General features: G+C 43.4%; 1 protein-coding gene across 1 annotated transcript; it reads left to right on the forward strand.

The window, feature by feature from the left end:
• Positions 1 to 1,669: 1,669 nt before the first annotated feature.
• On the forward strand, positions 1,670 to 118,721 carry CORO2B (coronin 2B). The gene is made up of 12 exons (XM_069766422.1): positions 1,670 to 1,783; positions 93,241 to 93,441; positions 93,690 to 93,806; positions 99,206 to 99,355; positions 107,994 to 108,158; positions 113,062 to 113,178; positions 114,211 to 114,315; positions 114,944 to 115,040; positions 115,160 to 115,272; positions 115,359 to 115,449; positions 117,015 to 117,154; positions 117,468 to 118,721. The coding sequence occupies exons 1-12, from the start codon at positions 1,769 to 1,771 to the stop codon at positions 117,597 to 117,599; spliced, it is 1,443 nt and encodes a 480-aa protein (XP_069622523.1). The 5' UTR covers positions 1,670 to 1,768; the 3' UTR covers positions 117,600 to 118,721.
• The last annotated feature ends 9,802 nt before the right edge of the window (positions 118,722 to 128,523 follow it).

A 128,523-nucleotide genomic window follows, 5' to 3' on the forward strand; every position in this document is an offset into this window, starting at 1 on the left:
ATGCCCATATAATACACACCATCGTACACTAGCAGACCTGCAGTCACCATGCTATAGCTGTAGGTTGCAGGATCACCATTTGCAACTCTGCATACTCAAGGCATTTTATTTGCAAAACTGCAGAATCAAGATACTACAAAACTGCAAAGTCAGTTGATCCTTGTAACCCTGAAACATGCCCAATCTGTGTGCAGCAGATCAGTAGGCCTCTTTGCATGCAGCCTGGCACAATCGCCATTATAAGATTACAGCTCAATAGAATTGCAAAGTCATTAATGCTTGCATCCCAGAGGGTCATCATCCTGGTTTTGTAATCCTTGGATTCATTATACCATACTTGTAGCCCAGAGAATGAAACTCTAAATGATCACATCATAGTTTTGCCTTCAGGAACACTACACAGCACTGAAATCATAGAGTTATTGACCTCCCTGACAAATGGCTCAAGTGCGGGGTGACTGGTGATAAAACTGACTGGCGTGACACAGACTGGTATTGCTCTTGGCTTGTTCATCCCAGTGTGGTGGCACTCACATTGTCACCTGTGCGTCTGGGTCTTAAAAAGGTCCTGTCACTTGCCATAAATATGTATTTTTCACCTTTTGTAAATGATGTTGTTCCCCTGAATTTTGCACCATTTTACTTTTGTTCCTTTGTCTCTGTGTTCCTGAGATATGACCGTCTCTTCCCAACATGTAAAGCTAGTCTTATTAGTCAGCCGACTGTAGTCTTACAACACACATTGACAGTGCGCTCTGGTGCCGGCTTGTTACTACTGGTCTGACCTGATGACAGAGCACACTGTCAATGTGCACATTACAGAGTAAAAGAGAGACTAGCCCAGCACCTGAAACAAAGGTCACCAATGATGCTTCATTTCAGGTAGGTGGCAGGGGCTGTGGCAGTGACCACAGCCTCTGCCCCCTGATGACACTTAGATTTAGTATGTCAGCATGTACTGCACTGTACCCTTGCACAGAATGGATGCACCTTCTCCTGCGCTGATTACATACTCCTCATACCATGCCCCCGCACTCCAGTGTATGTTTGATGACGGTCTGCTTGACCGAAATGTTACTGACTGTTATACCGATTTTGGACCATGTTATTAAACGACTTTCTCCACACCGTGCAACTCTTTGTGCTGGATTCTATTCTATATATTTATGGATTGGGAGATTATCCGAACACCAACCATATCTAGGCATGCAGTACTTGATAAAAAAATGTGATCAGTCACATTGGCATTTTTGTGACTGTTGGGTGAAAATACAGGTATATGGCATGATTGCGCTCATCGTTTGCCACTTTGCATAAGTCCCACTTTTTTCTAAACTGTCTTCTAATTTGAAGATCTGGTCCAGCATGTAAATTGCGCGAACAATCGTAACAGAGAGATTGATAGAGATTTTGGCCAATTATGGTCTTTTGTATTACCAGCTACAGAGGCACATTCTTCCGGAGCTAGAAACGCAGCCATAATAATGCCCCATATTTGTATAAAAGTCTTTCAAAGTTTTTTTTTTAAGTATCTTCTTGTACATTACAGTACTGACCCAGTAGAGAAAAGGTTAAAAGCAGTAGAGCGGCTTCCTGCTTGATCAGTATGGATGCAGAGTGACATCACAATTCAGCCTGCAAAGGATGGGAATAATGAGGAGGAGGGGAGGCAGCGCAGAGAGCTTGGAAGCAGCCACCACGCACAGAGATCTGCAGTCAGAAGCCAGCAGCTCAGGCGCCTGGTCCCCCTCCTCTGGCACAGCTCTGTATGACTGTCACCAAGGTAAGTTGAGCCAGTGCTGATGTATGCGGAAGATGGAGAGGGACAAGGCGAGGGGCACAGAGATAAAATAAAGCATTCAAGCATGTGTGTGTCAGCATCCTCTCCATCTGGAGTGATCCAAAGCTTTTTAACGCAAAAAAAATTACAATCCCTGGGGTAAATGTTGTGTTTTATGGGGCAGGAAGTGAATTACATGGGATGCGGGAAGTCATTGCGGTTATACCCAAGGACTTTTTAGACTGCAGAAAGCTTACACAGCTCTGTGATCCCACAACACACAACCATGCACCAGAGTACCCAACAATCAGCCGGTAATCTCTTGGACGCAGTCCAGACAGAGGATTAATTGGGATATCACATAATACTGTTTGCATGGAGTGGTGTCTTATGGGCTCCACAGCTTTCCTGATAATCTTCAGACATCTGTAGGGAGAACACATGGAAATCCAACCCATCCATTTGTGCAACCTGCTGCTTAAAGCTTTGTGACGTGGGGGCGTGGGTGAGGAATAGCTGAATTTCAAGAGGAGGGGGATTGTTGGGTTTCAAGAGATGTAGAAAACTCAAGTCAATATGTGCTGTCTGCAAAACGTGTGTTGAGAACGTAACAGTATAACTAAAAGCTGGAGAAACTAGTTAGAATTAAATGTGATGGATTATGGGATGCTGACGCTCAAGTAATAAGAATGCAGATTGAGTTATTGGCACATGGTTGAGTATGGAGGGTGTAGACAAAGGAGAATTGGACGATACAATGTGAGAAATGTTATTGGAGGCAAAAAAAAAATGGTTGTAGAAACTAGGATGAGTTTTGTAGATCACCCGTTTGTTGGGAGGTAAAGCTACAGAGAAGAAAAAGTAACACTGACTTGTCAACGCACAAAGTACTTAATGTAGGAATGATATAAGTGTGGTATAGGAGAGGATGGATACAGGAATTATGGAGAAGGACAACCTATGATTATCTGCAGAAGTCAAAGGAAGATGATTGTATGAGTCTTAGAAGCAATTAGGCCACTTTTGTGTTGGTGGATGTACTGAAAATAACTAATGGGAAGGTATGGTAAAATGTGGAAGGTAGAAAGAGTGGGAGGCATAATGGAGATATATAAAGAGATGAGCCTGGTCTGTGATTTATCGATGCTTTGTAAGGATAAGTTATCTTGTATAGGGAGATATACATGAAGAGAACAGTGTAGATGAACTGATGATGTAGGTGATGTCCACCAGGTTCATCAACACCATCCCACACTCCAAAAACATACTTGCAAGCCCTCCTGAGGACAGGGACTGACGTGAGGAATAATCCGCATACAGCGCTGTGGTATAAAGGAAATGACTGGTATAACCAGGCATGGACCAGTATAGAAGAACATTCAGCTGAGCCACAGAAACTGTAGCAGATGGATGAGCTAGTTTTCGACAGAACAGCTGATTCAGGGAAATATGGATGGATTTAATGGGCAGGCTTTCTAATTTATTTTCTCTGAACCTCAATCAGTTATTGGTTTGCAGTACATTAATGTATTTAGGAAAGGAAAAAAGTGTCAGTGATTCTTTGGATGAGCAGTTAATAATTTCTGATGTGATGGCTGAGTTTAGCAAAGAAGAGCAGATTAAGGAAGGTAGAGTCAGACAATGTGTAGGGTTGAGAATCATGCATGTCATGTATGTGTTAAAAAATGATGTACGTGGAAAGGCTTGATTTATGAATATGCACTCGGCTGGATCTGAAGGGATATAGATGCTTGAAAGCTATGTAGCAGAGGTGGAGATACCATTAGTACGTGCTATGCAATTGCATGCAATGGGCCCAAGAGCTAATTGGGGCCACTTCCACCTCCATCATATTGGAATTGTACAGTACGATTAGCTATTGGACTGAAAAGGGCTCATAAATTGTTCTTGCACAGGGGCCTCTGCTGTCTATGTCCACCCCTACTTTGTATTACACATAAAGTGGGGAAAAATCAAATTGGGTTACATGAAATGGTTGAGAGAAAAACCTAAAGTATGGGTGTTGGAAGGGAAGTGATACAGAAGGCATGTATAAAAGTATGAGATGGCTTATAGATGAGGATGAGATAGAACCAGGTTGGGAAGAAATACTAAACTAGGTAAAACATATAAAAACTTAAAGTAATACATTTTACAGCAAATTATAAATTACAGTTCCTATCAACAATGAGCGACATGCTTCATAAAATATTATTGTACTGTTCTCATAGCAAATTGAGAAGTCCCATGGTTGCCCCCATGTCTGACTACAGACTGCCGGAAACCACAGTCAGAAATTTGTAGTCAGCAGGGGGTGAGCAGCTATGTGAACTCCGAATTCCTGTCTTAGTCAGGAGTCAGGACGGTCACATACATCCGACTATGGAGAATAAATTAAGATACAGGAACATAGAAAAGTGCCATGAACACTGTCTCACCAATGCAGGAGATCTCTCGATATATACGGTATATACATTTGAAAAAAGTCCCCTTTTTTTGGGGGACCAAAACCTTGCCAGGTGGGCAATTAAACTGCATGCGAATTGACTCTACTATGGTGTTCTGCTTCCGATTTCTGTGGTTATATATGTTAAAAAATATAACCAAAAAGAAAAAGTAGAACGGCACTAGATACGGCTACAACCGATGCAACATAGGGAGAAAATGTAGCGGCAAGATACTCTTCTGACTTCTATACGGTAGTGATTGGCACTTCTATTGTGGTGCTCAACGACCAACAGCAATGCATATTCAGAAAACGTCAAAGAAACAGAAGACGTGGCACTCACCAGATCGTGCACCTGGACCCGTTGAAGCGCAGTCGGCGCGAAATGGCCGTTGTCCTGTTTTGTTTCCCTGCACCTACCAATGTACCTGCCGCCCTTGACGTAATGTCCTCAGCCCGCAAGACGGGTATATTAGACTTTTAACAGCACGATCTGGTGAGTGCCACGTCTTCTGTTTCTTTGACGTTTTCTGGTTATATATGTTATATGGAGATATATAATTAAAAATTAAAATAATTATATCTAAAAATATCTAAGACTATGATGTAGTGCAGCACAAGATCTCCTAGCTTGGGTTGGTCGTGCTTCCAGGACAACGCTTTGCTTTCACTACTTTTTAAAAATAAGAGAGATGACAACCAATCTGGGCACCACAGAATAACTTCTTTCCCATGTCTAATGAGAAGCTGCACTGACTTAGGCCAATACGGTTTTCTGGCCATCAAAGAGCAATGGAAAGCAGACAAAATTTATATCATAGCAAGTTATAGGGGTCTATGCATGCTGTGTGTGCACGGATTTCTAAAATAAACAGGTTTTACAGCACTTTATGTAACTGGGTTATACTTAGGATAGGAATTAAATATTACATTGATGGGGATCCAATTCCAGGCAATCCCTGATCTGCCTTTTAACAGGACCATGACACTCTGCTAAGCATTGTAAACCCTTCATTATTTACTTGACCCAGCGCCAAACATTATGCTGGTTGTGCCTGGCTCAGCCCCATCCATGTGAACAGAACTGAGCTTGACAGGTGCAATACCAGGCACAGCCACAGCCACTACAAGATGTATGGCACTGTGCCTGGTAACCATTGGTGCTTGTGCCTTTAACCTGCTGATCAGCGGCGGTGGGAGGAGTTGATCCTGACCAATCAGATATTATTAAGCTGTACTTAAGATCAATATTAGTAGTCAGGGCCGGCGTTAGGGGCAGTCAGACCAGGCAGCCGCCTAGGGGCCCCCAGCTATTGCAATATATACACCTTATATGTTTCTACGTACAGTCCAATGAGAGAGTTAATGCATGTTAACTCCCTGTTACTCTTGCATTAATTACAATGCTAACCGCATACCAAACTTAAAATGCTAACCACATACCAAAGTTACTCTAGATTTTATGGCTCCCTAATTGGCAATGCATTTCTAATCTTTAAATCTTTAACATTAACTATTTGTTTGCAGACTTGATAATCCCAATGATGTTGAATACTTAAAAGTGAAATTAGTTTATATATATACAGTGGGGCAAAAAAGTATTTAGTCAGTCAGCAATAGTGCAAGTTCCACCACTTAAAAAGATGAGAGGCGTCTGTAATTTACATCATAGGTAGACCTCAACTATGGGAGACAAACTGAGAAAAAAAAATCCAGAAAATCACATTGTCTGTTTTTTTAACAATTTATTTGCATATTATGGTGGAAAATAAGTATTTGGTCAGAAACAACATTTCATCTCAATACTTTGTAATATATTCTTTGTTGGCAATGACAGAGGTCAAACGTTTTCTGTAAGTCTTCACAAAGTTGCCACACACTGTTGTTGGTCTGTTGGCCCATTCCTCCATGCAGATCTCCTCTAGAGCAGTGATGTTTTTGGCTTTTCGCTTGGCAACACGGACTTTCAACTCCCTCCAAAGGTTTTCTATAGGGTTGAGATCTGGAGACTGGCTAGGCCACTCCAGGACCTTGAAATGCTTCTTACGAAGCCACTCCTTCGTTGCCCTGGCGGTGTGCTTTGGATCATTGTCATGTTGAAAGACCCAGTCACGTTTCATCTTCAATGCCCTTGCTGATGGAAGGAGGTTTGCACTCAAAATCTCACGATACATGGCCCCATTCATTCTTTCATGTACCCGGATCAGTCGTCCTGGCCCCTTTGCAGAGAAACAGCCCCAAAGCATGATGTTTCCACCACCATGCTTTACAGTAGGTATGGTGTTTGATGGATGCAACTCAGTATTCTTTTTCCTCCAAACACGACAAGTTGTGTTTCTGCCAAACAGTTCCAGTTTGGTTTCATCAGACCAAAGGACATTCTCCCAAAACTCCTCTGGATCATCCAAATGCTCTCTAGCAAACTTCAGACGGGCCCGGACATGTATTGGCTTAAGCAGTGGGACACGTCTGGCACTGCAGGATCTGAGTCCATGGTGGCGTAGTGTGTTACTTATGGTAGGCCTTGTTACATTGGTCCCAGCTCTCTGCAGTTCATTCACTAGGTCCCCCCGTGTGGTTCTGGGATTTTTGCTCACCATTCTTGTGATCATTCTGACCCCACGGGGTGGGATTTTGCGTGGAGCCCCAGATCGAGGGAGATTATCAGTGGTCTTGTATGTCTTCCATTTTCTAATTATTGCTCCCACTGTTGATTTCTTCACTCCAAGCTGGTTGGCTATTGCAGATTCAGTCTTCCCAGCCTGGTGCAGGGCTACAATTTTGTTTCTGGTGTCCTTTGACAGCTCTTTGGTCTTCACCATAGTGGAGTTTGGAGTCAGACTGTTTGAGGGTGTGCACAGGTGTCTTTTTATACTGATAACAAGTTTAAACAGGTGCCATTACTACAGGTAATGAGTGGAGGAAAGAGGAGACTCTTAAAGAAGAAGTTACAGGTCTGTGAGAGCCAGAAATCTTGATTGTTTGTTTCTGACCAAATACTTATTTTCCACCATAATATGCAAATAAATTGTTAAAAAAACATACAATGTGATTTTCTGGATTTTTTTTTTCTCAGTTTGTCTCCCATAGTTGAGGTCTACCTATGATGTAAATTACAGACGCCTCTCATCTTTTTAAGTGGTGGAACTTGCACTATTGCTGACTGACTAAATACTTTTTTGCCCCACTGTATATATATATATATATATATATATATATATACATATATATACATATATAGCTACTCATATGAGGGTTTTACGGCACATTCTCAATAGTGTGTCACCTTGAATATTCCTATGTCTGCCCGTTATGTATACATATAGTGAGAATGCTGCAGTGGGGAGGTTCCTTGTAATGCCAGTCTGCAGCAATCAGGGCACGGGTGCTGTATGCTTTATATGGATGTCCTGTCAATATCAGAGCACTCAGGTCACCCTTATATATTATTAACCCTAATTCTGGTATGCAAACATCTAATAGCAGGCGATTACCTTGTGCATTGATTAAATATACATATCGAGATACTGAGTAGCTGTCATTTTTGCAATCATTGCATTCATTCAACCATGGAAAAGCTATGCATACAGGATAAATGAAGGATAAAGCAAAGAAGAGTTAATCATCAGCCATTAACGATCAGATATTCATTATGTATGAGCTGGACGTTCTGCTTTTGGAAAAGTGAATATAGAGGGTTTGGTTATGTCCCTTTCTTTCTATTGTAAAGTTACTGCAAGGTCATTACTTAAAGGAGTTAATTGAAGAGCTAAATATATCTTATCCTTGGCCACAAAAAGGCACATGGGCGAGAAATATTTGGGTGGAGACTCTTGGGATTGGACAAATTAGTGCATGTGTTATGAAAGGAAAGGCAGATGAAGCTGAATGAACACATCTCGGGACTCTAATGTCCGGAACGCTGATATTGGTGACTACGCTAGAATGGTGGGACGTGTTGGGGTGTTTATATACATGTAGGTGGTGCCGTTGCACCTAAGTCCTTGTGCCTGGGGAGGCCCAAAGACCCCTCAACTACATAAGACAACATTATTATAAATAGACCCTGCTGATGATCAATATGATCAAAGACAGCAAAAAAAGAAAAACAGAACTAGCATATTACTTGTAGAACTGTTCTAAATACTTACCATAGGGGTTATCCAGGCCATAAATATCTGCCTCAACTCTACCCTACGAACACTCTATAGGAGTATGAACATTGCTGACATGGCAAAAAAAGAAGGCAAAGTCCCAATGGTCCCACTGCTATTTTCTCCTCCAATATATTAATATTCCTTATATTGTTCCCCTGCACTAAGAGAGAGATGATGCTCTTAGGCCTAAAGCATGGTTTCTGATGCTCTCTATATAGTGTATTTATCGGCAAAGCTAATTGCTTACCACTGAAAAAAACTTACTTTAGATTGACCAGGCTTCATTTATGAGTCTTTATTCCAAGAGTATTGTCTATGTGCCATGAAAGCAGCTGGTAATATCCAACTGGAATAAAACATATGTGTTCTGGTTGTGATCTGCCAATACCCGCTCTTCTGTAACCAATAACTAGGTGAGACAAAGCTCAATGATAGCAAAATTCTCCTTTAAATCCCTTAGAATATATTATCTCTGATAAGTTGTTCCACTGGTATATTGCTTGGATGTTAGTTTCATTCCACACTTTAGACCAGTCATATGAAATAGTAGGTTTATTTTGTTTACCTGATTTACCTAAAAAATGTGGATATAAAAAAAAGTGTATCAAACGCTTTTAAATGTTCAACAATTTCATAGCTCTCTATGATCCATAAAACCTTGTGCTATGTGTCCAGTCGGAGAGCCATATTACTAAAGAAGAGCTCTCATATCAGATTCAAGACACACTGAAATCAAGAATCTTGGAAAACGCATCTGTATATATGTGGCATATGGAAGAAAGCCAATGAATTCACAGCTGTTGCGCTCGCACATGGATCGTGGACCCACGGTGCCACAGACCGGACTTACCCGGGAGGGGCGTGACTAAGCGATCATATGGTTTTTCACTAGAGCTCCTGATGGTGAAGTTAAACTTGAACCACAGGTGGTCGCCAGATACCAGGACAATGTCCAGAACCGTAGCTGCTGACCCCAAGGGAGGCACGCAGGCTCAGAGCCGGAGTAACCGGCCAGACAGGGACAGGTCAACAGGAGGAATGAATGCTGTATGACTGGTAGACAGAATGGATACTGGATCAGACATGGAGAGGATAGGTTCAGGAGCACAGGGCGGACTCCAATGCAGGATCACAGGTACTGGTTCAGACTTGACAGGTGAGGGTAGCAACACAGGTGTGGACTAGGCGCATCAGGACTAGTCATAGGCAGGACAGGTTCACAAACAGGTACAGCAGAATGGATAGGGCCAAGTTCTGACAGGACGGAAAGGAACAGATTTAGGAAGAACTAGCGCTAGCGCTAAACGGATTGCACTAACGCAATGTGACCCTAGCCTTAGTAACAATTCTACCGTGTAGGAGCATTGATACATTTTTGCAGCATTTTCATATGGTTTTAGGGTGCGTCCATACTCATTTCATTGTTTTGATAGCAATATAGCACAAATATACTGGGGATAATGATAGCATATAATCAGTCGGACTGCAGGCTAATCAGTACCCAATTCATTATTCTGGTGCACGCTTTATATGTTACAGATGTTTTGGCAGATATTAGCGTAACAGGCTAATCAATATGGTGTCTCCTCTAAGTTACAGACCAAAGGAGGTTAACGGGGCAAATACCTTGGACGGCTATATAAGGCAGTTGGCAGGGAAGGGGCGGTAACCCTAACGAAGAGGGACAGAGTCCCTCGAAACGCGTTGGTTTGCTCCGTAGCCTCGTGACGTCACGCGCTGCAGAGCACTGTCGGCCATTTTTTTCTCAGCCGCGCATCCAGGAACGTCACACCTCCACACCTACGGCCAAACCGTCTGCAGCTCAGGTTGTAAGTAAGTGGGTAGTGCTACGGCACTCATTACCGCCATTACTCTCTTATGCTCATTTCAAGCTGTAAATGGGTACACCGCATGCTGTAGCTTTTAGGCATTCATAGCCACGTCTAGTTGATTGTATATGTATTAGCGCTATACCTCATTTGCTAGTTTCTTTTCTTCCACCTTTTGGATTGTGACAGGGTTGGCACGGAACCTGTCTGGTATCAGCAGCATTAGAACCTTTGCATTCTTAGCGCCAGTGTGTGATTACTATTTACTATCGTCTAGCAATGTTTTATATGCCCTGAACTCAGGTTAAGCTCAACCTAAATTAAGTACAGGTGATAAAGGGGTCCCCTGTTCAGGATCCTCATCTAGTGGCCAGTGCAGAGAGCATCTACACAGTCCCTTACCCTGGAGGACATCAAAAGTCTATAGTTTTACATAAACGGTGTTATACTATGTGAGAAAACATCGCATTGCACTCTGACCAATGTTATTAATTGAGTCAGTGCTCATCTGCGAGTTTTTTCTCATCGCTAATGTTTTAATATAGTATGATAACAAGTCATATAAACAAATGAGGCAATTAATTAAGAATATGTCACTATAGCATATAGTTGTGCAGGTTGGTATATAACTCATCAAGACAACTCCATTTTAAAAAGAAATTGTCTTCTCTAACCATCGGAATCAGATACAATCACTACTTTAAGCCTGAAGTAGCCATCAAAACCCCCCTACATATAATAAACTAGCACCCTGTTTTTGATTCCTTACAACCTCTAGTATTAAAACCTTAAAATGGCATCAATGTGAATAAGGGCAGAGCGGACAGGGTCCTGATTGGATACCCCGCAAATGGGAAGCTATATAAATGTTATATTACGCTTTAATGTGTGGCCTCCCTTTGTTTGAGTGGGACATAACGTTTATATAGCTTCCTATTTTCTGGGTATCCATTCGGGCCTCGGTCCTGCTCTGCTCTTATTCATGTTGACGTCACTTTGACACATGGTAAGGTTTTAATACTAGAGGTTAGGACCATCCCGTTTGTGGTACACCTTGACTTGGTAGGATGGCTTTTACGCTTTTTTTAATCAAAAACAGTGCTTACTAAGTACCTTATGTTATTTATACTCACTATTGTTTTCACGTATTTACTTACAGCAGGGTATATGTTCATTTTGTTCCGGTTTTGTGTTTTATACATATTTGTAAGCAAAAATCAGGAGTGGAACAATCCGAGGAAAAGTATAATAGAAACACGTCACCACTTCTGTATTTATCACCCACTCCTGGTATTGGCTACAAATACTGATGTAAAATACCGAACATGTAACGTGGTCTCAGCATCCTGCTAAATGCAGTAAGATGTGATCCTGATCAGTGTTTTTTTTCCACTTGATTGTCCTTTCTGGGGCATCAACGTTTTGGACATACAATTACAAGAAGTCACAATGTATGTCCCATTTCTGTATAACCATTTGTGAGTCCACAACCCCTTACTTATATGCATGTTCTGATATAAAGATGTAAATTGCAGGCATTTTTGCATGAATGGCAGAAACATGCAGTTACGTAGTGAGAAGGGAGAGGCCTTACAGTGATTTGCTTGCACCCAATGCCTGTACAGTGCACGTAAACACATCCAAGCAGATTTATTAATATTAATGTTTAGCGTAAAGCAGGACGGAGGAAGATGCGCCAAATGTATGGCACTATGTAATAGGTGAGACGCATTATTACGCAATTTTCTCTACATTATGCCACCACTGCGGATTTTAGTATTCCTTTCAGTCACAACTCCTATTCTAGACACTGTTCAGAGAACAATTCTCTATAAAAGTAAAGGGTTTAATTATCAGTGTTTATATTCAGAAGGGATGTGAAAATCTGATATCACATTATATTAACCCCTTCATGACCCAGCCTATTTTGACCTTAAAGACCTTGCCGTTTTTTGCAATTCTGACCAGTGTCTCTTTATGAGGTAATAACTCAGGAACACTTCAATGGATCCTAGCGGTTCTGAGATTGTTTTTTCGTGACATATTGGGCTTCGTGTTAGTGGTAAATTTAGGACAATAAATTCTGTGTTTATTTGTGATAAAAACGGAAATTTGGCGAAAATTTTGAAAATTTTGCAATTTTCACATTTTGAATTTTTATTCTGTTAAACCAGAGAGTTATGTGACACAAAATAGTTAATAAATAACATTTCCCACACGTCTACTTTACATCAGCACAATTTTGGAAACAAAATTTTTTTTTGCTAGGAAGTTATAAGGGTTAAAATTTGACCAGCGATTTCTTATTTTTACAACGAAATTTACAAAACCATTTTTTTTAGGGACCACCTCACATTTGAAGTCAGTTTGAGGGGTCTATATGGCTGAAAATACCCAAAAGTGACACCATTCTAAAAACTGCACCCCTCAAGGTGCACAAAACCACATTCAAGAAGTTTATTAACCCTTCAGGTGCTTCACAGCAGCAGAAGCAACATGGAAGGAAAAAATGAACATTTAACTTTTTAGTCACAAAAATGATCTTTTAGCAACAATTTTTTTATTTTCCCAATGGTAAAAGGAGAAACTGAACAACGAAAGTTGTTGTCCAATTTATCCTGAGTACGCTGATACCTCATATGTGGGGGTAAACCACTGTTTGGGCGCACGGCAGGGCTTGGAAGGGAAGGAGCGCCATTTGACTTTTTGACTGAAAAATTGGCTCCACTCTTTAGCGGACACCATGTCACGTTTGGAGAGCACCCGTGTGCCTAAAAATTGGAGCTCCCCCACAAGTGACCCCATTTTAGAAACTAGACGCCCCAAGGAACTTATCTAGATGCATAGTGAGCCCTTTAAACCCCCAGGTGCTTCACAAATTGATCCGTAAAAATGAAAAAGTACTTTTTTTTCACAAAAAAATTCTTTTAGCCTCAATTTTTTCATTTTCACATGGACAAAAGGATAAAATGGATCCTAAAATTTGTTGGGCAATTTCTCCTGAGTACACCGATACCTCACATGCGGGGGTAAACCACTGTTTGGGCACATGGTAAGGCTCGGAAGGGAAGGAGCGCCATTTGACTTTTTGAATGAAAAATTATCTCCATCGTTAGCGGACACCATGTCGCGTTTGGAGAGACCCTGTGTGCCTAAACATTGGAGCTCCCCCACAAGTGACCCCATTTTGGAAACTAGACGCCCCAAGGAACTTATCTAGATGCATAGTGAGCCCTTTAAACCCCCAGGTGCTTCACAAATTGATCCGTAAAAATGAAAAAGTACTTTTTTTTCACAAAAAATTTATTTTCGCCTCAATTTTTTCATTTTCACATGGGCAATAGGATAAAATGGATCCTAAAATTTGTTAAGCAATTTCTCCCGAGTACGCTGATACCTCATATGTGGGGGTAAACCACTGTGTGGGCACACGGCAGGGCTCGGAAGGGAAGGCGCGCTTTTTGACTTTTTGAATGGAAAATTAGCTCCAATTGTTAGCGGACACCATGTCGCGTTTGGAGAGCCCCTGTGTGCCTATGCATTGGAGCTCCCCCACAAGTGACCCCATTTTGGAAACTAGACCCCCCAAGGAACTTATCTAGATGCATACTGAGCACTTTAAACCCCCAGGTGCTTCACAAATTGATCCGTAAAAATGAAAAAGTACTTTTTTTTCACAAAAAATTTATTTTCGCCTCAATTTTTTCATTTTCACATGGGCAATAGGATAAAATGGATCCTAAAATTTGTTAAGCAATTTCTCCCGAGTACGCCGATACCTCATATGTGGGGGTAAACCACTGTGTGGGCACACGGCAGGGCTCGGAAGGGAAGGCGCGCTTTTTGACTTTTTGAATGGAAAATTAGCTCCAATTGTTAGCGGACACCATGTCGCGTTTGGAGAGCCCCTGTGTGCCTATGCATTGGAGCTCCCCCACAAGTGACCCCATTTTGGAAACTAGACCCCCCAAGGAACTTATCTAGATGCATACTGAGCACTTTAAACCCCCAGGTGCTTCACAAATTGATCCGTAAAAATGAAAAAGTACTTTTTTTTCACAAAAAATTTATTTTTGCCTCAATTTTTTCATTTTCACATGGGCAATAGGATAAAATGGATCCTAAAATTTGTTAAGCAATTTCTCCCGAGTACGCCGATACCTCATATGTGGGGGTAAACCACTGTGTGGGCACACGGCAGGGCTCGGAAGGGAAGGCGCGCTTTTTGACTTTTTGAATGGAAAATTAGCTCCAATTGTTAGCGGACACCATGTCGCGTTTGGAGAGCCCCTGTGTGCCTATGCATTGGAGCTCCCCCACAAGTGACCCCATTTTGGAAACTAGACCCCCCAAGGAACTTATCTAGATGCATACTGAGCACTTTAAACCCCCAGGTGCTTCACAAATTGATCCGTAAAAATGAAAAAGTACTTTTTTTTTCACAAAAAATTTATTTTCGCCTCAATTTTTTCATTTTCACATGGGCAATAGGATAAAATGGATCCTAAAATTTGTTAAGCAATTTCTCCCGAGTACGCCGATACCTCATATGTGGGGGTAAACCACTGTGTGGGCACACGGCAGGGCTCGGAAGGGAAGGCGCGCTTTTTGACTTTTTGAATGGAAAATTAGCTCCAATTGTTAGCGGACACCATGTCGCGTTTGGAGAGCCCCTGTGTGCCTATGCATTGGAGCTCCCCCACAAGTGACCCCATTTTGGAAACTAGACCCCCCAAGGAACTTATCTAGATGCATACTGAGCACTTTAAACCCCCAGGTGCTTCACAGAAGTTTATAATGCAGAGCCATGAAAATAAAAAATAATTTTTTTTTCTCAAAAATAATTTTTTAGCCTGGAATTTCCTATTTTGCCAATGGTAATAGGAGAAATTGGACCACAAATGTTGTTGTCCAGTTTGTCCTGAGTACGCAGATACCCGATATGTGGGGGTAAATCACTGTTTGGGCGCACGGCAGGGCTCAGAAGGGAAGGCACGCCATTTGGCTTTTTAAATGGAAAATTAGCTCCAATCATTAGCGGACACCATGTCGCGTTTGGAGAGCCCCTGTGTGCCTAAACATTGGAGATCCCCCACAAATGACCCCATTTTGGAAACTAGACCCCCAAAGGAACTAATGTAGATGTGTGGTGAGCACTTTGAATCCTCAAGTGCTTCACAGAAGTTTATAACGCAGAGCCATGAAAATAAAAAAAAAAATTTCTTTTCTCAAAAATGATTTTTAGCCCGCAATTTTTTATTTTACCAAGGGTACCAGGAGAAATTTGACCCCAAAAGTTGTTGTCCAGTTTCTCCTGAGTACGCTGATACCCCATATGTGGGGGTAAACCACTGTTTACGCACATGCTGGGGCTCGGAAGTGAAGTAGTGACGTTTTGGAATGCAGACTTTGATGGAATGCTCTGCGGGCGTCACATTGCGTTTGCAGAGCCCCTGATGTGGCTAAACAGTAGAAACCCCCCACAAGTGACCCCATTTTGGAAACTAGACCCCCTAAGGAACTTATCTACATATGTGGTGAGCACTTTCAACCCCCAAGTGCTTTACAGAAGTTTATAACGCAGAGCCGTGAAAATAATAAATACGTTTTCTTTCCTCAAAAATAATTTTTTAGCCGAGAATTTTTTATTTTCCCAAGGGTTACAGGAGAAATTGGACCCCAAAAGTTGTTGTCCAGTTTCTCCTGAGTACGCTGATACCCCATGTGTGGGGGTAAACCACTGTTATGGCACACGTCGGGGCTCAGAAGGGAAGTAGTGACTTTTGAAATGCAGACTTTGATGGAATGGTCTGCGGGCGTCACGTTGCGTTTGCAGAGCCCCTGGTGTGCCTAAACACTAGAAACCCCCCACAAGTGACCCCATTTTGGAAACTAGACCCCCAAAGGAACTTATCTACATATGTGGTGAGCACTTTCAACCCCCAAGTGCTTTACAGAAGTTTATAACGCAGAGCCGTGAAAATAATAAATACGTTTTCTTTCCTCAAAAATAATTTTTTAGCCCAGAATTTTTTATTTTCCCAAGGGTTACAGGAGAAATTGGACCCCAAAAGTTGTTGTCCAGTTTCTCCTGAGTACGCTGATACCCCATGTGTGGGGGTAAACCACTGTTTGGGCACACGTCGGGGCTCGGAAGTGAGGGAGCACCATTTGACTTTTTGAATTCAAGATTGGCTGGAATCAATGGTGGCGCCATGTTGCGTTTGGAGACCCCCTGATGTGCCTAAACAGTGGAAACCCCTAAATTCTAACTCCAACACTAACCCCAACACACCCCTAACTCTAATCCCAACTGTAGCCATAACCCTAATCACAACCCTAACCTCAACACACCCCTAACCACAACCCTAACTGTCATGATCCCAATGGCAGGGGATCACAAAAGGACAAGCACAAAAAACAAAACAAGCTCTAGGGTGATGGAAACTGAGCTGACCGCGATCCTGAACCTAAACACACACCTAGCTGTAGCCGGGGAACGTGCCTACGATGATTCCTAGACGTCTCGCACCAGCCGAAGGACTAACTTCCCCTATTAGAAGAAACACAGACCTCTCTTGCCTCCAGAGAAACACCCCACAGAAATAGCAGCCCCCCACATGTAATGACGGTGAAATGAGAGGAAAGCACATATGTAGTTATGAAAACAGATTCAGCAAAATGAGGCCCGCTAAAGCTAGATAGCAGAGGATACAAAAGTGAACTGCGCGGTCAGCGAAAAACCCTACAAAAAAACCATCCTGAAATTACTTGAACTCATGTGCCAACTCATGGCATATGAGGAGTAATATCAGCCCACTAGAGCAACCAGCAAAAAGGAATCACATATCTGCAAGCTGGACTAAGACAAATAATTAAGCAAAACGTGGAACAGGAAAATCAAAAACTTAGCTTGTCCTGAAGATTACAGAAGTAGGAAGAAGAGGTAGCAAGACACACTGAATACATTGTTAACCGGCGAGGAAATGACAAGAAAGCCAGGTTAAATAGGAAACTCCCATATCCTGATAGAACAGGTGGACACCAGAGACCGCAGAAAACACAAGTCACCCAGTACCATCTGTAACCACCAGAGGGAGCCCAAAAACAGAATCCACAACAGTACCCCCCCCCCCTTGAGGAGGGGTCACCGAACCCTCACGAGAACCACCAGGGCGACCAGGATGAGCCCTATGAAATGCACGGACCAAATCAGCAGCTTGAACATCAGAGGCAACCACCCAAGAATTATCCTCCTGACCATAACCCTTCCACTTGACCAAATATTGGAGTTTCCGTCTGGAAACACGAGAATCCAAGATCTTCTCCACAACATACTCCAATTCTCCCTCCACCAGCACCGGAGCAGGAGGTTCAAGCGAAGGAACAACAGGTACCTCATACTTCCGCAACAACGACCGATGGAACACATTATGAATAGCAAACGATGCCGGGAGATCCAAACGAAACGACACAGGGTTAAGAATTTCCAAGATCCTATAGGGACCGATGAACCGAGGCTTGAACTTAGGAGAAGAGACCTTCATAGGAACAAAACGAGAAGACAACCACACCAAGTCCCCAACACGAAGTCGAGGACCCACGCGGCGACGGCGATTAGCAAACTGCTGAGCCCTCTCCTGGGACAACTTCAAATTGTCCACCACATGACTCCAAATCTGATGCAACCTATCCACCACCATGTCCACTCCAGGACAATCAGAAGGCTCCACCTGACCAGAGGAAAAACGAGGATGAAACCCCGAATTACAAAAGAAAGGAGAAACCAAGGTAGCAGAACTAGCCCGATTATTAAGGGCAAATTCGGCAAGCGGCAAAAAGGTAACCCAGTCATCTTGATCAGCAGAAACAAAACACCTTAAATAAGTTTCCAAGGTCTGATTAGTTCGTTCCGTCTGGCCATTCGTCTGAGGATGGAATGCAGACGAAAAGGACAAATCAATGCCCATCTTAGCACAGAACGTCCGCCAAAATCTAGACACAAACTGGGATCCCCTGTCAGAAACGATGTTCTCCGGAATCCCATGCAAACGAACCACGTTCTGAAAAAACAGAGGGACCAACTCAGAGGAGGAAGGTAACTTAGGCAAGGGTACCAGATGAACCATCTTAGAAAAGCGGTCACACACAACCCAGATGACGGACATTTTTTGAGAGACAGGGAGATCCGAAATAAAGTCCATGGAAATGTGCGTCCAAGGCCTCTTCGGGATAGGCAAAGGTGACAACAATCCACTGGCGCGAGAACAGCAAGGCTTAGCCCGAGTGCAAACTTCACAAGACTGCACAAAAGAACGCACATCCCTCGACAAGGAAGGCCACCAAAAAGACCTGGCCACTAGGGTTGAGCGAAACGGGTCGAACATTTTCAAAAGTCGCCGACTTTTGGCTAAGTCGGGGTTTCATGAAACCCGATCCGACCCCTGTGCGGGGTCGGCCATGCGGTACGCGACTTTCGCGCCAAAGTCGCGTTTCAATGACGCGAAAAGCGCCATTTCTCAGCCAATGAAGGTAAACGCAGAGTGTGGGCAGCGTGATGACATAGGTCCTGGTCCCCACCATCTTAGAGAAGGGCATTGCAGTGATTGGCTTGCTGTCTGCGACGTCACAGGGGCTATAAAGAGGCGTTCCCGCCGACCGCCATCTTACTGCTGCTGATCTGAGCTTAGGGAGAGGTTGCTGCCGCTTTGTCAGAAGCAGGGATAGCGTTAGGCAGGGTCCATTAACCACAAAACCGCTTGTGCTGCAGCGATTTGCACTGTCCAACACCACCCTCGGTGTGCAGGGACAGTGGAATTTTTTTTTTTTTTTTTTTTCCCCTCAGCGCTGTAGCTCATTGGGCTGCCCTAGAAGGCTCCCTGATAGCTGCATTGCTGTGTGTACGCCGCTGTGCAAACCAACTGCTTTTTTCAAAGCACAAATCCTCTTGTTCCTTCCTTTCTGCACAGCTATCTTTTTTGTTTGTCCACACTTTTTATTTCATTTGTGCATCAGTCCACTCCTTATTGCTGCCTGCCATACCTGGCTGAGATTACTGCAGGCAGGGAGATAGTAGCTGCCTGCCATACCTGGCTGAGATTACTGCAGGCAGGGAGATAGTAATTGTAGGACATTCCCTGTTTTTTTTTTTTTTTGGTGGGAGATTAAGATTGGCAATTTGGCATTTCTGCTAGAGTGCCATCCCTGTGTGTGCCATCTCTCTCACATAGTGGGCCATAGAAAGCCTTTTCATTTTTCTGTATTTTTTTTTGTGGGGTGTATAAATTCTCCCTGATAAAAATACAGTGGGAGATTAATATTGGCCTTTGGGCTTGTGTGCCAGTCCTGAGTGTGCCATCTCTCTCACAAATAGTGGGCCATAGAAAGCCTATTTTATTTTTTTTTGGGTTTTATAAATTCTCCCTGAAAAAAAGGGAGATTAATATTGGCCTCTGGGCTTCTGTGCCAGTCCTGAGCGTGCCATCTGTGCCAGTCCTGAGCGTCCCATCTCTCTCACAAATAGTGGGCCATAGAAAGCCTATTTAATTTTTTTTTTGGTTTTATAAATTTTCCCTGAAAAAAGGGAGATTAATATTGGCCTCTGGGCTTGTGTGCCAGTTGTGAGCGTGCCATCTGTGCCAGTCCTGAGCGTGCCATCTCTCTCACAAATAGTGGGCCATAGAAAGCCTATTTAATTTTTTTTTTGGTTTTATAAATTTTCCCTGAAAAAAGGGAGATTAATATTGGCCTCTGGGCTTGTGTGCCAGTTGTGAGCGTGCCATCTGTGCCAGTCCTGAGCGTGCCATCTCTCTCACAAATAGTGGGCCATAGAAAGCCTATTTAAATATTTTTTTGGTTTTATAAATTCTCCCAGAAAAAAAGGGAGATTAATATTGGCCTCTGGGCTTCTGTGCCAGTTGTGAGCGTGCCATCTGTGCCAGTCCTGAGCGTGCCATCTCTCTCACAAATAGTGGGCCATAGAAAGCCTATTTAAATATTTTTTTGGTTTTATAAATTCTCCCAGAAAAAAAGGGAGATTAATATTGGCCTCTGGGCTTCTGTGCCAGTCCTGAGCGTGCCATCTGTGCCAGTCCTGAGCGTCCCATCTCTCTCACAAATAGTGGGCCATAGAAAGCCTATTTTATTTTTTTTTTGGGTTTCAGAAATTCTCCCTGGAAAAAAAAAGGGAGATTAATATTGCCCTTTGGGCTTGTGTGCCAGTACTAAGCGTTCCATCTCTCTCTCTCTCTCAGTCAGTGGGCCATAGAACGCATATTTTTGGTTTTATTTGTTTTCTAAATTCTCCCTGAAAAAATCATTTTATTTTATTTGGTTTCTAAATTCTTCCTGATAAAATCATATTTTTTTTATTATTTTTATTTCTAAAGTCTCCCTGAAAAAAAAAAAAAAAAAAAACAACCAAAAAAACAGTGGGAGATTAATATTGGCCTTTCTGCTTGTGTGCCAGTCTTGACTCCTGGGTGTGCCATCTCTCTCTCTCTCTCTCTCTCTCTCTCTCTCTCTCTCTCTCTCTCTCCAATTGTGGTCCATAGAAAGCCTATATTTTTTTTCCTTGATTTGGGTTCTAAAATCTACCAGAGAAAATAACTACATCAATCATTGGTAGAAAAATATTGGCCTCTGGGTTTGTGTGCCACTCCTGACTCCTGTGTGCGTCATCTCTCAGTCAGTGGGCCATAGAACGCCTATTTTTGGTTTTATTTGTTTTCTAAATTCTCCCTGAAAAAATCATTTTATTTTATTTGGTTTCTAAATTCTTCCTGATAAAATCATATTTTTTTTATTATTTTTTTTTCTAAAGTCTCCCTGAAAAAAAAAAAAAAAAACAGTGGGAGATTAATATTGGCCTTTCTGCTTGTGTGCCAGTCTTGACTCCTGGGTGCGTCATCTCTCAGTCAGTGGGCCATAGAACGCCTATTTTTGGTTTTATTTGTTTTATAAATTCTCCCTGAAAAAATCATTTTATTTTATTTGGTTTCTAAATTCTTCCTGATAAAATCATATTTTTTTTATTATTTTTTTTTCTAAAGTCTCCCTGAAAAAAAAAAAAAAAAAACAACCAAAAAAAACAGTGGGAGATTAATATTGGCCTTTCTGCTTGTGTGCCAGTCTTGACTCCTGGGTGCGTCATCTCTCAGTCAGTGGGCCATAGAACGCCTATTTTTGGTTTTATTTGTTTTCTAAATTCTCCCTGAAAAAATCATTTTATTTTATTTGGTTTCTAAATTCTTCCTGATAAAATCATATTTTTTTTATTATTTTTTTTTCTAAAGTCTCCCTGAAAAAAAAAAAAAAAAAAACAACCAAAAAAAACAGTGGGAGATTAATATTGGCCTTTCTGCTTGTGTGCCAGTCTTGACTCCTGGGTGCGTCATCTCTCAGTCAGTGGGCCATAGAACGCCTATTTTTGGTTTTATTTGTTTTATAAATTCTCCCTGAAAAAATCATTTTATTTTATTTGGTTTCTAAATTCTTCCTGATAAAATCATATTTTTTTTATTATTTTTTTTTCTAAAGTCTCCCTGAAAAAAAAAAAAAAAAAACAACCAAAAAAAACAGTGGGAGATTAATATTGGCCTTTCTGCTTGTGTGCCAGTCTTGACTCCTGGGTGCGTCATCTCTCAGTCAGTGGGCCATAGAACGCCTATTTTTGGTTTTATTTGTTTTCTAAATTCTCCCTGAAAAAATCATTTTATTTTATTTGGTTTCTAAATTCTTCCTGATAAAATCATATTTTTTTTATTATTTTTTTTTCTAAAGTCTCCCTGAAAAAAAAAAAAAAAAAAACAACCAAAAAAAACAGTGGGAGATTAATATTGGCCTTTCTGCTTGTGTGCCAGTCTTGACTCCTGGGTGCGTCATCTCTCAGTCAGTGGGCCATAGAACGCCTATTTTTGGTTTTATTTGTTTTCTAAATTCTCCCTGAAAAAATCATTTTATTTTATTTGGTTTCTAAATTCTTCCTGATAAAATCATATTTTTTTTATTATTTTTTTTTCTAAAGTCTCCCTGAAAAAAAAAAAAAAAAAAACAACCAAAAAAAACAGTGGGAGATTAATATTGGCCTTTCTGCTTGTGTGCCAGTCTTGACTCCTGGGTGCGTCATCTCTCAGTCAGTGGGCCATAGAACGCCTATTTTTGGTTTTATTTGTTTTCTAAATTCTCCCTGAAAAAATCATTTTATTTTATTTGGTTTCTAAATTCTTCCTGATAAAATCATATTTTTTTTATTATTTTTTTTTCTAAAGTCTCCCTGAAAAAAAAAAAAAAAAAAACAACCAAAAAAAACAGTGGGAGATTAATATTGGCCTTTCTGCTTGTGTGCCAGTCTTGACTCCTGGGTGTGCCATCTCTCTCTCTCTCTCTCTCTCTCCAATTGTGGTCCATAGAAAGCCTACATTTTTTTTCCTTGATTTGGGTTCCAAAATCTACCAGAGAAAATAACTCCATCAATCATTGGTAGAAAAATATTGGCCTCTGGGCTTGTGTGCCACTCCTGATTCCTGTGTGCGTCATCTCTCACTCAGTGGCCCATAGAAAGCATATAGTTTGTTACATTTGTTTTCTAAATTCTCCCTGCAAAAATCTATTTTTTTTTTTTTGGGGGGTTTCTAAAGTGTTCCTGAAAAAAATAAAAATAAAAAAAAAATAATAGTGTGACATTAATATTAACATTTGTGCTTCAGTGACAGTCCTGCGTGTGGGGCATCTCTCTAATTTGCAGCCACCAAAAAAAGAGTGTGTAACATTGGGCCTGATTTTCGCTGTGGTCTCACCAACCTGTAAAGGGGTAGCTAAATCATACAGAAGTTATAGCTCACCGTGTAAGTTGTGTGACTGCAACAAATAACGTTAGTTTGGTTACGTTTTTAAAACAATGAGGAAGTCTAGTGGAAGAGGTCGTGGCCGGGGGCGTTCATTGTCAGCTGGTAATGAGGGTAGTGGTAGTGGTGGAGCATCAGGTGGTCGTGGGGGAAAAAATATTGCACCTAAGTCTGGAGCTGTGGAGCCAGGTTCGTCGTCCGGCTACACAAGGCCTCGAACGCTCCCTTTTCTGGGATTAGGAAAACCGCTTTTAAAGCCGGAGCAGCAAGAGCAAGTTTTGGCTTATCTTGCTGACTCAGCCTCTAGCTCTTTTGCCTCATCTCGTGAAACTGGTAAAAGTAAAAGCAGCGCGTCGTTAGTGGATGTTCACGGTCAGGGACAAGTCACTTCCTTGTCCTCTTCAGCAAAAACAACAACAGAGAAGAATGCAGCAGGCGACACAACGGGTTACTCCATGGAGCTCTTTACACATACCGTCCCTGGCTTAGAAAGTGAAGCAGTTAACAGTCCATGCCCATTACAAATTGAATCTGACATGGAGTGCACTGACGCACAGCCACAGCCAGACTACTATGCTGGTCCTTTGACTCAGACCACAACATTGCCCTCGCAGGGTGCTGATCAAGAATCAGACCCTGATGAGACTATGTTGCCCCATCACGAACGCTATACCACCGAACGACACGGTGACACAGACGAAGTTGCGCAGGAGGTACAAGAAGAGTTATTAGATGACCCAGTTCTTGACCCCGATTGGCAGCCATTGGGGGAACAGGGTGCAGGCGGCAGCAGTTCTGAAGCAGAGGAGGAGGAGGGGCCGCAGCAGGCATCAACATCGCCACAGGTTCCATCTGCCGGGCCCGTATCTTGCCCAAAACGCGTGGCAAAGCCAAAACCTGGTGGAGGACAGCGTGGCCATCCGGTTAAAGCTCAGTCTGCAATGCCTGAAAAGGTATCCGATGCTAGAAAGAGTGCAGTCTGGCATTTTTTTAAACAACATCCAATTGATCAGCGCAAAGTCATCTGTCAAAAATGTTCTACTTCCTTAAGCAGAGGTCAGAATCTGAAAAGTCTCAATACTAGTTGCATGCATAGACATTTAACCACCATGCATTTGAAAGCTTGGACTAACTACCAAACGTCCCTTAAGGTTGTTGCACCCTCGGCCAATGAAGCTAGTCATCAACGCAACATCCCTTCCGGCAGTGTAGGACCACCATTTAGCGCACCACCTGCTGTATCTGTGCAGGTATCTTTGCCAGGCCAAAGCAGTCAGGGTCAGGGAATCACCAGTTTCGTAGTAGGAAACACTGCATCTAGGGCACCGGCGGCAACAATACCATCTCCCACCGTCTCTCAGTCTGCCATGTCCACCGGCACCCCCGCTAGTTCCACGATCTCCAGCTCTCCAGTCCAGCTCACCCTACATGAGACTATGGTTAGAAAAAGGAAATACTTAGCCTCGCATCCGCGTACACAGGGTTTGAACGCCCACATAGCTAGACTAATCTCGTTAGAGATGATGCCCTACCGGTTAGTTGAAAGCGAAGCTTTCAAAGACCTGATGGACTACGCTGTACCACGCTACGAGCTACCCAGTCGACACTTTTTTTCCAGAAAAGCCATCCCAGCCCTCCACCAGCATGTTAAAGAGCGCATCGTCCATGCACTCAGGCAATCTGTGAGCACAAAGGTGCACCTGACAACAGATGCATGGACCAGTAGGCATGGCCAGGGACGTTACGTGTCCATCACGGCACACTGGGTAAATGTGGTGGATTCAGGGTCCACAGGGGACAGCAAGTTTGGGACAGTTCTGCCTAGCCCACGGTCTAGTAAACAGTTGTCTGTAGCCGTTCGCACCCCCTCCTCCTCCTCCTCCTCGTCCTCCTGCAGAAGCAAGAGCTCGTCCACAGACCGCAGTCGCACAAACACTCCATCCGCACCTGCCACTGTTGCACACCAGGTCTCCCATTATGGGGCAGCTACTGGCATACGTCAGCAGGCTGTATTGGCTATGAAGTGTTTGGGCGACAATAGACACACCGCGGAAGTTCTGTCCGAGTTCTTGCAGCAAGAAACGCAGTCGTGGCTGGGCACTGTAGATCTTGAGGCAGGCAAGGTAGTGAGTGATAACGGAAGGAATTTCATGGCTGCCATCTCCCTTTCCCAACTGAAACACATTCCTTGCCTGGCTCACACCTTAAACCTGGTGGTGCAGTGCTTCCTGAAAAGTTATCCGGGGTTATCCGACCTGCTCCTCAAAGTGCGTGGACTTTGCGCACATATCCGCCGTTCGCCTGTACACTCCAGCCGTATGCAGACCTATCAGCGTTCTTTGAACCTTCCCCAGCATCGCCTAATCATAGACGTTGCAACAAGGTGGAACTCAACACTGCACATGCTTCAGAGACTGTGCGAACAGAGGCGGGCTGTTATGTTTTTGTGGGAGGATACACATACACGGGCAGGCAGTAGGATGGCAGACATGGAGTTGTCAGGTGTGCAGTGGTCGAAGATTCAAGACATGTGTCAAGTCCTTCAGTGTTTTGAGGAATGCACACGGCTGGTTAGTGCAGACAACGCCATAATAAGCATGAGCATCCCCCTAATGCGTCTGCTGATGCAAAGTTTGACGCACATAAAGGATCAGGCGTCTGCACCAGAGGAAGAGGAAAGCCTTGATGACAGTCAGCGATTGTCTGGTCAGGGCAGTGTACATGACGAGGTACCGGGCGAAGAGGAGGTGGAGGATGAGGAGGATGATGGGGATGAGTATATTTTTAATGAGGAAGCTTTCCCGGGGGCACGGGAAATTGGTGGCGTGGCAAGGCCGGGTTCTGGTTTTTTGAGGGACACAAGTGACGTAGATTTGCCTGCAACTGCCCCTCAACCAAGCACAACCGCAGATTTGACAACGGGAACTTTGGCCCACATGGCGGATTATGCCTTGCGTATCCTCAAAAGGGACACACGCATTACAAAAATGATGAACGATGACGATTACTGGTTGGCCTGCCTCCTTGATCCTCGCTATAAAGGCAAATTGCAAAATATTATGCCACATGAGAACTTGGAACTAATATTAGCAACAAAACAATCAACTCTTGTTGACCGTTTGCTTCTGGCATTCCCTGCACACAGCGCCCGTGATCGTTCTCACACGAGCTCCAGGGGCCAGCAGACCAGAGGTGTTAGAGGGGCAGAAATCAGAAGTGGCGTTGGACAGAGGGGTTTTCTGACCAGGTTGTGGAGTGATTTTTCTATGACCGCAGACAGGACAGGTACTGCAGCATCAATTCAAAGTGACAGGAGACAACATTTGTCCAGTATGGTTACAAACTATTTTTCATCCCTTATCGACGTTCTCCCTCAACCGTCATTCCCATTTGATTACTGGGCATCCAAATTAGACACCTGGCCAGAATTGGCAGAATATGCATTGCAGGAGCTTGCTTGCCCGGCAGCTAGTGTCCTATCAGAAAGAGTATTCAGTGCTGCAGGTTCAATACTAACAGAAAAAAGGACTCGTCTGGCTACCCAAAATGTAGATGATCTAACCTTCATTAAAATGAACCACAACTGGATTTCAAAATCTTTTGCCCCACCCTGCCCGGCTGACACCTAGCTTTCCTATGAAAAGGTCTTGCCTGTGGACTATTCTGAATGACTTTTCCAATCTCGTAATTTTCTTCACCTGATTGTCCAGCATACGACATGTTTCCACCTCACGAAATGGCCAAACTCCCCACACGGGGCCGTGCTATCGCCACTTTGCGCTTGGACCCTTGAGAGTGCTGTTTGTCTGAAGAGGTGGGTGTGGCCGCTTTTGGTCGACGGCACTGCCACTGGGTCCCTCATAGTACAATAAAGTGTCTCTGGCGGTGGTGGTGCGCACCCAACGTCAGACACACCGTTGTAATATGAGGGGCCCTGTGCCTGTACCGCCGGCCACAAGACAGTTCCCCCCCCCAGCTCAAACAGTGCTCTACCACTAGCAAAATTATCTCTCACAGCTTCACCAATGTGTAGTCTAGCCGCTGACATCCTTCAATGCCTGGCACTGACAATACCATTGTTTTGACATTTTTGTTATGTTAGGCCTTCGAAGCCTGTCTGCGGTCCCTTCTTTCTACAACTACTACACTGACCAGGCCACTGCTGGCCGTGTTACCCTGGAACCAATTTAAAAGTGCCTACAGTCAGCCCAATTTTGTTATGTTAGGCCTTCGAAGACTGTCTGCCGTCACTCCTTCCACTAGACTTCCACTGACCATACACTGCTGCCCATGTACCCCTGGAACCAATTTAAAGTGCCTACAGCCAGCCCAATTTTGTTATGTTAGGCCTTCGAAGCCTGTCTGCGGTCACTCCTTCCACTAGACTTCCACTGACCAGACCACTGCTGCCCGTGTACCCCTGGAACCAATTTAAAAGTGCCTACAGCCATGTGTTATTATTTTAGGCCTTCGATGCCTGTCTGCGGTCACTCCTTCCACTAGGCCTCCACTGACCACACCACTGCTGTCCGTGTACCCCTGGAACCAATTTAAAATTGCCTACAGCCATGTGTTATTATTTTAGGCCTTCGATGCCTGTCTGCGGTCACTCCTTCCACTAGACTTCCACTGACCAGACCACTGCTGCCCGTGTACCCCTGGAACCAATTTAAAAGTGCCTACAGCCAGCCCAAGTTTGTTATGTTAGGCCTTCGATGCCTGTCTGCGGTCCATTCTTTCAACTACTACTACACTGACCAGGTCACTGCTGCCCGTGTACCCCTGGAACCAATTTAAAATTGCCTACAGCCAGCCCAATTTTTTTATTTTAGGCCTTCGATGCCTGTCTGCGGTCCATTCTTTCAACTACTACTACACTGACCAGGTCACTGCTGCCCGTGTACCCCTGGAACCAATTTAAAATTGCCTACAGCCATGTGTTATTATTTTAGGCCTTCGATGCCTGTCTGCGGTCACTCCTTCCACTAGGCCTCCACTGACCACACCACTGCTGTCCGTGTACCCCTGGAACCAATTTAAAATTGCCTACAGCCATGTGTTATTATTTTAGGCCTTCGATGCCTGTCTGCGGTCACTCCTTCCACTAGGCCTCCACTGACCACACCACTGCTGTCCGTGTACCCCTGGAACCAATTTAAAATTGCCTACAGCCATGTGTTATTATTTTAGGCCTTCGATGCCTGTCTGCGGTCACTCCTTCCACTAGACTTCCACTGACCAGACCACTGCTGCCCGTGTACCCCTGGAACCAATTTAAAAGTGCCTACAGCCAGCCCAAGTTTGTTATGTTAGGCCTTCGATGCCTGTCTGCGGTCCATTCTTTCAACTACTACTACACTGACCAGGTCACTGCTGCCCGTGTACCCCTGGAACCAATTTAAAATTGCCTACAGCCAGCCCAATTTTTTTATTTTAGGCCTTCGATGCCTGTCTGCGGTCCATTCTTTCAACTACTACTACACTGACCAGGTCACTGCTGCCCGTGTACCCCTGGAACCAATTTAAAATTGCCTACAGCCATGTGTTATTATTTTAGGCCTTCGATGCCTGTCTGCGGTCACTCCTTCCACTAGGCCTCCACTGACCACACCACTGCTGCCCGTGTACCCCTGGAACCAATTTAAAATTGCCTACAGCCAGCCCAATTTTTTTATTTTAGGCCTTCGATGCCTGTCTGCGGTCCATTCTTTCAACTACTACTACACTGACCAGGTCACTGCTGCCCGTGTACCCCTGGAACCAATTTAAAATTGCCTACAGCCAGCCCAATTTTTTTATTTTAGGCCTTCGATGCCTGTCTGCGGTCCATTCTTTCAACTACTACTACACTGACCAGGTCACTGCTGCCCGTGTACCCCTGGAACCAATTTAAAATTGCCTACAGCCATGTGTTATTATTTTAGGCCTTCGATGCCTGTCTGCGGTCACTCCTTCCACTAGGCCTCCACTGACCACACCACTGCTGTCCGTGTACCCCTGGAACCAATTTAAAATTGCCTACAGCCATGTGTTATTATTTTAGGCCTTCGATGCCTGTCTGCGGTCACTCCTTCCACTAGGCCTCCACTGACCACACCACTGCTGTCCGTGTACCCCTGGAACCAATTTAAAATTGCCTACAGCCATGTGTTATTATTTTAGGCCTTCGATGCCTGTCTGCGGTCACTCCTTCCACTAGACTTCCACTGACCAGACCACTGCTGCCCGTGTACCCCTGGAACCAATTTAAAAGTGCCTACAGCCAGCCCAAGTTTGTTATGTTAGGCCTTCGATGCCTGTCTGCGGTCCATTCTTTCAACTACTACTACACTGACCAGGTCACTGCTGCCCGTGTACCCCTGGAACCAATTTAAAATTGCCTACAGCCAGCCCAATTTTTTTATTTTAGGCCTTCGATGCCTGTCTGCGGTCCATTCTTTCAACTACTACTACACTGACCAGGTCACTGCTGCCCGTGTACCCCTGGAACCAATTTAAAATTGCCTACAGCCATGTGTTATTATTTTAGGCCTTCGATGCCTGTCTGCGGTCACTCCTTCCACTAGGCCTCCACTGACCACACCACTGCTGCCCGTGTACCCCTGGAACCAATTTAAAATTGCCTACAGCCAGCCCAATTTTTTTATTTTAGGCCTTCGATGCCTGTCTGCGGTCCATTCTTTCAACTACTACTACACTGACCAGGTCACTGCTGCCCGTGTACCCCTGGAACCAATTTAAAATTGCCTACAGCCATGTGTTATTATTTTAGGCCTTCGATGCCTGTCTGCGGTCACTCCTTCCACTAGGCCTCCACTGACCACACCACTGCTGCCCGTGTACCCCTGGAACCAATTTAAAATTGCCTACAGCCAGCCCAATTTTTTTATTTTAGGCCTTCGATGCCTGTCTGCGGTCCATTCTTTCAACTACTACTACACTGACCAGGTCACTGCTGCCCGTGTACCCCTGGAACCAATTTAAAATTGCCTACAGCCATGTGTTATTATTTTAGGCCTTCGATGCCTGTCTGCGGTCACTCCTTCCACTAGGCCTCCACTGACCACACCACTGCTGTCCGTGTACCCCTGGAACCAATTTAAAATTGCCTACAGCCATGTGTTATTATTTTAGGCCTTCGATGCCTGTCTGCGGTCACTCCTTCCACTAGGCCTCCACTGACCACACCACTGCTGTCCGTGTACCCCTGGAACCAATTTAAAATTGCCTACAGCCATGTGTTATTATTTTAGGCCTTCGATGCCTGTCTGCGGTCACTCCTTCCACTAGACTTCCACTGACCAGACCACTGCTGCCCGTGTACCCCTGGAACCAATTTAAAAGTGCCTACAGCCAGCCCAAGTTTGTTATGTTAGGCCTTCGATGCCTGTCTGCGGTCCATTCTTTCAACTACTACTACACTGACCAGGTCACTGCTGCCCGTGTACCCCTGGAACCAATTTAAAATTGCCTACAGCCAGCCCAATTTTTTTATTTTAGGCCTTCGATGCCTGTCTGCGGTCCATTCTTTCAACTACTACTACACTGACCAGGTCACTGCTGCCCGTGTACCCCTGGAACCAATTTAAAATTGCCTACAGCCATGTGTTATTATTTTAGGCCTTCGATGCCTGTCTGCGGTCACTCCTTCCACTAGGCCTCCACTGACCACACCACTGCTGCCCGTGTACCCCTGGAACCAATTTAAAATTGCCTACAGCCAGCCCAATTTTTTTATTTTAGGCCTTCGATGCCTGTCTGCGGTCCATTCTTTCAACTACTACTACACTGACCAGGTCACTGCTGCCCGTGTACCCCTGGAACCAATTTAAAATTGCCTACAGCCAGCCCAATTTTTTTATTTTAGGCCTTCGATGCCTGTCTGCGGTCCATTCTTTCAACTACTACTACACTGACCAGGTCACTGCTGCCCGTGTACCCCTGGAACCAATTTAAAATTGCCTACAGCCATGTGTTATTATTTTAGGCCTTCGATGCCTGTCTGCGGTCACTCCTTCCACTAGGCCTCCACTGACCACACCACTGCTGTCCGTGTACCCCTGGAACCAATTTAAAATTGCCTACAGCCATGTGTTATTATTTTAGGCCTTCGATGCCTGTCTGCGGTCACTCCTTCCACTAGGCCTCCACTGACCACACCACTGCTGTCCGTGTACCCCTGGAACCAATTTAAAATTGCCTACAGCCATGTGTTATTATTTTAGGCCTTCGATGCCTGTCTGCGGTCCATTCTTTCAACTACTACTACACTGACCAGGGCACTGCTGGCCGTGTACCCCTGGAACCAACATCAGAAAATATAAAAATAAGTATTTTGCTTATAAAAAAGAAAATACTGGTGAGATATCAAATGCAGACATTTTAACATTAAAAACAAACACACAACTCTAATCTGGTACAGTACTAAAAATGGCCACCAGCTACAATTACTTTCTCCTGCAAGTAGTTAACTGAAAGTTTTTTTAAATTGAAAACACACATATGGCATCCACCGAGTGTTGTCCTGTCGCGTCTTCTTTATATTATTGCCGAGAAGATGCAAAATAATGAAAATAATAAAATCATTAATTACCAAAATAATAGAGAAAGTCAACACCACATTGCAAATAAACATTCATTCCAAATAAAGAAGCAGGGCGCGTCCGAGGGTGAGTATATACCTAATAAGAATATAATCACCCTCGGACGCGCAATGCTTATTTCCAACAGCCTTCCTTCCTAAGAATCAGCCCTTCCGTCGTGTAGAGAGACGTTGTGTTACACTCCAAGGTGTTCCCCAGGTTGCCTTTCCTGAGCTTCGATCTTCCGGCTCTCGTTTAGTAGTTCTTGGAAACTACTCTGCATTAGGCCTTCAAATTGGGTATGGGGTGTAGAGAGATGGTGTGTTCCACTCCAAGGTGTTCCCCAGGTTGCCTTTCCTGAGCTTCGATCTTCCGGCTCTCGTTTAGTAGTTGTTGGAAACTACGCTGCATTAGGCCTTCAAATTGGGTATGGGGTGTAGCGAGAGGGTGTGTTACACTCCAAGGTGTTCCCCAGGTTGCCTTTCCTGAGCTTCGATCTTCCGGCTCTCGTTTAGTAGTTCTTGGAAACTACACTGCATTAGGCCTTCAAATTGGGTATGGGGTGTAGAGAGAGGGTGTGTTACACTCCAAGGTGTTCCCCAGGTTGCCTTTCCTGAGCTTCGATCTTCCGGCTCTCGTTTAGTAGTTGTTGGAAACTACGCTGCATTAGGCCTTCAAATTGGGTATGGGGTGTAGCGAGAGGGTGTGTTACACTCCAAGGTGTTCCCCAGGTTGCCTTTCCTGAGCTTCGATCTTCCGGCTCTCGTTTAGTAGTTCTTGGAAACTACACTGCATTAGGCCTTCAAATTGGGTATGGGGTGTAGAGAGAGGGTGTGTTACACTCTAAGGTGTTCCCCAGGTTTCCTTGCCATTGCTTCGGTCTTCCGACTCTCGTTTAGTAGTTGTAGAAAAGTACACTGCATTAGGCCATACAAAATGGGTATGGGGTGGAGAGAGATGGTGTGTTACACTCCAAGGTGTTCCCCAGGTTGCCTTTCCTGAGCTTCTATCTTCAGGCTCTCATTAAATTGTGGTTAAATGGAACAACTGCATTTGGCGTACTAGTTGGTTTGGGGCCTACTATCGGTGTCTGCCACTCCTTGCTGTTCTCCTCCACTGAACAAAGCTGTGCCGCCTGTTTACTACGGTTGCCAATTTTGAACTGCATTTCGACTACTTACTGATTTGGCCCTACTCTCTGTGTCAGCCTCTCATTCCAGTTGTCCTCCACTGCAATGCCCCCTGGTTATTCCTGTGTTACCAATTTTGAACTGCATTTAGCCCACTTTCTTCTTTGGGCCTATATCTGTGTTTCCACTTCATCGTGCCCATTGCCCAGCCAGTGATAGATGAGTCTGCTGGTACATTGACCCATAACGCAACATTCCCCGTGCACGCTACACAACAACATTGTGACCCTGCTGAAAGTCAGGTTGCTCTTCCCGCATACCATACCACCTTACACGGGGACAAAGAGGAAGGTGCAGATGAAAGTGCAGGTTCCTTCATCAGGTGGGGGGAGGAATACTAGTTGGCGACGTCACTGGCACAGGGCCTCTCATAGTACGCAAAAGTGTTGCTGCCGGTGGGAGGCGCCCCCGCCGTGCAAACACACCGCTGTACTTTGAGGGGCCCTGTGCCAGTGCCAATGCCAACGAGTGGGCCCCCCCTGCTTGCTCAGGTTCACAGCACTTGCAAAGTTGAAATACTTACCTCTCCCTGCTCCACTGCCGTGACGTGGTCCAGATTTCCTGGGCCCACTAATTACTTGAACCAGCCCTACCCCCCACAACTTTAGCCAAATGACCCCCAATTTCAAATGCCTTCCAATTATTATAAGGTAAATTACGCTTGACAAGCTTCATTAAGAAGAATGGATGGTTTTGACATTAAAATGGCCACTCTAGGTGTTTTCCTGGCCCCCACTCACTGCCGACTATGCTGCCCCATTGACTTGCATTGGGTTTCGTGTTTCGGTCGATCCCGACTTTACGTCATAATCGGCCGATTTCACTCGACCCGACTTTGGACATAGTCGGGTTTCGCAAAACCCGGCTCGACTCTAAAAAGGTCAAGGTCGCTCAACTCTACTGGCCACCAAGTCTCTAGTACCAAATATTCCAGGATGACCTGCCAACGCAGAAGAATGGACCTCGGAGATGACTCTACTGGTCCAATTATCCGGAACAAACAGTCTTTCAGGCGGACAACGATCAGGTTTATCCGCCTGAAACTCCTGCAAAGCACGTCGCAAGTCTGGGGAGACAGCCGACAAAATCACCCCATCCCTAAGGATACCAGTGGGCTCAGAATTTCCAGGGGAGTCAGGCACAAAACTCCTAGAAAGAGCATCCGCCTTCACATTCTTTGAACCTGGCAGGTATGAAACCACAAAATCGAAACGGGAGAAAAACAGTGACCAACGAGCCTGTCTAGGATTCAGACGCTTGGCAGACTCAAGGTAAATCAGATTTTTGTGATCAGTCAAGACCACCACACGATGTCTAGCACCCTCAAGCCAATGACGCCACTCCTCAAATGCCCACTTCATGGCCAAAAGCTCCCGATTACCAACATCATAATTCCGCTCAGTGGGCGAAAACTTTCTAGAAAAGAACGCACATGGCTTCATCACTGAGCAATCGGAGCTTCTCTGCGACAAAACCGCCCCCGCTCCAATCTCGGAAGCATCAACCTCAACCTGAAAAGGAAGCGAAACATCTGGCTGACGCAACACAGGAGCAGAAGAAAACCGGCGCTTAAGTTCCTGAAAGGCCTCCACAGCCGCAGGAGACCAATCAGCAACATCAGCACCCTTCTTAGTCAAATCCGTCAAAGGCTTAACAACACTAGAAAAATTAGTTATGAAACGACGATAAAAATTAGCAAAGCCCAAGAACTTCTGTAGACTCTTAAGAGATGTAGGCTGCGTCCAGTCACAAATAGCCTGAACCTTGACGGGATCCATCTCAATAGTAGAAGGGGAAAAAATATACCCCAAAAAAGAAATCTTCTGGACTCCAAAGAGACACTTTGAACCTTTTACAAACAAAGAATTGGCCCGCAGGACCTGAAACACCTTCCTGACCTGCTGAACATGGGACTCCCAGTCATCAGAAAAAACCAAAACATCATCCAAATACACAATCATAAATTTATCCAGATATTCACGGAAAATATCGTGCATAAAGGACTGGAAGACAAAAGGAGCATTAGAAAGTCCAAAAGGCATCACCAAATATTCAAAATGGCCCTCAGGCGTATTAAATGCGGTTTTCCACTCATCACCCTGCTTTATCCGCACAAGATTATACGCACCCCGAAGATCAATCTTAGTGAACCATTTAGCCCCCTTAATGCGAGCGAACAAATCAGTCAGCAATGGCAAAGGATACTGATATTTGACTGTAATCTTATTCAAAAGACGGTAATCTATACAAGGCCTCAAGGAACCATCTTTTTTGGCCACGAAAAAAAAAACCTGCTCCCAAAGGGGACGAAGATGGACGGATATGTCCCTTTTCCAAGGACTCCTTAACATAATCCCGCATAGCAGTATGCTCTGGCACTGACAGATTGAACAAACGTCCTTTAGGAAATTTACTGCCAGGAATCAAATCTATAGCACAATCGCAATCCCTGTGAGGAGGAAGCGAATTGAGCTTAGGCTCCTCAAAAACATCCCGATAATCAGACAAAAATACAGGAACCTCAGAAGGAGTAGATGAAGCGATAGAAATCGGAGGTGCATCATCATGAACCCCCTGACATCCCCAGCTTAACACAGACATCGTTTTCCAGTCCAAGACTGGGTTATGAGTTTGTAACCATGGCAGACCAAGCACTAAGACATCATGTAAATTATACAGTACCAGGAAGCGAATCACCTCCTGATGAACGGGAGTCATACGCATGGTCACTTGTGTCCAGTACTGAGGTTTGTTCATAGCCAAAGGTGTAGAGTCAATTCCTTTCAAAGGAATAGGGACTTCCAGAGGCTCCAGACTAAACCCACAGCGGTTGGCAAATGACCAATCCATAAGACTCAGGGCAGCGCCTGAATCCACATAGGCATCGACGGAAATGGCTGACAATGAACAAATCAGAGTCACAGACAGAATGAACTTAGACTGTAAAGTACTAATGGCAACAGACTTATCAACCTTTTTTGTGCGTTTAGAGCATGCTGATATAACATGAGCTGAATCACCACAATAAAAACACAACCCATTTTTCCGCCTATAGTTTTGCCGTTCACTTCTGGACTGAATTCTATCACATTGCATTGTCTCAGGTGCCTGTTCAGAAGACACCGCCAAATGGTGCACAGGTTTGCGCTCCCGTAAACGCCGATCAATCTGAATAGCCATAGTCATAGACTCATTCAGACCTGTAGGCGCAGGGAACCCCACCATAACATCTTTAATGGCCTCAGAAAGGCCATCTCTGAATCTTGCAGCCAGGGCGCACTCATTCCACTGAGTAAGCACCGACCATTTCCGAAATTTCTGACAATATATTTCTGCTTCATCTTGCCCCTGAGAGAGAGCCAATAAAGCTTTTTCAGCCTGAATCTCTAGGTTAGGTTCCTCATAGAGCAAACCCAATGCCAGAAAAAACGCATCCACATTGAGCAACGCAGGATCCCCTGGTGCCAATGCAAATGCCCAATTCTGAGGGTCACCCCGCAGGAAAGATATAACTTGCTGAGCAGGGTCTCCAGAGGAGCGAGATTTCAAAGAAAGAAACAACTTGCAATTGTTCCTAAAATTCAGAAAACTAGATCTATCTCCAGAAAAAAACTCTGGGATAGGAATTCTAGGTTCAGACACAGGAGCATGTACAACAAAATCTTGTATATTTTGAACCTTAGCAGCAAGATTATTCAGGCTGGAAGCCAAACTCTGGACGTCCATGATAAACAGCTGAGGTCAGAGCCATTCAAGGATTAAGAGGAGGTAAGACGCAGCCAGGCTGCAAATAAGGCTAGGCAGGAAACTCTGAGGGGAGAAAAAAAAAAAAAAAAAACTTCCTCAGACTACTTTTCCTCCTACTTCAGCCAATATGATTACCACTTTGGGCCGGCTATACTGTCATGATCCCAATGGCAGGGGATCACAAAAGGACAAGCACAAAAAACAAAACAAGCTCTAGGGTGATGGAAACTGAGCTGACCGCGAACCTGAACCTAAACACACAACTAGCTGTAGCCGGGGAACGTGCCTACGATGATTCCTAGACGTCTCGCACCAGCCGAAGGACTAACTTCCCCTATTAGAAGAAACACAGACCTCTCTTGCCTCCAGAGAAACACCCCACAGAAATAGCAGCCCCCCACATGTAATGACGGTGAAATGAGAGGAAAGCACATACGTAGTTATGAAAACAGATTCAGCAAAATGAGGCCCGCTAAAGCTAGATAGCAGAGGATACAAAAGTGAACTGCGCGGTCAGCGAAAAACCCTACAAAAAACCATCCTGAAATTACTTGAACTCATGTGCCAACTCATGGCACATGAGGAGTAATATCAGCCCACTAGAGCAACCAGCAAAAAGGAATCACATATCTGCAAGCTGGACTAAGACAAAAAATTAAGCAAAACGTGGAACAGGAAAATCAAAAACTTAGCTTGTCCTGAAGATTACAGAAGCGGGAAGCAGAGGTAACAAGACACACTGAATACATTGTTAACCGGCGAGGAAATGACAAGAAAGCCAGGTTAAATAGGAAACTCCCATATCCTGATAGAACAGGTGGACACCAGAGACCGCAGAAAACACAAGTCACCCAGTACCATCTGTAACCACCAGAGGGAGCCCAAAAACAGAATCCACAACACCTAACCCCAACACACCCCTAACCCTGCCCACAATCCTAATTCCAACCCAACCCTAACCCTAAGGCTATGTGCCAACGTTGCGGATTCGTATGAGATTTTTCAGCACCATTTTTGAAAAATCCGCGGGTAAAAGGCACTGCGTTTTACCTGCGGATTTACCGCGGATTGCCAGTGTTTTTTGTGCGGATTTCACCTGTGGATTCCTATTGAGGAACAGGTGTAAAACGCTGCGGAATCCGCACAAGGAATTGACATGCTGCGGAAAATACAACGCAGCGTTTCCGCGTGGTATTTTCCGCACCATGGGCACAGCGGATTTGGTTTTCCATATGTTTACATGGTACTGTAAACCTGATGGAACACTGCTGCGGATCCGCAGCCAAATCCGCACCATGTGCACATAGCCTAATTCTAAAGGTATGTGCACACGCTGCGGAAAACGCTGCGGATCCGCAGCAGTTTCCCATGAGTTTACAGTTCAATGTAAACCTATGGAAAACAAAAATCGCTGTACACATGCTGCAGAAAAACTGCACGGAAACGCAGCGGTTTACATTCCGCAGCATGTCACTTCTTTCTGCGGATTCCGCAGCGGTTTTACAACTGCTCCAATAGAAAATCGCAGTTGTAAAACTGCAGTGAAATGCACAGAAAAACCGCGGTAAATCCGCGATAAATCCACAGCGGTTTAGCCCTGCGGATTTATCAAATCCTCTGCGGAAAAATCCGCAGAGGACCAGAATACGTGTGCACATCCCGAACCCTAACCCTACCCCTAACCCTACCCCTACCCCTACCCCTAACCCTACCCCTAACCCTACCCCTAACCCTAGTTCTTACCCCAACATTAGTGAAAAAAAAAAAATTCTTTATTTTTTTTATTGTCCCTACCTATGGGGGTGACAAAGGGGGGGGGGCATTTCCTATTTTTTTTTATTTTAATCACTGAGATAGGTTATATCTCAGTGATCAAAACTCACTTTGGAACGAATCTGCCGGCCGGCAGATTCGGCGGGCGCACTGCACATGCGCCCGCCATTTTGGAAGATGGCGGCGCCCGGGAAAGAAGACGGACGGACCCCGGGAGGCCGGGTAAGTATAAGGGGGGGGGGAGATCAGGGCACGGGGTGGGGACGTCGGAGCACGAGGGGGGTGGATCGGAGCACGGGGGGGTGGATCGGAACACGGGGGGGTGGATTGCAGCACGGGTGGGATCGCTGTGCGGGGGGGTGGATCGGAGCACGGGGGGGATCGCTGTGCGGGGGGGTGATCGGAGTGCGGGGGGTTTGATTGGAGCACGGGGGGTGTGATTGGAGCACGGGGGGAGCGGACAGGAGGACGGGGGAGCGGAGCACAGGACGGAGAGGGAGCGGACCACAGATCGGAGGGCTGGGGGGGTGATCGGTGGGGTGGGGTGGGTGCACATAAGTGTTTCCAGCCATGGCCGATGATATTGCAGCATCGGCCATGGCTGGATTGTAATATTTCACCAGTTTTTTAGGTGAAATATTACAAATCGCTCTGATTGGCAGTTTCACTTTCAACAGCCAATCAGAGCGATCGTAGCCACGGGGGGGTGAAGCCACCCCCCCCTGGGCTAAACTACCACTCCCCCTGTCCCTGCAGATCGGGTGAAATGGGAGTTAACCCTTTCACCCGGCCTGCAGGGACGCGATCTTTCTGTGACACAGCATATGCGTCACAGGTCGGATTGGCACCGACTTTCATGACGCATACGCTGTGTCACAGGTCGGGAAGGGGTTAAGTGTTTTGTTACAGTTCTTTCTGCTACAGGTGACGCAGCCATTTAGTAATTTGCCTAAGAATTGTGCACACTCTCACTTGAATGGAGAGGATGTGCAGTACCAGATACAATTCATTGGCTATCCTTTTAAGACTATACCTTTATTAATTTTCCAATATTTCAAAAATATTAACACTCCGTAGGGATTTCCCTCCAAACAGTAAATTAGGGAAGTATGTTCCAAGTAACATAAGAAAGGGGAGAGTTCCCAGACAGCACACTGGTAATACCTGTGATCAGAACATGTGGAAAACTCTGTTCTATTAAAAGGGAAGTGGTCAACTGATTCAGGCTGTCTGAACCTGAGTCCGGCTCCGTTATTACAGCATTGTATGAATTTCTCTGGGATATAAGGGGTAAGGTTTCTCCTTGTGGACAGTGACATGCCTGGTGTGACATGCCAGGAAGAGGAGACTTAAACGCTTTGCATGCTCCTTTGGGGAATTAAATATGCAAATTGTCTCTTCAGACAGGAAGAGGACTAGAACTCTAGTGCCACATATTGAAACTAGCAATCCTAAAATTCAACATCGACCCTATAACGAGCCTTGCAATATGACTTCAGATAAAAGCCGAGACAATTTGCATATTTTTTTCTGTAAAACATTGCGGCATTTCAGAGCAAACATACTTTTAAAAGCCCAATGGAGGCAATGCAACTATGGTGACTGGTCCAAGGCAGGTCACCAGCAGCTTCTCTGTGTAGAGCAATATTTAGGCATGGAGTGTTATTTCACCACTATATGGTAATCCATTTAGGGAGGGCAGCACCAAAGAATAGATAGATAGATAGATAGATAGATAGATAGATAGATAGATAGATAGATAGATAGATAGATAGATAGATAGATAGATATGAGACAAATAGGTAGATAGATACGAGATAAAAATAGATAGATAAATAGATAGATAGATAGATAGATAGATAGATAGATAGATAGATATGAGATAGATAGATAGATAGATATGAGATAGATAGATATGAGATAAATAGATAGATATGAGATAGATAGATATGATAAAAAGATAGATATGATAAAAAGATAGATATCTATTTATCTCATATCTATCTATCTATCTGAGATAAATAGATAGATAATAGATAGATATGAGATAGATAGATTCTGCGGCTTCTCTACATATAGCAGATTGCAAGGTTTATTCTGCCTTTTGAAAAGATAATCTCCTTTGTCAGCATTGGCGTCTATAAGATAAACCCCTTAGAGGTGGAGGGAGATATCAGAAAACCATTGGTCAAGTCTTTAGTGTAAAAGATAATCTGTTCGGCCTTAAGGTACCTTCACACATAACGATATTGTTAACGATATCGTTGCTTTTTGTGACGTAGCAACGATATCGTTAATGAAATCGTTCTGTGTGACAGCGACCAACGATCAGGCCCCTGCTGGGAGATCGTTGGTCGCTGAACAAAGTCCAGAACTTTATTTCGTCGCTGGATCTCCCGTGGACATCGCTGGATCGGCGTGTGTGACACCGATCCAGCGATGTCTTCACTGGTAACCAGGGTAAACATCGGGTAACTAAGCGCAGGGCCGCGCTTAGTAACCCGATGTTTACCCTGGTTACCAGCGTAAAAGTAAAAAAAAAAAAACACTGCATACTTACCTACCGCCGTCTGTCCTCCAGCGCTGTGCTCTGCACTCCTCCTGTACTGGCTGTGAGCGTCGGTCAGCCGGAAAGCAGAGCGGTGACGTCACCGCTCTGCTTTCCGGCCGCTGTGCTCACACAGACAGTACAGGAGGAGTGCAGAGAAGCAGAGCGCCGGAGACAGACAGCGTTAGGTAAGTATGTACTGTTTGCTTTTTTACTTTTAGGATGGTAACCAGGGTAAACATCGGGTTACTAAGCGCGGCCCTGCGCTTAGTTACCCGATGTTTACCCTGGTTACCAACATCGTTGGTCGCTGGAGAGCGGTCTGTGTGACAGCTCTCCAGCGACCAAACAGCGACGCTGCAGCGATCCGGATCGTTGTCGGTATCGCTGCAGCGTCGCTTTATGTGAAGGGGCCTTTACTACAGTCTGGCTATGACTGCTCCATTTGCATTTGGTGATGGATTCCATGGTGATAAATTTAGGGTTTGCAAAAGTTCAGAGCTGTAATTTACAGACTCAGTTGATTCTCATTCAAATTTTATAGCCCCAAAGTAAAGTGGATGTTAAAGCATTTAGCATCCAGCCTAGGGAATGAGCACTTTCGGCTGCTTCATTATATTTCTTAATAAAGAACACACCTTTAGGGGTTTATTAATGTTTTAATATAGTATAAGTCATATAAAAAAACAAGGCAATTAATTAAGAATATGTCACTATAGCATATAATTGTGCAGGTTGGTATATAACTCATCAAGACAACTCCATTTTAAAAAGAAGTTGGCTTCTCTAACCCTGGGAATCAGATGCAATCACTAGTTTAAGCCTGAAGGAGCCATTCAGTCCACAGACAGCTATGTCCCAGACTCCCCCATACATATGAGGGCTCATTTTCATCAAGAATTCATGTATTTTCAATAGGGAGAGAGGAAAAAGCACCCCTCTGGCAGCAGCTGATCTCCCCTGAAAAAAAGGATTGGCTATTGAAATTGGAATACACGAGAATCGGGAGCCCCCTTAAACATCAGGTGGTCGGCGGGTCCTACTGAAATTGACGGGTTTGGATAATTTTCATGTAATGTATAAAAGACGGGGCCTTTAGTCTGGTTATATGGATGCACCACATCCTCTTGAGTGGCAGCTTCTCTTGGAGAGCGTCTCTTCGTTCTAACAGATGTGGGGAGAGTTCCCAAGTATTAGACCCTCATCTATAACCCCAATAGACACCAATTGAACAACCATTCTTAAGAATACCAACTCTACTCACATATCTGTTGTAGAAAATATTTTTATTCCCCATAAAATAATCCTAAAAATTTTCCAAAGCACTGCGGGCTCAATGTTTAGGGAGAACAACTCTTTACAAGGTGAATGGTAATACAAACTTTTCAATTTACTTATACATTTACCGGTAGAATAACGGAGGAAAATATGCTAAACTAAGATTATAAAATATACCCCTGCATTCCTATTTTATGGGGAATACAAGTATTTGCGAAAACTGGCATGTCAGGAATGGTGGCTACACTATTAAGGATATATTAAGGTTCATACAAGTTAGGTATTTTGTTCTGTGAAATGGTTACATATTATTTTACCATTCATTAATTATATTTGAGCTTGGAAAAGCTCTGTGATAATAAATATATTGGTGTTTAGTGCATGCAGAGGTGCTGTCAGATTGTGGATAGTCATGTTCGTTAAATCTCTCTATTTAAAGGGGAGTTTTGGTCTGCATAAATTATCACCTCTGCACTGGAGAGCTGATCATTTATAAACTGTTGCAGGCAGTGTCAGACTGAAATGCCAAATGCCCACGGTAACATAGGACACATTTGGGACCTCTGTTCTCTCTTGGTTTTCCATTGGTCAAGTGGAAATGAATCCATTTTATGGCACTCAAAAGGGTTTTTCACTAGTATCATAATGATGGCCTATCCTGGATAGATCATCAATATCTGATTGGTGGGGATTTGACACCTGGCAATCCCAAGGTCATCTGCTATACACTCTTCAACATTGATATTGCAACATCAAGAAGGATTAGTCATGGAATTGTGGAAATCATAGAAGACATGTTAGTGATATTCAAATGATGAAAAAATGAAAATAAAATTTTCAAAATGTCTTGAAGTATTCAGCATTGAGCGTGAGCGCCACATGCAGAAATCCCTGCCCTTACACGCATTGGCATGCTATCAATAATAAATGCGTGAGGAATGTTATGTCGCGCTAAATGCACTTGGGCAAATCATCAAGATCAGCTGCTAGCAGCTCCTTTTGCAATTGTTGATCCGTGATGTCTCAAATATTCTCGATGAGAGACAAGTCTGGAGATGCTGCAGGCCATGGTAACACATTTAAGCCATGTACACTGCTCACAGTAGCACAAGCAGTATGCTTTTTGGTATTGTCATGTTGAAAAATAGCTCCTGTGACACTTTGGAGGAATGGACATATCACTGACTCTACAACCAAATCAATGGAACACTGAGCTATTAATGTAACTTGAATGAAGCTTCGAGGGATCTGGATACTTCACATTATGTCACCATAATCCAGGAAGTAGGGCTAGTGTGATATTCCCTCATGAAGGCCTCTTCATGACATAGCCCACATAGTTTTGTCTTATTGGAAGAATAGCTCATAGTGATCCATTCTGTACTGAAGGTGAAATTAAACATCACATATCAAGGCTAAGGCATCAAACCATCTAAAGGCATTTTCACAACATCAGGCTACGAGCCAGACATCCAGCTACAGGTGTTCCAGTCACCACTGCTCTCGAAGGCCATCATGGTGCAGAGCAAGATGATAAAGGAGGTTGAAAATAAGGTTTATCCTGCTCTGTGATAAGTCCCTCTTTTGTAATGGTTGCAATGATAGCCTGAAAGCTGTGTGGAAACAATGGAAACAACATGGTCGACGCTATGAAGAGGTCTGACGAGGGAGAGACTGCCCCAGGAGCTGCTTTTCAACATAACAGTGCCAGCAGCCAGTTGCTTTTGCTACTGTGAGCAGTCTGCAAGGCCTAAAAGTGCTGCCATGGCATCCAGACTTGTCTCTAATCGATCATATCAAGGATGCCATTGATTGGCAATTGTAAATAGAGCTACCAGCAGCGAATCTTGATTTACATGCCCAAGTACATTCAATGTGGCAGAACATTCCTCAGACATCCATTAATAACTACATTGGTAGCAACCAAGGCATGTAAGTGTGTGTATTTCTACGCGAGGTGCTCAAACCCTATGCTAAACAAATCGAGAGGTTTTGAAAATGTTTCCATTTTTCATCATTTGCATGTGATTAATATGTCTCTCTGTCCTGTGATTTCCATAATTGCATAACTTTTCTTTCATGGCGTTTCATTTCTGTATACATTTAATCTATTTAAGAGCTAGGAAAAGTGCTCTGAGAAGAAGTTAAAATAGATGGAGCATTATTGGTGTATCTCCATGCAGCAAGCTTTGTACTGGTTAGCACAGTTAACTGCGTCAGCAATTTTCCTGTTATGAGGCATCTCACAATGGCCGTACTGCGGTGCTACATAGGGCATATGCTGTGTGTATAAACCAGGGGAAAGCACTTTGCTAGGTCATTTCTTTGTGGGGCTTTTGATCCGAGCATTTCACTGGCCAGGAACATTTACAACCAAGGTCATTGTAAGCTAGCATTGAACTGTGCTTTAGAAAGGACTGTACTTTATTGATTTTTAAGCTACTATATGGGGCTGTGAAAAGTGGGGCAGTCAATGAGATTTTCTGGCAGCTGTGATGTTTAACCTAAAATACATACGTTAAATAGACATTGTAATGTCTGGCATTGTATGTATTCTATAATAATGGATTTAATGTAGAATTAGGATACACAATGATGCACTGGCCATTATAGAGAGCCAGAAGTATTTCATCCATCTCCTGAGCCCAAGAACAAAACATGAATCAGGCCTCATGCACTGGGCCGAGTAACGGTTCCTTGTATGTAGCCACAATAGAGCTGCCATAGAAGTAGATGGCTTCTTACTGTATCTCTCTGTAGGTTTCTGATTTTACATGTAGACATATAGACATCCTTTGGACTTTTAACTAACCCAACAAAAAAACATATTGATCCATGAGCCATAACACAGCAGTATTCTCCCTTAGAAACAGTGCTTTTGAAGAAAATGCCTTCTATAAACAGCATCCAATGGAGAATCAAGTGGCCGAGTCCCAGCAAATCTATAATGCTCAATGTGTTGTTGTAAAGACTCCAAAATAATCTTAAAAGGGTTGTCCTGAACTATTTATTTTTTACTATGGGTTTAAGAACACACAGGCAGGTAGTTGCTAACTGTCTACCTTTTGTGCCCTACTGTGATCTCTTCCAGCTTAAAGAGGTCACAGACCGCTCCTGCCGGCGATTCTGTGGCTTCCGGTAATGTCACGTTGACAGAGCACATGCTTCTCTTCCGCTCTGCTCTGTTGATGGGGCGTGACTGTCGATGTCATGCTGATTGACAGCTGGCTCGCTGCTTCATAGCTATAGGGAGTCTGCTGTCAATCAGCATAATGTCAGCAGTTGCACCCTGTCAACAGATTAGCCGGAAGAGCTGCTTAGTTCATGTGAAGCACCAGTATCTCGGGCAGGAGCGGTCTGTGTTTGTTCTGAGCTGGCACCAGGCAGAACTGGCGGTTAGCAATTACCAGTTTTTAATCCCATGAAAAAAAAATTGTACCGGAAGTATTTTAAGGCCGTGCTATTGCCATAAGTGATAGTAAAATACATTTATGATGTTGCAAATATGTCTCTTGCAGCTTTTTAAATTCCAGATAATTGATTATTCCTAATCCATCAGCTTTTATGTGACATGCTATGTCAGTGTTGCAGATTGCAGCATTCAGCAGAATCGTTCAGCATTCAGACATTGTGGGAGAATGATTTATTTTGTTCATGGGACATACAGTACAGAAAACAATATTTTCATCATCACAGCTTGTGAGGATTACAGGAAGATAACACACAAACAAGAATAGGGAGGTCATACAATACAGTCTAGATGAAGCACTACCCATATAAAAAACACAGAAACAGCTAACACAGCACCATCAGCTGTCCCTCCACCATAGCTGAAGCTGTTGCTAATTTTTTAATAGTCAGTACATCCCATAATATGTTTGTATATGTAGAATATAGGCCGCTGGCCCATGACTATTGAGTACATCAGAGAGAACCAGATATTAAAACACAAGGAACTCCATCCTCCAAGTGGAGAGGCCAAATAATTATCGGCACACCAAACATGCTTCACCAACACTTTCTACCCCATGACACACTGACACAATGCCAGTGCCCAAACCAAAATATCGACCTCAATGATTTCATAGATACAAAGATTCATTAGATCGAAAACAGAGTGAAGGTTGCTTCTCACCAATGTTACTTTATAGAGTATGTTGATCTTTGCTATTGGCAGATCTTCCACTTTTTGTCAGTGTTAGTTTCATATACAAGAGGATATTAAATATGTGCTTGAATTAATGCAAAATCCCTAGAGAGGAAGACTGCATATGAGCACAACGTCAATTATTTGTGAGCTTCCTGCACTCGCTGAAAGTGGTGATGGAGGAGGTTGTCAGATATTAGAGACAGGGCCTTCTAAGTGAGCTATTTCTATAAAATCTAATGTCTCCTACAGGAAAGATATATATCTTGGTACCGTGTTAGCCAGTAGATAGAAAAATATGTAGAATTGAGAGTCCTCAGTGGTTGATACCTTTTAATGGCTAACTGAAAAGATGGTAACAAATTGCAAGCTTTCGAGACTACACAGGTCTCTTCATCAGGCAAAGACTAAAAGAAATTCTGAAGAATCACATATTTATGCACAACATAGCACAGAAAAAACAACAACAAAAAAAAAACATGGATAAGACAGGTGACATAAAGCAGAATTACCATGAGTGATAAACAGTCATGTCCATAAATATTGGACCAGTTCTTAGATAAGGATTGTTTTATTGTCCTCTGACTGGGGTCTGGTTCTGTTGTGATGACCCCACATGGTCTAAGGGGCAAGTTCCTTAGTTGATGTACAAAGACATAAATCCATGCGACACATTCATTCCTCCACTAAGACTGTCAAAGGTCGTCATCAGTTTATATTCCCATACTCTTCTGTCTCTCTTAGATTTGAAGCTACCTTTTACCACAAATAATTTCATGTCCACAATGTTATTATTTGGGAGACAAAAATGTATTGCCACAGGTAGATCCATTCTTTTTTCTCTTATTGTGTGGCGGTGAGAATTCATTCTTGTTCTAAGCTTTTGCCCTGTCTCCCCCACATACAGACCCCCAGTTGGACATTTAGTACAAATAATTAGGTACACATTAGAAGTGACGCAGCTGAAAGTACCTGGGATCTTGTAGTCCTGATGTGAATTGGGGATCTTTATCTTGTCCGTGGTTATTATAAATGGACAGGTTTTACATTTTTTCTGATTGCAAGGAAAGGTACCTGCAGCTGTTGGAGAGGACAGGGAGCTTCTGACAATGATACTTCTTAGATTTGGGGGCTACCTAAAACACAGTAGTGGGGGGTCTGGAAAAATGGATTGTAAGCGGGCATATTTTTGTAGTATAGGTTGTAATTTCCGTGCAGCTCCCCTTAGCACCTCCAGATTTGGATTGTAGGTAACTACTAGAGGTACACGGTTATTTTCTTCTTTAGCTTTGTAATGAATAACAAGGAATCACCTGCTACATCACAAAGCTAAAGAAGAAAATAACTGGGTACCTCTAGTAGTTACGGTACCTACAATCCAAATCTGGAGGTGCTAAAAGGAGCTGGAAATAAATCCCATAAAAACTAACTTTTGCTTGTCTATGTTAAGCACACTCACTAAAACCAAGAATTGAACATGAATCCATAGAGTAGAAATTACTTTAACTCCCTCGGCCTAGTTATGGTCCCTTCGGGAAAGTGCTTGTTGGCAGTGATTCCGTATCTCCATGGTATAAAAGTAGCAGTGTACTTCACATGGTTTAGAGGCCGCTTACACTCAGCCTGCAGTCTTTTCTGGCTCACAGTCAGTGTTTGGCACAGATATGATCAGCCCCCTCACCCAGCTGCAGCCTTATAGAAGTCTCTGAATAGGATCTTTCTCTGTCTTTCCTCTGCACCAGCTTCTGTTTGCTCTGCCATCATTAGAAGCCTTAGTTTAGGAGGCAAGACAAGAAGGGGGTTGCTTGTTGCCAGCTCTCAAATCTGGGCTAAATTCATATTACAGATTCTGAACTGATGACAGTATGAACTAGAAGAAGCCTTGTTCCATCCTCATTCTTACTGTGCATGAAAGCGGCTGATTCAAAGATGAACAGAACGTTACAGAACCAGAAATAAGCTACCGCTGGACTTTTTTGATTTATGTTTTTATGTACTAGACGCAAAGGAGTTTCCATAGTGCCGCTGTTGTAGATGGCTGTCCCTGGTATTGCAGGTCGGCCCCATTCAAGTAAAGAATTGGGCTGTTTCTGGAGAGAAAAGTTTCTTTTAAGCCCAGGCAAACTCATTTATTATTTGCAGTTAGGATTCTGGACTTGGCGACATAAACCACCAACAAGAAGTCTGAATACTAACCCCGAAACCCATAAAGCTATTAACAGATAATTATACCATTTTCAATGGGGGTAAGGGTGGTAACTGGGCATGTGAGTTTTTGATGAGTTTTTGACTGCGTAAAAAACTCAGCCTCTTACAGTTCCAGCAAAGTGGATGGAATTTATAGAAATCTCCTGCCCATTGTACTTCTTTTACGCTGCAAGATCTGACCTGCGCTGCGTGTTTGAAATCCACACCATGTCAATTTCTTTTGCGAGTACACTAAATTTAATGTGGCGATATTCGCCATAGAATACCATTAGATGCAAAAAAAATAGACAGGTAAAAATGTATTATTAGTGCATTGCCTGTGTGAACGCGCATGTACATAGCACATAACTGTATCAATAAAGCTTTGTCAAAGCAAAATACCAGCAAGTTTCAAAAGCAAAGCAACATTATTCAAAATCTCACACACCAACAAGAGACAAAAACTGCAGCTCCAAAAACGCAATAAAAACGTCTGTAAAAAAAAATTGAGCTCAAAAATCGCAATGAAAGTGCGCAAGTAACCTAATTTACCTAATAGTCGCAGGAATGTTGCAGGCAACCTGCAACATGAAAGACTCACCAAACACTCATTGTAAGAGGTGTAATGTTTTCAGTCTCTTGATGGAGAAGCTTGTGGTTACTCTCATACTGTTGCAGACTTCTGCTTTCAGCAGAATAATTCAGCACTTGCATTGTGACTTTGGTCTGCCCGTGTAGACAGACATTCAAACGACTGGCAATTGGGAAACGTTTACCGATCAACAGTAGTACATGCAACTCATCGATCTGTGTAAAGAGACCATTAGTCTCATACTGTTTCATATTTTAGCTTTCAGCAGAATCTTTCAGCATTACGACATTGTGAGAAAATTAACTGTTTTACTTGGAACAAACATCATTGCTTCATCACAACATGGAGAATTACAGAAAAGAACGAATACACAAGAAAACTAAGTGTTCATATAGTACAGTCTAGAGCAGGAGTGGGCAATTACATTACCAGGGGGCCACATGAGAAACTGAGTTGTGGAGGGCTGAACGTGATCATGCTCATTATATTATTGTTTTAGATTAATTTTTATCACTTAATATTGAGTAGATTTAAGTCTGTTGGCTAGCTGCTACTGTTAATATATATATATATTATGATAGGGCTTATTGTAAAATGTATTGCCTGTAGCAGCCAATGACAACCATATAATTAACTTCTTTTTGTAAAGTTTCTAAATCATACTGCTGCTATAATTCAGACATTGTACCTTGATTAATAGCTCCCAACCAATATTATGCCCCCACAATAACCACACACAGTATGACATGCCTACAAAGCCCCTCTAACATTATGATATCCCAACAACGCCCCACTAAGGCTTCTTTCACACTTTCGTGTTTACAATTTGCACATGATCCGTCAAAATGTTGAAATGACGGATCCTGCGCAGATTGTAAAAAACGTCTGCACTGGGCCCGTTTTTCTGACGGACCTGTCAAGGCTATGTGCACCTGTTGTGTATGCGTCTTCGCAGTGGTTTTCCGCTGCGAAAACACATACACAACACAACCCAGGTTAAAAATAATAAAAAAAATTTTTTTTTAAATAATCGCAATATTCTTACCTTCCGGCGTTCCGCGCAGCGTTACCGATGCTCCCGGCAGCTGGAGTTCCCAGTAATGCCTTGCATGCAATGACTTCTGATGACGTAGTGGTCTCGCGAGACCGCGACATCATCGGGTCATTTCGCAATGCATTACTGGGAACGCCAGCTGCCGGAAACATCGGTAACGCTGCGCGTCTCGCAGGAAGGTAAGAATATTGTGATTTTTTATTTTTTTATTTTTAACATTATATCTTGTTACTATTGAAGCTGCTTAGGCAGCATCAATAGTAAAAAGAGAGAGAGAGAGCAAGTGAGAGAGAATTTCCCTGATTGGAAATTCTTCAACGCATGCTCAGTTTCAAAAGACGGAACCCGTCACTGGATTCCTGCCTTTGACAGTCAGTGACGGATCCTGCGCCCATAGGCTTCCATTATAGCCAATGACGGGCAGCACAGGATCCGTCGCTGTGCAAATTTTCTGACGTGCAGAAAAATCTTTCCTCTGTACGCTTTCTCCGCCCAAAGAACAGCGATTTTCCGACGGATCTAGTGCACGACGGATGAAACGGATGGCCATCCATCACAATCTGTCGCTAATGCAAGTCTATGGGAAAAACCAGGATCCAGCAAAAAATTTGCTGGATCCTGTTTTTTCAAAAATCGACGGATTGTGATGGGAGCTCAAAGACGGAAGTGTGAAAGAGGCCTAAGCAGTATGATGTCTCCACACAGCTCCTTACAAAGTATGATGTCTACCCATACCCCCTACAGAATATAATGTTGCCACAGAGCCCCCATATACTGTATATTTGCCCAAAGCCCTCCTACATAGTATGATTTCCCTTCACACAGTATATTCCTTCAGCACCCCCATGCAGTATGATGTGCCCACACAGCTGCCCAACACAATGACTTCCCCAAACAGCCCCCTATATGGTATGATGTCCCCACATAACCCCCTATACAGTATTATTTCCCCATAAAGCCCCCTATGCTATATGATGCCCCCACAACCCCTCCTTACACAATATAATATCCCCAAACAGCCCCCCTATCCACTATGATTGTTATACACCTGTCCCTGGTCTGGGCTCTGCTCCATGAACTATCTTGCGCTCCATGTCAGGCTTTGCAGGTGGTCTGGCGTGCTTCCATGTAATGAACTGCCTGGGCCTATTTAAGGACATCTAAGACACAAATTGGGACCTTGGTATTGAATCTGTGACTAGACTTGCAGTTTGTATGTGCACAGCAACCTGACGGGCTGCAGGATGTCTCCTGTTGACCAGTACCTTCTAGTGCTTCTTCCTACTTGTCTGCAGCTTCTGTGGAGCTCTGTCTGCTACTTGTCCCCAAGTCTCGTGGCCCTCTTCTCTTTGTCCGTTTGCGATTTTCAGGATGTGTTAATGGCTACAGTTAGGTCCATATATATTTGGACAGAGACAACATTTTTCTAATTTTGGTCATAGACATTACCACAATGAATTTTAAACAAATCAATTCAGATACAGTTGAAGTTCAGACTTTTAGCTTTCATTTGTGGGTATCCACATTAAAATTGGATGAAGGGTTTAGGAGTTTCAGCTCCTTAACATGTGCCACCCTGTTTTTAAAGGGACCAAAAGTAATTGGACAATTGACTCCAAGGCTATTTCACGGACAGGTGTGGGCAATACCTTCGTTATGTCATTCTTAATTAAGCAGATAAAAGGCCTGGAGTTGATTTGCGGCGTGGTGCTTTCATTTGGAAGGTTTTGCTGTGAAGTAAACATGCGGTCAAAGGAGCTCTCCATGCAGGTGAAACAAGCCATCCTGCAAAATCTACAGTTTGGTACATCCTGAGAAAGAAAGAAAGCACTGGTGAACTCATCAATGCAAAAAGACCTGGGCGCCCACGAAAGACAACAGTGGTGGATGATCGCAGAATAATCTCCATGGTGAAGAGAAACCCCTTCACAACAGCCAACCAAGTGAACACCCTCCAGGAGGTCGGCGTATCAATATCCAAATCTACCATAAAGAGAAGACTGCATGAAAGTAAATACAGAGGGTTCACTGCATGGTGCAAGCCACTCATAAGCATCAAGAATAAAAAGGCTAGACTGGACTTTGCTAAAAAACATCTAAAAAAGCCAGCACAGTTCTGGAAGACCATTCTTTGGACAGATGAAACCAAGATCAACCTCTACCAGAATGATGGAAAGTGAAAATTATGGCAAAGGTGTGGTACAGCTCATGATCCAAAGCATACCACATCATCTGTAAAACATGGCGGAGGTAGTGTGATGGCGCGGGCATGCATGGCTGCCAGTGGCACTGGGTCACTAGTGTTGTTTATTGATGATGTGACACAGGACAGAAGCAGCCGAATGAATTCTGAGGTATTCAGAGCCATACTGTGTGCTCAGATCCAGCCAAATGCAGCCAAACTGATTGGTCGTCGTTTCATACTACAGATGGACCATGACCCAAAACATAAAGCCAAAGCAACCCAGGAGTTTATTAAAGCAAAGAAGTGGAATATTCTTGAATGGCCAAGTCAGTCACCTGATCTCAACCCAATTGAGCATGCATTTCACTTGTTAAAGACTAAACTTCAGACAGAAAGGCCCACAAACAAACAGCAACTGAAAACCATGGCAGTGAAGGCCTGGCAGAGCATCAAAAAGGAGGAAACACAGCTTTTGGTGATGTCCATGAGTTCAAGACTTCAGGCAGTCATTGCCCACAAAGGGTTTTCAACCAAGTACTAAAAATGAACGTTTTATTTAAAATTATTGAATCTGTCCAATTACTTTTGGTCCCTTTAAAAACAGGGAGGCACATGTTAAGGAGCTGCAACTCCTAAACCCTTCATCCAATTTTAATGTGGATACCCACAAATGAAAGCTGAAAGTCTGAACTTCAACTGCATCTGAATTGTTTTGTTTAACCCCTTCATGACCTTGGGATTTTTCGTTTTTCCGTGTTCGTTTTTCACTCCCCTCCTTCCCAGAGCCATAACTTTTTTATTTTTCCGTCAATTTGGCCATGTGAGGGCTTATTTTTTGCGGGACGAGTTGTACTTTTGAACGACATCATTGGTTTTAGCATGTCATGTACTAGAAAACGGGAAAAAAAATTCCAAGTGCGGTGAAATTGCAAAAAAAGTGCAATCCCACACTTGTTTTTTGTTTGGCTTTTTTGCTAGGTTCACTAAATGCTAAAAATGACCTGCCATTATGATTCTCCAGGTCAGTGCGAGTTCATAGACACCTAACATGACTAGGTTATTTTTTATGTAAGTGGTGAAAAAAAATTCCAAACTTTACTAAAAAAAAAAAAAAAAAAAAATTGCGCCATTTTCCGATACTCGTAGTGTCTCCATTTTTCGTGATCTGGGGTCGGTTGAGGGCTTATTTTTTGCGTGCCAAGCTGGCATTTTTAATGATAGCATTTTGGTGCAGATACGTTCTTTTGATCGCCCGTTATTGCATTTTAATGCAATGTTGTGGCGACCTAAAAAACGCAATTCTGGCGTTTCGAATTTTTTTCTCGCTACGCCGTTTAGCGATCAGGTTAATGCTTTTTTTTAATTGATAGATCGGGCGATACCAAACATGTGTAGATTTGATTTTTTTTTTATTGATTTATTTTGATTGGGGCGAAAGGGGGGTGATTTAAACTTTTATATTTTTTTTATTTTTTTCACATTTTTTTTAACTTTTTTTTTTTACTTTTGCCATGCTTCAATAGCCTCCATGGGAGTCTAGAAGCAGGCACAACGCGATCGACTCTGCTACATAGTAGCGATCTGCTGATCGCTGCTATGTAGCAGAAATGGAGGTGTGCTGTGAGCACCGACCACAGGGTGGCGCTCACAGCCACCGGTCATCAGTAACCATAGAGGTCTCTAGGACCTCTATGGTTACCATCCTGACGCATCGCCGACCCCCGATCATGTGACGGGGATCGGCGATGACGTCATTTCCGGCCGTCCGGCCGGGAGCGGTAGTTAAATGCCGCTGTCTGCGTTTGACAGCGGCATTTAACTAGTTAATAGGTGCGGGCAGATCGCGATTCTGCCCGCGCCTATTACGGGCACATGTCAGCTGTTCAAAACAGCTGACATGTCCCGGCTTTGATGCGGGCTCACCGCGGAGCCCTGCATCAAAGCAGGGGATCTGACCTCAGACGTACTATCCCGTCCGAGGTCAGATAGGGGTTAAAATTCATTGTGGTAATGTCGATAACAAAAATTAGAAAAATGTTGTCTCTGTCCAAATATATATGGACCTAACTGTATGTGTGGTTTCTTTGGTTGCTGACTTTTAGTCTGCAGCTGGTGCTACAACACATACTCGGTAAAGTTTCTGTAACAGCAGAACATTAACGTTAGAGCAGTTGCAGCACTTTCACACAGCCTTTGCTTGAGGCCTGTAGGCCGCTGTGTTCTGTCTCCACATAAGGTGAATGGAGGTATAGCTGACTGACAGGGTGCAGTGAGATGTTCCTACGTCCATATCAAAGATGAGGAGCAGACAGGACCAGCCAGACTCAGTGTCCGTAGACTCAAATATAGAACCACAGCGTGGGTACAATTCAAGACTTGGTTTATTTAAACCTGGATACACAAATAATACTTGTTAGTACGATAAGGAAACTTTCTCTGAAGCCGCTGATGTCGGTTGGTTGCTGGTCAGAAATGGATAACTTCACAAGCCCAGCACAAGTGGTCCCTATCTCACAGCAACTTGGGCTACAAAATGGCTGCCTGGAGCAAGTGACCCCTGAACCGCCATGTGAAGCCACGCCCAGTTTGAACCAACTTAATTGGAAGGAACAAGAGCAAGCAGTAAACAAATACTGACCAGCAGATGGCGGCGTAGTAAGAGAATACATTCAGCAGGTAACAAACAAATGCAAAACTTATTTTCTATGATAAGAAAACTGAACAGCTGAATAGTAATTATATCTGGGGGAAACAGAATAAGCTGCGCCCCATGGCGGCTACCAGCTCCAGCCTGAGCCCACAGGTTACAGAGGGCGTAAAGGAGGCAGCTCACTGCTCCAGGATACACCCCTTAGGGCAGGGGTCCCCAACTCCAGTCCTCAAGGCCCACCAACAGGTCATGTTTTCAGGATTTCCTTTGCATTGCACAGGTGATGCAATTAGTACCTGGGCAAGACTAAGGAAATCCTGAAAACATGACATGTTGGTGGGCCTTGAGGACTGGAGTTAGTTGGGGACCCCTGCCTTAGGGTATATGCCCACGATCAGCAGCGTTTTTGGACTTAGCTCACCTGCGCTGCATCCACAACGCAGCTATTCCGGATCGTGGGCACATACCCTTAAAGTATTTAGTTGATCATGAAAGGAACATTCCTTCAAATGTATTTTGTATCCGACTGTGAACGATTAAGTAGCGTTTGGCCAGGTCACAGAGTCTAATGTTAATTACTTGGCTTAGATAATCCCCCATTAAAGAGGTTTGTACGTTTCCAATATTGGATAATAAGCTGTTCTGCTGGTGAAGACTGCAGCAGGAGATAAGGATAGGAGTGTTGTCTTTCTCTACTTAACAATACCCCTCTTGTCAGATGTCTCCCTCATGTCATGCAGTATTGGCGCTGGTCTGTGCTCCCCTGACTACAGGACTGAGGATGCTGTGTCATTGTGATCGGCTAAAGATCCAGGAAGCAAAGCAGAGAACAGTACCATCTCTATTGAGAGAGTCTGAACACACAGAAATGATATGACCTGGGATAGTTTATCATGGACTGTACAATAAAAGTACCATTTATTCTTCACCTGGAGAGCCTGCATTCAGTCTACCGCCTAAAATCCTAAAAATTCTCACCTTTCATCTTGTAAATAATTTTTCTTTTTTTTTTCGGTCTTTTGTAATTGTTCCACGTCACCCCAATACACAAATGTTGTGTTATATAAAGAGCTATGGAAAGTGATGCTTCAATGTAAAAGAGTAATAATATGACTCTAGTTACTCCCAAAGTCCTGACCCTGCACTGTAATACAGGCACACAAAAACATAAGGCTTGTGGAGCTGTTAGATGAGAGATGGGGGGAGGGGGCGTCTTAAAATAATATCTTTCCATTGTTAAGAAGTCAAAATGTTTGGAGTTCTTTTTAGCTAACAGGCCCACAGCTATGTTAATCTGAAAAAACAATCGCATGTGACCTTTTCTCCAGTATGTAAACCGCATCAAGCAAGTTCACGGATCTTTCTAGATCCCTATGTATGAGTGCGTAAAGCAGTGCGATGGGGTCATCATACCTGAATTTCCAGGTTTGCAGAGAAGCTCTGCTTCAAATATTAACACTAAGAGACGTAGAAGAGATTCACGTTTGCCGACTTCTTCCCCCTAAAGAGCAGCAGTTGAGCTAAGTTCACACCTAAATTAGGAATTCAGTTTTTCTGTTTCATCATAAAGGTACAAAAATGTGGTTCAATCTGTGATGATGACCCATCACATGACCGGCACAACCACATCCAGAGGATCTGACTGACCAATAATTGTAGCAATCAGGGCCGGACTGGCCATTGGGCAATTCTGGTGGATCGCCCCCAGACACAGGGCCACGCGTTCTCGGTACCGGGCCTCTCTGGTTCGGTTCTGAGGCTGTCACGGTGGCTAGACCCGGTCCGCGACCCTGCTAAATCGTTGCCCACCACTAGCGCCTGTGTGTTGTAGTCCTACCCTGCTGAGCATTCGGAATAGTCCTCACAACTGCTGTTCTCGTTCGTTCGTTCGTTCTCTACAGCTCTATCTCTCTTTAGTTCCAGATGTTGCTAGTTTCTCGTCCCCCAGTATGTTTTGACTAGGACGCACCCGTATGATGGGAAGGCCTGGAGGTCTTCCGGGACCCTAGAGACGCCCCTCTCCCACTGTTGCCCCCTATGTCTTCTTAGGAAATTTAAGGTAGACAGCCAACCTATAATTAACTGTCCTGCGGAGTTTGAAGTAAGGCCTAAAGTCAGTTACTCCCGTGGTGTTCCGGCCACCGGCTACGCGCCTCAGTAGGATGTTGCCTCGGTCTCACGGCACGACTCCTACTGGTACTCCTTTTTGCTTGATCTCGTTTACACTGTTCCACAATATTCTTCCTTTCTTGTCTCTTTCTTAGGATACCGCCGCAAGGTAGTGCAGGCGCGGTTCCGTAACGTTCTGCTCTGTTCGCTAGGCACCTGCCAGGTTCCCACGCCTGACAGGGACCCCCCTGCGTCTTCTCCCTGCAACATCCTCTGCCACGGGATGTTGCCTGAATCCAACCCAGTCAGCTTCTGACTAACTTTCTATCCAACCCCTAGTTTTACCAGTGTGAGGAGGGGCCCAATAAATAAAGCCTTTTGCTCCCCCTAGTGGCCGGAGTGTGAAGTGTACTGTGTGCTGGTGATACCTGGTCAGGAGAATTCCTTCAGTGCCATCAGACGTACCATCACTCCCCTTAGTAGCAGAGTGTCATACTGCAACGACCAGATCTCTGGGGCGCTGCACTGGCAAATGCCAGAAGGGCCAGTCTGGTTGTGGGCTGCTTTGTCTGCTACATTGTTAACAGAATCGATGTTCTCAGGACACCCATACTGTTAACAGTTGTGATGAAGCACAAAGTCACTGACTCCATCACTTACCTAGCATGCCATGGGTATCATTTGAAATATTGGTCATGTAGTAAAAATTTCTTTCCTCCATCCAGGGTAATATTAATAATATATCCCATCTGGTGCTTGGGGACGAGGACAACATGGGCCTGTGTGGTTTCAAATGCCAGGGCTGAATTTCAGCCCCAGTCCGTACCTAGTAGCAATTGAGAAGAGTGAGAGCTAAAACATGGGAAAGGAATTGAGTCAATGACACCAAATATGCCAAAAGGGCCCAAGGACCCCACGATTGATCCAGCCTTTCTCCAACAGTTAAAGCTTAAATTTTATTTATTGATTTCTATTGCTATTAGTACTATTGACACTGGAAGGGGTTGTCCCAATAATAAAGTTCATTTTAATCAATAGATCTTGGAATAATAATAATTTCCACAATTGGATGTGTTTAAATGAAATGTTCCTGTGCTGAGATAATCTTATGAATGTGCCCCTTCTGTGTACTGTGTAATGCCTGTGTCTGACCGTACAGGAACATGGTCTGATCATAACACAGCTCCTGGGCAAGGAAAGAAGAAATGATAAAGTGAGAAAGCGGCTGGATTTTGAGGTAACACGTTTCCCTCATCTGATTTTTTTCTGTGAGGTAAAACATTTCACTGCCTGTTCATATACATGTTTTACCTCACAGAAAGCATCAGCTGTGATCCGGTGCTGTCCTGTCTGTTTCCTCTCGTTTGCTTCCTCCCTGCCCAGGAGCTGTGGTATGATCAGACCATGTCCCAGTACGGTCAGACACAGCCATTACACAGTACACAGCAGGGGCACATTCATAAGATTATCTCAGCACAGGAACATTTTTTTTAACACATCCAATTGTGTAAATTATTATTATTCCAAGATCTATTGATTAAAATGTACTTTGTTCGTGGGAAAACTCCTTGAATTCATAACATTAGAGAGCAGACGTCTGGAACAGAATGCTTATGCAGCCTACATACCCCCACATGTAGCCTGCACCCCCATATGAACCCCAACATGTAGCCTGCACCCCCATATGTACCCCCACATGTAGCCTGCACCCCCATATGTACCCCAACATGAAGCCTGCAACCCCATATGTACCCTGCACCCCCATATGTACCCCACATGTAGCCTGCACCCCATATGTACCCCAACATGTAGCCTGCACCCCCATATGTACCCCCACATGTAGCCTGCACTCCCATATGTACCCCCACATGTAGTCTGCACCCCCATATGTACCCCAACATGTAGCCTGCACCCCCATATGTACCCCCACATGTAGTTTGCACCCCATATGTAGCCCCATATGTAGTTTGCACCCACGTATGTACCCCCACATATAGCTTGCACACCCCATATATAAGCCCACATATAGCTTGTACCCCCACATGTAGCCTGCTCTCCCATATGTACACTGCAACCCCATATGTACTCCCACATGTAGCCTGCACCCCCATATGAACCCCTACATGTAGCCTGCACCCCCATATGTACTCCCACATGTAGCCTGCACCCCCATTTGAACCCCCACATGTAGCCTGCACCCTATGTAATCCCACATATAGCTTGCACCCCCATATGTACCTCACATGCAGCTTGTACCCTCATGTACCCCCACATGTAACCTGCACCCTCATTTTTACCCTAAAATGCCGTATATACCCCCACATGCCTGCACTCCCATATGTAACCTGCACCTGCCACATGTACCCTGTACCCCCAAATATAGCCTGCACCCCACATATGTACCCTGAAATATAGCCTGCACCCCACATATGTACCCCCACATGAAACCTGCACCCCCAGGTGTACCATGCACCCTCACATATAATTTGTACCCCTACATATAACTTGCATCCACCATTATGTAACCTCACATATAGCTTGTACCCCTCACATGTACCCTGCACCCTTATATGTACCCCCAAATATAGCCTGCACCCCATATGTTCTCCCACACACAGCCTGCGATCCCCATTTGTACCCCCACATGTAGTCTGCACCGCCATATGTACCCTACAAACATGTACCTTCACATATAGCCTGTACTACTGTATGTACCCCCACACACAGCCTGCGATCGCCATATGTACCCTCACATGTAGCCTGCACTCCATATAAACCCCACATATAGCTTGTACCCCCACATGTACCATGCATACCCAAATGTAGCCTACAGTGCACCCCAACATATAGCCTGCACTCCCACATATACCGCTACATATAGCTTGTACTCACACATATAGCTTGCAACCGCCATTATTTACCTTCACATACAGCTTGTACCCCCACATGTAGCCTGCACCCTCATACATATCCTGAACACCCATATATACCCCTAAATACATCATGCACTCTCATATTTACTCCCACATACAGCCCCCCATATGTACCTCCACATGTAGTCTGCACCCCCACATATAACCTGTACTACTATATGTGCCCCCACATACAGCCTGTGACCCCCCATATTTCCCCCCTACATGCAGTCTGCACCCTCACATATAGCCTGTACTACTATATGTACCCCCACATACAACCTGTGACCCCCATATGTACCCCCACATGTAGTCTACACCCCCACATATAGCCTGTACTACTATATGTACCCCCATATACAGCCTGTGACCCCCATATGTACCCCCACATGTAGTCTACACACTCACATATAGCCTGTACTACTATATGTATCCCCACATACAGCCTGTGACCCCCATATGAACCCCCACATGTAGTCTACACCCCCACATATAGCCTGTACTACTATATGTACCCCCACATACAGCCTGTGACCCCCATATGTACCCCCACATGTAGTCTACACGATCACATATAGCCTGTACTACTATATGTGCCCCCACATACAGCCTGTGACCCCCATATGTACCCATACATGTAGTCTACACCCTCACATATAGCCTGTACTACTATACAATACAGACCAAAAGTTTGGACACACCTTCTCATTTAAAGATTTTTCCGGATTTTCATGACTATGAAAATTGTACATTCACACTGAAGGCATCAAAACTATGAATTAACACATGTGGAATTATATACTTAACAAAAAAGTGTGAAACAACTGAAAATATGTCTTATATTCTAGGTTCTTCAAAGTAGCCACCTTTTGCTTTGATGACTGCTTTATCTGAGTCACCAGCCTCAGAAATCGCAGGTTAACAGCAGCTCAGATTAGAGACCAGGTCAATGCCACACAGAGTTCTAGCAGCAGACACATCTCTACAACAACTGTTATGAGGAGACTTTAAATCTTTAAATGAGAAGGTGTGTCCAAACTTTTGGTCTGTACTGTATGCCATGACCCTTAAGTCCTAAACCTGAAATACACAGCACCCCACTACCCGGTTCCAAACCTGATGTGCCATTTCATGCAACTGGCAGGGATACTCCTCCATGTGCGTCCCCCCCCCTTCCCGACTCCAAATCTGCTTCTGATTTCCATCACCCTTGATTTTGAGGGTTGTCAACTAGCTGCCTGAGTCCTGTGTCTCCAGCAGCTGCAGATCTGGAATCGTTCTGGCGTCGCACCTTGACTGGTGCTGTGGAAGGGCTTCTCTGTGCTTTAGCAGATCTCCGACTGCACATCCACAATGTTGCTCTTGGAGGCTGGGCCAACTGTCTGCTGCCCGAATACATCCTGGCTCTAGGGAGCTGCGGTATAGGTACTGGAAGCAAGAACTTCCATATTGATGTGGGCGAGGTCAGTTGACTGCTGCCCAAAAATCTCCTAGCGCTGGCAAGCCTCGGGACTAGCGCTGAACATTAGCGTAGCCATGTTGTGGCTGTTGGGGGAGGGGCCATCCAATTACTGTCAGCTCAAGTCCTGCTGCTGGGAGGCCCCGGGATGTCACCTCCATTCCTGGTCTACCCTGCACACGCCAACACCTCCACTCCTGGTCTGGGCACCACGCTTTATGTCATTGATGAGGGGGAGTTTGACTCCTCCTCCGCTGTAGGCATCGCCGCAATGCAGGATTCCTCCCAAGCCGAGAACAGTGAGAGGCAGCAGGCCGACTTGAGACCTAACCTGATGGTCCCTAGTGGGGCTCCTTATGCAGCGCCGGACTCGCTTCCCAAACATCCCATTATATACCCCCCTGTTATCCCCTCCCCCTAAAGTCCCACCCCCCACACTGATGACTGACATTAGCCTCCCTTTCTTCTTTAAGCATTTTTTATTCTAGTCCACCTTTTCCACTTAATTTTTTCGCCCCAACTCTGTAATGTCGGCCTCCCTTTTTTAGCAGGCCCAGTATGGCCTCTCGGCAAGTACACTAACTCAAAAATTCATGCATCCAATGACACTTATTAAATTTCACCTACAAGACTAATTGACTAATTTTCTATGAGTAGATATTGAACAGCTCTGTGCCCCACCTGGGGTGTGGTGGAACCAGATATTATTCCTATAGTATGGATCACAAAGAAACAGTGTAGCAAGCAGACATGATGCTACTGAGACCAAAACAATCTCAGAACAGTAATATGTAAATATGTAAATGTAGCGAGACTTAGGGCTGTAGAATGTCCAATATGTAGTCAGGATTCACAATATTTGGGGGGAAAAAAGGAAATCCCACCTTCAGTGACTACTGTTTTTTTTCCTATGATGTGCTTAAAATGTATTATATGACAAAAATCTGAGATAGCATAAGGTGGGGTCTTACTATTTGTGGGGGATCCTTCATTCTGCTGAGCAGATCATTGTGTATTTCACATCACAAAAAGAAAGACCAGTCCGGCAGCTGGAGGCCTGATGAGGAAGGAAACAACTGTGAGTCTGACAGTGAAGAATGGTCTGTTAAATGGAGTGGAGAAGTACTGCCTAAATATAGAGTGGTCTGTAAATTTTAATGGTTGTAGTATTTTTGGTACAGGGTCATCTTACAGCAGAATGTCAAACTGGAAATGGTTAATGTTTTGTGTCAGTGGGAGATGCTACAAAGAGAGGACCATTCATTGTAAGGAAAATTGTAGGACGAGGAGTAACAGGAGGGCAAGGGGCAATAGACAGTGAAGCTTTTGTCACCCCTTACCCTGCGGCACAGTGAATTCTTGAACATGCCTGGGATACAGACCAAGCTTTCATTTAGGGTCAGCACTAAGCTGACCTTGAGCCACATGCTTCAATATCATACATCACCCTGTAATATGGAGTCATATATTTATATCACACCAGCACATGCAATATACATTTATTGCAGCAAATGAGGAAATTGAGCGCCTCACTCTCTATGCCCACAAATAGCAAAATGAAAGTGGGAAAATATTCTACTTCCTCCAAAAGAATATCAGCTCAGTAGTCTCAGGAAAAAAAGTTATCTAAATGCAACAAATTGGAAAGGACAAAGTGACTATTTACCTAATTGTTACACAACTAACGAGCAACCTCATGCCCCCCAATACACATTAGACTAAAGGTGGCTAAACCCACCAACAGCGGGTTTGGCTGACAGTCTAATGTGTGTGGGGGGGCCTCCTGAATCTCTCCTGACAGATTATGTTGGGGGAGATACAGTGGGGAAAATAAGTATTTGATCCCTTGCTCCTTTTGTAAGTTTGCCCACTGACAAAGATATGAACAGACTATAATTTTAAGGCTAAGTTTAACATTGAGAGATAGAATATCAAAAATAAAATCCAGAAAATAACATTGTATAAATTATATACCGTAAATTTACTTGCATTTTGCATTGAGAAATAAGTATTTGATCCCTCTGACAAACAATACTTAATATTTGGTGGCAAAACCCTTGTTGGCAAGCACAGCAGTTAGACTTTTTTTTGTAGTTGATGATGAGGTTTGTGCACACGTCGGGAGGAATTTTTGTCCACTCCTCTTTGCAGATCATCTCTAAATCATTAAGATTTTGAGACTGTTGCTTGGCAAATCGGAGCTTCAACTCCCTTCTTAAGTTTTCTATGGGATTAAGGTCTGGAGACTCGCTAGGCTACTCTATGACCTTAATGTGCTCCTTTCTGAGCCACTCCTTTGTTGCCTTGGCTGTATGTTGGGTCTTTGTCTTGCTGGAAGACCCAGCCACGACCCATTTTTAATGTCCTGGCGGAGGGAAGGAGGTTGTCACTCAGGATTTTACAGTACATGGCTCCATCCATTCTCCCATTGATGTGGTGAAGTAGTCCTTTGCTCTTAGCAGAGAAACACCCCGAAAACATGTTTCCACCTCCATGCTTGACAGTAGGGACAATGTTCATTGGGTCATAGGAGGCATTTCTCTTCCTCCAAACACGGCGAGTTGCGTTAATGCCAAAGACCTCAATTTTTGTCTCATCTGACTACAGCACCTTCTCCCAATCTCTCACAGAATCATCCAGGTGTTCATTATCAAACTGTTCATTATCAAACTTCAGATGGACCTCCACATGTGCCTTCTTAAAGGGAACCTGTCACCCCCAAAATCTAAGGTGAGCTAAGCCCACCAGCATCTGGGGCTTATCTACAGCATTCTGGGCGTTCCAATCCGATGGGCGTCGCGGTCCGGTCTGGGGCCTCCCATCTTCATAGGATGACGTCCTCTTCTTGTCTTCACGCTGCGGCTACTGTATGGGGCCTTTCTTACCTTTCCCTGCGCACTGCAGTACTTTGCTCTGCCCTCAAAAGGGTAGACAAAGTACACCTGTGCTGGAGACGCAGCGTGAAGACAAGAAGAGGACGTCATTGTAAGAAGATGGGAGGCCCCGGACCGGACCTCAGCGGGACCACCCCTGGGTAAGTATAATCTAATCTCTTTTTCTCATCTTTCAGGATACATCGGGGGCTTATCTACAGCATTACAGAATGCTGTAGATAAGCCCCTGATGCCGGTGGGCTTAGCTCACCTTCAATTTTGGGGGTGACAGGTTCCCTTTAAGCAAGGGGACCTTGCACTGCGGAATTTTAAACCTATACGGCAAAATGTGTTACCAATGATTTTCTTGGTGACTGTGGTCCCAGCCGCCTTGAGATCATTAACAAGTTCCCCGTGTAGTTTTAGGCTGATCTCTCACCTTCCTCATGATCAAGGATACCCTACGAGGTGAGATTTTGATGTCGATTGACAGTCATTTTGTATTTTTTCCATTTTCTTACTGTTGCTCCAACAGTTGTTTCCTTCTCACCCAGCATCTTACTTATGGTTTTGTAGCCCATTCCAGGTTTGTGCAGGTCTATGACCTTGTCCCAGACATCCTTATAAAGCTCTTTGGTCTTGCCCATGTTGTAGAGGTTAGAGTCTGGCTGATTAATTGAGTCTGTGGACAGGAGTCTTTTATAAAGGTGACTATGTAAGACAGCTGTCTGTAATATAGGTAACTAGTTAATTAGGAGCGTCTAACTGTTCTGTAGGTGCCAGAACTATTAATGGTTCGTAGGGGATCAAATACTTATTTTTCATTGCAAAATGCAAATAAATTTATATTATTTATACAATGTGATTTTCTGGATTTTATTTTTGATATTCTATCTCTCTCAATGTTAAAATTAACCTACACTTAAAATTATAGACTGTTCATGTCTTTGTCAGTGGGCAAGCTTACAAAATCAACAAGGGATCAAAGACTTATTTCCCCTACTGTATGGGTCAGGAAGATAAAAAATGTATCACTAGTCAATTTTGTTATTCATAGGGGTCTTTCAGCAGCTTACTCCATTCTCTCTTGAAAACACATGAACATTAAGCCAACACTTTTTTACTGTGTGAGGGCCTTTATTACCATGCCTAAAGTTCCCTTTGTGTAGAAGTGGGATATATAGATACATGAGCTTTTGACAGTAAACTCCTTGACCCTGCCATGAACATGCACACCCTACTCAAGGGTGTAATTACCGTATTTCAATTGGAAGTGGAGAAGAAGCTGCTTCCAGAAACCTCTTTCAGTGATTTACATTCTGGAAGGACATCTTAACATCTTCTGGCAGGAATAAGACATCTTGAAATCAAACATGCCTGAATCTTTTCCTCAATTTTTATTGGGTGGTCTACATATTAAGTGACTGTACAAATCTGCCAATTTTTATTTGTGTACGATCAGCTTTACTCCCAGAAGTCTTATCTTTATCCCTTCTTCTTTTACATTAATTTTCTTTTATTAACACCTTTCTGTCCAATCTTGGCACCTCAGGCTAGGTTCCCATGACCTGCATCGGACTGGAGCACCTTGGGCCCACCACAGAAAATCATTCTTCGGGCCCACTATGTAGCTACATAGAAATAAATACAAGATCACCAATGGTGCGATAAAACACGCTAATATCAGGGTATAATATAAAGTAGTACACGTCTTAATGATATAGCAGGGGTTGGGGTAGCCCCCCTCATAGAATATAATGCAGCCCCCCATAGAATATAATGTAGCCCCATCACAGAGTATAAAGCAGTCCCCTCATAGGGTATTATGCAGCCCCCTCATAGGGTATAGTGCAGCCCTCCTAATATAGTATAAAGCAGATCCCCCATAGAATATAATGCAGCCCCCTCATAGGGTATAATGCAGCTCCAGTAGAATATAATGCAGACCACCATAAAATGTAATGCAGCCTCCTCATAAAGAATAATGCTGTATCCTCATAGGATATAATGCAGCCCCCCCATAGAACACAATGTAAACCTCCTTATATAGTATAATGCAGCACCCATCATAGGGTATAATGCAGCCCCCCATAGAATATAATGTAGGCCACTCATAAAAAAATAATGCAGTCCCATCACAGAATGTAATGCAGCCCCCTCATAATGCCGTACCACCCACATAATGCAGCCCCTGTAGAATATAATGTAACCCCCTCATAGGGTATAATGCAGCCCCCCATAGAATAGAACGTAGCAACGTAGCCCCCTCAGGGTATAATGCAGCCCCCCCATAGAATATAATATAGCCCCTCACAGGGTATAATGAGGCACCCTCATATAGTATAATGCAGCCCCGCATAGAATATAATGTAGCCACCTCCATAGAATATAATCCAATCCCACAGTCCTACAGTATTATGGCCACCAGTACTCACTGATTGAGATCACAGCACAAAAAAAGATACAAAAAAAACCCCACTCGCCTCTCCTCGTTATTGCCCCGCTGCAGCAGTCTGCCCGACACACAGCATGATGTGCGATGAAGTGTCATCATTGCGCACCAGCTGTGTCAGAGGCAGAGAGGAATGATGGGGGCAGGAGTGTAATCTCATCCATTATTGCTTTCAAGTGTTTTGGCGCATCTAGCCAATACTGTTGAATGCGGCGCTTGCTGGGGATGCAGCGCTGGTGCCTGGCGGCCCCCCTGAATCAGGGGCCCCATAGCAGTCGAGTGGCATGCCGCTATTAGCGGCACGCCACTGGCTGGGGGAGCGGGACCCTAGTCTGCCTGCCCCTATCGCCAGCCCTGATAGCAGGCAGTGTTAATCGCAGCCGCAGACTTCCTGCTGGTGGGTGATCAGGTGTGCCCGCTACTAAAGAGAATGAATATTCACTGCTCTCCACTCCCATGGGCTCTTGCAGGAACCGGTGGCTGCGCCAACATTGCCCGCTATGAAAGTGAATTTAATATTCTCTGCTCTCCACACCCATGGGCCCCTGACTTATGATCCCCATAGCAGCTGTGTGGTGTGCCGCTATTAGCAACACGCCACTGACTGAGGGCCCCTGGGGCAATGGGGGCCCTAGGCAGCTGCCAGACCTGTATACGAGCAGATGTCAGTGCATGGGCCCACCGGAGAATCCTCTGGTTCTTTGGTGGGCCAGTTCGACCCTGCTGACTGATTTCTCCACATCCTAGAAAAACAGTCTGATTGTTTTCATCAGAGTGTCATCAGTTTTTCAGCCCCACAGAATATCATAGATACGAGTGCTATCTGTGAAAACCACAGATAGAACTCACATTAGAAAATCAGTCATGTGCCTCTATGGAAATTATTGATCAATCCATTGTCTACTGTTCACAATCTATGAATCAGATTGTTTTACTAAATGTTCTATTAGGCACGAAGAGGACGCTTTCATGTTACTTCCAGTATGGGAGCAATAAGACGGCGTGCAGTAAGAGACTCCATTGTTCGGTTACACATTGACTGTGATTTACTGCATTACTTAGACACAGTGCGTGGAAGAAAGTGGTTGCATTTTTAGGATAATCAAATTAATTATAGATGACAAAAACTTTAAAAAGGTAACAGCATTTATAAATAGATGCTTAAAAATGCTTGTTCAATTCGATGCCCTAGTCTTTTGGATTTGGAGGGCCCTTTGCTACGAGTAATACAAGTACCTATTCATATAGGGAGAGCTTGTTGACATCAAGTACTGAGATCCTATTAGAAACCTTTGCATATACAAGTGATTCTCACAAAATTAGAATATCATCAAAAAGTTTATTTTAGTTTATTTCAGTTCTTTAATAGAAAAAGAGAAACTCATCTACTATATAATTGTCTAAGGGTCACTTCCGTCTGTCTGTCTGTCCAGGATATTCATTGGTTGCGGCCTCTGTCTGTGATGGAAATCCAAGTCCCTGATTGGTCTCGCCAGCTGCCTTTCATGGCTGCCACGACCAATCAGTGACGGCCACAGTCCGATTAGTCCATCCCTACTCCCCTGCAGTCAGTGCCCGGCGCCCGCTCCATACTCCCCGCAGTCAGTGCCTGGCGCCCGCTCCATACTCCCTGCAGTCAGTGCCCGGCGCCTGCTCCAAACTCCCCTCCGGTCACCGCTCACACAGGGTTAATGCCAGCGGTAACGGACCGCATTATGCCACAGGTAACTCACTCCGTTACCGCTGCTATTAACCCTGTGTGACCAAGTTTTTACTATTGATGCTGCCTATGCAGCATCAATAGTAAAAAGATCTAATGTTAAAAATAATAATAATTTTAAAAAAATCCTGCTATTCTAACCTTCGGTAGACCGACGATGCGCTCGCGCCTGCCGCCAGCTTCTGGTCCTAGAGATGCATTGCGAAATTACCCAGAAGACTTAGCGGTCTCGCGAGACCGCTAAGTCATCTGGGTAATTTTGCAATGCATCCTGGGAATGCAAGATGGCGGCAACCATGCGCATCGCCAGAGTTTCGCTGGATCCCGCCGGGTGAGTATATAACTATTTTTTTATTTTAATTATTTTTTTAACAGGGATATGGTGCCCACACTGCGAAATACTACGTGGGCTGTGTTAGATACCGCGTGGCTGCTATATACTACCTGGCCAGTGTTAGATACTATGTGGGCTGTGCTATATATTACGTGGCCAGTGTTATATACTGCGTGGGCTGCGTTATATACTACATGGCTGCTATATACTACGTGGGCAGTGTTATATACTACGTGGCTGTGTTCTATACTGCATGCTATATACTACGTGGCCACTGTTAGATACTATGTGGGCTGTGCTATATATTACATTGGCTGTGTTATAAATTACGTGGCCAGTGTTACATACTACATGGGCTCTGTTATATACTGCGTGGCTGCTATATACTGCGTGGCTGCTATATACTGTATGGGCTGTGTTATATACTGCATGGGCTGTGTTATTTACTGCGTGGCCTATATTAACGCATCGGGTATTCTAGAATATGTATGTATATAGCAGCCACATGGTGTATACCACAGGCCACGTAGTACTCCTATATACGTGGCCTGTGCTATATACTATGTGGCTGCTATATACATACATACATATTCTAGAATACCCGATGCGTTAGAATATCTAGTATATTATATAGCGTCAATACAGAGTGATCTATTTCAAGTGTTTATTTCTGTTAATGTTGATGATTATGGCTTACAGCCAATGAAAATCCAAAAGTCTTTATCTCAGTAAATTAGAATATTTTATAACACCAGCTTGAAAAATTATTTTAAAATCCAAAATGTTGGCTTACTGAAATGTATGTTCAGTAAATGCACTCAATCCTTGGTTGGGGCTCCTTTTGCATCAATTACTGCATCAATGCGACGTGGCATGGATGTGATCATCCTGAGTACTGCCGAGATGTTATGGAAGCCCGGGTTGCTTTCATAGCAGCCTTCAGCTCGTCTGCATTGTTGGGTCTGGTGTCTCTCATCTTCCTTTTGACAATACTCCATAGATTCTATATGGGGTTAAGGTCAGGCGAGTTTGCTGGCCAATCAAGCACAGTGATACTGTTGTTTTTAAAGCAGGTATTGGTGCTTTTGACAGTGTGGACAGGTGACAAGTCCTGCTGGAGAATGAAATTTCCATCTCCAAAAAGCTTGTCGGCAGAGGGAAGCATGAAGTGCTCTAAAAATTTCCTGCTGCGCTGACTTTGGTCTTGATAAAACACAGTGGACCTACACCAGCAGATGACATGGCTCCCCAAACCATCACTGATTGTGGAAACTTCACACTAGACCGCAAGCAGCTTGGATTGTGGCCTCTCCACTCTTCCTCCAGACTCTGGGACCTTGATTTCCAAATGAAATGCAAAATTTACTTTAATCTGAAAACAACACCTTGTATGTCCCAGTAGAAATCTACAAGCACAACCAAAATGTTCTGCAGAGTTCTTTATTTTTGGAAATCAGTGGTGATTTGAGATTACATTCATCACCAATGTTATCTTCTTGCAAGTATGTATGACACACGAGAAGAGAACTGTGACTTGATTTTCCCTTCAATATATATGAAACAAATAATTTCTCTTTACTCTGACAGTTAAAAGATCTTGTTGCACTGCATCATCTCTGAGCGTTACACTCCATCTCTGAGAGTTGCGCTCCATCATTGCACGTCATCATCTCTGAGTGTTGCACGTCATCACCTCTGAGTGTTGCACGCCATCAACTCTGAGCATTGCACGCCATCATCTCTGAGCGTTGCGCTCCATCATCTCTGAGCATTGCACGCCATCATCTCTGAGCGTTGCACTCCATCATCTCTGAGCGTTGCGCTCCATCATCTCTGAGCATTGCACGTCATCATCTCTGAGTGTTGCGCGCCATCATCTCTGAGTGTTGCGCTCCATCATCTCTGAGCATTGCACGCCATCATCTCTGAGCGTTGCACTCCATCATCTCTGAGCGTTGCGCTCCATCATCTCTGAGCATTGCACGTCATCATCTCTGAGCGTTGCGCGCCATCATCTCTGAGTGTTGCGCTCCATCATCTCAGAGCATTGCACATCATCATCTCTGAGCGTTGCACGCCATCAACTCTGAGCGTTGCACGCCATCAACCCTGAGCATTGCACGCCATCATCTCTGAGTGTTGCATGCCATCATCTCTGAGTGTTGCACTCCATCATCTCTGACCATTGCACGCCATCATCTCTGAGCGTTGCGCCATCATCCCTGAGCGCTGTGCTCCATCATCTCTGACATGTGATCAGGGGTTTACCTGCGCGGGTGGTATTTCATTTACAAGTCATTCTTGCAACAAGTCTATAGTGACAACCATGTCAGCATCAAACGTGCATTGGGAGGCAATGTCAGCTCGTAACCTCAATCCATGTACACATACTAATCGCAAACCCCCTTCTTCAAGAGCCATAACTTTATTTCCCATACACATAGCCATATGATGGCTTGTTCTTTGTGGGACAAGATGTACGGTAGTTTTGTGTTACACCATTCAATGTTCAGGCAAACGGTAAGAAAATTGCAAGTTTAATGTGCTGTACAAAAGTCCTGGTAATATGGTTCTCCAGCTCAGTACGATTACGGCAATGCTAAACTTGTATAGGTTTCTTTCTTTATACTGTATTAGTGGTAACTAATAAAATTTGGAAACGTATAAAGAAAATTTTTTATTGTGTCTCTATTATTAGATCTGTAATATTTTCATTTTTTTGGTTTATGGAACCGTGTGAAGGCTTATATTTTTTATACCATTTTATAATAGGTAATACATTTTGACAGCTTCATATTGAACTTTTTTGTGGCTTTGCAGTGACCAAAAAAACAACCACAATTCTGGAGTTTTGATCTCTTTTCTATTTATAGCATTTAAAGATTTGGTTAATTTCATATTTTGATAGATCTAATTTTTACAGATGTAGTGATGTCTTATAAATTTCTTTATTTTTAATGTATGCCTTTATTTTTAATAGAGAAAAAGGGGGTTCAAATATATTTTTTTATATTCTTAAAAGCTCTTTCTTTTTACTTTTTTAGTGTTATTAGGAGACTTGAACCTGTGATTATCTGATTGCTTATACTATATGTTGCAATACCATAGTATTGCAATACAGTTGTGCTCAAAAGTTTACATACCCCGACAGAGTTTTTGCTTTCTTGGCTTCTTTTCAGAGAATATGAAAAACACCAAAACTTTTTCTCCACTCATGGCTAGTTGTTGGGTGAAGCCATTTATTATCAAAATACTGTGTTTTTCTTTTTTTAAAATCATAATGACAACTGAAAAACATCTAAATGACCCTGATCAAAAGTTCACATACCCTATTTCTTAATACCGTGTATTGCCCCTCTAACATCAATGACAGCTTGAAGTCTTTTGTGGTAGGTGTGGATGAGGTCCTTTATTTTCTCAGATGGTAAAGCTGCCCACTCTGCTTGGCAAAAAACCTCCAGTTCCTGTAAATTCCTGGGCTGTCTAGCATGAACTGCGCACTTGAGAGCTCCCCAGAGTGGCTTAATGATATTGAGGTTAGGAAACTGAGATGGCCACTTTGTTCTGCTGTAGCCATTGACAGGTTGACTTGGCCTTGTGTTGTGGATCGTTGTCATGTTGGAATGTCCAAGTACATCCCATGTGCAGCTCCTGAGCTGATGAGTGCAAATTTGCCTCAAGTATTTGCTGATAATGTGCTGCATTCATCTTTCCTTCAACTTTGACCAAGTTTCCTGTGCCTTTGTAGCTCACACATCCTCAATACATCAGCGATCCACCTCTGTGCTTTACAGTAGGAATGGTCTTCCTTTCATCATAGGCCTTGTTGACCTCTCTCCAAAATGTAGCGTTTATGGTTGTGGCCAAAAAGTTCAATTTGTCTCATCACTACAAATTTACTTGTTCCAGAAGTTATGAGGCTTGTCTCTGTGCTGTTTTGCGTATTGTAGGCAAGATACTTTGTGGCATTTGCGCAGTAATGGCTTTCTTTTGGCGACTCGACCATGCAGCCCATTTTTCTTCAAGTGCAACCTCTATCCCCCACGTCCTCAAGATGGCTGGACCATCATTGTAAATAAGCTCCTGTACTTTGTATCTCCCCCCACCTCATTTAGATTGTAAGCTCTCACGAGCAGGGTCGTCTTATTTTCTTTTAATTATTGTATTGTTAACGTTGTTACTTATGACTTGCGTTTGAAACTGTTAAACTGTAAAGCGCTGCGGAATATGTTGGTGCTATATGAATAAAGATTATTATTATAATTGTGCATCTTGAAACAGCCGCACCTCTAGTTTTCAAAGATTCCTGTATTTCAGCTGATGTTATTTGTGGGTTTTTCTTTGCATCCCAAAGAATTTTCCTGGCAGTTGTGGACGACATTTTTGTTGGTCTACCTGACTGCGGTTTTGTTTTTACAGAGCCCCTGATTTTCCATTTGTTAGTCACAGTTTGAATGCTGCTGACTGACATTATCAATTCCTTGGATATCTTTTTGTATACCTTTCCTATGTTATACAGTTCAACTACCTTTTCCCATAGATCCGTTGACAATTCTTTTTCTTTCCCCATGACTCACTATCCAGAAACGTCAGTGGCTGGATGAAAGATGCAAGAGTCTGTCTGGATCCCAGAAACTCACTTAGCTTTTAAGCACGCACACTGATTACAAGCAAACAGGTCACAGATGAGGATGTTACCTTTAGTAGCCATTCAAACCCATTTGTGTCAACTTCTGGGCATGTTATTACCAGGGTATGTGAACTTTTGATCAGGGTCATTTGGATGTTTTGGGTTGTCATTATGATTTTAAAAAGAGAAAACACAGTAGTTCTACAATAAATGGCTTCACCCAACCACTATCCATGAGTGGAGATACAGTTTTGGTGTTATAATTCATATTCACTGAAAAAAGGCAAAGAAAGCAAAAATTCTGCCAGGGTATGTAAACTTTTGAGTACAACTGTATATAGTGAAAAATCATGGTTTCCGATCAATGCCTGCACAGACTGGTCTTCATCAGAGCACCTTCATGGTACAGGGGCTTCCAGTAGACTCCTCCCTAACATAGCAAACCATCAAGACGAGGGGACCAATGGGCATGTGGAACAGCGCACACCTCAGTTTGCATGCTTTAAATGCCGCTGACAGAAATTGACAGCAGCATTTAAGAAATCAGCAGCAGCGTGTGGAGCTTTGGTCCGCTCACTGCTGTTAGAGACATAAGATAGCTGTGTAACACAGCCATCATTTGTTGGCATTGATTCAGGCTGAACTTCTGAACCTGTATAAAAGACCGGAACCCAACTTTGGGTTGGGTGCTAGAAGGGGTTAAAATTGTTGGTATCGCTTTAGGATAGGTCACCAATATAAAATGAGTGAGGATATGCAACACATATCACCATATACCGTGTATTAGAAAAGATAAATCCTGAAATCTTGTGGTTTTCACTCTTGGTACAGTATGACCCGTCCTCCTCTGTATAGATCGCCTCTAACCAGTCTTCTCATTATCATAATAGGCAGGAATGCAATGAAAGTTTGATCGTTACAATAAGATGATAGAGATAACACAGGATCCACCACTGATATTATGGTGTCAGCGCACCTCCCCCCTGAGCCGGATTTAACACTAGGCAAATACCAATTACTCATGGTGGGAACTTAGGCTACATTCACACATCCATGTGACACTTCCGAGTACTGTCCAATTTTTATTTTTCCTTTGACAGCACTTTGTCCCATAGAGTAGAATGCATATTTTCACACATACGTTAATATCATGGATCTGATGGTGAGATCCGTGACACTCAGGCGCCGGGAAAGGTCAGAGAGGCCTCAACAGGGCAGATAAAGTAGGCCTGCGCAGGAGCTGCGGCAGGAAGACAAGAACAGGATGTCATCATCTGAAGATGGGAGGCGCTGGACCGTGATGCCCATCGGACCAGACCGAACCAGGACCGCCCCTGGGTGTGTATAATCTAGCTTGTTTTTCTTATCTTTCAGGTTACATCAGAGGCATTATAGAATGCTGTATATAAGCCCCTGATTGGGGCAGCCTTAGCTTATAGGCCTAAAATGTGGTGACAGATTCCCTTTAAGCCACATTCACACTATCAGTATTTGGTCAGTATTTTAAATCAGTATTTATAAGGCAAAACCAGGAGTGGAACAATCAGAGGAAAAGTATAATAGAAACACGTCACCACTTCTGCATTTATCACCCACTCCTGGTTTTGGCTTACAAATACTGAGGTAAAAAAATCAAATATTGAATGTGTAGAAATACTTGACACCCATGTAGGTGTATTCAATAACTTGTTAATTGAATTTAGAAATTCCAGAAAATTAAGAGATGTTTCGGTCAATAACTGACCTTCATCAGTCATCTGGATAGAGGAGATACAGTTAGGGTCAGAAATATTTGGACAGTGACACAATTTTCGCGAGTTGGGCTCTGCATGCCACCACATTGGATTTGAAATGAAACCTCTACAACAGAATTCAAGTGCAGATTGTAACGTTTAATTTGAAGGGTTGAACAAAAATATCTGATAGAAAATTTAGGAATTGTACACATTTCTTTACAAACACTCCACATTTTAGGAGGTCAAAAGTAATTGGACAAATAAACATAACCCAAACAAAATATTTTTATTTTCAATATTTTGTTGCAAATCCTTTGGAGGCAATCACTGCCTTAAGTCTGGAACCCATGGACATCACCAAACGCTGGGTTTCCTCCTTCTTAATGCTTTGCCAGGCCTTTGAAGCCGCAGCCTTCAGGTCTTGCTTGTTTGTGGGTCTTTCCGTCTTAAGTCTGGATTTGGGCAAGTGAAATGCATGCTCAATTGGGTTTAGATCTGGAGATTGACTTGGCCATTGCAGAATGTTCCACTTTTTGGCACTCATGAACTCCTGGGTAGCTTTGGCTGTATGCTTGGGGTCATTGTCCATCTGTACTATGAAGCGCCGTCCAATCAACTTTGCAGCATTTGGCTGAATCTGGGCTGAAAGTATATCCCGGTACACTTCAGAATTCATCCGGCTACTCTTGTCTGCTCTTATGTCATCAATAAACACAAGTGACCCAGTGCCATTGAAAGCCATGCATGCCCATGCCATCACGTTGCCTCCACCATGTTTTACAGAGGATGTGGTGTGCCTTGGATCATGTGCCGTTCCCTTTCTTCTCCAAACTTTTTTGTTCCCATCATTCTGGTACAGGTTGATCTTTGTCTCATCTGTCCATAGAATACTTTTCCAGAACTGAGCTGGCTTCTTGAGGTGTTTTTCTGCAAATTTAACTCTGGCCTGTCTATTTTTGGTATTGATGAATGGTTTGCATCTAGATGTGAACCCTTTGTATTTACTGTCATGGAGTCTTCTCTTTACTGTTGACTTAGAGACAGATACACCTACTTCACTGAGAGTGTTCTGGACTTCAGTTGATGTTGTGAACGGGTTCTTCTTCACCAAATTAAGTATGCGGCGATCATCCACCACTGTTGTCATCCGTGGACGCCCAGGCCTTTTTGAGTTCCCAAGCTCACCAGTCAATTCCTTTTTTCTCAGAATGTACCCAACTGTTGATTTTGCTACTCCAAGCATGTCTGCTATCTCTCTGATGGATTTTTTCTTTTTTTTCAGCCTCAGGATGTTCTGCTTCACCTCAATTGAGAGTTCCTTTGACCGCATGTTGTCTGCTCACAGCAACAGCTTCCAAATGCAAAACCACACACCTGGAATCCACCCCTGACCTTTTAACTACTTCATTGATTACAGGTTAACGAGGGAGACGCCTTCAGAGTTAATTGCAGCCCTTAGAGTCCATTGTCCAATTACTTTTGGTCCCTTGAAAAAGAGGACGCTATGCATTACAGAGCTATGATTCCTAAACCCTTTCTCCGATTTGGATGTGGAAACTATCATATTGCAGCTGGGAGTGTGCACTTTCAGCCCATATTATATATATAATTGTATTTCTGAACATGTTTTTGTAAACAGCTAAAATAACAAAACTTGTGTCACTGTCCAAATATTTCTGGCCCTAACTGTATGTGTGGGAGCACGCTGTGTGAAAGTCTGCAGTGTCCACCGCTGAGGCAGGAAGCACTTCCTTGTACACCACCAGAATTCCAGAAGTGCCCTGTTTTCCTAATTACTTTAAATACTGAACGTGGCCTTAAGGCCCCTTCACATTAAGCGACGCTGCAGCGATACCGACAACGATCCGGATCGCTGCAGCGTCGCTGTTTGGTCGCTGGAGAGCTGTCACACAGACCGCTCTCCAGCGACCAACGATGCCGGTAACCAGGGTAAATATCGGGTAACTAAGCGCAGGGCCGCGCTTAGTAACCCGATGTTTACCCTGGTTACCATGCTAAAAGTAAAAAAAACAAACACTAGATACTTACCTACCGCTGTCTGTCCTCCAGCGCTGCGCTCTGCTTCTCTGCTCTCCTCCTGTACTGGCTGTGAGCCGGAAAGCAGAGCGGTGACGTCACCGCTGTGCTTTCCGGCTCACAGCCAGTACAGGAGGAGTGCAGAGCACAGCGCCGGGGACAGACAGCGTTAGGTAAGTATCTAGTTTTTTTTTAACTTTTAGCATGGTAACCAGGGTAAACATCGGGTTACTAAGCGCGGCCCTGCGCTTAGTTACCCAATGTTTACCCTGGTTACCAGTGAAGACATCGCTGGATCGGTGTCACACACGCTGATCCAGCGATGTCCACGGGAGATCCAGCGACGAAATAAAGTTCTGGACTTTATTCAGCGACCAACGATCTCCCAGCAGGGGCCTGATCGTTGGTCGCTGTCACACATAACGATTTCATTAACGATATCGTTGCTACGTCACAAATAGCAACGATATCGTTAACAATATCGTTATGTGTGAAGGTACCTTTAGTCTCACTTACCAGTAAGGGGGCGTGACCACTTAATGTGCCTAGGGGAGTATGAATGCCAAATACGGCTTTGCCTTCCCCAATCCCTGCATAATAATCTCTGCATGGGTCACAGAGCATGCCCACTACTCTACAACAGAAGGCAAATCATTCTCAGACACCATTTTCCATCGGTGTAAAGCATATCTGTGTACTGCTATTAACAGAGCAGACCAGAGCCACTCAAGAAAGAAGGCTAAAATAGAAAAAAAAGAACTATGATGAAAATAAGCAGATTAAAATAAATAATACTGGTTTTAACACGTAAAAAGATCAAGGTTATAAAGCAGTTTGTCATATTAAAATCAACCCCTTTAATGTAGGACTTGCAGTGGTAATCACACTCTGGCTTTTGAGCCCATTGGCAAACAGCTAATTTTGCAGAGGAATATTACATCCTAACAGAGATTTGTTCTGTAGTGGCCACTGATGGTGAAAATTACATGGTGGATGAAGTCCCCCAGGTCTAGAGTAGTTGACTGCCTCACTCTATAAGAACACCACGATAAAAGTGATTCATTAAAAAAAGTACATGAATCTAGACAAGTCAGTGGTTCTAGTCCTCAAAGGTCCCAGTAAGGCAACTTTGGTCAACATGGAAAGCAAACTCTCTTAAGGTACCGTCACACTAGACGATATCGCTAGCGATCCGTGACGTTGCAGCGTCCTCGCTAGCGATATCGTCCAGTGTGACAGGCAGCAGCGATCAAGCCCCTGCTGTGCTGTCGCTGGTCGGGGAAGAAAGTCCAGAACTTTATTTCGTCGCTGGACTCTCCGCAGACATCGCTGAATCGGCGTGTGTGACACCGATTCAGCGATGTCCTCACTGGTAACCAGGGTAAACATCGGGTAACTAAGCGCAGGACCGCGCTTAGTAACCCGATGTTTACCCTGGTTACCATCCTAAAAGTAAAAAAAAAAAAACACTACATACTTACCTACCGCTGTCTGTCCCCGGCGCTGTGCTCTGCACTCCTCCTGCTCTGGCTGTGAGCGTCGGTCAGCCGGAAAGCAGAGCGGTGACGTCACCGCTCTGCTTTCCGGCCGCTGTGCTCACAGCCAGTACAGGAGGAGTGCAGAGCACAGCGCTGGAGGACAGACGGCTGTAGGTAAGTATGTAGTGTTTGTTTTTTTTTACTTTTAGGATGGTAACCAGGGTAAACATCGGGTTACTAAGCGCGGCCCTGCGCTTAGTTACCCGATGTTTACCCTGGTTACCAGCATCGTTGGTCGCTGGAGAGCTGTCTGTGTGACAGCTCTCCAGCGACCAAACAGCGACGCTGCAGCGATCCGGATCGTTGTCGGTATCGCTGCAGCGTCGCTAAGTGTGACGGTACCTTTAGGCTACTTTCACACATCAGGTTTTTTCCATCAGGCTGGATCTGGCGTCACGCCAGAGCGACGGATCCAGCGTAAATTGTGAAAAATTGATTAAACGGAATCGTTTTTCCTCCGGATCCGACTAGCGGAACCAGCAAAAAATACAGATCCGTTTCATCTATTTATTAATGACCTTGTAGGGGGCATTCAGAGTAGAATTTCAATATTTGCAGATGACACTAAACTCTGCAGGGTAATCAATACACAGGAGGACAATTTTATATTACAGGATGATTTATGTAAACTAGAAGCTTGGGCTGATAAATGGCAAATGAGCTTTAATGGGGATAAATGTAAGGTCATGCACTTGGGTAGAAGTAATAAGATGTATAATTATGTGCTTAATTCTAAAACTCTGGGCAAAACCGTCAATGAAAAAGACCTGGGTGTATGGGTGGATGACAAACTCATATTCAGTGGCCAGTGTCAGGCAGCTGCTACAAAGGCAAATAAAATAATGGGATGCATTAAAAGAGGCATAGATGCTCATGAGGAGAACATAATTTTACCTCTATACAAGTCACTTGTTCGACCACACTTAGAATACTGTGCACAGTTCTGGTCTCCGGTGTATAAGAAAGACATAGCTGAACTGGAGCGGGTGCAGAGAAGAGCGACCAAGGTTATTACAGGACTGGGGGGTCTGCAATACCAAGATAGGTTATTACACTTGGGGCTATTTAGTTTGGAAAAACGAAGCCTAAGGGGTGATCTTATTTTAATGTATAAATATATGAGGGGACAGTTCAAAGACCTTTCTGATGATCTTTTTAATCATAGACCTGAAACAGGGACAAGGGGGCATCCTCTGCGTTTGGAGGAAAAAAGGTTTAAGCATAATAACAGACGCGGATTCTTTACTGTAAGAGCAGTGAGACTATGGAACTCTCTGCCGTATGATGTTGTAATGAGTGATTCATTACTTGAATTTAAGAGGGGATTGGATACCTTTCTGGAAAAGTATAATTTTTACAGGGTATATATACTAGATTCCTTGATAGGGCGTTGATCCAGGGATCTAGTCTGATTGCCGTATGTGGAGTCGGGAAGAAATTTTTTTCCCCAATGTGGAGCTTACTCTTTGCCACATGGGTTTTTTTTGCCTTCCTCTGGATCAACATGTAAGGGCATGTTAGGTTAGGCTATGGGTTAAACTAGATGGACTTATAGTCTTCCTTCAACCTAAATAACTATCAGTTTTCCATCCGTTTCGTCCGTTTTTTAATCCATTTTTTTACGACACATCCGGTTTTTAAAAACGCCCATGGGAGGCTCCCAAACGTGATTGGCGACTGAAAAACAATATATACAGTGTTCCTACAGCACATCTTTGACAGGTTGTAGAGGAGCAAGTGGCGAAGATGGAAGGCGTGATTGCAAACATTCTGAAGATCAATGTGGATTTTACTGTTGAGGCAAATCGTTTGAAAGCTATTGTTCTGGAGAAGGAGCGAGAGAGACAGCACATTATGCGTCTGCACTGCGGACGTTTGTGTTTCCACCCCATCACAGCACAGAGAATGACACGTGGGGTGTATTCTACACTATACATGGAGCTACGAGGAAAGCCTGAGAAATTTTTCTCATATGTGCGGATGCAAATGGAGAACTTTGATTTATTGGTGGAACGAATTGGACACCTCATCAGAAGAATTGACTCGTATTGCCGCTTCTCAGCTTCACCGGCGGAGCGTCTGTTGGTGACTCTTCGGTAAGCCATTTTTATTGTATCTCCTCCTGTTAAAGCACAATTATAACTGTAATGTTGTTGCTGGTAGTTTTTAATAATTATTTTTATTATATCTCCTACTGTTTAAGCTGACTTATAACTGTAATATTATTGCTGGTATTTTGTACACATTTTCCCCTTTTTTTTCACAGATTCCTTGCAACTGGAGATGCCCTTTCGTCACTTCATTTCCAGTTCAGACTTTGGATTTCCACCATATCCGGAATTGTGAAGCACACCTGCCATGCATTGTGGGACTATTTACATAGCGAGTTTATACCACATCCCACAACGGCTGGAAATACCGGACAAATTCCAACAAATCTGACAGTTTCCCAATTGCTTGGGTGCAGTGGACGGGAAACATTTCCGCATTGTCAAACCTTCTGGATCAGAATATTCTAACCATAAAAAATATTTCATGGCCATCGCTGACGCTGAATACAAATTTATAGCAGTCGATATTGGGGCCTATGGCCGCTCCAATGATTCACAAGTTTTTAAATTGTCTGCAATTGGGCGTCATTTCTATGGAAACACCTTCCAATTTCCACCCCCAAGACCACTGCCTGAAACTTCAGAGCCACCAATGCCATTTGCTTGTGTTGGGGGTGAAGCCTTCCAACTCTCGGAACACCTGCTGAAACCATACTCCAGTAGTGGATTGACGCCAACTAAAAGAATTTTTAATTACTGCGTAACACGAGCATGAAGAATGGTGGAGTGCACTTTTGGGATTCTAACAGCCAAATGGCGAGTTCTATTGACCGCTATAAACCTGAAGACTGACACAGTGGACAAGGTTGTGAAAGCTTGTGTGGTCCTGCACAATTTTGTTAGTCATGGCCAAAAGTATTGACACTCCTGCAATTCTGTCAGATAATATTCATTTTCTTCCTGAAAATGATTCCAAACACAAATTATTTGGTATTATTATCTTCATTTAATTTGTCTTAAATGAAAAAACACAAAAGAGAATGAAGCAAAAAGCAAAACATTGATCATTTCACACAAAACTCCAAAAATGGGCCAGACAAAAGTATTGGCACCCTCAGCCTAATACTCGGTTGCACAACCTTTAGCCAAAATAACTGCGACCAACCGCTTCCGGTAACCATCAATGAGTTTCTTACAATGCTCTGCTGGAATTTTAGACCATTCTTCTTTGGCAAACTGCTCCAGGTCCCTGATATTTGAAGGGTGCCTTCTCCAAACTGCCATTTTTAGATCTCTCCACAGGTGTTCTATGGGATTCAGGTCTGGACTCATTGCTGGCCACCTTAGAAGTCTCCAGTGCTTTCTCTCAAACCATTTTCTAGTGCTAGTGTGAAGTGTGTTTTGGGTCATTGTCCTGCTGGAAGACCCATGACCTCTGAGGGAGACCCAGCTTTCTCACACTGGGCCCTACATTATGCTGCAAAATTTGTTGGTAGTCTTCAGACTTCATAATGCCATGCACACGGTCAAGCAGTCCAGTGCCAGAGGCAGCAAAGCAACCCCCAAAACATCAGGGAACCTCTGCCATGTTTGACTGTAGGGACCATGTTCTTTTCTTTGAATGCCTCTTTTTTTCTCCTGTAAACTCTATGTTGATGCCTTTGCCCAAAAAGCTCTACTTTTGTCTCATCTGACCAGAGAACATTCTTCCAAAACGTTTTAGGCTTTTTCAGGTAAGTATTGGCAAACTCCAGCCTGGCTTTTTTATGTCTTGGGGTAAGAAGTGGGGTCTTCCTGGGTCTCCTACCATACAGTCCCTTTTCATTCAGACGCCGACGGATAGTACGGGTTGACACTGTTGTACCCTCGGACTGCAGGGCTGCTTGACCTTGTTTGGATGTTAGTTGAGGTTCTTTATCCAACATTCGCACAATCTTGCGTTGAAATCTCTTGTCGATTTTTCTTTTCCGTCCACATCTAGGGAGGTTAGCCACAGTGCCATAGGCTTTAAACTTCTTGATGACACTGCGACGGTAGACACAGGAACATTCAGGTCTTTGGAGATGGACTTGTAGCCTTGAGATTGCTCATGCTTCCTCACAATTTGGTTTCTCAAGTCCTCAGACAGTTCTTTGGTCTTCTTTCTTTTCTCCATGCTCAATGTGGTACACACAAGGACACAGGACAGATGTTGAGTCAACTTTAATCCATGTCAACTGGCTGCAAGTGTGATTTAGTTATTGCTGGCACCTATTAGGTGCCACAGGTAAGTTATAGGTGCTGTTAATTACACAAATTAGAGAAGCATCACATGATTTTTCGAACAGTGCCAATACTTTTGTCCACCCCCTTTTTTATGTTTGGTGTGGAATTTTAACCAATTTGGCTTTAGGACAATTCTTTTAGTGTTTTTTCATTTTAGACAAATTAAATGAAGTTAATAATACCAAATAATTAGTGTTTGCAATCATTTTCAGGAAGAAACTGAGTATTATCTGACAGAAATGCAGGGGTGGCAATACTTTTGGCCATGACTGTATATGCAAGGAACAGATTTACATTGATGACCACTCTGAAGAAACCACGTTGCATGATTATCATAACATTACTTTTAGAAGTTCTGTGTCAGTTTCCAGAATTAGGGACAAATTTGCTGAATACTTTATTTCACCTCAAGGAAGAGTAGACTGGCTGGATAAGAGAGTTTGAAAAATTTGTCTTGGACCTTCTTTACCCAAAGTATTTTACCTTTTTTACCCAAAGTAGTGTAACTGGTTGAGTTTTACTCAAAGTATTTGACCTTGTTTTACCCACAGTATTGTACCTTGTTTTAAACAAAGTTGTGTACCTGGTTGGGTTTTTCCCAAAGTATATTACCTTCTGTACCCAAAGTATTTTACCCTTTTTACCCAAAGTAGTGTACCTGGTTGGGTTTTACTCAAAGTATTTGACCTTGTTTTACCCACAGTATTGTACCTTGTTTTAACCAAAGTATTTAACCGTAGAATTTAATAAATGAAAGACAAAATTTTTAACCCCAAAAACTGTTTTTTATTAACAAATTTTTAACAAACAATCTATATAAATTTAGATAGTGTGGGGTAGAGATAATACTGGAGGGGCTGTCAGATTGGGACACTTCGACATTGGGAGTATGGAGAGAGGAATGTGGTGGTGGTGACAGATCAGTAGGTAAAACAGGTGAAGGGGTGGAGAAAGAAAGAGAACGGGTTGACATAAAACTGGGAGTAGTGTTGGGAACTTGGAAGGTTTGAGGGGTGGAGTGGAGGGATTGGGAGGCAGAAGAGGTGGTGGGTGGAGAAGAGGGCTATGTTTGGAGCATGATGGGTGTTGAAGGAGACTGGTGGTAGTGGGCAGGGAGTTGAGGTTGGGTAGGGAGTGGAGGCGCGTATGATGTTGTTGGGAACTGGTATGGGACAGGATGCTGGTACGGGGCAGGATGCTGGTTTTGTATAGGAGGGGGAGGAGGGAAAGTAGCTGGAGGGGGGGAGGTGCGGGAGGAACTACCGGGGTGGATGTAGGGGCTTGGGAGCTAACATACGCTACAGCAAACTGGCACGCTTGCATTACATGCATCTGCTGATCAGGAGATAGCTTGTCCATGCGCTGGAAAAACTGACTGGAAAAAGGTGTGGTTTGGAGATTTACTTGAATCTGAATGCATCCTATCCAGGCGTGTGTGCAACTCAAGAATACTGTTGTTGAAACCCACAGGGTTTAACTCTGCAGGCTCCCGAGTGCTGCAGACAGTGCTGTGGAAAAAAGAAAAAAATATATAATTAATATATTGATATTGCTTGGCCCTGGCTGAAACCCAAAAGAAGTGTTAGACATGTAAACATTTTTTATTAAATGGGGTGGGTAATATTTACCTTCTAAAAATATATATATATATACTACGCGCTGATGTAGCCAATATGCATACATACACAAGGAAATATATTCTGATGGTGCACTAAATCAGATAGTAGTAACAAGATACAGAAGTACAGAAGTCTGCAGTTAAAAATCAGTACCTTTACAAGTAGAGGTCAGTCATATCACATGCCGTGAATTGACAGGAGTTCCTGGATGAAGATAGTGCGGTCTCCAGCAAGATACTTGAATCGGAGGGCTGCCCCGGCCGGTGGCGGCTCCTCCAAGCACCGAACCTTCAGTCGGGGTGAAGACACAGCGTCCCGGGCTGATCGCTCCGTGTGGTGCGAGCAGTGTGAAACGGCGCGTCTAGGACCTACGTGACGCAGTGAATCATGTGACCGCCCCACGTGACTACAAGGTTTGGTACGGATCGCGGTAAGGACCAAACCTTGTAGTCACGTGGGGCGGTCACATGATTCACTGCGTCACGTAGGTCCTAGACGCGCCGTTTCACACTGCTCGCACCACACGGCGCGATCAGCCCGGGACGCTGTGTCTTCACCCCCGACTGAAGGTTCGGTGCTTGGAGGAGCCGCCACCGGCCGGGGCAGCCCTCCGATTCAAGTATCTTGCTGGAGACCGCACTATCTTCATCCAGGAACTCCTGTCAATTCACGGCATGCGATATGACTGACCTCTACTTGTAAAGGTACTGATTTTTAACTGCAGACTTCTGTACTTCTGTATCTTGTTACTACTATCTGATTTAGTGCACCATCAGAATATATTTCCTTGTGTATGTATGCATATTGGGTACATCAGCGCGTAGTATATATATATATTTTTAATGTTTAGTACTTCCTACAATCCTGTGGTGGTTGTTTTTACTCCGCGGCAGATTTTTATACCCTGCACCAAATAATTAGCGCCGCCTTCGTCCTTATTTTTAATATTTACCTTCTGCTCACCATCGTCGACCAGAGGAACAACAGGGCTCGAGCATATTTGTATTTGCTCCTGCGTCCTCCTGATCCACTCGGGGCCTGCATCTCTTTGTTAACCCCGTTCTGACATATGATGTAATATCTCGTTGAGATGGGGTGGGCCCGTATGACCACTGACGGGATAGTACGTCATATGCGATCGGCCGCGCTCACGGGGGGAGCGCGGCCGATCGCGGCCAGGTGTCGGCTGACTATCGCAGCTGACATCCAGCACTATGTGCCAGGAGCGGTCACGGACCACTCCCGGCACATTAACCCCCGGCACACTGCGATCAAACATGATCGCAGTGTTCCAGCGGTATAGGGAAGCATCGCGCAGGGAGGGGGCTCCCTGCGTGCTTCCCTGAGACCCTTGGAGCAACGCGATGTGATCGCGTTACTGCGAGAGTCTCTTACCTCCTCCTCCCTGCAGGCCCGGATCCAAAATGGCTGCGGGGCTGCATCCGGGTCCTGCAGGGAGGTGGCTTACCAGCGCCTGCTCAGAGCAAGCGCTGGTAAGCGTCCCTGCTGTGTCTGTGTGATCGCTGATCTGACACTTTGCTGTGCACTGTGTCAGATCAGCGATCACACAAAGTGTCAGATCAGCGATCTGTCACTTTACTGTGATGTCCCCCCTGGGGCAAAGTAAAAAAAAAAATTTTTTTACATGTGTGAAAAAAAAAAAACCTAAATAAATAATAATAAAAAAAATATTGTTCCAATAAATACATTCCTTTATCTAAATAAAAAAAAAACACCAATAAAATTACACATATTTAGTATCACTGCGTCCGTAATGACCCATCCTATAAAACTGTCCCACTAGTTAACCCCTTCAGTGAACACCGTGAAAAAAAAGGCAAAAAACAACGCTTTATTATCATACTGCTGAACAAAAAGTGGAATAACACGTGATCAAAAAGACGGATATAAATAACCATGGTACCGCTGAAAACATCATCTTGTCCTGCAAAAAATGAGCCGCCATACAGCATCATCAGCAAAAAAATAAAAAAGTTATAGTCCTCAGAGTAAAGCGATGCAAAAATAATTATTTTTTCTTTAAAATAGTTTTTATCGTATAAAAGCGCTAAAACATTAAAAAATTATATAAATGAGGTATCGCTGTAATCGTACTGACCCGAAGAATAGAACTGCTTTATCCATTTTACCAAACGCGGAACGGTATAAACGCCCCCCCCCCCCAAAAAAAAAAAAAGAAATTCATGAATAATTGGTTTTTGGTCATTCTGCCTCACAAAAATCGGAATAAAAAGCGATCAAAAAATGTCACGTGCCCGAAAATGTTACCAATAAAAACATCAACTCGTCCCGCAAAAAACAAGACCTCACATGACTCTGTGGACCAAAATATGGAAAAATTATAGCTCTCAAAATGTGGTAACACAAAAAATATTTTTTGCAATAAAAAGCGTCTTTTAGTGTGTGACGGCTGCCAGTCATAAAATCCGATTAAAAAACCCACTATAAATAGCAAATCAAACCCCCCTTCATCACCCCCTTAGTTAGGGAAAAATTAAAAAATTAAAAAAATGTATTTATTTCCATTTTCCCATTTGGGTTAGGGCTAGGGTTAGGGTTAGGGCTACATTTAGGGTTGGGGCTAAAGTTAGCGTTGGGGCTAAAGTTAGGGTTTGGATTACATTTACGATTGGGAATAGGGTTGGGATTAGGGTTAGGGGTGTGTCAGGGTTAGGGGTGTGGTAGGGTTACCGTTGAGATAAGGGCTAGGGGTGTGTTTGGATTAGGGTTTCAGTTATAATTGGGGGATTTCCACTGTTTAGGCACATCAGGGGCTCTCCAAACGTTACATGGTGTCCGATCTCAATTCCAGCCAATTCTGCGTTGAAAAACTAAAACAGCGCATCTTCCCTTCCGAGCTCTCCCGTGAACTCAAACAGGGGTTTATGGGGTCACTTGTGGGGGGTTTCTACTGTTTAGGTATATTAGGGGCTCTGCAAACGGAATGTGACGCCTGCAGACCATTCCATCTAAGTCTGCATTCCAAATGGCGCTCCTTCCCTTCCGAGCTCTCCCATGCGTCACTTATCGGGGGTTTCAATTGTTTAGGCACATCAGTGGCTCTCCAAACGCAACATGGCGTCCCATCTCAATTCCAGTCAATTTTGCAATGAAAAGTCAAATGGCGCTCCTTCCTTTCCGAGATTTGCCATGCGCCCAAATAGTGGTTTACCCCCACATATGGGGTATCAACGTACTCAGGACAAATTGTACAACAATTTTTGTGGTCCAATTTCTTCTCTTACCCTTGGGGAAATAAAAAATTGGGGGCGAAAAGATCATTTTTGTGAAAAAATATGATTTTTTATTTTTACGGCTCTGCATTATAAACTTCTGTGAAGCACTTGGTGGGTCAAAGTGCTCACCACACATCTAGATAAGTTCCTTAGGGGGTCTACTTTCCAAAATGGTGTCACTTGTGGGGGGTTTCAATGTTTAGGCACATCAGTGGCTCTCCAAACGCAACATGGCGTTCCATCTCAATTCCTGTCAATTTTGCATTGATAAGTCAAACGGCGCTCCTTCCCTTCCGAGCTCTCCCTTGCACCCAGACAGTGGTTTACCCCCACATATGGGGTATCAGCGTACTGAGGACAAATTGTACAACAACTTCTGGGGTTCATTTCCTCCTGTTACCCTTGGTAAAATAAAACAAATTGGAGCTGAAGTAAATTTTTTGTGAAAAAAAGTTAAATGTTCATTTTTATTTAAACATTCCAAAAATTCCTGTGAAACACCTGAAGGGTTAATAAACTTCTTGAATGTGGTTTTGAGCTTCTTGAGGGGTGCAGTTTTTAGAATGGTGTCACACTTGGTTATTTTCTATCACATAGACCCCTAAAAATGACTTCAAATGAGATGTGGTCCCTAAAAAAAAAATGGTGTTGTAAAAATGAGAAATTGCTGGTCAACTTTTAACCCTTATAACTCCCTAACAAAAAAAAATTTTGTTCCAAAATTGTGCTGATGTAAAGTAGACATGTGGGAAATGTTACTTATTAAGTATTTTGTGTGCCATATCTCTGTGATTTAATTGCATAAAAATTCAAAGTTGGAAAATTGCAAACTTTTCAAATTTTCGCCAAATTTCCGTTTTTTTCACAAATAAACGCAGGTAATATAAAAGAAATTTTACCACTATCATGAAGCACAATATGTCACGAGAAAACAGTGTCAGAATCACTGGGATCTGTTGAAGCGTTCCAGAGTTATAACCTCATAAAGGGACAGTGGTCAGAATTGTAAAAATTGGCCCGTCATTAACGTGCAAACCACCCTTGGGGTTAAAGGGGTTAAACTCTTTCTTGAAGCGATCCCTGATTGACGGCCACCGCTTGACAACTCTCTCGCCTGAATAGTGAAAGCACAAATTGGTTAGTATACAACACATTACATCCAGCAACATAACTGAACTGTGAATACTTACGTGCTTGTTTCTGGGCCCGAACATCGAGGTCCTCCCAGTTGTCCACCAGTTTTTGGCATGCTTGCTCCCAGAGTCGACAGGTCACAACAAGATCTGCGTGGTGGCGGTCCCCCATGTTTGACAGCGGCTCCTGCTCTCGGATTAGATTGATGAGGAGGTCGATGTTTAACCTGGCCTCCTCACCATCAGAGTCAGGACCACGCTGTGAAGCCTTATAAAAAAGAAAAAAAACAAAGACATTAGACTCAAAACAATAGCATAAAGTTGACAAAAATTTTTTTAAAAAAAAAGGTACTTACTGGATAGCGACCACCCTGACGCTCACACCGACGACCTTGGGAGGCGCTTTGAGGACCTCTGGATCGAGCCCCAGAATCAAAAGACTATAAAAAAAGAAAAAACTTTATGTACTTGGATGTAGGCTTCTGTGTTGTGTGTACGGTGATGTCTGTAATGATCTATTTTTATGTCTAGTGTGTACTGTGATGTCTGTGATAATGTGGTTCTGCGATGCATGTAAGAAACTTTACCAATTAGGAGCCCGCTCCAAAAAATACATTTATTTACCTCACAGCGCTGACGAGGCTGGGGAGGGCTCCCAGAAGAAGACATGGCTACGACTGGCTGCTGTCAAGCTGTGGCTGGCTGGCTGCTGGCACACTGTGGCTGGCACACTGGCTGGCTGGCTGTTGACTGGTGGCAGGTTCCGCTCTGGTGGCAGGTTCCGCTCTGGTGGCAGGTCTTTTGTCTTGGTGGCTGGCTGGTAAATGGATGAGAGAAGGCCTCACTGGCAGTGTTTATATCTGTTTCCTGGGGGCTGGCCAATTGTATCGGAGCATGCTCAGTGAAAAAAAAAACGGATCCGGTGCCGAATCCGTCATCTTCCGGCACACATAGACTTCCATTCTAGCAAAAATACGGAAGCGCCGGATTTGGCACTGTCCGATTTTTTTTTATTTTGCCGCAGACAAAAAAAAACGTTACTGTCTGCGTTTTTTCCAGACACCGGAAAAACCGTTTTTGCCGGATCTGGCGAAAACCAGACACAACGTGAGGCCATCCTGCGCTAATACAAGTCTATGAGAAAAAATGGATCTGGCGGCAGCTTTTGCCGGTTCCGTTTTTTTCAAAATTCGCCGGATTGAGCCTGACTGCAAAAACCTGATGTGTGAAAGTAGCCTTACCTATTTAGGGGTCACTAGATCTCCCTTAGGCTGCCGTCACACTAGCAGTATTTGGTCAGTATTTTACATCAGTATTTGTAAGCCAAAACCAGGAGTGGAATAATTAGAGGAAAAGTATAATAGAAACATATTCACCACTTCTGCATTTATCACCCACTCCGGGTTTTGGCTTGCAAATACTGATGTAAAATACTGACCAAATACTGCTAGTGTGACGGCAGCCTTATACTTATATTCAGCTAATTGTAATCCCTACATTCAGTCACTAGAATCCATCTTAAGGATGAGGCGCCATTAGGCCATGTTCACACAGTGCGTTTTTTTCTGCGGAACCGCAGCGTTTTTGCCGCTGCGGTTCCGCAGCTGTTTTCCATGCAGGGTACAGTGTACTGTACCCTATGGAAAACAGGAACCACTGTGCACATGATGCGGGAATCGGGAAAAAAAGCCGCGCTGAATAGCCGCGGTAAAAAAGAAGTACCATGTCACTTCTTTTTTTCGGAGCCGCAGCGGTTCTGCACCCATTGACCTCCATTGTGAGGTCAAACCCGCAGTAAAACCCGCAGATGAAAAAAATATCTGCGGGTTTTACTGCGGTTTGTGGTGCCGAACCGCTGCAGCAGGAAGTGCGGGGAAGCGGGCGGAAGTGCGTGGGCGGAGTGTGGCTGCCCCCCCGTGCTCCGATCCCGCCCCCCCGTGCTCCAATCCCACCGCCCCGTGCTCCGATGCCCCCCCCCCCAGTGCTCCGATGCCCCCACCGTGCCCTAATCTCCCCCCCTTATACTTACCCGGCGTCCCGGTGTCCGTCCGGCCGTCTTCTCCCTGGGCGCCGCCATCTTGCAAAATGGCGGGCGCATGCGCAGTGCGCCCCCCGAATCTGCCGGCCGGCAGATTCGTTCCAAAGTGCATTTTGATCACTGAGATATAACCTATCTCAGTGATCAAAATTAAAAAAAATAGTAAATGACCCCCCCCCCTTTGTCACCCCCATAGGTAGGGACAATAAAAAAAAATTAAGAATTTTTTTTTTTTCCACTAAGGTTAGAATAGGGTTAGGGGTAGGGTTAGGGTTAGGGGTAGGGTTAGGGTTAGGGGTAGGGTTAGGGGTAGGGTTAGGGGTACGGTTAGGGGTAGGGTTAGGGTATTTTCAGCCATTTTAACTGCATAAAAAAAAGGATCAAAAAAAGGATAAAAAAAGGACCAAAAAAAGGACCTGCGTTTTCTGCCAAGAGCTGCAGTTTTTTAAAAAACAGTCCTGAAAAAAAAAAGGATGGAAATCAGGAACGTGTGAACATACCCTTATACCCTTTCTTATTTAGGTAGAGCAAATTTACTTAAAATTCTAGAAATTCTTAAATTGTTTTACGTACTCCAATGGGGGAGCATCCTCAAATTCCTTTTCATATGTAATCTAAACCTAGGCTAAATGGTGGTATTAATTTTGTCACCATAAAACTATATAATGTGGCCCCTCTCCTTAGTGATTGGCTGCATGTTACATCTATATTCGCAAATCATTCTATTGATCTTCACGTGCCATTTTCCCAAGTGCCTGATAACTTCCGAATTAATAGAACTATTGCCTTATCACATTTGTAAATCCTTGCAAGATAGTTTTGGACCAACCACATGGATCCAGCAAAGGCAGTTGATGGGAGATTCTCCGATAATGTTACCTTAGTTTCCACTACAGGTTATGTCTGCGACATGGAGTTACAAAGCCATGAGGATGAGTTCTTCTATTACTATATTCTCTCCTTCTACTTTCGCTACAATCGCTATAATTTTCCTTGATGGGAGAGAGGAGGAACCATGGACAATTGTTGGCGCTCATTTGGCACCACTGTTACAGTTTACTTTGTTGTTCATTAACCTATTGATTGCACAGTAATTTATATTACCACAATGACTTACCGTATTTTGCGGTTTATAAGACACACCGGATTATAAGACATACCCCAAATTTTGAGGAGAAACATAGGAAAAAAAAACTTTTTTTAATAAAATGGTGGTGCTTCTTACAATCCAGGTGTCTTATTGCTTATTGGGGGTGGTGGCTGCGGTGAAGCGGGGTCCCAGGGTCGCTGCTGGCGCAGGCTGGAGTAGGGCGATGCTACGGACCCCAGACTGAGAGAAAGGGGTGCAGGCCGCAGTGGAGCAGGGTCCCAGGGTCACTGCTGGACGAAGCAAGAATGTCACTGCGGGTGTTTGATAGTGCGGAGGCTCTGCCGACATTTTGCGAAAGCCCAGAGCCCCCGCACTGTTTACTGCGCAGTGGACTCCGGGAAAATGTCTATCGGGGCGACGCATGCACAGATGGAGATCTTGGAGGTGATATCTCATCTCCTGAGATCTTGGTGCCGGGATCTCCATCTGCGCCGCATCCACGGCCATTTTCCTGGAGACATCGCGTAGAGGCAGACACGGATGGAGATCTCAGCTTTCCTCCATCTGCGCCACTACCGCTCGCCGCCGTACCACCACCACTCGCCACCGTATCACAACCACTCACCGCCGTGTCACCACTGCACACAGCAGGACCACTGCTCGCCAACCTACCACCACCGCACACTGCAGGACCACCACACCACCACCGCACCAGCCCCAGCTCCGGGCCCGCAGCATTGACCCCTCGGTAAGAACAGTGTTCGGTTTATAAGACGCACTCCCATATTCCCCCTAATAGTGGGTTTTAGAATCTGAAAAATACGGTATATCATAAATGTTGTATATAGAGTGATTTCTCTAAGTCAAATCAACCATTTATTACTCTATTTCCTTTGTTTATATACGTTATGTGATTTTGTAATCTGAAAAATCTTAGTAAAAATGTTCTTTAAAAAAAAAAAGTAATAATTGGATGATTCTCATTTTTTACCTGCAGATGTCATGGCGTCCGCAGTACCGAAGCTCTAAATTCCGCAACGTGTACGGCAAAGTTGCAAGCCGGGAGAACTGTTATGAATGTATTCCCATTACTAAGAATGTGCATGATAGCCCCTTCTGTGCTGTCAATGCTAAGTTCATAGCGATTGTCACCGAGAGTGCAGGAGGGGGCTCATTCCTGGTCATTCCCCTTAATCAGGTAAGTTAATGTATCTGCATTAAATTTTCACCTAATGAATATGACATCACTGCCTGTAGCTTCTAATATAATGGTTACATGGGAGGAATCTATAAATGTATGATATAAAAAAATATCAGATGATATTAGGCAGTACTTTATAATGTGTGCAGGTGGCGGGAGGAGTTACTGACAGGTATCTGTCTGTCCTCCTCCCCCAGGTCTGCATGGTGGGGGCTCACCTATGAAATCTTCTGTGCCTCCCCCAGACTGGACGCATTGTGCCCAATCACCCCAAGGTGTGTGGGCACCAGGGCGCAGTACTGGAAATTAAATGGAACCCATTCATTGAGAATGTCATCGCCTCCTGCTCCGAGGACACTTCGGTAAGTCATGTTTCTCATAAAAAAAAATTACATATATATATTTTGTTGAATGACTGTGGTGCTTATAATTGCATTTAAAATCGGTTTATTATCCAAAGCAGAATAATATTCATGTCTGTTTTGAGTGGTTTTGTTAACATGAAACAAAGAAACAGAATACTTCAAGGGAATCTGTCAGTAGGGTGAACCCTCCTAAGGCGTCTATATGGGCACGCAGATCATAGAAAGCTGAATAAAATGATACATTGATATCTGTGATCTGATGTCTTATTCCAGAGAAATCCATATTTTTCTTTATATGTAAATGAGCTGTTAAGATCTATGGGCCGACACAGATCTCCCTGTGAGTCTGCTTCCCGAGCTTATTGTAACTGAAAGGAGAGTTACCAGTGTGAGACGTGTAATGACTGACAGTCTGCTCTCCTGATCTGCGTGTCTCACACTGGTAACTCCTCCTTTCATTTAAAATAATCTCTGGAGGCAGATTCTCAGGGAGATCTTTGTCCAGCCCCTAGATTTTAACAGCTCATTTACATACAGTATTAAGATTTGTATTGAATAAGACAGATTCCCTTGAAAAAAAAATGAATAAATAAATAAAAAATTTTGGTCCTCCTGTACCCTATTTACATTGGTATTCTGAAGTACTGTAATAAGATGTCTCAGCAAGATTAGTAAAACTACATAGCCAATAATAGACATTTTCCTACAATTATGAGTATAAACGTAAAAATAAATGTCACATAAACAGTTTAGCTTAAATACCTGAAGATCCGCATGTAGCCAAAATATAAAATATTATCAAAGATATATCTGATAATACCCAATATATACACTAATTAGATATGAATATCAAGAAAATAAACCAAATTTCCATAAAAACAGAATGTCTGTCCCATGCCCTGAGTAATAGACTTACCAGCTGCCGTCTTCAGCTGTCCCTGGCGCTGCTCTGGTCCTGGTCCATCTTGTGACCGCAGCATGTGACTGACCGGAAATCAGAGGTAACGGCCACAAGCTCTCAGTGCAAGTCTATGGAGCCTTGTTCTGCAGCTCATAGACTTACTTTGAGTAGTGAGTTCTGGCGCCCAGCAAACATTGGTGATCCGGCAGGTCACGACCTGCAGAAGACTATCAGAGTGGCGCCGAGAACAGAAGTGACACCACTCCAGTGGTAAAATAAAAATAAATAAATAAAAAGCTGGAGTGTGCTTAAAAGATAACTATCCTGAGAATTTCTACGTTTTCCATAACACAACAATTTTAGATAATCTTGAAACTCTTGACGTAAGAAAGGGGGTGTTCCCCTGAAACATGGCAGGAGTGCGCCTGGCCATGTTGGCTACCAAATCGAAAATGATGTATTGCTCCTGATTCCTATGGACAATATATTGATGCCAGGATTTTTTGAACATGTGGTGCATATACCAGTCTACAATGTATTGCACTTTATCGCTTGAAGCTTTCTGTATATGGGAATATCTAATTTTCCATTACATTAGAATCTAGTATGTCTCCCTTTTTTTTAACCTTATCTTGGAACTTTCCATTGTGCTGCTCCTCATTACCCCTCTGTGTAAATAAAATGACAACTGGGTGTAACCATTACCCATGTCAGTGGGGTGGGTCTGTACTCACTACAACTCTACAATCTGTGTAGGGACACACCCTACTGACAAAGGGATTGCTGATATCAATTTATTCATATATGTCCAAGGAGAATAACTAGCGCATATGATGACATAATTAGGGGAAAAGATGACCTATCTTGTGGGATATGCAAGTAATTAGTAAATATACATAAAACAAACATGTCAGACTGACATAAAACAGACAATATCGGATCTTACATAAAACAGACGTGAGACTAACATAAAATGGATATATCAAACTGACATAAAACAGACATATCGGACTGACGTAAAAAACAGACATACAGGTGCTTCTCACAAAATTAGAATATCATCAAAAAGTCAATTTATTTCAGTTCTTCTATACAAAGAGTGAAACTCGTACATTATAGAGTCATTACAGAGTGATCTATTTCAAGTGTTTATTTCTGTTAATGTTGATGATTATGGCTTACAGCCAATGAAAAGCCAAAAGTCATTAAAAAGTCTCAGTAAATTAGAATAAATAACAAAAAATGCCTGCAAAGGTTTCCTAAGCATTTAAAAGGTCCCCCAGTCTGTTTCAGTAGGCTCCGCAATCATGGGGAAGACTACTGACTTGACAAATGTCCAGAAGGCAGTCATTGACACACTCCACAAGGAGGGTAAGCTACAAAAGGTCATTACTAAAGACGCTGGCTGTTCACAGAGTGCTGTATCCAGGCATATTAATGGAAAGTTGAGTGGAAGGAAAAAGTGTGGTAGAAAAAGGTGCACAAGCAACCAGGATAACCGCAGCCTTGAAAGGATTGTTACGAAAAGGTCATTCAAAAATTTGGGGGAGATTCATAAGGACTGGACTGCTGCTGGAGTCATTGCTTCAAGAGGCACCACACTCCGATGTATCCAGGACATGGGCTACAAGTGTCGCATTCCTTGTGTCAAGCCACTCATGACCAATAGACAACACCAGAAGCGTTTTATCTGGGCCAATGAGAAAAAGAATTGGGCTGTTGTTCTGTGGTCCAAGGTGTTGTTTTCAGATGAAAGTAAATTTTGCATTTTGTTTGGAAATCAAGGTCCTAGAGTCTGGGGAAAGAGTGGAGAGGTCACAATCCAAGCTGCTTGAGGTCTAGTGTGAAGTTTCCACAATCAGTGATGGTTTGGGGAGCCATGTCATCTGCTGGTGTAGGTCCACTTTGTTTTATCAAGACCAAAGTCAGCGCAGCCGTTTGCCAGGAAATTTTAGAGTGCTTCATGCTTCCCTCTGCTGACAAGTTTTTTGGAGATGGAAATTTCATTTTCCAACAGGACTTGGCACCTGTCCACACTGCCAAAAGTACTAATACCTGGTTTAAAAACAATAGTATCACTGTGCTTGATTGGCCAGCAAACTCGTCTGACCTTAACCCCATAGAGAGTCTATGGGGTATTGTCAAAAGGAAGATAAATAATAAAAATCTTTATTTTTATATAGCGCTAACATATTCCGCAGCGCTTTACAGTTTGCACACATTATCATCACTGTCCCCGATGGGGCTCACAATCTAAATTCCCTATCTGTATGTCTTTGGAATGTGGGAGGAAACCGGAGTGCCCGGAGGAAACCCACGCAAACACGGAGAGAACATACAAACTCTTTGCAGATGTTGTCCATGGTGGGATTTGAACCCAGGACTCCAGCGCTGCAAGGCTGCTGTGCTAACCACTGCGCCACCGTGCTGCCCAGATGAGAGACACCAGACCCAAGACGAGCTGAGAGCTGCTATCAAAGCAACCTGGGTTTCCATAACACCTCAGCAGTGTTACAGGCTGATCGCCTACATGCCACACCACATTGATGCAGTAATTGATGTAAAAAGAGCCCCGACCAAGTATTAAGTGCATTTACTGAACATACGTTTCAGTACGCCAACGTTTCAGATTTTGAAATCATTTTTCAAGCTGGTGTTCTAAAATATTCTTATTTACTGAGATAATGACTTTGGGTTTTCATTGGCTGTAAGCCATAATCATCAACATTAACAGAAATAAACACTTGAAATAGATCACTCTGTAATGACTCTATATAATACATGGGTTTCACTTTTTGTATTGAAGAACTGAAATAAATTAACTTTTTGATGATATTCTAATTTTGTGAGAAGCACCTGAATCAGAGCTGACATAAACCAGACATATCAGAGCTGACTTAAAAGAGACATATCAGACTAACAAAAAACTGACCTATCGGACTGACATATTGGAGCTGACAAATTCTGTTCAAAAGAGTTGTCTGCTTTCTGTTGAGACTTCTGAAATGCCAAACTAGTCTATACCTCTGACTAAAGCAGTAAGTGATTCTTTAGCTCCCCCCAAATTGTGGGCTAGTACAAAGTATTTACTATTTCTTGTCCTACTGTACCTACAGTCACTATCTATGTAATCTAAGCATTAAACTATAGTTTCCGTACCCCTGAGCTGAGTGTACCAGAGTCACCTTAGGCCTTACCTTTGCAGGACCCGCACAGCAGTGTCAGTACCTGTAACACTATACATAAGTTACATTACATTTACATTTCAAATGATGCAATAAAACACAGTCAAAACACATGAAAAAGTATACATGGCACAATTCTCTTCAGGGGCAGTAACACGATGGTCTCTGTCACACCCTTACATCTGCATATGAGCGGTACAGGGTGAGAAACACAGGAGACAGTCACGTGAGGAAATCATTTACCACACTTATCGTACACACCATGGACAAGGTGGTGCATTTCCACAGCATACTTATGGACAGCTGAGTGGCCTCTAAGGGCCACGGTACACAACAAGTTAATTTATCACTTCATATGCCATTATATGACAGTGTCAACTGTTATATTGTTGTAGTTCTGGCACATAGGTAAAGGGAATCGGTTGTCAGATTCACGCAGCCTGATCCATAGACGGCATGAACCAGAGCCTGGCTATGTGTTTGCAGTAAGGTATGTTTCAGAGTGGACATACTTTGAAAAGCTGATCGGGAACAATGCTACTCAGCTGACTAGTCCGAGGTGGTCCGCGGTGGCTGCTCCTCTCCCTGCTTCAGTTGATTTACAGGTCTCTCCCCATGTGTGACACAAAGAGAGGGGAATTGTCTCAGCACTATCATGTAATTTAAAATAGGAAACTCCTGTGTGAACTCGGTCTGACATCCAAAGCCCAAAGTGTATCCAGTAAAAAAATGAAAGTTAGCGGCAAAGTTATTCTTTATTTCAAATCTTCCTTAAAGCCATCTCTGTGGCAGACGGAGCTGGGAGAGGGGAAGAACGGCAATTGTAGCAGAGAAGACGACAGTTTCGCGCTGGAGTGTGGTTCAAGGGGTCCCTGTGGGTGTACATAAAGAGAAACCTGTCAGTTATGGTAAGCAGGGCGAGAAAAAGCTGACAGAGACTGCATCAGACTAGTCAGCCGAGACATATAGTCTACTGCCGGCTTTTCAAACGTTCAGTATTTGGTCACTATTTTACCTCAGTATTTTACCTCAGTATTTGTAAGCCAAATCCAGGAGTGGAACAGTCAGCCTAACAGTATAATAGAAACAAGTCACCACTTCTGTATTTATCACCCACTCCTGGTTTTGGCTACAAATGCTGAGGAAATATAATGACTAAATACTGAATGTGTGAACGTGGCCTAAAGCATAAAGCTGAAATCACACAGCCAGACTCTGGGTCACACTGACTGTACAGTATTTGGGGCAAATTGAATCTGATAACAGGTTCCCTTTAAATAATATTAACTAAAATAACATCCCTTCCTAAGGTGAGGATATGGGAAATTCCAGATGGCGGACTCAAGAAGAACATGACAGAAGCAGTTTTGGAGCTCTATGGACATAGTCGACGAGTGGGACTCATAGAATGGCACCCTACTGCTAACGGTATACTGTTCAGCGCTGGGTATGACTACAAGGTCAGTAATGTCTTAGTCTACAGTTTTGTTCTTTTTAAATTTCAGATACATTTGAAGAAAGTGGCACCTTAAGAGCGTTTTTTTTACCTGAATACATATAAAAATAATTTTTACAACTGAGTTGCATTAAAAATGTTGCACTTTTTTCCTTTTATAGTCTCTGTTTTTCCCTGCTCGTAGCTGATGGCAGAATAAGTGATCTAACAATCCATCACTGAACTCCTTCTGAGAGTTTGTAAGGGTCTGTTTACATGGAACGACCGGTGGCACCAAATGGGCTGCCGATCGGTAAGCCTCTAACGATCGGTAAACCTCTAACGATCGGCAGTCATTTAATCGCCTCTTTACACAGGCAGACCACAAAAACTGATGCACACTGAGCGAATTGTAATAGATCATTCAGTGCGCAGAGGCTGCCTTGGTTCTGTTCACACATGTTCATAATAACCTTTCAGTGTCAGAGCGCAGCTTCAGTGACCGGCGGTGATGTCATTCAGGTTACCGCAGTTCACTGAAGCTGCGATTCTCACAGGTAGCGGTGCGATGAACTGCGGTGACATCTATGAGATCACGGCTAGCGATGACGTAATGAAAGTTACCATTGAATACAATTGGTATGCGTGTGTCCGTTTGTGCTGTCCTTAAAAAATGTACCACATATAGTCATGAAAAACGGATATGTGAAGAGGGCCTTAGGCAAAATTTCAGATTTTGTCAGGATTTAGGTGCTGAATCCCCACCTGAATCCTCAACGTGTGAACATGACCTCAAGGGCCCCAATACATATTACGCAAAGTTAGCCAAACTTACCAATGTCGGTGGACTGGACAACTATGTTATATATCTGAGGGCCTGCCTCCCCCCCCACCATTTGTGGGGATGAGAAGAATCGGGTATGTTGAATTTAAACATCCTTTTGTTCTCATGAAAGGTAACTTGCCACCAGTTGTATCTGGAGGAATAGTTAATGGTCAGATAATCTTTTGGGTATTGGCTTTTGGAGGATTATGAGCACCTTTAGGGTTTGCTCACACATTTTGGATATGCTGCAAATTTTCTGTCTGGATTAGATTACAAAGTCCGCCGTGTATTTCAGTAGCAGCACAGCACTTGAATTGCCAATATACTTTGCAATGCGTATGATAAAATAAGGGGAAAATATGCTACATAATCTGCAACAAATCTGCATGTGGGGCATTCAGATTTTATTGTAGATTTTATGTAAATTTATAGAAAAATCTGCAGCAAATAATTTGTACTTGTGAACATACACGCATGGTGTGATACATTAATGGGAATCTGTCACTGGGCTTTTGCTACCTCATCTGAGAAGCATATTCAGTAAAAGGAGAACCATAGGAGTAAAAAATCTTATAAAAAATCATGGTTACACCCTGACGCGTGTTTCAACGCTATTTCGCCATGCTTTCTCAAGAGAAAAGGCTTGGCGAAACGCGCGTCGGGGTGTATCCAGTGGTGTGTGCCTCAGTACTTGGTAAGATTATCCCTGTCTGAATAAAATATATGCCTACTAGTGATGAGCGAGTGTACATGTGGGGGTTGCCTGGTGGCTAGGGAATCCCCACATGTAATCAAGCTGACTAGTAGCTGTAAATCATACAGCAGCAGCAATGAAAACTAAATTTCAGAGCACAGACAAATACTTGGAGACCACCCGAGCAATGAGTATACTCGCTCATCACTAATGCCTACAGTATGGCTTCACATGAGAATATGGTATGTCTTGTTGGGGCTGACACCAGCAACCATGTCCTTTGAGCTATATGAATTCATGTAATGACTTATGATATTTTCTTAGCTTCAGTAAAGGTTATGGCTTTAAGGATTTAGTGCCTAATTTGACAGGGTATATCCTGCTATTGGATGAATATATATAGATTAATGTGGAATTACGGCTGTACATAGTTCTGAGTGCCAGCAATTTGGTGTCCTTATTTGCACTTTTTTATTCATGTAATTTTGTATTATTCTAATATGTCAATACAGATTTTTTGTAACATTTTTATAAAACTCCTATGGTTCTCCTTTTTCTGAATATGCTAGCTTTGGAGTGGTATATGCATAGCTAAGGGAATTTCACTTTGCGGCCCAAACAATATGCTGTAAATCTACCAGTTCTCTGAATGCTGAGCTGTGTATAACCCCACCTACATCACAGATTGGCAGCTTCCTATGTACACTGTGCATAGGCAGAAAGCTGCCAATCAGTGGTGGGGGCGGGGTTGGACTACCTGGCAGCAGGTTTACTAGTCATCTACTGACAATTTCATGCTGCTAACACTGTGATTTTATGAAAACTACAGCAGACAACATATCACTGGAATCAGGATATCTGGCCCTACATTATGCTGCTTTCAGATTAGGTAACAAAGACCTGGGGTCAGATTGCCTTTAACCCCTTTCTGCCATTAGACGTACTATTGCGTCCATGTGGGGTGGGCTTTACTTCCCAAGGACGCAATAGTACGTCATGTGCGATCGGCAGCGCTCACGGGGGGAGCGCCGCCGATCGCGGCCGGGTGTCAGCTGTTTATCGCAGCTGACATCCGGCACTATGTGCCAGGAGCGGTCACGGACCGCCCCCGGCACATTAACCCCCGGCACACCGCGATCAAAGATGATCGCGATGTGCCGGCGGTACAGGGAAGCACCGCGCAGGGAGGGGGCTCCCTGCGGGCTTCCCTGAGCCCCCCGCAGCAACGCGATGTGATCGCGTTGCTGCGAGGGTCTCACCTCCCTCCCTGCTCCCTCCAGCCCCGGATCCAAGATGGCCGCGGATCCGGGTCCTGCAGGGAGGGAGGTGGCTTCACAGAGCCTGCTCAGAGCAGGCACTGTGAAGCAGCCTGCACTCCTATCAGATCAGTGATCTGACAGAGTGCTGTGCAAACTGTCAGATCACTGATCTGTGATGTCCCCCCCTGGGACAAAGTAAAAAAGTAAAAAAAAAAATTTCAAATGTGTAAAAAAAAATAAAAAAAAATATTCCAAAATAATGAAAAAAAAAATAAAAATATTATTCCCATAAATACATTTCTTTATCTAAATAAAAAAAACAAAACAATAAAAGTACACATATTTAGTATCGCCGCGTCCGTAACGGCCCGACCTATAAAACTGGCCCACTAGTTAACCCCTTCAGTAAACACCGTAAGAAAAAAAAAAAAAAAACGAGGCAAAAAACAACGCTTGATAATCATACCGCCGAACAAAAAGTGGAATAACACGCGATCAAAAAGACAGATATAACTAACCATGGTACCGCTGAAAACGTCATCTTGTCCCGCAAAAAACGAGCCACCATACAGCATCATCAGCAAAAAAATAAAAAAGTTATAGTCCTGAGAATAAAGCGATGCAAAAATAATTATTTTTTCTATAAAATAGTTTTTATCGTATAAAAGCGCCAAAACATAAAAAAATGATATAAATGAGGTGTCGCTGTAATCGTACTGACCCGAAGAATAAAACTGCTTCATCAATTTTACCAAACGCGGAACGGTATAAACGCCTCCCCCAAAAGAAATTCATGAATAGCTGGTTTTTGGTCATTCTGCCTCACAAAAATCGGAATAAAAAGCGATCAAAAAATGTCACGTGCCCGAAAATGTTACCAATAAAAACATCAACTCGTCCCGCAAAAACCAAGACCTCACATGACTCTGTGGACCAGAATATAGAAAAATTATAGCTCTCAAAATGTGGTAACGCAAAAAATATTTTTTGCAATAAAAAGCGTCTTTCAGTGTGTGATGGCTGCCAATCATAAAAATCCGCTAAAAAACCCGCTATAAAAGTAAATCAAACCCCCCTTCATCACCCCCTTAGTTAGGGAAAAATTAAAAAAATGTATTTATTTCCATTTTCCCATTAGGGCTAGGGTTAGAGTTAGGGCTAGGGTTAGGGCTAGGGTTAGGGCTAGGGTTAGGGCTAGGGTTAGGGCTAGGGCTAGGGTTAGGGCTAGGGTTAGGGCTAGGGTTAGGGCTAGGGTTAGGGTTAGGGCTAGGGTTAGGGCTAGGGTTAGGGCTAAGGTTAGGGCTAGGGTTAGGGCTAGGGTTAGGGCTAGGGTTAGGGCTAGGGTTAGGGTTAGGGCTAGGGTTAGGGCTAGGGCTAGGGTTAGGGTTAGGGCTAGGGTTAGGGCTAGGGCTACAGTTTGGGTTGGGGCTAAAGTTACAGTTAGGGTTTAGATTACATTTACGGTTGGGAATAGGGTTGGGATTAGGGTTAGGGGTGTGTCAGGGTTAGAGGTGTGGTTAGGGTTACTGTTGGGATTAGGGTTAGGGATGTGTTTGGATTAGGGTTTCAGTTATAATTGGGGGGTTTCCACTGTTTAGGCACATCAGGGGCTCTCCAAACGCGACATGGCGTCTGATCTCAATTCCAGCCAATTCTGCGTTGAAAAAGTAAAACAGTGCTTCTTCCCTTCCGAGCTCTCCCGTGTGCCCAAGCAGGGGTTTACCCCAACATATGGGGTATCAGCGTACTCAGGACAAATAGGACAACAACTTTTGGGGTCCAATTTCTCCTGCTACCCTTGGGAAAATACAAAACTCGGGGCTAAAACATATTTTTTGTGGGAAAAAAAAGATTTTTTATTTTCACGGCTCTGCGTTATAAACTGTAGTGAAACACTTGGGGGTTCAAAGTTCTCACAACACATCTAGATTAGTTCCCTGGGGGGTCTAGTTTCCAATATGGGGTCACTTGTGGGGGGTTTCTACTGTTTAGGTACATTAGGGGTTCTGCAAATGCAATGTGACGTCTGCAGACCATTCCATCTAAGTCTGCATTCCAAATGGCGCTCCTTCCCTTCCGAGCTCTGCCATGCGCTCAAACGTTGGTTTCCCCCAACATACGGGGTATCAGCGTACTCAGGACAAATTGGACAACAACTTTTGGGGTCGAATGTCTCCTCTTACCCTCGGGAAAATACAAAACTGGGGGCTAAAAAATAATTTTGGGGGGAAAGATTTTTTTTTTTAATTTTCACGGCTCTGCGTTACAAACTGTAGTGAAACACTTGGGGGTTCAAAGCTATCACAACACATCTAGATGAGTTCCTTAGGGGGTCTAGTTTCCAAAATGGTGTCACTTGTGGGAGGTTTCTACTGTTTAGGTACATTAGGGGCTCTGCAAATGCAATGTGACACCTGCAGACCATTCCATCTAAGTCCTCATTCCAAATGGAGCTCCTTCCCTTCCGAGCCCTCCCATGCGCCCAAACAGTGGTTCCCCCCCACATATGGGGTATCAGCGCACTCAGGACAAATTGGACAACAAATTGTGGGGTCGAATTTCTCCTTTTACCCTCGGAAAAATACAAAACTGGGGGCTAAAAAATAATTTTTGTGGGAAAAAATTTTTGTTTTATTTTTACGGCTCTCCATTATAAACTTCTGTGAAGCCCTTGGTGGGTCAAAGCGCTCAGCACACATCTAGATAAGTTCCTAAGGGGGTCTACTTTCCAAAATGGTGTCACTTGTGGGGGGTTTCTACTGTTTAGGTACATTAGGGGCTCTGCAAACGCAATGTGACACCTGCAGACCATTCCATCTAAGTCTGCATTCAAATGGCACTCCTTCCCTTCTGAGCCCTCCCATGTGCCCAAACAGTGGTTCCCCCCACATATGGTGTATCATCGCACTCAGGACAAATTGGGCAACAAATTTTGGGGTCCAATTTCTCCTGTTACCCTCAGGAAAATACAAAACTGGGGGCTAAAAAAATAATTTTTGTGGGAAAAAAATTTTGTTTTATTTTTACGGCTCTGCATTATAAACTTCTGTGAAGCACTTGGTGGGTCAAAGTGCTCACCACACCTCTAGATAAGTTCCTTAGGGGGTCTACTTTCCAAAATGGTGTCATTTGTGGGGGGTTTCAATGTTTAGGCACATCAGTGGCTCTTCAAACGCAACATGGCGTCCCATCTCAATTCCTGTCAATTTTGCTTTGAAAAGTCAAACGGCGCTCCTTCCCTTCCGAGCTCTCCCATCCACCCAAACAGTGGTTTACCCCCACATATGGGGTATCCGCGTACTCAGGACAAATTGTACAACAACTTTTGGGGTCCAATTTCTTCTCTTACCCTTGGGAAAATAAAAAATTGGGGGCAAAAAGATAATTTTTGTGAAAAAATATGATTTTTTATTTTTACGGTTCTACATTATAAACTTCTGTGAAGCACTTGGTGGGTCAAAGTGCTCACCACACCTCTAGATAAGTTCCTTAGGGGGTCTACTTTCCAAAATGGTGTCACTTGTGGGGGGTTTCAATGTTTAGGCACATCAGTGGCTCTTCAAACGCAACATGATGTCCCATCTCAATTGCTGTCAATTTTGCATTGAAAAGTCAAACGGCGCTCCTTCCCTTCCGAGCTCTCCCATCCGCCCAAACAGTGGTTTACCCCCACATATGGGCTATCAGCGTACTCAGGACAAATTGTACAACAACTTTTGGGGTCCAATTTCTTCTCTTACCCTTGGGAAAATAAAAAATTGGGGGCGAAAAGATAATTTTTGTGAAAAAATATGATTTTTTATTTTTACGGTTCTACATTATAAACTTCTGTGAAGCACTTGTTGGGTCAAAGTGCTCACCACACCTCTAGATAAGTTCCTTAGGGGGTCTACTTTCCAAAATGGTGTCACTTGTGGGGGGTTTCAATGTTTAGCCACATCAGGGGCTCTCCAAACGAAACATGGCGTCCCATCTCAATTCCAGTCAATTTTGCATTGAAAAGTCAAATGGCACTCCTTCGCTTCCGAGCTCTGCCATGCGCCCAAACAGTGGTTTACCCCCACATGTGGGGTATTGGCATACTCAGGACAAATTGTACAACAATGTTTGGGGTCCATTTTCTCCTGTTACCCTTGGTAAAATAAAACAAATTGGAGCTGAATTACATTTTTTGTGAAAAAAAGTTAAATGTTCATTTTTATTTAAACATTCAAAAAATTCCTGTGAAGCACCAGAAGGGTTAATAAACTTCTTGAATATGGTTTTGAGCACCTTGAGGGGTGTAGTTTTTAGAATGGTGTCACACTTGGGTATTTTCTATCATATAGACCCCTCAAAATGACTTCAAATGAGATGTGGTCCCTAAAATAAAATGGTGTTGTAGATATGAGAAATTGCTGGTCAACTTTTAACCCTTATAACTCCCTAACAAAAAAAAATTTTGGTTCCAAAATTGTGCTGATGTAAAGTAGACATGTGGGAAATGTTACTTATTAAGTATTTTGTGTGACATATCTCTGTGATTTAATTGCATAAAAATTCAAAGTTGGAAAATTGCGAAATTTTCATAATTTTCGCCAAATTTCCGTTTTTTTCACAAATAAACGCAGGTACTATCAAATAATTTTTACCATTGTCATGAAGTACAATATGTCACGAGAAAACAATGTCAGAATCACCAGGATCCATTGAAGCGTTCCAGAGTTATAACCTCATAAAGGGACAGTGGTCAGAATTGTAAAAATTGGCCCGGTCATTAACGTGCAAACCACCCTTGGGGGTAAAGGGGTTAAGACTTGTGTGTTGTATGTCAGTCTTAAAAGGGTTTTTTCATGAACAAACTACATTTTATCTTGGAATAAAAAGAAGTTCCACAATTGGATGTGATGAAAAAAAAAAAATTGTTCAGAAATAATCTTATAAATGTGCCCCTACTGTGTACTGTGTAGTGCCTAACCGTACAGGGACATGGTCTGATCATACCACAGCTCCTGGGCAGAGGGATTGGGGGAGCAAAAGAGAGGACAGGACAGCTGGGGATTGCATATTATTCTTTTTATGAAGTAAAACATTTCTCTGCCTCTTTTTAAGCAATGTTTTACCTCAAAGAAAGAATCGTTTGTGAATCTGTGCTGTCCTGTCTGTATACTATATTGCTTAATCCCCTGCCCAGGAGCTGTGGTATGATCAGACCATGTTCCTGTACGGTCAGACACGGCCATTACACAGTACACAGCAGGGGAACATTTATAAGATTATCTCAGCACAGGAACATTTTATTTATTCACATCCAATTGTGGAACTTATTATTATTCCAAGATGTATTGATTAAAATTAACTTTTTTCGAGGGAAAAACCCTTTAATTAAGAAATCGCCGGTGTAAGATGCCCATAATTTCGGCCAAGACTAGTATAAAAATACTGAAAGGTAGAAAAAATTTTGAATTGTGCAAAAATTCTAGCCAAATTTCAAGGTGTTTTATGACAGAATTCTGGCAAGAATACCTTGATGAATTGGGGCCTTACAGTTTAGTGTTGTTCTAGAGATGTGCGGGTCACTTTGGGGGACTCTCGCCCACTAGTCAGGTCAGCAGTCTCTGGTCGGGAGGCTCGTGAATCACTTACCTTCCTGGAACCTAGGGCCGGCTTTTGATTATCTGTGCTGGCATTATGTGATCGACGTGGCGTGACACACAGAGGACGTCAGGCCAGCACAGCTAATCAGAGGTAAGAGATTTTAAGCGCCCCCGTTCAGCCGTAACAAAGCTCTGAAATGTTTGATGGCCCAGAGTGCTGCGAATCGATCCGCCCATCAATAGTGATGACTATTCAGCTTCCTTGATGGTGAACAGAATGATTGTATAAGCAATAACTGTCTATTCAGATACTGATCTGGAACCTGGAAGAAGGGGAAGCAGTGAAGATGATAGACTGTCACACAGACGTTATCCTCTGTATGTCATTTAATACGGATGGGAGTCTACTGGCCACAACCTGCAAGGACAAGAAACTGCGTGTGCTGGAACCTCGCTCAGGACGGGTGCTGCAGGTAATGCCAGAACATAACTTTATTATCCTTATTCATCCATTAAACAATATAGTTATCTATGTCATAGGCTTTACTATAGTTATATGGGCACTAAATATGGTAATAAAGTACCGTATGCACCATGTCCCTCACCCCTAATTTTATATCTAATCATCATGTACCTTTGCTCCATAAGGCTGAATTCACACATCTGAGTTTGACACAGACAGTGCGTGGATGCAACAAGGATGACATCTATCTGCTGTCCGTTCACATCATGGCCCCATTCATTCACATGTGAGTTTGGTCAATAATTGGACCAAACTTGGACATGTAAAATTGGCCGTAATCTGCAATGTGCAGAGTGATTCATTTATAAAAGGATAGCGCACATAGGTGAAATTCGGACATGTGAATGAGACCTTATTCATGTCAGTGTCTGTCATGTTTTTGCACTGAGAGCGCACTGCCAGAGGTGTATCTAGGTTTTCTGGCACCCGTGGCAAGAATTCAGTTTGGCGCTTAGTCATACGCCAACGAGCTGCTCTCCCTAATTCTCTCAATGTTCAGTGAAAAACTGAGAGAAGCAGGAAGAACACCTCATTGTCACATGACAGCAAATATGAAAATCACATATGAGTGAAGTGGCCATGTGATGACTGCTGGAACCTGAAAGCAGAGCTTAATCCTGACAGTTAGGATATTACACTTTGTTAGGACTGGCTACAGGGCTTCATTTTATAATTAAAGGGTGCGTCCAGGTTTGAGATGAAAGTCTGCAGTCATTCTATGTGACTGCAGGCTTCTGAATTCTCACAGCGCAAGCACTGCACACTTTTAGGATTCTCCCTTGCCGGTGGCCAGAGTGGACGGTCATGACAGCACAAGTATGTGATTTGGATACTTCTGGCCACATTCTAACTAGACGTGTCCGGCCTCAGTCAATTCATTTTCATTGAATGAGGCCACACATGTCTAGTCAGCACGTGACCACATGTATGTAAATCACCAACATCAGAGAATTATGATAGCAGTGTGCACTGTGAGAATTCAGAAGTCTGCAGTCACATTGTATGACTGCAGACTCATCACAACCTTGGACATCCCCTTTAATGTTCCTAACATAAATAAAAATATGAGAATTAGTATCACAAAAAAAAAACACATTTACATCCTGGTACCTGATAGATGACGTTGTTTGTGGAGTCGCCTCTTTCTTTTCATCTTCACCTTGTCCAGATGCCATGATGACTCTTCTCATCCACCGGCAGAGCTCGTTTCTGCAGACTTCCATCTTCTCCTGTCTTCTGCAGCACATCCCGACACAACACCCTTAAAGATAGCAGTGTTATTATAATGCTCCGGAATAAAAATATCTGCCCTAGGCTGAGCCCCTGAGTGAATAATTGCCCCTCACTTTATTCCCAGCACATAATATGACCCTCACTGTCCCTCTTATGGTACATGCCATCCACACTACCCTCTCTCTCTTTTCCATACTTCACACTGCCTTCTCATACGGTGTCCCTCCTAGAGAGCCCAGTCTCTCTACTGTGCCTACTGTCCTACTTGGCATACTGTCTCCTCCTGGCTGTTACCCTCACACTACTCAGTATCTATTCTGTGTCCACTCACACTTTCATCCCCCCATACTGTCTGCACACATTTCTAATAGCCTCCTCATGTACATCCCCCTCTGCTAACATACCCCTTTGCTCTCCATATTTCCTCCTCACACATTCCCCCGACTCCCCATACTGTCCTCACACATCCCATCACCCTTGCTCCCAATACTGTGTCAGCACACATTTTTCCCCTCGCTACTGTTTCCACCCCCATCTCCCCACTCACCCCCACAGAATATATCCACTCCCCTTCCGATAGAATAAATCCATCCCCATCCACACAGAATAAATGCACCCTGCCCCACACATGCTAAATAAATTCCAGCCCCCCCACATACACACTGAATAAATCCCACACACTGAATAAATCCCCCCCAAACACACTAAATAAATCCCCCCCCACACTGAATAAATCCCCCCCACACTCACTGAATAAATCCCCCCCACACACAGAATAAATCCCCCCACACACACTGAATCTCCCCAACACACACTGAATAAATCCCACACACACTTAATAAATCCCCCCACACACACTGAATCTCCCCCACACACACTGAATAAATCCCCTCACACACACTGAATAAATCCCTCCACACACACTGAATAAATCCCCCCACACACACTGAATAAATCCCCCCACACACACTGAATAAATCCCCCCACACACACTGAATAAATCCCCACACACACACTGAATAAATCCCCACACACACACTGAATCCCCTCACACACACTGAATCTCCCTCTTACACACTCAATAAATCCCCCCACACACTGAATAAATCCCACACACACTTAATAAATACCCCCACACACACTTAATAAATCCCCCCCACTGAATAAATACCCCCACACACACTTAATAAATCCCCCCACTGAATAAATCCCCCCCCACACACTGAATCTCCCCAACACACACTGAATAAATCCCACACACACTGAATAAATCCCCCCACACACACTGAATAAATCCCCCCACACACACTGAATAAATCCCCCCCACACACACACTGAATAAATCCCCCCACACACACTGAATAAATCCCCCCACACACACTGAATCTCCTCCACACACACTGAATAAATCCCCCCACACACACTGAATCTCCCTCACACACACTGAATAAATCCCCCCACACACTCTGAATAAATCCAACACACACTTAATAAATACCCCCACACACACTTAATAAATCCCCCCACTGAATAAATCCCCCACACACACTGAATCTCCCTCACACACACTGAATAAATCCCCCCACATACACTGAATAAATCCCACACACACTTAATAAATACCCCCACACACACTGAATAAATCACCCCCACTGAATAAATCCCCCCACACACACTGAATAAATCCCCACACACACACTGAATAAATCCCCCCACACACACTGAATAAATCCCCCCACACACTGAATAAATCCCCCCACACACACTTAATAAATCCCCCCCACTGCATAAATCCCCTCACACACACTGAATAAATCCCCCCCACTGAATAAATCTCCTCACACACACTGAATAAATCCCCCCCACTGAATAAATCCCCTCACACACACTGAATAAATCCCCCCCACTGAATAAATCCCCTCACACACACTGAATAAATCCCCCCACTGAATAAATCCCCTCACACACACTGAATAAATCCCCCCCACACTTAATAAATCCCCACACACACACTGACTAAATCCCCCCATACACTGACTAAATCCCCCCCACACACTGAATAAATCCCCCCCACACACATTGAATAAATCCCTAACCCCCCCCAACACACTGATTAAATCCTGACTCCCCCAAACACTGAATAAATATTCCCCATAAACCCACCCCACGTTGAATCTTCGGTGTCTTCAGCTCCACAACTACAGGAGCACTTACCACCAAGTCTCTTCTGTCTCCTGCGCGCTGGATAGTGACGTCAGCAGCGTGATCACATGATTTGATCGCGCTGCTGGCGTCGCTCTGACCCAGCGGTCAGAGCCTCAATTGTACTTGCAGCTGTTAGATGTGAGTACAATTGATCTCCGGGAGCCGGCGCGCTGCAGCTTCTCTGTGTCGGCTGTCAGCTTGACAGTCGGCACAGAGAACAGCTGACTCCCAGTGCGGGGGCGGCAGAATGCAGCCGCTGGGGGAGACACTTTGGACCACCGCATTAGGCGGCCCAACTGCGCCCCCCTGCCGGCTGCGCCCGGGGCACATGCCCCGGCTGCCCCCCCCTAGATACGCCACTGCACACTGCCATGTTATAATGTATGAGACTATTCACATGACAGCTGTTTTTGTTTCTGGCCATTGACCAGTGGAAGCACTCATCCTCCTCCCATGAAATTTTTATCCTCTTATTATGTAATGCAATCATTATATTTATACAGCACTGTGTACTTACAATTGCTCATTTTCCCTTTCTTCCATTAGGTCTATGACATCATACAGGTAAATACAAAATAGCTGAATCCTTCTAAGCTTTATGTAAGAACAGGAAGTCTCTTTTCCCTGCGTGAGTCATCATTAGAACCACAATTCTACTCACTGCCAAGTCCTAGCTCCACATCCTCTTCAACTCCTGACTAGGAGACTTTGCAGTGATGTAGGATTGTAATTCTAATAATGAATTATGCAGGGAAAAGAGACAACCTGTTACATAGAGCTTAGAGGGATTCAGCTAGTTTGTTTTTAATCATGTGACCGAATGGGTAGAAAGGCAAAAATGAGCAATGGTAAGTACACAGTGCTATGAAATATGACAATTGCAAAATATTAAGAGGATAAACTTTGATGGGAGGAGAAGTGCTTCTTTAAAAAGACAGCTGCGTCCTCCTCTGGTCCCGCCCATTCAATTTTAAAGAATCAGTTAAAAAATGGACAACACAAGGATGCATCAATGTATCATCTGTTTTTTTACTGGTTGTTTTTTAATGATTGCTAGAAGCTCGGGAATTCCGCATCATTTTGTATTGTATATGAGAAAAATCAGCCCTCAGAATTGAGAGAATTGCAAGAGCCTAGTTGGCACGAGAACCCACCCACATGGGGAATACAGGGAAATCGTGACAGTGTGCATGTTGCACATTCACAGTCTTAGTCATAGGGTGATTGCAGACAATTCTTTTGAGCCTGGACAACCCCTTTAAAGCAGGTAAACATTTTGAAGTATAGTAAACTTCCAGGAGTTACAGTTTATTAGTTGTTGCATAAAAAACTTTCTATATCCATGTAATTTTTATTAATGTTTTGGGCTTGAAACCATAGAATCCTTTTCATTTTCCTGCTCTTCCTTTTATTAGGCAGCAAGCTGTAAGAACCACAGGGTGACACGTGTTGTTTTCCTGGGAGACATGAAGCGGCTGCTAACAACAGGCGTCTCCATGTGGAATACGAGACAGATCGCATTGTGGGACCAGGTGAGGAGAATTGTGGCGCCACAACAAGCCGCATTCTCTCAGATTACTACAACATACGCTCTATATAATTCCATGTAAAATCGATTTTGATATCGGACAAATCATTCTCTTAAAATGTAATGCATATGACCTTTAAAAATGGCTGACCTCTGCTGAAAAGTTGTCACTTTCTGCAAACGCATTTTGTCATTTATCTACCAGTTTACTCTGCTATGGATGATCCTAGTCTGTATACATAGGCAACTTGAAGGAGTTGTCCAAAAGTGTAAAAAAAAAAAACACTAAAATTATTGATATTCACATTAAAGTGTACCTGTCGCCAATAGCTAACACATCCAGGGAAGGGCCCCCATGCAAGAACCATATATGGGCCCTTTGAGGCCAATAGTTCATCATAACGCAGCGTTCCACCTACTTTTGAGGTGGAAATGAGCCCCTTTACCTGTAGGCCCCCTGTGCGGCTGTACAGGTTGACCTGTGATATATCCGCTCCTGCCTGTCGCTTCAGCTATCTTTTCAGAATAATCTCTCATGTATATACAAGTAATAACACTGTATCTGGTTATTATATGACTGGTATCCCACATTTTTCATCAGTTTTCCCCTCTGCTAGTGCTATCCTATCTACAGTTTTCAGTCCACTCTGACTTACTGCGTGGCGACCTCCCTGTTATGCTATAAGCAGCACATGGAGGCATGAAGGATTACTGCTCTTCTTTCAGCAGTACTGAGCTGTGTGGATGTGAATCCAGCTCTGGAGTAGGCTAAAAAGAGTTCCTTGACGATGAATGAAAATTATGGTCCGTATCTCTGAAGCCATATAATATATAAAAAATGTTTAGGGGAGAAGTGGTAATAAAATAAGAGTAAAGACAAATACATTTTAATCTGGCAACAGCTCCTCTTTAATAGGTGTTTTTTTTTACGTTAGCATAATCTTTATGTAAAACATGTTTATTTGAAGTCTTGGACAACCCCTTTATCTCCAGTATGTATTTATCTACCACTAACTTTGGCAATCGGTGTATTCAGGAGGACTTGTCAATGCCAATGGTTGAAGAGGAAATAGATGGCCTTTCTGGGATGCTTTTTCCGTTTTACGACATGGACACGCACATGCTATATCTTGCTGGAAAGGTAAGCTACCAACATATTAGTTACCTTCTCCCATGCTGCCCAATCTACAGATCATTACCAGCATCTACTGCCCTCAGTTTCATACTTCTTCAAAAAGCTTCCCACCTTTGGGGACAACATTTTTTTTCAATTAAATGCATGTATTTTTGGCTAATATTCATTTTTTAAATTGGGTTTCAAGAAAAATGTTGCAATGCTTGCGTTCTATACCCTGTGCTGCACTGTCTATTGCTGGCTGCAGATTGGGTTAACTGAGGATCCATCAGGGAGCTCATTCTGAATGTCTTATGAGAGAGAGTCTAACTCTTTATCTGCCTATTTCTGGGATCTTCTCAGATTTATGACCACAGTTGAATGCGCAGAGAAACAAAGAGCTTATAAAAGCAAAACAAAATAATTGCAAAAATGATTTTAGCCCCAAATACATGCTTATAAGTTAAAAAGATTGACCTCACAGATGGCCAACCCCTTTAAACATCCTAATGACACAGTTTTACACCGTTATCAGAAGACTTATACATTTTCTACCGTGACCCACAATTTGCTTAATAGATTATTCCTTCAGTTTAAGCACGTCACTGGCATTGCTTTTTATAGTAATTACTGTCTTCCTTGTTTCTTATGTAAGGGAGACGGAAACATACGATATTATGAAATAACATTGGAAAAACCATTCCTGACGTTCCTAATGGAGTTCCGTTCTGCCGCACCACAGAAAGGACTTGGTGAGATGCAAACCCGTAATATGTGTAGGGAACAGAAGTGCTTATTATGATGGCAAATATATATGAAAAAAAACTACCTGGACAATCATCTTCTCAATAGGATAATTGTTTTTAAATAGGGGTGATGCCAAAACACGGACTAGATGTGTCAGCGTGTGAGATATTCCGCTTTTACAAGCTCATCACTTTGAAGAACCTGATAGAACCTATATCTATGATTGTTCCAAGAAGGGTAAGATTGTATAACATGTAGTTGTGCTATAATCAAACAATTGCATTCACATAAAATAATATATATTTTTATTATTATTTTTATAGTCAGAAACTTATCAGGAGGACATTTATCCTATGACACCAGGACAAGAACCTGCACTAAGTTCTAACGAGTGGCTGAGCGGCATTAACAGAGGTGAACATAGTATAGGGCTCAATTACAGATATGGTAAAAATATAAACTTTTCATCCAGTTTTATATATTTGTGTACTGTATTATACAGCTCTGGCAAAAATTAAGAGACCACTGTAAAATCTTCAGTTTGTCTGATTTTTCTCTTTATAGGTATATTTTGGAGTAAAATGTAAATTGCTCTTTTAGTCTATAAACTTCTGACAACATGACTCCGAAGTTCCAAGCAATAAATTTTGTATTTTTTTTCTAACACAGAAAAATGGTCAAAATTAAAAAACCCAGTGCTTTCAGACCTCAAATAATGCAAAGAAAACAAGTCCATAATCATTTAGAAACAACAATACTAATGTTTTAACTCGGGAAGAGTTCAGAAATCAATATTTAGTGGAATAACCATGATTTTTAATCACAGCTTTCATGCGTCTTGGCATGCTTTCCACCAGTCTTTCACACTGCTTCTGGCGCAGAAATGTAAGCAGTTCTTCTTTGTTTGAGGGCTTGTGACTATCCATCATCCTCCTGATTACATTCCAGAGGTTTTCAATGGGGTTCAGGTCTGGAGATTGGGCTGCACATGACAGGGTTTTGATGTGGTGGTCTCTTAATTTTTGCCAGAGCTTTATAGTATTATTAAGTGTAGTATATACACATTACTCAAATCACTTCCTGGAGATAAAGGGCAATTAAAGTGAATCTGTCGCTTGATTCATGCTACCCAAACCACAAGCAGCATCAATCAGCATGACTGCAGCCGGGTATATTTTTCTTTGAACCACTGCAGCATTTCAGAGAAGATAAAAGATTTGTCCAGAGACTATAGAAGCCAGACTTGTCTGGAGATGCCCCAGCTGGCTTCTCGCAGTGCTGCTGTAGGTGATTGACAGGTGTCTCCCATAGCAGGAGTCATGTCAATTACCTAAAGCGGCTCTGGCAAAAGCTAGTCGGCAGCTGCGCCCAACTTGTGTGGTCTCTTCCTATGGTGCCGAGCAGTTTTCTCTAAAGTTATTTTTAAAGTTTAAGAGAAAAATATACCTGGCTTCACCATTGATGCTGCCTGCAGTTTGGGCAATATGAATCAGGTGACCGGTTCCTTTTTAAGGGGAAGTCACATTTATGTGAAGTCCTGAACACTGGCGATATACCTTACCCATTTTGTGGAAGTTAAAGAAGTGTTCCTAGAATTAAAAATTACCACCTACCCATATATTAGGAGATAACTTACTGATGACGCCAAGAGATCGCAGGAACGGAGTCTCGTCTTGAGTGGAGGTTTGCATGGTCGACCTCAGCTCCATTCTATGGAACTGCCAAAGGAAGCTGAGCGTAGACACTTGCCTCTTTTCGGCTGAGCGTAGACACTTGCCTCTTTTCGGCTGAGCATAGACACTTGCCTCTTTTCGGCAGTTCCATTGACAATAAATGGAGCACAGTTTGAGCATGTGCACCTCTGCTCCAACCAAGATGGCGTTCTCAGGATCCAGAGCCCCATTCTTAGGATCAAAAGAGGTCCCAATAGCTGTGTATATGTTAATACGGGCTGAGATTAAGCAAACCATTCCCAATAGATCCTGTGCTGAGAAGTCTGAAGGAGGGGTACCGGAAAGAGTCCAAGGTTAAATTTAAAGCACCAGTGAGAGATAAGAAGAGTTTGGTGGTAAATGGCATCGATCTACTAGAAAATGTGCCGCCTCGGACAGAAAATGAAGTAAGTAAATTAACTTCTAGGCCACGTTTTTGTGAATTAATGAACATTTCCTCCTAGTTATGCAGAAGTAAGAGAGACGGGGATACATTGTTGACAATTTGTCATTTATTTTCATGTATTAGTAAATGGGCTACATTACTGTTTTTCACATTCGTAAAGATTTAACCTAAAGACGCCAACATCTTCAAGAAGGAACTATATAGATAAAATGATACCATTATATATTTTGAGGGGAATGCTCTCTTTGCACTTTGTATACTAAAAAATCAATACTCAAGACATTTTTTGACTGTGCTTTTCCCGTCCTCTACAGCTGCTGCACATGTTCTATCGGCAGCATGAGGAGATCCGACGTCTGAAGGAACAGATGGCCCAGAGAGACCTCCTCATCCGACAACTGGAACTGGAGCTTAGAAACTTGAGGAACAGCCCCAAAGAGAGCTAGCCACCCTCATTATCACTGCTGATATATTGTATTGTACAGGAACAGACTTCTCCGTATATAAGAGCTCCGAGAGGTTTCTGTATATAGACTAACTAGCCCTCCAATACCTTGCCGAGGCACGTAAAGGATTGTGTATCCAACTGCACTAATTGCACAGATATCCATATATCCAGCAGGGTTCCTGCTTATAACCAAATGGAACTAATTCCTCCTATACTTGCCGTTTAATAGATCCTGACCAGTCTAGATGGATTATTTTCCAATAACTATATTCACACAAGACACAATCAAGGTTTAGGGTGAAGAATAGTGGGAGAAGTAATAACTTCTTTCAATCTCTTCTTACCAGCTTTGGGCCAGACCTGAGAAATATATTTATTTATGCAACTAATAGCAATGGAGATTGATTCCTCCTTAAAGAAGCAGGGGTTTTTACAAAGCCATACAAATATTGTGAAACTAAGCACTAGGGAGCTTCTCCCACAATCTTCTACGGATGCATTCCCCATTCTCATTCTCCCATATCCTGTAGTATTTCCCATTTAACTGCATCCTTTACTTCCCCCTTCACACATTCCCATGCAAGTTAGGCTTCTTTCACACTTGCGTCGGTACGCGGCCGACGCTAAGCAGTTTTTCAATGCATCCGCTGCCCATTGCAAAGTCCCGGGGAGGAGGGGGCGAAGTTCCGGCCGCACATGCGCGGTAGGAAATGGCGGACGCGACGTACGAAAAAACGTGACGACAGTCCGCCAAAACACGACGCATCCAGTGCACGACGGACGCAACGTATGGCCATACGTCGGCAATACAAGTCTATGGGGAAAAAAAGGCATCCTGCGGGCACATCTGCAGGATGCGTTTTTTTCCCAAAACGACGCATTGCGACGGACGTCAAACGACGCAAGTGTGAAAGTAGCCTTAGCCCATGTTTCTCACCTCCAGCAGAGCACTTTATATCCGCCGGACCTGACTCTAGCTGGTTGGCCTTTAATTTATTGCTAATCATCACTTTCTATGCAAAAGTGAAATATTAAAATAATTAAACGTCTAAATGGATAATGGACATTAACTGCAAAGAATGTTCTGTAACTGATGCTGAGAATAAAGGTTGAACGCTGATGTGCTTCTTTTCTTCTAAAAGCTAGTGTAACTTTATAAGAAAATGATACAACCAATTTATGGTATGTTTGTATGGGATTTTGTGTACATTTTAATTAATAGATATTGGAATATTAAATTCCCAAAAATTTGTTGTGTGAAAAAAGTTGCCTGTTGTGAGATAAGTCTTATAAATGTGCCCCTGCAATGTACTGTGTAATGGCTGTCTGACCATGCAGAGTTGCTCCAGTTCATGTGTGGCACATACCACAGCTCCTGGCCAGGGGAGGAAGCATAAGTCACTTATGAGAAAGTAAGTACAGAGATGAAATGACAAGGGCTTGCACTTGCTACTTTCTGAGGTAACATATTTCCCTGCTTGTTTTGTCACAGGAGTGAGTGTTTCTGTCCTATTACCAGTCTTGTGAGCTCATCGCAAATCAAGTCAGTGACATAGGAGCTCCAACAGCTGCTGAACTTATAAGTCATGAACTTGATTTATGATGAGCTTAGATGGCTGGAAATGAGGCAGAAACCTTTGCTCCTGTGACGAAACAGGTACGGAAATGTGCTGTGGTATGTGCCGACAATGAACTAGAGCAGCTATGCATGGTTGGACACAGCAAATAACAGTGTTTAGCACAGGCACATTTTATAGGATTATTTCTACACAGGAAACATCTATTGATTAAAATGTACTTTTTTCATGGGACAACCCCTTTAATTTTACATCTAACCATGTGGAAAGTGATTAAGTAAGGCTATGTTCACACTAATTTTTGTAGCTTCCTTTTATGGTGGACGCCACAGTACAATGCCAGGATAGTCATGAATACCTCTGATGCCTGATGGACTTCACTGACTGATCAAAGGGTCTGGGAGGACTCACTGTAGATTTTGTAGTTTTGTCAGAATGAATAGAGCTATTCATTCTATAAAATCTGCCGAGAAGGCAGCAGAGCCATATAAGTGCCAGAAACTATTAGAACTTGTATTGTATTGTAACAGTACACTACTTGTCCAAACAGGGGTCCTCGTCTGTAACTGGTGACTGGATAGTTGTGTGTGCTAGTAACTGGAGAAACATCATCCTGATTGACATGAGGATGTCAATCAGAATAACAAAAATCACAAATGTTGATGGGATCTGCCACCAAAAGCACATAAGTGTCATTAAGGTGACATAAAACTGTCAGGCAGCTGTTTTATAGAGAAATAGCATTCACAGTAGGCCTAACTGAGCACAAACATTTATGAGAGACTTGAGTGTAAACTACCCAATAAATATCAGATTTCTGTCAAGACCTACAAACTTTATGCACAATCTACTAACGTCACCTCCCAAGGAATCGTTAACAAGCAAGTACATTTTCTTGCACATATTCTCGTGCGTACTTACTTGCTATTGATTTCTTGGGAGCCGATATAAAGAAAAGGAAAATGACCTCAGTCAGAAACCCTATCACAATTTGGCTATGTTCACACACAGCATTTTTTTTTTATTTTCTGGCGCCAAAACCTGCTTGCTGTTTAAAAAGCCCATTTTTTTCAACATTTTTTTTTCATCACTTTTGGCTGTGGATTTCATGTGTGTTTTGTCTACAGTACATGCTTTATAAGGTTTGCTTTATACACCGAAAGTGACACAAAAAAACGGACACTGCATTTTTTGCAGCAGTTTTTCACTTTTTCATTGCTTTGTACGGGTGAGAAAAATACTTCAAGAACGCTGAAAAAAATTGACATGTAGCAAATTTTAAAAATACTGCAGTTCTAAAATTCAGTTGTAAAAAAACTGAAATCTTGCAGCTTTTACTGGTAATGTAAAAATCAGCATTTAATTTGTATAGAAAAATGCAGCAAAAATCGCTGCAAAAACATCATATGTGAACATAGCCTGAAAGTGCATTTAGATCAATCAACAATTGTAAGACTATTCATTCATGCTTATTGGTTCATGCAAACATGTCAGGCATCACCCACCGAACAAGCAAAATTTGTGTTCATAGGGCGATTTGATCGTTTTTGCCAACATAAATCTAAATCATGATAGGCAGCATAGAGCCCGGTAAAAAAAGGGACTGTACTGCTGATAACCTGTATGATCAATTATGCCGAGGTCAGAGCTCTGGGGGGGACCACATCATCACTTCCAGGACTCTTTGTTCTTTTTTACGCTGGAGACAGTTGTATGTTTGGGGTCATTGTCCTGCTGCAATCAGGAGCCAAATGGATGCTTCCCTGATGGTATTGCATGAGGAACACCATTAATCTTGACCAAATTGCCAACTTTATTTTCTGAAATATAGCCCCAAACCTGCAAGGATCGTCCACCATGCTTCACGGTTTCCTGCAGACACTCATTATTATATCGCTCTCCAGCCTTTCGGCGAACAAGTGGCATTCTGTTACGGCCAAATACTTCACATTTTGACTCATCAGTCCAGAACACCTGCTGCCATTTTTCTTCATCCCAGTTATTATATTTTCATGCATAGTTCAGTGATTTTCCTGGTTTCTATGTAGATGGAATAATTTTTGGCCACAATTCTTCTATGAAGACCACTACTGGCCAGACTTCCCGAACTGTAGATGGGTGTAGCTGGATCTCACTGGTTGCTGCCAGTTGTGAGATGATGGCACCGTTGGGCATCTTCCGATTTCAAAGGGAAGTAAGCAAGATGTGTCTCATATAGTTCTCCAAGATGTTTGGAACAACTTCTCTGCCGAGTACCTTCAATTCTTTGCAAATGTATCCAGGAGAATTGAAGCTGTTTTGAAGGCAAAGGGTTGTCATACCAAATATTGGTTTGATTTTCCCTTCGCCCGTGAAGAGACAGGAAACCTCAAATAAAAGGGCAGTACCTATACCCATCAGTTGGTTTCCTGTCCGTGATAGTAACCTACTGCTGAGGCTAGCGTTTAAAAAAAAAAAAAAGACACCCAGGCAAGTCCCGGCATCTAAAAGATCAAGCTGCACACCTGTAACGCCGGCCTTCAGGTCCATGGAAGCTCCGTCCCAGGCCAAAATTCCTCCAGAGAATTGTAAAAGACTCATTGCCTGTTATCGCAAACGCTTGATTGCAGTTGTTGCTGCTAAGGGTGGCCCAACCAGTTATTAGTTTTTTCCCTTAACCCCTTAACGACCGCCGTTTCGCAATTAAAGGTACTCAAACCACTAATTAACGGCGCTGTGGAAAAAGTGTATAGCGCCCCCCCAGTCTGAATATCTCTGGGGTCTCGGCAGCCCGGGGTAGCCGAGACCCCAGAGAACACGATTCAGGTCAGATTTTACTGACCTCTGGGTTGCGATCGCCGTTATTAACCGTATAATGGCGACTGCAAAAAAAATTAGAGAGAGAAATAGGGTCCCCGAGTCCCACCCCCGATACTTACCGATGTCTCTGGGTCCTCCTGCATCCCCCCTAGGCCGCTGGCATCTTCTTCCGGTAAGAAAAGATCTGCCGGCCGGCACCCAGCAACAATTGATTTTTTCCTATTGGATCATTTTGGTCACTGTGAGAGACCCTATCACAGTGATCAAAATAAAAAAAATATAGAAAATGAATCCCCCCCTTTATCACCCCCTTAGATAGGGAAAAATAATGAAATGGAAAATTTTATATTTATTTGCATTTTTCCATTAGGGTTAGAGTTAGGCTAAAGTGACAGTTAGGGTTGGGGGTAAGGTTAGGGTTGGGGCTAAAGTTAGGGTTAGGGTTGGAGCTAAAGTTAGGGTTAAGGTAGGGGCTAAAGTTAGGGTTGGGGCTAGCATTGGATTAGGGTTTGGATTACATTTACGGTTGGGATTAGGGTTAGGTTTGTGGTTAGGGGTGGGTTGGGGTTAGGGGTGTGTTGGGGTTAGGGTTGTGGTTGAGAGTAGGGTTAGGGGTGTGTTGGGGTTAGGGTCATGGATTAGGGTTTGGATAAGGGGTGGGGTTAGGGATGAAGTTAGAATTGGGAGGTTTCCACTGTTTAGGCACATCAGGGGCTCTCCAAACACAACATGGCATCCGATCTCAATTCTGCATTGAAAAAGTGAAACAGTGCTCCTTCCAAGCTCTGCTGTGCACCCAAACAGTGGTTTACCCCCACATATGGGGTATCGGTGTACTCAGGACAAATTGGACAACAACTTTTGTGGTCCAATTTCTCCTGTGACCCTTGTGAAAATAAAAAATTGGGAGCTAAAAAAATCACTTTTGTGTAAAAAAATATATTTCACTGCTCTGCGTTATAAACTTTAGTGAAACACTTGGGGGTTCAAAGTTCTCACAGCACATCTAAAATGGGGTCACTTGTGGGAGGTTTATACTGTTTAGGCAAATCAGGGGCTCTGCAAACGCAACATGACGCCCGCAGACCATTCCGTCAAAGTCTGCATTCCAAAACGTTACTACTTCCCTTCCGAGCTCTGCCATGTGCCCAAACAGTAGTTTTCTCCCACATATGGGGTACCAGCTTACTCAGGACAAATTGGACAACTTTTCGGGTCCAATTTCTCCTGTTACCCTTGGGAAAACAAAAAATTGCGGGCTAAAAGATAATTTTTGTGCGAAAAAACATTTTTTATTTTCACAGATCTGCGTTATAAACTTCTGTGAAGCACTTGGTTCAAAGTGCTCAGCACACATCTAGATAAATCCTTGGGGGGGTCTAGTTTCCAGAAAGGTGTCACTTGTGGAGGGTTTCCACTGTATTGGGCACATGAGGGGCTTTACAAACACGACATGGCGTCCAATCTCAATTCCAGCCAATTCTGCATTGAAAAAGTCAACGATGCTCCTTCCATTCTGAGCTCTGCCGTGCACCCAAACAGTGGTTTAACCCCACATATGGGGTATCGGCGTATTCAGGAGAAATTGCACAACAAATTTTATCATTCATTTTCTCTTTTTACATTTGTGAAAATAAAAAACTGGTTCTGAAATAAAATTTTTGTGAAAAAAAAGTTAAATGTTAATTTTTTCCTTCCACATTGCTTCAGTTCCTGTGAAGCACGTAAACGGTTAATTAACTTCTTGAATGTGGTTTTGAGCACTTTGGGGGGTGCAGTTCAAATGTGATGTGGTCACTAAAAAAGAATGTTGTAAAAATGAGAAATCGCTGGTCAAATTTTAACCCTTATAACTTCCTAACACAAAAAATGTTGTTTCCAAAATTGTGCTGATGTAAAGAAGACATGTGAGAAATTTTATTTATTAAAGGGAACCTGTCACCCCCAAAATCGAAGGTGAGCTAAGCCCACCAGCATCAGGGGCTTTTCTACAGCATTCTGGAATGCATTTGATAAGCCCCCGATGTATCCTAAAAGATGAGAAAAAGAGGTTAGATTATACTCACCCAGGGGGCGGTCCCGGTCCGGTCCGATGGGTGTCGCGGTCCATGCCGGCACCTCCTATCTTCATAAGATGACGTCTGGACAGCAGAGAGGTGACGTCTGGGCCAGAAAGGTAGATCTGACTGTCATCAGCATAAAGGTGGTACTGGAATCCATGTGACTTTATGACTTTATCCCAGGCAAAGTGTATATATTGAGAAGAGTAGGGGTCCTAGAACAGAAGAGACGAGGGAGATCCAGCTCCAGGAAGGGAAATAGTCTCTGATAAAATCCAAAATAGCTTTATTGTCATGAAAAAATTTAAAATGTGGACTCCAATGACAAGTGGTATAACAAAGAAATCACATAGCAGCTCTCACTGCACTGAACGCGTTTCGAACACAGCTGTGTTCTTAGTCCTCAGTAAGGACAGAACAGAGCCTTGGGGACTCCAAGAGAGAGAGGGTGAGATGAGGCGGTAGTGTGGGAGACGCTGATTGTGCGGTTGGAAAGGTATGAGGAGATCCAGGATAGGGCAAGGTCTTTGATGCCAAAGGAGGAGAGGATCTGTAGTAGGGGGCAGTGGTCAACTGTGTTGAAGGCAGAGGACAGGTCTAGAAGGAGGAATTCAGAATATTGTCCGTTAGCTTTGGCTGTAAGCAGGTCGTTAAGTGATTTTGGTCAGGGCAGTCTCAGTTGAGTGATGGGGCGGAAACCAGATTGTAGATGGAGGTGCTGCTCCAGGAGTTTGGAAGCGAATGTGAGCAGCGATATTGGGCGATAGCTGGACATAGCTGTTGGATCGAGGGTTGGCTTTTTAAATATAGGCGTGATAGTGGCATGTTTGAAAGCAGAAGGAAGGTGCCAGAAGTTAGTGATAGGTTCAAGAGGTGGGTTAGGGATGGGATAAGAGTGGTGGTGAGGTTGGGGAGGAGGTGGGATGGGGTCGAGCTGCAATGCACTGGCTGCAATATTGGATTGAAGTTCATTCTCTGTCCTCAATAGTACACGCCTGCGCAAGGCAAGATTGCCTTGTGCAGGCATGTACTACGGAGGACAGAGAATGAACTTCAATCCAATATTGCAGCCAGCATGCAGCCAGCGGGTAAGGAAAGGGTGAATCAAACACCCGAAAACCCCGCCCCTATGGCTGAAAATTGTTCACTCCAAATTCAGGTGACAGAGTCCCTTTAACATGTCCCTTTTGTCACATTATTTTCAGAGGTACCATCATTTCTGTTCAGGTCTATTTCATGAGTTTTGTTTTTTATTTAAATTCTGTGTAAGCATGGTTGAAATACTATGTCTGACTTTCATTTGTTCACAGACCCCATCTCAGTACCAATGCTTTCTGGCTGATGTTTTGGTCACTTCTGAACGTTGGTTGTGCTTTCCCACTCATGGTAGCATGAGACGGACTCTAAAACCAACACAAGTGGCTCAGGTAGTGCAGCTCATCCAGGATGGCACGTCAATGAGAGCTGTGGCAAGGTTTGCTGTGTCTTCTCTCCTTGACTCCCGGCTATGTCTGACCTCTGGAAACCAGACCAATTCCAGCTAGATTTCTGGAGCAGGAGCTTTAACACCATGCCACAAATTTACAATCGTAAGAGTTAAAGTCCAGAACCAAGTGCCGTAATTTTACACCTCTTAGTCCTTATTAGGTTAACAACATCTATTATCCCAGTGCTGAATATGAAAGGTATACAATCCACGTTCTATTTTACTGTACATGTTACTCTTATTGCACCAATCTAACTGAAGATTGTAATCAGTCATGTCTAGATACTACAGAATGTGTTACATAAGGAGGTTGACAATTCCTTTTTTAAGATTGTTAAAAGATTGGTTTTACTAAATGGGGTTTATACTTTTGATTGCTGATTTTGCCTTTGATCTATATATTGCATGTGCTCTTTTCAGACGTTATGAATAAAGGGCATTGTCACAAGGGGGTATGTGTCAGTGAATGAGCTTCTAATAAGAGACAATTTTGCGAACTGTACTGGAAAATGAAACTGGATCGTAACTGATATCCAGAACTAGGCCACACATTTACTGATTTGTAGAATAGGTCGGCTTTACATAAAATCTGGATTTAAAATTATAGAGGATCTGTCACGTGTCAAAAAAGAAAAAAGTTTAACTTGCCAAAATGCCTGAATCTACTTTGCATTTTTAAATTTCATCCCTCTGTGGCAAAGATATGTGGCAAAGATATGCCCTTTTTTTCTAGTTTTGCACCAAGTATGCTTGTGGTCGAAGAGGCATTTCAGAAGCGTTTCACCTGGAAGCATGTAGTTGTTCCTCTGCCATGACGCAGCCCAACCACCAGTCAGACACATTTGAAACTAGACAAACAGTGTGAGCTTGCGAGGTCACAATCTAAGAAGACTAACCTGCGCCCAAATACCAGGTAAGTCACATTGCGGTATTATTCTCTTTTAACTACATCTGTGCACTTAGCATACAATATACATCTGGAGCTTTTCCCTGACGTATACAGTAACATTTCTGTAGGTCTCCATTCACCATACGGAGACCAAATGTGTGTTCTTTCAGGCATCTGGCCCCTGAGTGTCCGCATACCATTTGTTTTACTGTATTGGAATGCACAGCAAACTACAGAAATAAAATATGATTTCTCAACAAGACTGCAAATATGAGACATACAGGTAGGAATAGTTTAACATTTCAATCACCTGTATGCCCATTTTAATAGGTTATATAAAAGGTGCTTGTCACAAAATTAGAATATCATCAAAAAGTTTATTTCCTTTCTTCAATACAAAAAGTGACATTCATATATTATATGGAGTCATTACAAGTAGAATTATCTATTTCAAGTGTTTATTTCTGTTAATGTTGATGATTATGGCTTACAGCCAATGACACCCCCAAATTCATTATCTCAGTAAATTAGAATAAATAACAAAAAACACCTGCAAAGGCTTCCTAAGCATTTAAAAGGGTCCCTTAGTTTATTTCAGTAGACTCCACAATCATCGGGAAGACTGCTGACTTGACAGGTGTCCAGAAGGCAGTCATTGATACACTCCACAAGGAGGGTAAGCCACAAAAGGTCATTGCTAAAGAAGCTGGCTGTTCACAGAGTGCTGTATGCAAGCATATTAATGGAAAGTTGAGTGAAAGGAAAAAGTGTGGCAGAAAAAGGTGCACAAGCAACCAGAAACACCGCAGCCTTGAAAGGATTGTTAAGAAAAGGCCATTCAAAAATTTGATTCACAAGGAGTGGACTGCTGCTGGAGTCATTACTTCAAGAGCCACCACACACAGACGTATCCAGGACATGGGCTACAAGTGTCACATTCCTTGTGACATCACTAGAAGTGTCTTAGCTGGGCCAAGGAGAAAAAGAACTGGACTGTTGCTCAGTGGTCCAAGGTGTTGTTTTCAGATGAAAGTAAATTTTGCATTTCATTTGGAAATCAATGTCCCAGAGTCCGGAGGAAAAGAGGAGAGACCACAATCCAAGCTGCTTGAGGTCTAGTGTGAAGTTTCCACAGTGATGGTTTGGGGAGCCATGTCATCTGCTGGTGTAGGGCCACTGTGTTTTATCAAGACCAAAGTCAGCGCAGCCGTCTACCAGGAAATTTTGGAGCATTTCATGCTTCCCTCTGCCGTCAAGCTTTTTGGAGATGGAAATTTACTTCTCCAGCAAGACTTGGCACCTGTCCACACTGTCAAAAGTACCAATACCTGGTTTAAAATCAACAGTATCACTGTGCTTGATTGGCCAGCAAACTCACCTGACCTTAACCCCATAGAGAATCTGTGGGGTATTGTCAAGAGGAAGATGAGACACCAGACCCAACAATGCAGACGAGATGAAGGCTGCTATCAAAGCAACCTGGGCTTCCATAACACCTCAGCAGTGCCACATGCTGATCGCCTCCATGTCACACCGCATTGATGCTGTAATTGATACAAAAAGAGCCCCGACCAAGTATTGAGTGCATTTACTGAATATACATTTCAGTAGGCCAACATTTCAGATTTTAAGATCATTTTTCAAGCTGGTGTTATAAAGTATTCTAATTTACTGAGATAATGACCTTTGGTGTTCCATTGGCTGTAAGCCATAATCAACATTAACAGAAATAAACACTTGAAAATAGATCACTCTGTTTGTAATGACTCTAATGTATGAGTTTCACTTTTTGTATTGAAGAACTGAAATAAATTAACTTTTTGATGATATTCCAATTTTGTGAGAAGCACCTGTACCTCTCAGGGTGTGACAGATTCCCTTTAAGATCTGTGCTGCATATTGGTGGGGGCGTCATCAATGTAGAGTCAGAATGGGTAAATGTACTTGAGGATCGCAATAATAGTCAGCTGCTTATTGGAGTTTGCTATAAGCCTCCTAATATAACAGAACAGGTAGATGATGAAATGCTGCAACAAATGGAAAAACCTCAGAAAGACCTAGTAGATATATAAACCAGGCTACAGAATGTTTAAGTTCAAAAACTGGAAAAC

The sequence above is a fragment of the Ranitomeya imitator genome, chromosome 4, assembly GCF_032444005.1.
Source record: "Ranitomeya imitator isolate aRanImi1 chromosome 4, aRanImi1.pri, whole genome shotgun sequence".
NCBI lineage: Eukaryota > Metazoa > Chordata > Amphibia > Anura > Dendrobatidae > Ranitomeya > Ranitomeya imitator.

What these genes read in the sequence shown, in the direction of transcription:
- CORO2B (XM_069766422.1), top strand. An exon ending in CGCACCACAGAAAGGACTTG is followed by an intron (nt 115,041 to 115,159) that starts GTGAGATGCAAA and finishes GTTTTTAAATAG; the next exon opens with GGGTGATGCCAAAACACGGA. An exon ending in CTATGATTGTTCCAAGAAGG is followed by an intron (nt 115,273 to 115,358) that starts GTAAGATTGTAT and finishes TTATTTTTATAG; the next exon opens with TCAGAAACTTATCAGGAGGA.